Source organism: Ostrinia furnacalis, unplaced genomic scaffold (genome assembly GCF_004193835.3).
Source record: "Ostrinia furnacalis isolate ACB-3 unplaced genomic scaffold, ASM419383v2 OfSCF7454, whole genome shotgun sequence".
NCBI classification, from domain to species: domain Eukaryota; kingdom Metazoa; phylum Arthropoda; class Insecta; order Lepidoptera; family Crambidae; genus Ostrinia; species Ostrinia furnacalis.
The window spans coordinates 1,306,575-1,450,753 of NW_021137693.1; the positions used below are offsets into that span (position 1 = coordinate 1,306,575).

General features: G+C 40.4%; 4 protein-coding genes and 2 long non-coding RNA genes across 6 annotated transcripts; 3 read left to right on the plus strand and 3 right to left on the minus strand.

Moving 5' to 3' along the window:
* The first annotated feature begins 2,030 nt into the window (after positions 1-2,030).
* Positions 2,031-69,276, plus strand: LOC114364603 (uncharacterized). The gene is made up of 51 exons (XM_028320814.1): positions 2,031-2,219; positions 2,655-2,777; positions 4,406-4,597; positions 5,890-6,016; positions 6,922-7,059; positions 7,707-7,800; positions 9,809-9,958; positions 10,939-11,080; positions 11,801-11,974; positions 13,059-13,191; positions 13,530-13,658; positions 15,895-15,996; positions 16,621-16,748; positions 17,242-17,385; positions 18,140-18,275; positions 18,700-18,795; positions 19,836-19,946; positions 20,900-20,989; positions 21,531-21,702; positions 22,381-22,544; positions 23,129-23,342; positions 24,787-24,957; positions 25,834-26,021; positions 27,054-27,158; positions 27,775-27,889; positions 28,385-28,548; positions 28,950-29,031; positions 29,423-29,602; positions 31,201-31,293; positions 32,164-32,265; positions 32,812-32,961; positions 33,976-34,118; positions 34,537-34,728; positions 35,152-35,256; positions 35,991-36,208; positions 36,999-37,172; positions 37,771-37,876; positions 38,403-38,495; positions 39,359-39,462; positions 39,845-39,998; positions 43,285-43,340; positions 43,993-44,149; positions 44,832-44,958; positions 46,981-47,090; positions 48,217-48,378; positions 48,729-48,827; positions 55,317-55,536; positions 67,278-67,378; positions 68,125-68,202; positions 68,691-68,753; positions 68,950-69,276. The coding sequence occupies exons 2-51, from the start codon at positions 2,695-2,697 to the stop codon at positions 69,031-69,033; spliced, it is 6,615 nt and encodes a 2,204-aa protein (XP_028176615.1). The 5' UTR covers positions 2,031-2,219; positions 2,655-2,694; the 3' UTR covers positions 69,034-69,276.
* Positions 54,198-63,864, minus strand: LOC114364612 (uncharacterized). The gene is made up of 2 exons (XM_028320829.1): positions 55,549-63,864; positions 54,198-54,345 (listed from the first exon to the last, which is right to left on the minus strand). The coding sequence occupies exon 1, from the start codon at positions 63,370-63,372 to the stop codon at positions 55,750-55,752; it is 7,623 nt and encodes a 2,540-aa protein (XP_028176630.1). The 5' UTR covers positions 63,373-63,864; the 3' UTR covers positions 54,198-54,345; positions 55,549-55,749.
* An 11,673-nt stretch (positions 69,277-80,949) lies between the features above and the next one.
* On the minus strand, positions 80,950-82,095 carry LOC114364595 (uncharacterized). The gene is made up of 3 exons (XR_003656858.1): positions 82,011-82,095; positions 81,547-81,669; positions 80,950-81,142 (listed from the first exon to the last, which is right to left on the minus strand). It is a non-coding gene; the product is annotated as an uncharacterized LOC114364595 (long non-coding RNA).
* Positions 82,096-86,333: 4,238 nt separating this feature from the next.
* Positions 86,334-88,405, plus strand: LOC114364620 (uncharacterized). The gene has a single exon (XM_028320844.1). It carries the CDS (start codon positions 86,703-86,705, stop codon positions 88,269-88,271), a length of 1,569 nt encoding a protein of 522 aa, XP_028176645.1. The 5' UTR covers positions 86,334-86,702; the 3' UTR covers positions 88,272-88,405.
* Positions 88,406-119,911: 31,506 nt separating this feature from the next.
* On the minus strand, positions 119,912-130,557 carry LOC114364643 (uncharacterized). The gene is made up of 2 exons (XM_028320869.1): positions 129,571-130,557; positions 119,912-120,056 (listed from the first exon to the last, which is right to left on the minus strand). The coding sequence occupies exons 1-2, from the start codon at positions 130,346-130,348 to the stop codon at positions 120,043-120,045; spliced, it is 792 nt and encodes a 263-aa protein (XP_028176670.1). The 5' UTR covers positions 130,349-130,557; the 3' UTR covers positions 119,912-120,042.
* A 3,886-nt stretch (positions 130,558-134,443) lies between these two features.
* Positions 134,444-135,735, plus strand: LOC114364625 (uncharacterized). The gene is made up of 2 exons (XR_003656862.1): positions 134,444-134,616; positions 135,553-135,735. It is a non-coding gene; the product is annotated as an uncharacterized LOC114364625 (long non-coding RNA).
* The last annotated feature ends 8,444 nt before the right edge of the window (positions 135,736-144,179 follow it).

A 144,179-nucleotide genomic window follows, 5' to 3' on the forward strand; every position in this document is an offset into this window, starting at 1 on the left:
TACTGATTTTCTGGTTTTACCTACTTAATTGTAAACTAAAAAGTCCGGAACTGAAGAGGTGGTTTTTGATACTAGGCCTACCTATTGATTACAATGTAATCTTGCATTATCTTTTGCTTACATTATCAAGTAGTATTTCATATCAATGACCGTGTAAATCGATAAAAAATTGCAGAAAAGTACTCGAGTGGCCTACATAGGCCTCCCACTAATTGGAGTGAAGATCTGTTGAATACCACGGGAAGTTACCTAAATGCGGGCAGCGCAAGAGCGGTCGTTGAGGAAATCATTAAAAGGCCTTTGTTCAGCAGTGGAACATTATTTAATTTTGGCTGAAACGAATAAACGCCTGAGTAAATCGATATAATTTAATATTATACGATTACGCTTGTCACACTATCTTCATGCACGAAAAAATGTAAAGTAAAAGTGTTTTTTATTTATTTATTTATTAAAAATCTTGGTACAACAGGCAAGCTTAATGTCATGTGGTGCCATTTTTTCTAGCTAACCAACAAGTTAGACAAAACAGAGAATTTGAGTAGGCGGTGCAAACTATTTTTAAAAGCCTATTTGCAAAAATAAATGAGTTTTATCAGTTTTAGTTACCTATCTCCACTTTTATTGCGTGACTATTTCAATGTTGATAAGTTTTTTATCAGTTTCCCGCCAAATAGTTACAAAACTTTACACATATTATAGCCTGACCAGGAACATAAAAACCCTCGCCATGTTGCGGAAAACTAATGGTACTAATTTCTTTTAATGGCAACAGTAACTGAAAACTTCATTGACATGTCACCTTGCATGTCAGTCTATTGCTGTCAAAGTGTAAACAAACTTTATTTTAAATGTGCGCAATTGATTTTGTGAATTAAATTGCTAAAATATTTTTATAGTCGTGAAAGAAAAGTGGTTCACAATGTGTTAAAGTATTTGTCGAAGAGAAATACTAAGGGTTCGGACAATATTTTCATTGAATAATGTTTCCGACAAAGGTTGTCAAATTGACTGACATGTTTATCGTATAGTACAGTCCACTATGAAAATTAGCTGTGGTTTGTTTCAACTACCTATTTTAAAGATTTTTGTCACTTTCTAAGTGTTGAATTTTATGGAATTGGGAAAGAAGTACCGAGGTTGAAGCGTTCATGAGCAGATATTGCAGTTGAATATTCAAGTTCTGAATTTGATTATTGATGAATAATAAAATAAATCGTACTAGCTCGATTAATGGTTTCATTTAATTTATTTAAACCAGGTTACCTGTAATAATATTTTTTCGTTAATTTATGAAAATAACAAATTAGCCCGTAATTCTGAATCCTGATACATAAAGTTAGTCTATTAATTTAACACAGGTACGACTGTACTCAGTGTTGCACTATCAAATGCAACTGACGCGCCTCTATGCCAAGGTTTTTATGTTCCTGGTCAGGCTATAAAAACGTGTTCGGATACACTATCAAAATAACGAATACCGTTACTCACGTATTTTAGTAGCAATATTCATTATGAGCACTTAATTTAAAAATAAAAACTCCTTTATTTTGATAAATTTCAGATTCTAATTTTGAAAATAATGTCAGATATTGAAATGACAAGAAATAAAAATTCAAAAATAATCCATGAACATGCGTCATGTGGTGTGGCTTACGTTGATGTAAAAAATTAATAAACAAACAAAAAAATTGAAAAAAAAGGTAAGCAATAATGCTGTATTTAAATAACTCGAGTTAACTGCACATCTCGCTGGAATGCGACTCTCCCTCGCATTCAACCGACACCTCGCGTTCGCCTCGTCCATATCAAGCGGCGATGTGACGTCACGGCTGCCAGGTGCGCAGTTAGCTCGACCGACTAAGTCTATTGATTTAGTATAGATCGTTTCATCCACGAAGACGCGCCCCACCATTCTTCCACTAATGTTTGAGTGTTATCGGTACACGCCGAATCATCCATGAGTGCACACGCACACTATAATAATGACGCTCGGATTGCTCGGATCAAACTCCCCGCACCCCGCGCGACAGAGACCAAAAATTGGTAGGGCGCGTCTTCGTGGATGAAACGAAAATCATCAAGTACCTTTGCTTTAATATTTCGTAATTCTTTCAGATTATTGTCCAAAGATTTATGTAAGAAGTAACTGTGAAGTTTCCGAAGCACACGACTGCTGATTCAGTTTACGCTTGACGTGTAATGGCAGAAAGGAAAAAGTGAGTAATCAGTACCCTGGGCACGAATAACTCTAGTAATCGTATATTGAGTATTGAGTATTAATCGTATTCCTTGTACAACCGGCTCTGTTTTGTTTTAAAAACAACCTACCATACGTTAACGAGAACGATGTTTATTCGTGCCCCAAGTACCTGAAAAGTGTCTCTAAAACTGCATTAATTTTTTTATTTTTATTTATTTAACAACTTAAAGACAGTTACATTAAGACAAATAGGTACTAATAAAAAATAAACCTCCTCCTTTTTTAAATTTGGTTAAAAAATACAAGTGTTTGACTACTATTTTGTTTTTTCTTACAATATAAAAAAAAATGAATAATCTATTCTCCTAAATTGTTTTGGCCAAAACATTTATGCTCTCTTTTTTTTCTCTAATTTATTTTTAGTTTTTTAACCAACCTTTTTGTCCTATAGGCCCAAAATCGCTTAAAAGGGCTTTTTTTCTGCACACAAAATGGCGTCGAGACAGAGTACAGCACCGGACCCAAAATCTAGACAAAGCGTGGTACCAGGCGCCGAGAAATCTAGAAAATTTACGTGAGTGTGCTTTTTTTGTTTATTTTTTGTATTTTTTCTTTCGTTTGTAGGATAAATAATGCCTAAGCCGAGTGGTTACGCTGGAGAACGATACCCGGACAAAGACAAGGCTCTGGTGTAAGTTTTTTTTATATTTTTAAATACACTGGTCATCACAAAAATCGACCCTCCCGCGACAAGCACTTTCAAACGTATGCATCCCCACTTCCCACCAATGTTGGCACCATTTAAAAGCCTAGTTCTAAACTTCATTTCATTAAAGGAAAGGTTTTTACCCCAAAAATGTGTCTGTAGAAGAATCCAGAGTCACTTCTTCAAAAAATAGGTAGTTACGCTTTTGCCAACTTTCTTTTATGGCTATAAAACTGTTAAGTTGGGATTAATCGCTATCCATCTGTTAAAGAGGACACGTGCGATCATTAGTTGGTTTTATAACCATAAAAATTGGTCTAATTGATCCCAGAGGTGAGCCCAAAGTGAGGTCTTTTTTCAAGTCACATTTATTGTACATCGCGATAATGTTAATCGTTTATTAAGAAATTAAATGTGTTTTTCTTTAAGGATATTTATTGGGCTTTCAATAATAACACCAATATTGTTGGGGCACCATGATTGTGTCAGTAGAAACGAGTTTTCCTGTAAAACGTAGGTGGGCCGATTTTTGTGATGACCAGTATATTATATCTTTAAAAACGAAACGTCACTGACTCACGAAATCTCAGAAACGACAATTTTATTGCTAGAAGTCTCAAATTTTGTATGGGGGTTCCTTTTAGAACGTAGGTGCTGACTAAGAACGGATTTTTACGAAACTCCACGATAGTGTAAAATGGGATCCACGCGTACTAAGTCGCGGGCGGCCGCTAGTTATTACTATACTGCTGCGCTAACTGCGCACCTCGCTAGAATGCGACACTCACTCACGCGTTCGCCCCGTCCGTACCAGAGCGGCGATGTGACGTCACGGCCGTCAAGTGCGCAGTTAACTTGATTGGATTGTGCACTATTTGCAATAAAAAGCTTAACTATTTCCGCAAAGTTCTTCAGAAGTGAGATGGGTGTCAGTTTTCATTCTCTCTCCCTCTCTTTCACACTCTTTCTCATAGTGTTCAGGGAGCAAATCGAAGGAGAAATTATGCGACCTGGCCTCCCCAACCCGTCTGGCCAGCGTGGGGAGTGTAGGCCAAATCCTTCATTTGCCTCTGGTAAATTAGAAAAACGTCCTCTTGTAGTGGGGACTAAATGACCTGATGATGATATGAAAAACTTGACTTGACCTTCACTGGTTAGGTTTTTATTGGCGGTCAAGCTGTAGATCCTGGCTACACAGGAGTTGCAGCGGTGGGAACAAGCGATAAAAATTTTTTTGCTGATTCTTATGTAGGTATCGTTCAGCCAAATGACGTTCAAAGGCCTCCCCCAAGGTTTTCCACAATGAACGGTCCTGCGCTGCCCGCATCCAGGCTTCTGCCGCAACCTTCACCAGATCGTCGGTCCACCTAGTAGGAAGCCTGCCCACGCTACGTCTTCCAGCCAGTGGTCGCCACTCGAGAACTTTTCTGCCCCAACGGCCATCGTCTCTACGAGCTATGTGCGATATTTGCTGATTATGATGATGATTTTTACAGCATATCAGCCGGAGGTGACACCGGTCATGAGAAGAAGGAGGAAAAAGAACCTAAAGATAAAGAGCATAAGGATAAAGATAAAGATAAGGATCATAAAGATAAGAAGAAGGATGATAAATCCAAGAGGGTGCTCGTTGAAATGGCTGAGGCGGAGGATGAGATCGTGAAGACACCTTCGCAGATTGCGAGAGAGTAAGTAAACGAGGCATTATTTTGAACTTTGTTGTATTCTGTTAAAGTCCTAAATAAGTGAACCTGCTCTGATCCGGCTAAGGTAAATCAGGTATACAGGTGGAAATTCCAGTTCAGAGTATAAAGATTTTCGTAGGTTTAATCACGTTGGCATTATAAGTTCTTAATTGCGTGTAAAACCTAGTACACATAATTTCGATGTCGTCACAGCAATATAACTCTTAGCCAGTTTGCTGTACATTATTCCACCTTAGGTGGATCGATGGAATCATAAGTAAAATTTCTTGACTTCAGTCAAATAACTCTATCCATCATTCCAAGCTAAATATTTTTTTCACTAAAGAAGAGACGAGATGAAAGGATCGAGCGACCACTAGAATTTCGTTAACGTCTCGTTTCCACTCAACTTCAATTGGAATGGTTAAGTATGGTTCTTCTATGCTTTGGTGAAAAGCTCCTAACCTGCCTAACCTCGCTATGCCATTCGTCTCCGCACACCACTCTGTGTCTCCATTTTGTTATGCAATAGATAGGACTCCAACTGAACAGTAGACAGGACATCAGCCTGCTAAAACTGCATAAAATGCTGCAGTGCATAAATGGCAATGCCAGATTTTGTATGGACGGTGGCGTCTTTTTTTTTTCGCGCGACCATCGACCAAACTTTGTTTTTTGATTAAAAAATAGTGTAATAAACCAAACTTACTATGACATGTATACCTCTAAACTCAGTCTGAACTGAGTTACGAGCGTTAGAAGTTTGATGATTTACATACTAGATTTGCTTTTTGCGCGCAAGTTTTGTAAGAAATTGCAACAAAATATTGCGCAATTTTTTTATTGCGCTGATTCTGCTCCACACTGATGTCTGGAGCCTTTAATGGATGGTATTGCTTGTTTACACATACAATCTCACTATTTTGTTGCAATTTCTTACAAAACTTGCGCGCAAAAAGCAAATCTAGTATGTAAATCATCAAACTTCTAATGCTCGTAACTCAGTTCAGACTGAGTTTAGAGGTATACATGTCATAGTAAGTTTGGTTTATTACACTATTTTTTAATCAAAAAACAAAGTTTGGTCGATGGTCGCGCGAAAAAAAAAAGACGCCACCGTCCATACAAAATCTGGCATTGCCATTTATGCACTGCAGCATTTTATGCAGTTTTAGCAGGCTGATGTCCTGTCTACTGTTCAGTTGGAGTCNTTTTGTATCTAAAAAACATTATTTGGTCGATGGCCGCGCGAAAAAAAAAGACGCCAATTTCCGGCATTGTCTTTTGTGTACCAGGGAAGCAGAATACCGCGCGCAACTCCGCAAGCAGCGCTTCAAGCGGCGATGGCCGGAGATCACCAAGGTGAAGATCCGGACGAGGCCCTGGCACCCGCCACCGCCACCGCAGAGGATGCCGGCTATAGTAAGTAGTTGCTACCCCTTGGTCAAACAAGTACCTAATTATAGATCGTTTCATCCAGGAAGACGCGCCCCACCAATTTTTAGTCTCGGTCGCGCGGGGTGCGGGGAGTTTGATCTGAGCAATCCATCCAGTCATTATTGTAGTGTGCGTGTGCACTCATGGATGATTTAGCGTGCAGGTACCGACACTCAAACATTAGCGGAAGAATGGTGGGGCGCGTCATCGTGGATGAAACGATCTATACCTAATTAGGTACGAAGTTGCATTGAAATTCGTTGAAATTCCGCGTGACGTCACAAAGTGCAACACTTTTAAAAAGCACTCCTTGACGTCACGGAACTTTAACGCGCTTTATCTCTTAAAATTTTCATTACTTTGAAAAAGTGAAATATACGTGTCGAGTATTTTTTCGATAAGTTAACTGACGGACTAACGCCCGTATTCACAAACGCTGCTTGTTTAAGTAAAGCAGCAAATCGAACGCACAGCGTTGAATAGAGCTCTGTGATTGGTTCGTATGTCACCCTGTGCGGCCACGCGTACTTTAAGAGCGCTTTCACATTAGAGCGTTAGTAGCGCGACAGCAGCGCGGCAGCGGCGGTTTTATAATGTGAAGTCAGGCATCCGCTGTCACATAGTATGAAATTTTCAGCAGCGCGTCTGTCGCGCTTAGGGTACCGGGTCCAAAAACACAAAAGCCGGACTCTGTGCTGCGTTAGCGTCACCGCGGCAGCCAAATAAAAAGCCTAATAAAAGCCGGACAGGCCGGACAAGACAATATTTGGCCGGACAAGTCCCTAAAAAGCCAAACATGTCCTGCCAACCCCAGTCGCGCTGCTAAATACCCAACATCCCTATTATCTGACAGCCAGTTTGTTGCGATTTGACCATGCATTTCACCATAGACTATAGACATCCCCGAGATGAAGTTCCGGCGTTGGGTGCCGCCGTACCGCCGCCGCCGGCGGCCGCGACCGAAGAGGCAGCGGATCCCTCTCGAAGAGGTCACGCAGCCTTTGTACGAGTGTGCTAAGTTGAGGAAGGTGAGTTCAAACTCCTTACTTTAAACAGTTTTTATGTAGAAAAAAAAATGCGTTTCAAAAACCCATCTTAAATAATTTTATTATTCTCTAGATTTGACTCTCAGCTACGTCATTAGCTCTTCTTTTCGGTTTAAAAAGTACACCACTCGTAAATTAGACAATTTCTGAGAATATTTGAGCTTCATCAAACTAAATCCAAATGCTGAAACTAAAGTCAAATGCTAAATAAACCAAAGTCAAATGTTGAATCTCAAATCAAATGCTGAAACTAGAATCAAAATTTATGCTGAAACTAGAATCAAATGCTGAAAGTAGAATCAAATGGCAGAAACTTAGATGCAACTCAAAAGTAACTAGCAGTTGCAGTTTCATTGCAGTTGCGTTTCACCGTCTGTTCTGGGCCTAATGCTGAAACTAAACTCTAAGGCCCAGAACAGACGGTGAAACGCAACTTCAACGAAACTGCAACTTTCTGATGATTCTGATAAATGAAACTGAAACTGAAAGTTTCAAACTGGTCGCGTCATGTGTGGTCTCTCAACGGACGCTATGGCAGAAACTTAGATGCAACTCAAAAGTAACTAGCAGTTGCAGTTGCGTTTCACCGTGTGTTTTGGGCCTAATGCTGAAACTAAAGTGTGTTTCAGATCTGGCACAACTTCTGCCAAGTGGAGAAGAACAAGATGATCATACAAGGGAGCATCGCCTGCAACTCCAAGAAGTATTCTTCTACTGCTTGCGGTTCGTTAACATAACTTATAACTCCTCCTATGTTCTTCTGATTAATTTCGTTGCGGGTCCAATGACAGTTTAACTTTCCCCCGAGACAAACTTGATCTTCACTGGTTGGGTTATTGGCGGTCAAGCTGTAGATCCTGGCTACACAGGAGTTGCAGCGGTGGGAACGAGAGGTGGGAATAGTCCCGTTAGTGAAGTTACAAGGTACTTTTTGCGCCTAACTCAGTCAGTGCATGAGGTATGGGAGCGGCATGGGAGGGGTGACAATGACATATCGTCGGCTGATTGCAAGAAGTCATTAACTAGCAGAAACATGATTTCGAGAAATAGCTTAATGAAGTTTGGAGAGAAAAAAGCCATTTAAAAAAATATATAATAGGTAGCGCCGCAATGAAAATGCCGATACATAAAAATAAGTCTTAGTAAAAATTTTTAGTCACTGGCATTTCAAAATAACGTACACAGTATTTAAAAAAAATCAAAATATGAAGTTATAGCCTGACCAGGTACATAAAAACCCTCGCCATGTTGCGGAAAACTAATGGTACTAATTTCTTTTAATGGCAACAGTAACTGAAAACTTCATTGACATGTCACCTTGCATGTCAGTCTATTGCTGTCAAAGTGTAAACAAACTTTATTTTAAATGTGCGCNTAGCCGTTTACCTTACGACTGTACTCAGTGTTGCACTATCAAATGCAATTGACGCGCCTCTATGCCAGGGTTTTTATGTTCCTGGTCAGGCTATAATGTCTTTTGACTGATGGCCAACTATAACAAACCAAGAAGTAATTACTTTTTACTTTATCGGATTACCGTGATACATATGTTAAATCAAGTTAAATTACGTTCAAAATAATATATATCTTCTGGGTCACATTCTAAACAAAAAATTCAGAAACAGTGCAGTGTGGATGACATAGAAAAGACAACACACGAGATGACGTTTTCTTCATGAAAATTTTCGCAACTACAGATGATATAATTTTGTAAATCTGTAGCTACGAATTCTTACATAACCGATGCTAATTGCTAGATAAAAATAGGGTATACACGAGCACGAAATAATCCTCCCTCAGACACTACCGTGTAGAAAATTTTCATGAAGATTACATCTCGTGTGTTGTCGCAAAATTTTCGCAACTACAGATGATATAATTTTGTAAATCACTAGCTACGAATTCTTACATAACCGATGCTAATTGCTAGATAAAAATACGGTATACACGAGCACAAAATAATCCTCCCTCAGACACTACCGTGTAGAAAATGTTCATGGAGAAAACATCTCATGTGTTGTCTTTTCTATGTCATCCACACTGCACTGTCTCTGTTGGCAAGATTAAGAAGAGGTGCAGCAAACGCAGTTAAGGAACGGCTGGGATGAACAAGGATAGGCGCATTATAAATCTTTATTAAGTTCTGGCAGTTAGTCAAAACAGTGTGTGTATCGACTATGTTACGACACAAAATCATTAATGGACAATAATTACTTTAATGCTATAAAAATTGACGAAACTGTATTTATCAAGTTTTACAAAAATAAATCTTCCAAAGTACGGCAGATATCCATTTACTGATTCTTGCATAATATAGTATAAGTCGCGGCCAATATCGCCATGCTAGTATGGACACTTAATGACTTTTTGTAGTTATTGACTTCTTGCAATCAGCCGACGATATATTATTATAACGTGACAGAGCATACACCTGAAGGAGATCCAAAAGTCTCGCTGACATTTGACCGTCACAAAACACCCTCCCGTGCCTCAGGCACTGACTGAGTTGAGCGCTAGACCTATAGCTTAAAAAGTACACAAATAATCCTCCTACCCGATGGACAAATCTATTTCTAAAAAGTTCTGGATACAAATGACGCCCATCCATGACTGTTTGTGGAATTGTGGATGACAATGATTAGTGTTCACACTCCACACACTGAACACAACCAAAAAAATAACTATTTACATAAAAACTTGTTTTAAAAATATCTTCTTTATTACCATCCAGGGTCTCAAACCGGCTGTATAGCGGTCATATGCCGCGCTCTTCTGGAGGAGAAGACTCCAGCACAGTTGAATAGACGGGACGTAGACGACATCATTCTGACCGGCGACCGGTACTACAAGCAGTGCTTGCTGGCTATGAAGTGCTATAAAGGTAAGACATTGCTAAAAATGCTATTTTAGGACTAAACTTCCTACTGCGAGAATGCATGCCTGCAAGCTTAATTTTTTCAGATAGTACTGGTGTTGTCTTTATAACAGGTTTTCAAAAGTGTTGGTATACCAACTCTCCATTAAGCTTACTCCTCATTATGCTGATTCCCATATTCCTAACTAAACATTGTTTTACCCGCCATACTAACATATCACTGTGCTAAGTGCTAACTCCTCACTGTTAACTTCCCCACTATGCTACCTCCCTATTTTGTAAACCCATTTTTTCTAGCTTCTAGATTCCTATTTAGAGCAAAAGGAGAATCAAAATGGTAGGGTATCCAAGTGTAAAAGCTTTCTTGTGGTCCTGTTGGGAGGACAAAGCAGAGGCATCTATCGGGGGACAATCAGGAGTTAAACGATTATCACACTGCGCCGCGCTCCGCCGCGGTACGCGGGACGACAGATTTAATCATTGTATGAAAGTACCTCAGTTTGTATAGAAAACACGCGCGGCACAACACACTGACAACGCGTCCGCGCGCGGGATTCTTTAATGAAATCACGCGGACCGTGGCGCAGCGTGATTAGTCAAGCGGTTCGGAGGAACCACGAGTAAAAAGCGAATTCCTTTTTGGTCCCCCTTGAGGGACAACACAATTCAGAAGGTACTCATCTTCACTGATTGGGTTTAATTAAAAGCCAAGCTGTAAATCCTGGCTGCACAGGAGTTGCAGCGGTGGGAAAGAGAGGCGGGATAAGTCCCGTTAAGTCAGAGGCTAATAAAACCCACTAAAAATGTGTCTTTAAAAGTTAAAGGCTACAAGTGCTAGGAGTTTCAAATTTTGCATGGGGATTTCTTTTAGAACGTGCTCACTAAGACGGGATTTTGCAAAATTCAACCTAAGGGGGTAAAACGGGATCCACGCGTACGAAGTCGCGGGCGGCTGCTAGTATCAATATATTTTATGTATTCTCCAGGGAAACCAGCCCTCCAACTTAACCAGCTCTTGACGTCGTTCTTCCTGCATGACACTAAGTACACCGTCAAGATGCTGGAGACAGACAAAGGACTGTTGGCGAAGCACCCGGACAATATACAAGCTGAGCCGGACTTGATGTCGTAAGTAACAAAAATTTTGTAAAATAAAGTAGGACTGAGGTCTTCTAACAACATAGGAGAAGAGTCCAAAATAATTCCTATGTCCAAAAAGAATTTGTGAAAGATAGTTTCATCCACAAAGACGTGCCCCACCATTCTTCCGCTAATGTTTGAGTGTTATCGGTACACGCTAAATCATCCATGAGTGCACACGCACATTACAATAATGCCGCTCGGATTTCTCGAATCAAACTCCCCGCACCCCGCGCGACATGACCAAAAATTGGTGGGGCGCGTCCGAGTTGATGAAAATGATCTATGCTGAGGTCTTCTAACAACCTAACAAACATAGGTAGATACGTTAATTATAGTATTTTTATCCAGTGTAATAATGTAGTTCCTAACAACCTAGGAAAAGAGTCGAAAATAATTTCCATGTCCAAAAAGCATTAAATTGTAGTATGTAGCTCTTACATACTACAATTATACAAGCATAGCATACCTACGCTACTTGTAGCATCGGCGATCAGCGATTTAGCTGCTTTTAGCAGAGTGGGCAGGCCTCCCACTAGGTGGACCGACGATCAGGTGAAGGTCGCGAGAGGTGCCTGGATGCAAGCGGAGCAGGACCGGCCTTTGTGAAAATCCTTGGAGGAGGCCTTTGTCCAGCAGTGGTCGTCTTTCGGCTGAAACGACGACGACGACCTACTAACTTATTATTTATGATTATTTCTTACCCAGAATGATGGAGAAGAGAGCCGGTACCACCTATATGACGATTCTCTCTATCGGAGGGACGAGGCATTTTCTAATGTGGGGACACCCGCCTCCGCCGGAGGCTGGGTCCCAGGTCAAGACCGTCTGCTACATCTTTGACCCACACTCGCTGAATCAGAACGGACAGCCGGACGCTTTGTAAGTCTATCATCATCATCATCATTTCAGCCATAGGACGTCCACTGCTGAACATAGGCCTCCCCCAATGCTTTCCACGTTCACCACCTACAAGGTGGACTTATTTATTTTTATTTTTATTTATACTTCAGCACACAAAGTAACAAATGCACTGTGGCGGACTTAATGCCGGATGGCATTCTCTGCCAGTCAACCACGGGTCATGCAGAAAGAGTAAGGCGGTGCAAAAAATTTACATTTTTTTATAATAAACCTACTTACATAAGATTACATAAAATAAATAACATAATACAAATAAATATAATAGACATACACATAAATACATAAACATAATAATAATATAGACTACTTACTTACGACATCGTAAAGGTAGCAGGGAAGCGCTGGACGCAGGCCGCTATCAATCGATCAACGTAAGTCTATTACTTATCTTTAGTGTTTGGTGCAGGCCTCCCACTCAGTGGACCGACGATCTGGTCAAGGTCGCGGGAGGTGCCTGAATGCGAGCGGCGCAGGACCGGTCTTTGTGGAAATCCTTGGGAGAGGCCTTTGTCCAGCAGTGGACGTCTTTCGGCTGAAACAAACGAATGTTTGGTGCATCAGTACCACACCAGAAACCAGAAGTACTCGTTTCAACGTCATAAACCCGTAGTCCACTGTTGGATAAAGATCTCCCCCAAGGATTTTACAGCAACTGGTCCTACGCTGCTCGTATCCAGGAGCGCTCCTTGAATCAGTAGACCATTCAATTTCATACCAAAACATTAATTCTGTTGAATTTTTCAATTTCGGATTGGCAAAAATACGAGAGGGATACCTACCACACGCATAAGTAGTGACGAAATATAGATTTTTTGGTTCGAGACTACTGGTTCCTGCCACCTTAGTCAAGTTGTAAAACTTAAAACTCCATACAGAAAACGTTGGAGCGAAGGCCTTTAAAAATTACAACTGTCACATCTTTCCACTTGTCTATGGGGGCTGGTTTGGCACTGGACTGGTACACCCACACTATTTAGTATGACATTCTAAGCGGTACGAGTTTGCAAAGTCGGCTAGTATATTAAATATGATTTTGCTTCAGGTGTGGTGCAGGAGCCTTCCTCAGATACGCTGGAATCACTTCGTTCGTGCTGGACTTCTTGGCAAACTACGGGGACTTGGATTCTGCGAAGAAGGGCACGCCGAAACCTTACATCACCCTCACTAATATTGATGTAAGTTTTACATCACTTGTAGCGATTAGCTAATAAATATTCTTTACAGAAGGGACTTAGCATGGCAGCAATCGCTTTATTTATTCGTTACCAAAACGTTGATAAGATACAATCTTATTCCAATTGTAACAAAGAGGTGTTGCCAACTTTTTGGCTACTTTGGGTGTCACGAACTATTTGACGCTGGCTATACAACGCGACGCGAAACGCCGCCTTGGAGCTTGCTTATATTGCAAGTTGCTGATCAAGTAACACACGCACAATAAAAATCGGGTAAAAGACAGCGCGGCTTTAAATCTAAACAACATCTTTAGATGCTCATCTTCTTCCAAATCCAGGTGGTCCAAAAAGAACCGCTGATCCGCGAACCCAACTACGAGCTTGACTTGAAAGCGCTCAAGATCCACTGCAAGAGCGAGTGGGACAGCATCAACATTAACGCGCTTATCGAAAAGAAGCTCAAGGAGGTTCGTATCTACGCGACGGCTTGTTCCGTTTATCCACCCTTATAAGGTCATAGCAGACTTATCAACTCAGAAAGGGATCAACGTCTTTAGCGCTGTCAACCGCGAGGCGTTTGTGTTACGGTGCAGATAAGTGTGCGTTGCAGTATGGAGTTTCATACAAAGAATATTGACCGCCTCGAGTTGATACGGTTACGATCAGTTTCCGGCTTGATAAGTGGCTACGTCCTTTAATCTACTAAAACCCGATGGTGTCCACCTCCGCGAGTTTACTTGGTAATTTGTCCGTGGCTACCTCTTAGGCTTTGGCTTGCTCGCCCTTTGGTGGATACTAGGGCTTGCAATATCGGATAGTTTTCAACTCCGGAACTGATTTCCGATATTGGGCACTCAACTCCGGAATTCCGGTTCTAGTTCCGGAGTTGGTTAAAAAAAGAAAGCGCCTACCGACAAACACGTACACGTATGTGGCCTCCACTTTAGAACCTTGCCCCATCGGCCGTCTGTTCTACGTACTATGTGCCCTGCCCATTGCCACTTTAGCTTGGTAATCCGATCGCTATATGTCAGGCAACTTTAGTTCGTTTACGAATCTCCTCATTTCTGGTTCGATCTCGAAAAGAAACACCGAGCATAGCACTCTCCATACCATGGTGTGCAACTTTGAGCTTAAGTAAGAGGCCTTATAGTAAGAGGCCACGTTTCCGAACCGTGTGTCATCACTACTGGTAACACACACTGATTGTAGACTTTCGTCTTTAGGCGCTGAAGTGTTTTGGTCGAAAAGATGTTATGTAGTTTCCCGAACGCTGCCCAGCCGAGTTGAATTCGACGTATTATTACATCTCCCTGCCTCACAACTCGCTGCAGAGGAATCGCAGAGGAATCGCCCTCGTGTTCAGCCAGGCTCAAAGACCTTCTCATAGTCTAAGAACGCCAAGCATATAGGCAAGTTAGACTCTTCAGTCTTCTGTATAACCTGCCGTAGCGTATAGATGCGGTATATGGTAGTGTAAACGTTTCGATAACTGGCTTCCTCGAGAGACTATAAGTCATCGAACCTACGCGCGAGACTATTCGTGATGGCTCTCAAAAACAGAGTCAGAACCCAGATGGGTCTGTAATTCTTTAATAAGGCTTTTACCCCTTTCTTAAAGAAAAACACCACCAAGCATTTGTTCCGTGCCTCTGGCATTATTCCCTGGAGTAAGACGGAGTTACAGTCTATGAAGGACTTTCAGTATCGGCTTATCACCTGCCGCGTTCAGAAGTTCCGAGGTAATTCCGTCATCACCCGGTGCCTTGTTGTTCTTTAGCTGTTTGAGAGCCATCCTAATCACGTAAGGGCTGATGTCCGGCTAATCTTCGGTATAGTGTCGCGTTAGCTTAGCTGTTGGAACTGTCCTGTGGCTGAGCTATTAACAGGTTTTACTCTATCATCCGCTCTCTTCAGCTGGCTTCGCCCATTAGAGTTGACTCTAGCGAACATTTTGGAGCTTTGGTTTCGCCCTATTGCCTCTTTAATGTTACCTATTACTAATAAAGTTACATATCTCAAGGACTTCCTTATCTAAGAACCTATTTTGATACTTAAACGTTTTGAAAATTTAAAATAATTTATGAAAAATTTCAATATCGGAATACGATATTGGCTTCAGTTCCGGAATTGAAATATCGGTAAAAATGTATCCGAAATTCCGGAGTTACGAAATTCTGGAATTCCGGTATTCAAGCCCTAGTGGATACTGGAATTCCGCTTCCGCTCCCATAAACCCCGCTAAACGCTAGACCTTTAGATAATCTCTTACTATCCCTACTACAAGTTTTTTTTATTATTTTTAGGGTAAATCTAAGCCTTGTTGCTCCAAGACCTTGAAGTAGCATGTTCCCAAAATTCCAAGGCACTTTGTTTATGTAGGTACCCTTGACTTTTTCATTTTAATCCATCGTAAAATTTTCATTCGCGACTGCACATCAGGCTATTCATATTTGTTTTAAAATCAACTTCGTTAAAATTACATTAGATGCCACAATCTTTAGCTTGAATCTTCCTAAATATACTAAACAATTAATGACAGTTAACTTTCCCCCGGGACAAACTTGACCTTCACTGTTTGGGTTATTGGTGGTCAAGCTGTAGATCCTGACTACATAAGAGTTGCAGTGGTAGGAACAAGTGGTGGGAATAGTCCTATATCTAATTATACTGCTTTTTTGAAGGTGTTTATAAAATTTTCAGGGCCAATACCCGCAATGTTCTCTGAGTGCTGTCAGTCTAGCCACATCGAGGGCCACTTCAAGGAAGAAGGTCAGGGACTTCTACCAGAAGACTCCGAAGGAGGTAAGGCCATTACAGCTACAGTGTTTTAATGCATTTTAACTGTTCGTAATACCTCGAATAAGTGAATGTTTGCGGTCAGTTTGAAGCTGTAACAATCAAGTTTCTATACTAACATAATCAATGATCCACTATGCTTTCCTGTTTTCATATTTTTGTTGCTAAATCAACCACAAAAAACCCAGCGTAGGACGTCCATCCACTACGTGGAGCGCCGACCTCATAATGATAGCAGGAAGGCGCTGGATGCAGGCCGCTACCAACGGGGCGATGTGGAAATCATTGGGGGAGGCCTATGTTCAGCAGTGGACGTGCTATGGCTGTAATGATGATGATGAAATCATCCATATAACAACTGCGGTGCCCCAGTTATCTAGATTCGTCAGTCTCCCATTCTTCTTCTCCCGTTCTTTTGATTAATTTCGTTGCGGCTCCAATGACAGTTTAACTTTCCCCCGGGACAAACTTGACCTTCACTGGTTGGGTTATTGGTGGTCAAGCTGTAGATCCTGGCTACAAAGGAGTTGCAGCGGTGGGAACGAGAGGTGGGAATAGTCCCGTTTATATCCTCCCTAAGTGTGGTATTCGATTGCAAAACTAACTAACTATCCTCCCATATCTTTGTAGCCTCCTCCTCAACTGCCAATGGCTCCAGAGAGGGCCCCACCGGCTCCAACCCAAGATCAGATCATGTCCATGAGGGGTGAGGACTTCTTCCTCTATTGCCCTCGGAGTGACGGACACAACTACGGCAGGTGAGTGTGGAATATACTGCATATATTTTTATTTATAGTCTGGTCTGTGAGCACGTAGAATTTTGTCCAATGACCCCAAGCTACCCATCCATATCGCTCGCAAGTAATTATGTTGCTGTCGCGCTCGCACACTCACTGCGGGCGGCCGGTCGCACAGTCGCGACAGCAATATAATTACTCGCGAGCGATAAGGATGATTGGGTAGCTTGGGGTCAATAGACAAAATTCTACGTACTCACAGACCAGGCTTTACATCAAGGAAGCTCTTGGCCTACACCTCGCCTGATGGAAAGTGATAATCGGGACGAGGGTGCAAAAACAATTTGCTAATAATCTTTATTTAAAAAAATGGATGTCTTTCGATTGTAAAAGATAGATTTTCTGTTAGCTATTTGCTCTTGAAATGCTTGAGAGAGACCTTAGTCCAGTAATCAACGCTTTCGAATACAAAAGATAAAGATAACCTCTCTTTTCCTCTTCACCAATCGAACAGAGACGACATGATCCCCCGTCCGAAGTCGGAGACAGTCATCCACAGTCCGGTGGAGATCGCCAACAAGAACTACCACTCGCAGTTCCAACAGTTGGACGTGGAAAGGTGGATCATGAGGGCGACCAGGCACATGGCTAGCTACAGGTGAGTGCAGATGAAAACTGCTTTAACTTCGAACTCCTCCTATGTTTCTAATATCTTGAAGCCGGAAGACGTAGCGTGGGCAGGCCTCCCACTAGGTGGACCGACGATCTGGTGAAGGTCGCAGGAGGTGCCTGGATGCGAGCGGCGCAGGACCGGTCTTTGTGGAAATCCTTGGGGGATGCCTTTGTCCAGCAGTGGACGTCTTTCGGCTGAAACGAACGAAAGAACGAATCTAATTTCTCAAGATAGGGATCATCGGACCCACGACGCTTGATGGCTGACTGCTGATCTCTGAGCTACTTAGACATAGGGTAAACTCATTGAGATTTTCGCCAATAATAGACCAATGTTTTTTCATCAATCTTCTTTCTTCTCCTCATTCTTCTGATTAATTTCGTTGCGGGTCCAATGACAGTTTAACTTTTCCCCGGGACAACTTGACCTTCACTGGTTTATTTATTTATTTATTTAAAACTTATATGCACATAGAACGGTGTACATAAGGCGGACTTAATGCCTTTCGGCATTTTCTGGTTAGGTTGTTAGCAGTCAAGCTGTAGATCCTGGCTACACAGGAGTTGCAGCGGTGGAAACGAGAAGTAAGAATAGACCCGACAGTGGTGTGGATCAGAGGCAGGACCACAGGAAACATATTATGCTCATGTCATCTACATATTCATAAGGCAACATTTAGCCCGGTCAAGTGTTTAGAAATGCCACCTCTTCAAAGGATGTACCAAGCTTCCATCTTCAGGTACCAAACGTTCAAGTCATACACCGGAGTATCCTGCTGCGTGGCCGCACTAGCCATGCTGCGTCGTCTGCGGGCACGGGCCTGGAATGAAGATACCCTGGACGAGACCTTAGACGTGGGGTATAATTTGTACAGGGTCAGTATTCTGAGAGGATGAACCTGTAGCTTGTAGTTTTGCTGATTTTCAGCTGCGAATGTCAGAATCACCTGTTTGTGTGTTGTTTCTGTGCTTTCATCTATTTTTTTCCATTTTTTTCCATTAGTAAACCCATGCCGTCCCGTGCTTTCACTGGTTGACTTTCATTGGCGATCAAGCAGCAGATCCTGTCTGTACAGGAGTTACAGTAGTAGAATGGAAAGAACAGATTGGATAAGTCTCGCCTTTTCTTGGCTAGATCTTCTATCTATCTCCAAACCAAAATTATAAATAGGTTTCACGTTCTAAGCATAAAACTGTAGCAGACTTAGATACAAATTTTTGCTTATTTAGGTAGATATGGTATTTAGCCCATTCAAGAATCGATTGCTAGTAGATTTTCAATAACGTGTTGTCCGATCAGGAGTCCTTGGTGGAACGAGGTGGACCCATCAGGAGGCTGGTCCTCGGTGAGCTGAAGGAGACCTTCAGGATGAGAGACACGGAATACAAGCATAAGGTAAACATATTAAAATTACTTTATATTAGGAAACTATTTAAGCGACAAGGAAAAATTTCCGTGCTTTTAAGCGATTTTGTATTTGCTCATAAGATAGGCCCCCATAATTGATATTTATTGTCCGTGGTGCATAATCTTATCTTAAAGGTTTTAAACCTTTGTTTGTCACCTGTCATCCCCTTCGCAATGGAGGGAAGTCGAGCCTTAATTTCGAACTCCTCCTATGTTCTTCTGATTAATTTCGTTGCGGGTCCAATGACAGTTTAACTTTCCCCCGGGACAAACTTGACCTTCATTGGTTAGGTTTTTATGGCGGTCAAGCTGTAGATCCTGGCTACATAGGAGTTGCAGTGGTGGGAACGAGAGGTGGGAATAGTCCCGTAAAATATTGAAATATTTGACTCTTTCTTGGTGGGGAGATGAACACGGAACTAGCGTTCCTCGGATCTCGAGTCGGCCTGTCTGACGAGATCGTTGGTCTATTGGCGCTCAGTTTTTTTTAAATTCTCCATTTGCCTCTGGTAGAGAACTAGAGAGAGGGTGATCCAGGAGCCTTGAGGAACACCTCCTACAATCCTGTCTAGAAACGGCCGTTCTTTTAGAAAGTACGCTGTTCATCATTGGGTATCATCATTCAGCAGGAGCACAGCCCTCTCCAATTTACCAGAGGCAAATGGAAGATTAGGCTTACACTCCCCACGCAGGCCAGACTGGTTGTGAGCCTACTTCAAGTTTTGTACAGGCTTACTTTTAGCCTATGCGCAGACCATAGATTTTTTGTCGGCCGATAGTTTAGTTGGGCAGTTGATCAGAATGGACATGTATGGAAGTGCGCACATTACGCCGATTCAATTTGGCCGATTCTTCATACTATTCTAAATCGGGCACAACTATCGGCCAACTAAAAATCGATGGTCTGCACCTAGTCTTAGAACTACTAGTTTCTGTCAAACGCCTTTGAACCATCCAGTTTCATGGTAAAGGCTTCATAGCTTAGGATATTTTCCACTTAGGGTGTTTTTAATTACATTGTTTTACAGCTTCGTGGAATAGCGGTGTGGGGAAAACTGGTATCTGGAAACCCGAAGGTGTTGGATCTGTGTAGAGGTCTGGAGAATTTCTTCAAGGAGGCCGATTCAGGCGTTTTGCAAGTAAGTTCTTACGAACTATTTATATTATATTCTAACCCTGGGTTGCACCATCTTACTTTAACTATAAGGGCTAAATTTTACCGGGACACCATGGCGGCGCAACCAGTCGCCGCTACCACAGAATATTAATAAGTACAGAAGTTTTAATTCGCGAAGGTATTTAAAAAAATTTAGGCTCAATGTCATTAACAATATGGTGTAATTTAGCCTGTCTCAAGAGTCAAGCACCATTTTGTTGACAAACGTCAGTGATCGGCACTGCGCCGAAGCTATAGGGCTGACTTCGGTAAAATGATGTGACGTGAGGTGCCAAACTGCGGAAAATGGCGGAGGAAATATAGGATTTAGCATGAATTATCATGTTAATATTAACTACTTATTTACCTCTCAGTGTCTTGAGGCAACTTAAAAAAGTACATTCTGTGTTTTTGTTATTATTTAGGCAGTTAAATACTGCACAGTATTTAGTACACCATTTTCTTTATTTTCTTCCATCATACACAAAAATACGCGTGCGTGAGTCAATGTTCGCTCGTATGTGAGGCCTTGTCGAATAGTATCCTGTAGGTGGGCCATCGTGCGTGTTTTGTATTCGATGTAAACTCGCGGAGATGAACAGGCCTGCCGCTACCAACAAAATGTATACAGCTTTGCGCAACCAAACGGACACCAGGTGAGTAACTCTCTATAGAGCTGTATACATTTTGTTGGTAGCCGGCGACTGGTTGCGCCGCCATGGTGTCCCGGTGAAATATAGTCCTAAGTTTCAACCACACCAACGGTTGAAGCATAACAAACGTCACAAGACTGTCAATCTCCTTAAAAAAAACACCGGTTACATTTATAGTTATAGTTACTATTAAAGTAAGGTGGTGCAACTGAGGCTGGAGAAATCACATGACGGAAATCGGAGTGGATCAGAATTAAAATAATGTTTTTCCCGTTTTTCATAGATCCCAGGGGAATATGAAGTGGCCATCTGGAACGAAGGTGGCCGGTACTACATCTACCACCCGTGGCCTGCCGACCGCTATGGGTATAGGGTAAGTGGCTCAGCTCCAAATACAATATTATTTTCTTTTCAGAGTCAAAGTCATTGTCATCATTTTTATTTTTAGAGGTTCTGGTGTTACTGTTAAAGGGTAAGATTCAGCATGATGAAACAATGTTGGTTCCATCACAACGCAGTATCTTGACAAGAGAAAGATCATGGGATCTATTCTCACTAGAGAAAATGGACACTTTTTGTTACCGAAACGTCAAAGATCACAGAAAACAGAGTTGGTGTCAACTCAAGTGGAAGCTTCTGGAAACAAAAACAAAAATTGCCTATGTCTACGCAGAGATTTCATATTGATTGTATGAAAAAACAAATTTGCTGGTATGGTAACTTGCACGACCAAACAAGACTCAAGTTAGATTAAAACTAACATAGATCGAACATACGAATACCCTAGAATATATTCATAGGATCGACCTATGTTAGGAAGTTTAGGAACCGATACTTACTGACGTGGAAGAAAACAAGTCTTAGATTAACTTTTGATCTGCAACCTGCATTTATATCGTTAAAACTCCACCCAGGTGGGCCTCCGCGACGGCGGCAAAGCCTGCCTCATGTACTTCACGCGTATCAGCCGTCTCTGCGAACACTTTATGGAGAGCGCTTCGGATCTGAAGAGGAAGCCTTTCAGCATCTCTGATGTCAACGTGTTCGAACAGGGAGAGATGCCCGACCCGATGAATAAGATGAAGCGTGAGTGGTTTTTATGTACCATCATTAGGTCTTATTCCCGTAATCCCAAACGATGCTTGCCCAAGTGAAGCAGCAAATCGGACTCACATCGTTGAATAGAGCTCTGTGATTGGTTTGTGTGACCTTGTGCGTCCACGCGTGATACCTCTTAGTAATGTTTGTGAATTCGGGCGTTATTTTAGTTTCCTTTCTGACCTTCCTGTGAATGTCTTAAAAGGTGACTGCGATATTTAGTCTCTTCTGCAGAAGCAACACCAAGATCATCAGAACCAAATCAATTATTTGTGGGAAAAGTCCTTCCCTCCCCACGTGAGTCCTTACAAATTAAAGAAGGCTTCCTCGAAAACCTTTGGAAAACCTGAGGATCGTAAAATATATGGTATTTGTCCCTTAGTCGCCTCTTACGAACCCATGGGTAGAGTGGGGATGGTAGGACCATCCCCTAAACCACCCACCCAAATGGTCATTTAGCCTAGGCGCAGACCACCGACTTTTATTTGGCCGATAGTTGGGCCCGATTCTAATTTGTATGAAGAATTGACCGAGACGAGAATTGCGCACTTTCATACGTGTCCAATTCATACTAATTACTGATGACAGCCCGATCCAACTATTGGCCAACTAAAAATCGATTGTCTGCGCCTATGCTTAGTTGCTTACTCCTAATTCTTCCCACAGCCGTAGCCCCTAACCGCTGGGTGGTCCGTGGCCACTTCCACGAAGGCGACGAGAGGTTCCCTGAAGAACACCGCAACAGGCAGGCCACGCCGGCGTCCATCGCTGCTATAGCCATGGCGCATATCGTGGAGCCGGCCGCGTGGACCGCTGATGATATTGATGAGGTTTGATCACCATGTTCCCTATTATCATCATCATCATCATCTTCCTCGATTATATCATCACCATCATGCATGATTTCAGTCATGTTCTAGCTATAACGGTGAAAATTATGTAGCCACCAGCTTTGTGGGAAGATATTAAGATAGTCTGTTTTTTAAAACATCATCATCATCATGACCATCATAGTGATCTTCATCACTACCACCACCACCACCGTCATCATCATCATCGTCGTTATTGTCATCATCATAGTCATCATCGTCTCTAAGTATTATTTGATAACAAAAATAACTGCATCTCACTTATCATCAGGTGTAATTGCGGTCAAATACGTGGATTGTTCTGGATAAAAAATTAAATGGGAAATCTTACGTCTAACGTGCCTGAGGTATGGGAGCGGCACGAGAGGGGTGACATAGACATAATATTAGTAAAACGTGACAGAACATACAAATCATACAAATCTGAAATCTTGCTGACGTTTAACGTCTCAAAAACATACTCCGGTGCCATTCCCATACCTCAGACATTGAATAAGTTAAGCGCTTGACCTATAATATTAAAATTTTCTAAAACTTCATCACAGACCCTGATCCGAGGCGACATCCTCTACCAAAACACCATGGAGCACCTCGAACGCATGGGCATCAGCTTGGAACCGCCGAAGACCGAAGAGGAGGCTGGCGAAGAAGAGGAACAAGCACCTTCGGGCACCCTGGCCGCTGCGGATGTGCTGAACAGGTTCAAGATATCGGAGTATGATTGTATCGAGACTGAGGTCATGGACAGCGCTTTGAACGGTAAGTTGTTGGTCAAATCCATATTTAAACCTTCTTCTTATTCTATCAGCAGTATTTAAACTTGAAAGAGAAGAAAAAGACTTCCGAATTTTGTTTTCTAATTTGCGAAAACGTTCGTGAAAACAAAACCTAACCTGACAAAACTTTATGAAATGTAACTTTAAAAACCTATCTCTCGAACCAGAAAACCTTTATCTACTAATCAAAATCTGACTTCTTTTTGAAAACATCTAAAAACCTAAATCTAAAAACCAAACTGAAACCTAAATGTTGATAAACCATTGTGAAAACCTAAACCTAAAAAGTAAACTGAAAGCCGAATTTTGAAAATAAAACTTAATTCTAAAACCCTGTCTCTTCGAAAACATAATTATATCTTCGATCACCTGTCTCATCGAAAGCCCTTAAAACACCTTGCTTCTAAAACCTATCTCTTCCAACATTTGTAATGATATGGAAACCTGGTTCATCTAAAAAACCTAACTGAGGCTGGTGAGAAAGAGGAGCAGGCTCCATCGGGCACCCTGGCCGCTGCGGATGTGCTGAACAGGTTCAAGATATCGGAGTATGATTGTATCGAGACTGAGGTCATGGACAGCGCTTTGAATGGTGAGTTGATAGTTTCGAGTCTTTTATTTTATAACACGATATCCCAACGGTGAACAGGTGAAACTAGCCGATTCAAGATTCAAACAACACCTTGTAACCTTACACTTTGTAAACTAAACCATTCGGAAACGTAATTGACAAAACTTTTCTCCTAATATAACTTTTCAAAAACCTTACTCCACAAAAACTGAACTTTTTGAAAACGTAACTATTCGAAAACCCTAACTTACGAAAACCTAACTCACGCAAACCTAACTCACGAAAACCTAACTCACGAAAACCTAACTAACGAAAACCTAACTATCGAAAACCTAACTCACGAAAACCTAACTCACGAAAACCTAACTCACGAAAACCTAACTCACGAAAACCTAACTCACGAAAACCTAACTCACGAAAACCTAACTCACGAAAACCTAACTCACGAAAACCTAACTCACGAAAACCTAACTCACGAAAACCTAACTCACGAAAAAGATCATCATCATCAACAGCCCTTTACAGTCCACTGCTGGACTATGAGCCTCCTCCACTATAGTAGAGGGTTTTGCCATAATCCCCACGCTTGGCAGGCGGGTTGGAGATCGCAGTTTATAAGATTTATGTTTGTCAGAGAGCGCTGCTGCCCGTTCTCTGTTTGATGTGTAGTCCCTAAGTTGCCTCTTACGACACCCGCGGGAAGAGTAGGGGTTGGTGACAAATGTACTTGAATGTACACGAAAAAGATACTTGCGAAAAACTATGGATTTAAAGAAAATTGAATATTGATAAAAAAATGTGTCATCTAGGTTTCCTAGGTTGAAGAAGTCCTGGAATGATTGCTTCTTCTTCGCAGGTCAACTGAACCCAGAGCCGGGTTCAGGAGTGCTCTCCCTCAAGGATTCCCTCAAGCATCTTTTCAAGGAGTACACCCACGCCGTGGTGACCGCTCGTGGAGGCTCCACAGCGATTTGGAGCAGCGACCAGCACTTGTACTTCTTCGACCCGCACGGCTGCGATGATAATGGTCAGTGGCCATGACCATGACCATGCCTGATTTTTTGCAGCTAAAAGCAGTTTTGTTTAACGCCCTTTAAAACCACTTTTGACTGGAAAAATCAGTCAAAAGTGGTTTTGACCGAGAGTCTTGACTGTAACACAACTATTATATTTTTTCGATATAGGCGGCCTTTCAGACAAGCCTCGCGCTGAAGCATGCCTGTTCCCCATATCTTTTTAATTTGTTCTACTCTTGATTTCTTGTGCCTTATGCTTCAACCACACCAACGGCGTGCAGATTGCCATGGCGAGGACTGTCATGGGTCGCGCGACCTGTCATTGGCCTATGATCGCATCGGCGATGGCGATCTGCATGAAGCTTTATTCTATTATCATCATGACATCAGCTACTTATACAGGGTGGAATTTTGTAATGCCACCTGAAGGAAAAGTACTCTTAATACTGTAGATAGAAAATTTTACTCAAAGAAAACATTCCTTTATTTTTCAAAAGAAATAGAACTGCATTCAAAGATTTCCAAAAAATTGCTTGCTACACCCGGGAATCGAACCGACTAAAATATGTAAAAAATTACACCCTGTATTTTTATTGAATCGATCGTTAGGGTTAAGTATAAGGATGAAATCTCTCAAGCAAACTTGATAAATCAAATGAAAGGAAAACCATGAAATCTTAAATTATTGTAATTATTTACAGAAAATTGTATGGTATGGTGGTAAATTTTCGAAAAAAATCAAAAATCGTTGAATGCAGTTCTCTTTCTTTTCAAAAATAAAGGAATGTTTTCTTTGAGTAAAATTTTCTATCTACAGTATTAAGGGTACTTTCCCTCCAGGTGGCATTACAAAATTCCACCCTGTATATTCCATGTTTTCGATACAGGCGCCCCTTCAGACGAGCCACGCGCTGCCGCTTGCCTAGTCCGCATCAAGGGCGGTGTAGACGAGCTCGCCAACGTGATACTAGGCAACCTGGCGCCCGGAGCTGATGACAGCTTTAACATCTCGCCTGTGTGTATAACGGCTAGCAAACTGAACGCTGAGTTGGGGGCACCGGAGACGAAACTTGAGGTAAGTGGAACATCATCATCATCATCATCATTACAGCCACAGGACGTCCACTGCTGAACATAGCGCCAGCCTCAAGGGTGTTTCTGCTACCTTTATCAGGTAAGTAGAACACCTATTCTACGTTTTCGGTATAGGCGCCTCTTCATCATCATCATCATCATCATTTCAGCCACAGGATGTCCACTGCTGAGCATAGGAAGCCTCCCCCAATGACTTCCACATCGCACGGTTGGTAGCGGCCTGCATCCAGCGCCTTCCTGCTACCTTTATCAGGTTATTACGGGACTATTCCCACCTCTCGTTCCCACCGCTACACTCCTGTGTAGCCAGGATCTATAGCTTGACCGCCAATAAAACCCAAGAAGGTCAAGTTTGTCCCGGGGGAAAGTTAAAACTGTCATTGGACCTGCAACGAAATTAATCAGAAGAACAGAGGATGAGTTCGAAGTTTATCAGGTAAGTAGAACCCTATTCAATGTTTTCGGTATAGGTGTCCCTTGAAAGACCTTGCTAACGTGATACTGGCCAACCTGGCTCCTGGAGCTGATGATAGCTTCAACATCTCGCCTGTGTGTATTACGGCTAGCAAGCTGAATGCTAAGTTGGGGGCGCCTGAGACGAAACTTGAGGTAAGTGGAACATCATCATCATCATCATCGTCATCATCATCATCATCATTACAGCCACAGGACGTCCACTGCTGAACAAAGGTTTCCCCCAAAGATTTCCACAACGATGGGTCCTGCGGTCCGCATCCAGTTACTTCCCGCCTAATGTGCCTAATGTGCCTAATGTGGATAAGGCCTTCAGGTACCATCATAGTAATATTGTTGTAATTAATTTGTTTACATGATCCCAAGATATTTCGCAAGTTCGTGACACCCAAAGTTCGCAACACGTCTTTGTTACACTTGGAATAAGCTTGTGTTGTCAGCTTTTTGGCCACTTTGGGTGTCACAAACTATTTTTGACGCTGCCTATACTTACCAATACTTGATGATGTCTTTTATCTCAACACTGCTTCTTTTCCAGAGCAAAGCCTTCGAGTGGATCAGCAAGGGTACAGCCGCCATCATGATGGGGCCACGCGGTGAGAACACCGCCATCGGGAAGGCTGCGGAGAAAGTTGGGATCGGGGTAAGTCTTGATCTTTGAATCCTCAATAGGCCTAAGAATTGGTTTTTAACCGTATATTCAAGCATATACAGTAGGCGCTCGAGTTCATGTCCATCGGGGCCTTACTTGCTTACTTATTTACTTATACTTACTTATAAGTTGCAAAAAATATGGAATAAGTAGATAAGGTTGACCTACTTAATTGGTAATAATTATCGATATCGACATTACCATAATTAGTTAGGTAACAGCACTACCGCATTCCTCAGGATGGACATGAGCTCACGCACCTACTGTAGGTTGTGTTTCCATTAGAGATGGGCTACGAAGATGGGTGGAGCGACCATGTATAGCGAAGCTTTGAAACGCGTGGGTGTTTCAACCAGGGATGTGCTTAAAAGATGAGACGTGCTTTGATCATGACTGTGAATTGATAAACCATGCTCCATCGCTCGAATCATAGCACACACCTCCCTTGTTTCCCTCTCTTGTTTCTCGCTTGTTTTGTAGGTACAACATCGCTCCACCAAGACGTTTTGTTTTACGTACATATCGTCGGATCACGCCCATAAAGTTACCTCTCATGAAAATGGTGGAAATGGACTTTTATCACTCAATGCAACTTGTTTCTTCACAGGAAGACGACATGGCAGGCCGTACGATCGCGTTGCCGGCGGCTGCGGCGTTCGCGGCTGCCGCCGAATCGGTGCCGCCGCCTCATATGCATCAGGACCACATGTACAACTTCTTGGGTGAGGATGGTCATCTATACAGCTTTGTTTCAGCCAAGGACAATTCAATGCTGTAGATCCTGGACATACAGAAACTGTAGAGGCGAAAACAAGAGTTCCACCTTAGTTCTGTCCCTCAGGAAACGCTATAAAGTAGAAATCGATTACTTCGTACGATGAACATCTGATTTTCTTACTACCTGGCCCTTTCCTTAATAACTGCCGACCAGGTAGGCCATGTACCTACCAACATATTTTTGTTTAACTCGTTCCATCATTCGTGTTACTTTCATATAGCTTAGGCCCTATTGTTTTACTATTGTTTCTCTCTGACGTAAAGGATTCACAGAAATACAAATAGAATGAACGGAAGAACGCGCACCGTGGCTTTTTGCATCAAATGTACTGGGTGACCTACCTCCCATAGAAGTTTGATTCACCCATTCTGGGATACCTCGTATAGTTTGATGCGCGGCCATCTGTACATGAATTACTAATCTTCCTCCAAAACAACAGACGCTGGAGCGGACTACTACCTCCAGCACAAGAAGAAGACCGGCCGCAAGGAGATCCTACCTGAAGACTTAACGGAGAAGTTTGAAATGGGAGCCAACACCTTCTCCATAGAGCTGGGGGAACCCATCAAACTGCCATTGAGGTTGCCCGACGAACCGGCTGGGGTAAGTCCTGGACTCAGTCTCATCCTCACAGGTCCTATAATTAAACTTATCTAACTAAAACTACTACAGAAATGAGGAGATCCGTAAAAGAACTAAAGTCGCTGACATAGCCCGACGGATTAGCAAGCTGAAGTGGCAATGGGCAGGGCACATAGTACGCGGAACTGACGGCCGATGGGGCAGCAAGGTTCTGGAGTGGAGGCCGCGTACCGGAAAACGCAGCGTGAAACGTCCACCCACAAGGTGGACCGACGACATCATAATGGTAGCAGGAAAGCGCTGGACGCAGGCCGCTACGAACCGATCAACATGGAAAGCATTGGGGGAGGCCTATGTTCAGCAGTGGACGTCCTATGGCTGAGATGATGATGATGATGAACTAAAACTATATAAATTTAAAGGAGGGTGCTGAAGAAGAAACTGCTGAGAAAGATGAAACTGGAGAGGAATTGGAAGAAGAAGAAAAGGAAGAACCTATGAAGCGTAAGTTTTGTGACTTAAATAAGGTGTTCAATCATATCAAAGATATAGCAAACGGTTTCTAAAGATCTGTAAGAAGCGTACGGTTCTTGAGTTATTGGACCTAACTTACCCTACTTTGTTTTGTATGTTACGCTCAAAAACCGATTAAATTCCTTGAATGAGAAAACAGTTCATTATGTCGCGTTCTGATCACTTTAAACACTTCGTATCGCAACGCATTTGTGTTGTAGAATCTTCTGAAATCTGCCACGATAATGCGTTAAGGAAACGAAGAATCCATTACGCGTTCAGTTGAGCAAGCACTACAAAATTGGTGTAATCTAGCGATAGTTTTCCGTCGCTTTTTCGTCTTTTTCAAATATATTTGTACACAACAAATTTCTTCTTGCAGAGATAAAAGACGCGCTTTTCAAGATGTGGTATGACCAGAGCAAGCCAAGTCACGTGTCGCTACTAGTCGGGGACTACCACCAGATGGGAGTCTGGATGGCGGTCGGCGGGAAGGTGGTGGCCTTCGACCCTGCCCCCACACTGGTCAAGGGCATGCTGACGTCACAGAGGATTAAGAAGGGTGAGGAGTTCGTCATTTCTTTTTAAAATTTTTGGGTTTTTACAACTTACAGCTAGACATTTTTTGTACCGAGCTAATAAGGGACATTGACATTATGACAATGGCGAAAACCATTTTCGCGCAAACGTCTTTCGCGGTCATGTCTTTTCGCGCAAACGTCCGTTCGCGCCCACGTCTTTTCGCGCAAGTGTCCTAACGCGCAAATGTCTTTCGCGCTAGTGTCTTTTCGCGCTAGTGTCTTCGCGCTAATGTCTTTCGCGCTAGTGTCTTTTCGCGCTAGTGTCTTCGCGCTAATGTCTTTCGCGCTAGTGTCTTTTCGCGCTAGTGTCTTCGCGCTAATGTCTTTCGCGCTAATGTCTTTCGCGCTAGTGTCTTTTCGCGCTAGTGTCTTCGCGCTAATGTCTTTCGCGCTAGTGTCTTTTCGCGCTAGTGTCTTCGCGCTAATGTCTTTCGCGCTAGTGTCTTTTCGCGCTAGTGTCTTCGCGCTAATGTCTTTCGCGCTAGTGTCTTTCGCGCTCATGTCTTTCGCGCTAGTTTCTTTCGCGCTAATGTCTTTCGCGCTAATGTCTTTCGCGCTATGTCTTTCGCGCAAGTGTACCAGAGCAAGCCTCGCTACGTGTCTACTGGTCGGGGACTACCACCAGATGGGAGTCTGGATGGCGGTCGGCGGGAAGGTGGTGGCCTTCGACCCTGCCCCCACCCTGGTCAAGGGCATGCTGACGTCACAGAGGATTAAGAAGGGTGAGGGTTTGATCGTCATTTTAGACAATGACAAGAACTGTTGCGAAATGGTATCCCCGGGAAGGAAAAGGAATAAAGTTAGACAGGCCAAAGGATGGGAGCGTGATAACAGTGATACAGCAGGACCATTTTGTCTTTATTTTAACCGACTTCAAGGAGGAAGAGGTTGTCAATTCGGTTGGTATGTATTTTGTCAAATACTTTGTAATTTTGGGTAACTTACATAACAGCTGGAGATTCTAAACAAGCATAGGCGGTTTCCAAATTCAGTAAAATACAGTTGCAAATTTTGGAGAGAGGTGGAACGAATCCATTCTATCCAGGGAGCTTCACAAAGCACGATATTTTTTTTCCTCTAAAAACTGCCAGTTACTTATTTCTCTTCTTTACTATACCATCCCCGGACAGGAAAAAGGAATACAGGTAGAGGGATGTTGATTTCTGTGACCGTTACGGCCACAAATCGCTAGAAATTGATGCATGGAGGGAGGTCTTTGGTAGAGGCCTAAGTCCAAGGGCAAACTGGATATTGCACTTTAAAATGCAGTTAAATTGTAATATTTTTCAGTACTAAAGATATTATTGTTAGACAATGGCACCAGGGGGCTTAGTCTGAGTTTACATCAAACGTCTTCAAACTAGCGACTGCGTAAAAAAATGACATTAAATGTATGACGGATTGTACAGCGCCCCTAGCGGAAACTTTCATGAACTAAAATCTTCATTGATTTTTTTAACGCGCTCACTAGTGACGACGTTTGATGTTTTGTAAGTCATACTAAGCCCTCTTAGTACTGTAATTTGTGCAACACAATATTCTTCACAAAAACTTGTATAAATGTATTTTCTTCTTTCAGGTGACGAGATCCGTCTCCAGCGCATCAAGGATGAGATGGCTGGTGAAGGAGGCGGCGGCGGCGAGGAAGAAGGCGGGGAAGAAGCTGGCGCTGGTCTGTACTGCTCTGTTTTAGTCCTAGATCATCATCATCATCAATATCATCATCATTTCAGCCATAGGACGTCCACTGCTGAACATAGGCCTCCCCCAATGCTTTCCATGTTGATCGATTGGCAGCGGTCTGCGTCCAGCGCTTCCCTGCTACCTTCACGATGTCGTCGGTCCACCTTGTAGGTGGACGTCCCACGCTGCGTTTTCCGGTACGCGGCCTCCATTCCAGAACCTTTCTGCCCCATCGGCCGTCAGTTCTGCGTACTATGTGCCCTGCCCATTGCCACTTCAGCTTGCTAATCCGTCGGGCTATGTCAGCGACTTTGGTTCGTTTACGGATCTCCTCATTTCTGATTCGATCTCGCAAAGAAACACCAAGCATAGCCCTCTCCATAGCACGCTGTGCAACTTTGAGCTTCTGTATAAGGCCTATAGTGAGAGGCCACGTTTCCGAGCCATAAGTTATCACTGGTAACACACATTGGACGGATTAATCCGCCTTAAAAATGATGTCGGTAATAGTCTAATTGAGTATTATGTAAACTAACTAATAATGAATACAATGATTAGTATATTGATTATCATCTATCAAGCGTGGCATCATAATGATGGCTTTTGTATTTGACGTGGCGCTGAAAAGGTTAATGTCCGTGGTGCATATTTCTTCTTAAACGTTACTCATACTTTTGTTTTGTCTCCTGTCATCAGCTTTGCACTGGAGGGAAGTTGAACCTTAACTTCAAACTCCTCCTATGTTCTTCTGATTAATTTTGTTGCGGATCCAATGACAGTTTACTTTCCCCGGGACCAAAATTGTCTTTCACTGGTTGTGTTTTTATTCGAAGTCATGCTGCTAACGTTTTTTTTTCAGAGGGTGAAGAGAAACCAGAACCTGAGCCAGAATTCGTCCCGCCAGAATCCTGTCCTGCGCTAATGGTGTTTGCAAGCCCTGCGGAGTTCATTGACAAACTCAGTAAGTTCACTTTATTAGCTTTTCTTGGGGAAGATAGAATATGTTACAGAAGGAGTTTAAGCGTTAAATCTGGTCTACATATCCATGTATGAGCTTAAGTGTACACTTTAGCTATTGATTGATTTATTCCGCATACCAACGAGCGAATTTGTGACACATTTCGGCATTTCTGAGGCATGCCTACTAAGGCATCCAAGCATGCAGAAATGTGTCACCAATTTGCTCGTACGATCTTGCCTGTCCATCACATCCCCAGGGTTGCTTTGCCTAAGCATGTCGTGGCAATTTCACCGTGGTGTCCCCGTAATGCGAGTAGTCTCTAAGTTAAAGGGTTTAAAAACATTTCTAACTTCTACTTTCTCTAAAATCTGTCTGACTGTCAGTCTGCTCGTGACCACGGCTGCAGCATAGTAGCCGAAACGTCAAGCCGTGAGTACATAATGTAACTCATTAATAAACGTCTCGTTAAGACCCGTGTCATACTATTTTAACTAGTTGAAATGGAACGCGAAAGATTAAAATCTTATTCTACTTTTTCTCTCTCAGCTCTCCAAGGCGGTCTAGACAAGAAGCAGTGCCTTGCCCCGTACAAGCTCTACCCAGTGAAGGTGATCAACGAGCTGACATCTGTCATGAAGGAGAAGCGAACTCCCCCCGCTAAGGGGGAGGGGGATGAAGGCGCCGGTGACGAAGAGGGTAAGAATCTTGTGAAAACTTTGTTAAACACAGAAGAAAACTTTATTAAACACAGAAGAAAACTTTATTCTAAAGCCTGGTCCGTGAGCACGTAGAATCCCGTCCAATGACCCCAAGCTACCCATCCTTATCGCTCGCGCGTAATTATGTTGCTGTCGCGACTGTGCGACGGGCGCCCGCAGTGAGTGTGCGAGCGCGACAGCAACATAATTAAGCGCGAGCGATAGGGATGGGTAGCTTGGGGTCATTGGACGGGATTCTACGTACTCACGGACCTGGCTTTAGCAGTGAATAATAATAATGCATTAAAAAACTACACAGTATTGTCAATAGTTTTGGCGCGTTATGTGAATATTGCCTTTTAATTATGATAGCTAAACTTAATCGCATTACGATACGACAGTTCATTAAAAGGTTACCACGGTTACTAAAGTTACCAATAACAACCTGAACGAAAAGACCTGAAAGATTTTGACGATATTCATTTTAATTACCATTTTCTAATTTTGTTTAAAATCTGAGGGCTTAGTGTGAGTTTACATCAAACGTCGTCATTAGCAAGCACACTAAAAAAATATATGAAGATTTTAGTTCTTGAAACTTTCTGCTAGGGGTCCTGTACAATCCGTCATACATTTAATGTCACAGTCGACATCGAATGTGTTTGAAGTAAACTCACACTATAGATGACCCACGCTGAACTGTCCCACCAAACTCAATGACAGGGGGGCGCTACCATCGTTCAACTCTAAGGTTTTCCAACATGGTAAAAATCGGAACCAGCGATCCGGTATTGACGGTGGCACCCCACTGTCAATGTCATGGATAGGACAGTTCAGTATTTTGGAACTATACGCCCCCTGATTGATTCTCAAAGCTGTAAAAATTAATGTTAACCTTCCCAGTCGTTCGGATTCGATCCCTCGAGTGATATTTTTGACATATCCAGCCATATAAACAACTCTCACTAAATTAGTGATTTATCTACTGATTTATCTCCTAAAACCTCAACAGAAGCCGAAGTCCTAGTAGATCCTCTCGAAGACGAAGCTATAGGCAAGTACTTCACTCGCCTGGGACGCGCCACGGCGTCTCTACGAGGCAACGTGGCTCAGAACGAGAGCTACTTTATGGATATGCCCAATAGAAATAACCAGGTTCGTATTTAATTCTAATAACGTCTTTTCAGGCTAATTTTAATGTATTTTTTTAGAATAAAGACTGAAAACGATGCATTTTGGGATAAAATTACCGGTGCTCAGTAATTTATTTAAAATTATCCTGTAAATAAATTTTTGATTGTGTTATTTTATAAGCATATACATGGATGATATCGTTGCAACAATGAAGTATTCATAGATACATAATAGAATACGTCATACCCCCCGGTTTCTATCTAAATTGATACCACCATTTTATTTAATTCATTTAACTATTTAGTCTTTATTATCATAAAATTGGTACATAAGGCGAACTTAATGCCAGTGGGCCTTCTCTGCCAGTTAACCTTTGGGCCAAAAGCAGAAAAAAATAATTTGACAGTGAATTATAAGTGTTTTTCTACGATTTTTACAGGACGCAGCGAATTCAATAATGGGCATAGCGGTCGACCACATCGAGCCGTACATCTACTGGAAGCCAGAACTGATTGACGCGATCCTGAAGTATGGCGACCGATTGTACACGATGTCGCTGTCTAAAGCCTCTATACCGCCAAGATTGCAGCCTTATGAAGTGGAAAACCAGTTCCACGTCACTAGTTTTAACGTGAGTTGATTTGTGAACTTTTTGGGGGTTTAGAAGTTCTAGATGATAAGGAAATCATCTACTTTGTCATCTAGATTTGGTATTTTGGTCTCTGGGCTCTAAATACTAACGCAATAAATTAAATAACTACACGATGTTCAATGTAAGTGGATATAAATCTTTGAAATCTAGTTGATGAGTCAGTAGTTCTGGTTTCTGGAATTTTGATAAAATTCTTTATTCAGTTAACATAGTTGGTATGTCGACAGACTTAGGTAAGGTAGCTAGCAAGCCCTAACATCAACCAAACCGATCAAAAAATTTTGCTTCCTTAGGAAATCGAACCAGGGACCTCTGGGTCTAAGACAGATAGTGTTCCCAGAAGACCACCAGAGGCTATTTATTAAATACAATAAATAATAAAGTATAATATTATTATTTCAGGTAAAGACAGAGATAGAATCTAACGCGGTGATGGGTGACATCAAGGCAGGCGAGACTGGTGGCGTTTTGAACCTGAGGCGTGGTTTGAATAAGTTTTTTGAAACCGTTAGTACATTTACATGTTTCTTTTTGGGTTTGCTTGGTAAATAGTGAGATTGTTATGTAGGTATGTCAAGCTCTTTGGCATGAATGTATTGATAAACATTTACCAGTACCTAGCTTTGTATTTGTTTATGTGAAAAAAATGTAACGTTTTCCACTGGATTTTAATCCAAAAGCATCATGTTATACATAAATTTAGCGAAGGGAAGAGCATAGGAGGGTGGGATCAGCCTCTTTCTAGATAGTTACTTACTTGTTCCACCACTGACTAAAAAGGTAAAAATCTCACCATTTTCACCAGTCTTACGATACGAGTATACTCCAGTGACAAAACTATCGAACACACTCGCTTCTATCACCGACTCTAACAAATTTCTTAGCTCCCCTGACTCATTTATCATCAACGGTGGGACAAGTGCCTTATCGCGTATACAGGGTGTTTGGTTAATGGGTATATCAGCCGACACTAGCCCATGTTAACATGGGCATATAAATGGTATGGTGAAGTCAGAAAATGGATATCTTCATTTGTATTATTTTAATTTTCATACAAATCGGATTTTATAAAATTTATTATATACCCATTTACATAACACCCTGTATACTCTTCCTTCTTTCCTCCAGTAAAAACACTATATCACCTAGATACCGTCAGCGAAGGACCGGTTGCTTGTGCAGCAGTGGACGTCCATTAGCTGATAATGATGATGATTCTTTTTTTTATTCCTTCTCTCTAGTACAAACACGGAGTCCTCTGCGCCAAAGACTACTGCGTTGGGGTCTGGAAGGCGGCGGACGACAAGTCCTTCTGCTTATGGGACCCGCACTCTGTGGGGCCCAATGGACGGACGTCCCCCGGTGGCGCGGCGGCCATAGTTCTGTTTTCAACTGTTGAAGAGTTGGCTGAAACGTTTAAAGCTAATGTGGAGGGACTGGGCAGAGCTGGCTCTAACAAGTAAGTAGATTCTTCTTCTTTGTCTATTAGTCAAAGTCAAAGTCAAAATTTCTTTATTTGTTTAGACTAAATAGTTCTTACAAATCGACATTTTGCTCTTAAGGAGCCTCTACATGTCTCATAATCTTTTTACCCTACCAGCTACTATTGGTTATCTTTTTCTACTATCAATTCGATAGACCGCTTATTCGTGCGAATTTTGTTATTTAACTTTTAAAGTAAACACTCCACTAAGAGAAACGTTACGGTGGTCGTAAACATTATTATTATTATAGGTTTTCTCGAGTGTTCTTCTTGTAGATAGGTATCCTTCTATGTAGGTATTCCCCTAATGTGCTTAATGGCTTATAAATGACTTATAAAAAGATTTAACCATAAAACGAATGTTTTATCATTGAATTTGGCTTTCAAAGAGCCCTGTTACACGTCTCAATATTCTCGATTAATTTTTGCTCTACCACTGCTTAGGCCCGATTCGACCAAACTTTTATCCGAGAATAACTCCGGTATAAGTGGCACATTGACAGTTTTAGTATGGAAAAAATGACAAAATGTCGAATAACTGACGATTTATTCTTATTTGGTCGAATCCACCCATTAAGGACAATGATTTGAGTTACTGCTGAAGAGAAGCAGCACAAGAAACTGAGCCAATAACAGCTTAATTCGCTGTCGTTTTTACCTACGCTAGCACCAATTTGTAACTGGTCTTTATTTACATCACTTAGGTAACTTAGGGAAAAATTATTAAAATAGAATACAATGGAACTTCTCTGCTATCGTCATTCAGGTACGGCATAACAGCAGTCAAGGTGTTCTGGGAGATATCCAAACTTCCCGGCGCGGTGACTCCTCAAGGAGCCGTCCCTGATGAAGGATATGAGTGGAAGGTCCTCACTGCTTACGTGGAGACGGCGCGAGGGAGGACCATACTGAGAGGGACACGCCCTCCTGATCTTGTCAAGTAAGACTATGATGATGTTGATCAATGTAGGATGTAGAATTTTTCGAATTGGGGGATGCAAATACCAATATTAATGAGTGACTTACTCACTGAGAACTATTTATTTTTCAAATCGGATATTGGCCACACAGGCGATCTCACATCAGATAGTTAAGACTAAACTAAAGTTGATGTAACTAAATAAATAAACCACAGAAATTCTTCTTCTTATTTTGATGTTGGCAATACACGTCGAGGCCGACTTGATTTGTGCCATTTTCAAGTTTCAAGTGAGACGAATTATAAATGGGGCCAAGTGGAATGGGTCTTGGGTTAATTAAATGATGTAAATGAAGAATGATAGATGATACCCCTTCCCTTCCAACCCTTTCATCAAAAACCATAATGTGTAGGTACACAATTTTAGAGACAAAAGTTACATTACACAATTTTTAGTTAAGGTGCAGTCAGTGTAAAATGTTAATGACCCAAAGTAGTAAAAAGGTTCACAACACATCTTTGTTACCCACCTTTTATTGGATTTATTGTCAACGTTTTGACCACTTGGTGTCACAAACTATTTGACGCTGTTCCAATTTCTTGTATTATCTATTACCAGGTTCACCCGTGACGCGCTACTGCAGTCGTCGTGCGGCGCGATCGTGGCCGCGTGCATGTCGCACGTGCGTCGGCCGCACCTGTGGACCAGAAACACCGTCGACGAGGTGATGGGATTGTTTTAACGCACTCACATAACGCCTGGATGAATAGTCGTCATTCAGGCGCTTCGTCTAAAGTACTTAGTGTGGCAAAATCATTGTCATCCAATATCATCTTACTTAGTATGTTTTCACGATGTTATTTTAGCTACGTTTCCACTAGTGTTAGACTACGACAACTATTAGAGCGTATACCTATGGATAATCTGAGGCAATGGTTTAATTTGAAGTAAGTACCTCAGTTTTCTTGCGCTTATGGGTTTTTAGGCGTTGTGATTCTATGCACAGCGCGTTTTGAATAATTCGAATCTTAACTTTGTATTTGATATTGTTGCCACCAGCGGCCATAGGCGACTTTCTTGTTTTTCTATTCTTGTTCTTTCATTACAACGCAACAGTCAATACAGTGGCGTGGACGTCACCCCCTGATGCTTGGCACCCGGTTACGCCGCTACTGAGTCAATAGATTTGCAAATTAATTCAAATAGTAAGTTACAGATAATTGAAGGTATCCCCTTTTAAAACCCTCCAGGTGATGGCAGTGGCTTGTCAGTTGTTCTCCGCTTCGCTCGGCTCGCTTGGTTACGAGTTCCGTCCTGGAGAAGACGTTTTACTACCGCTTCAGGTTTGATTTTGTTTCTCTATTAATATGAGCATTACTTTTAGATTATATTTCAATATCATTCACGCAAAAACTACTGAACGGATTTTGTTGAAACTTTACAGTATTATTGTTTATAACCCAGATTAACATACAGGCTATAATTTATGACGATATGTGACAAACTAAATTTCAATAAATAAATAAGATGTGGGTAAAAAGCGCCATCTATCGTCATTGGTTAAAATCTACAGCCAAAAAATTTTGACGTTAGTAAATATTCATGCGGGGAAGCCGTTAAACGATCTATCAACATCATTAGTAATTAAACGAGGTCCACGCCACAATCCACGCGTACAAAGTCGCGGGCGGCCGCTAGATATAAACACGTTGAAATAAAAACCGAAATGAAGCGTATTACACTTGAAAATTTCGACGGGTTCATCCAGTGTCTAAGTAGCTCAGATGGAAGAGCATTCGTCCGGCAAGCGAAGGGTTGTGGGTTCGATTCCCGCCTTAAGTAGAATATTCTTCCTCCTTCAGCATTTTTTAAAGTTATTTACAAGCTGAATGTCAGCCGATGGCTAGGTCGTGCCGTTAATGAGTATATGAACATACTTAATTATAATTATGACAGTGACCACATTACACCGATTTATAGATGACCCACGCTGAACTGTCCCGCCAAACTCAATGACAGGGGGGCGCTAGCATCGTTCAACTATATGGTTTCCAACATGGCAAAAATCGGAACCAGCGATTCGGTATTGACGGTGGCGCCCCGCTGTCAATGTCATCGATAGGACAGTTCAATATTTTGGAACTATAGTATCGGCCGATTCCTCATACAAATTGAGATGATAAACTATTGTGTAAAATAATTTCAGGTGCTAAAACGCTTCGTTCTCGGCGTGAACTACGTTCGATACGACTTGGAGCAGGTGTTCTCGGGCAAGTTGGAGCAGAAGGAGCCTACTGCTTTGACCGTGAGGTAGTGATACCATCATCATCATCGTCTTCATCGTTAACATCAACTTCGTCGACTTTATAGTCGTCACCATCGTCAACGTCAACTTCCCCATAAAAATCAACGTTAATTTCAACCTTATGGTCATCATCATGGTCAACGTTATCTTCATCTTTAACGATAACGTCAACGTCTGTTAACATTATGGTCATCATCATGGTCATCATTATGGCCATCGTCAACGTCATTGTCATGATCAACGTCAACATTATGGTCATCATCATCGTCATTCTGCAATGTTGAGTCCGTTTGTTTTTCTCTATGTATTTTCATGCTTTCTATTTCATTATCATCATCATCATCGTCTCCACTGTTACAGTATTTATTTACTTCTCTATCACATCAGATGTGCGCTAGAGCGGTTCTTCGAGGCGCATACCCACGGTATCTTATGGTCAGTGCCGCACGCGGTGGCCGTATGGCGAGTGGCCGGCTCGCCCGCGTATTACATGATGGAGCCACACGCTTGCGGCCCTACGGGTCTAAGGATCGATGCTCAGGTATCACTCACTTACCCATTTATGCTGGATTTCTATATTCAATCCCAATCCAAATCTGTCTGTCAATTGTCAAATTTCAATATGTTTTTAGTCAAAATATCTGCGGTTTTCGATGGTTTTACATTTTCATACTGTTTATAAGACTATTTATAAGGCCCGGTTTTTTGATTCGTAGTTAAAATAACCAATGGTCAAATTTGACAGATGTCAAATGACAAGTGGTTAAATATCAGAAAAAAATGTTTTTCGAACAACGGTTAGCTTGACTTTTAGTACATTTTTTAACTATTAGTTAACATTTTGTTAATATTTAACCATTAGTAGCAAAATATAACAATTTGTTATTTTAACTATGAATCAAAAAACCGGGCCTTAAACAATATTAAAGTGTAAATGCATCGAATATTTTTAATATTTCAAAAACTGAATTCAATTTGACAGTTGTAATCATGATTTGGACAAGGATTGAATATGGGAAACGGGCGTCAATCATTCATTTACTAACTTAAACCGAGTGAGCGAGCACTGGATCACTTACTCACAAACTGACTCAATCACTCACTCAACTTACTCACTCAATCACTCACCTCTTACTCACTCACTTACTAAATTACTCAACTCACTTAATCACTCGCCCACTTAAGGCTTGGTATTTCTTCTAAAGTAGGTATTTCGCGCTGTCAAAATCTGCGCGCGCAATTCTTCGCCGAAAACAGCGCGTCAAAGAGCTCCCGCCACAATTTCCAGCTACACAGTATAGAAATACGCAGTTGGTTAGGTTAGGTTGACTTCCTTGCCTTCAAGCGTTACACTCACAACACTTTCTAATAGAAATCATATCCAAGTGATACAAATTAAAACACCTTTCAGACTTTTTGGGAATATATTCTAGAATCGAATAAATATAAAATATAACTGCAGAAGTAAACACGGTTCAAAGTGGCCGTGGCGTCGCCCGACCTTCTGGAAGTTCTGCGCCGGCTTAAAGAATTTCAAGATTACGTCACCCGACCTATCGGTAGGCCCTTGGGAGCTTGAGCGATTGGAATTTTTTTTTATGATAAGTTACTCTTAGTAGCGATTATTTAGAGCTTGGATAATAAATTTAATTATAGTTGTTGCAATTCACGAAGCTTTGCATGTGGTTAATAACATTAATCAGTATAGGTACGCATCAATTTTGTTCAGTCTCTTTGTTTATTAATAAATAAAAATATCATACTAAAATTGCAGAAACATATTTGTTTGTATTGGTCTGGGTGTTTTCTTTCTATAATATGTATGACGTATGTACGGGGTTCTGTACCTATCGAAAATTGCTATAAGCATCACACGCGGTTACCTGCGTACCTCTGTGCACTCATGGGAGTTTAAGCAGAGGTCCCTAGAGTTTGACTTTGAGCTTTGTTTATAGTCATTACGAAGCAGACTGATGGGAAACTGCACTGTCTTGAATTCGAAAGGGTAATTTGACGGTGTTTGGGGAATTCTAGGAATAAATACAGAGTCTCCTCATTGAGATTGAGACATTTCAATTTGAGATTTCACTTGACATTGAACACAATCTGAAATGGAGTTTTCAAACACTTGTAAAAATAAAAAGTAATTAAATCAAAGGCACTAAGTAGTATTGATATCAACTTCGAAGAAAATGACTGCCAAAATTACTTTCTACCCGTTCCACACGTCTTTCATGAATTATATTAAGGTATTGTTAAACTAAATTTCAAGTAGATTGAACCAAGGAATCACTTTGTCCCATACAAACTTTGCCCCCTTTTTTCACCCCCTTCATTTCATGACCCCATTTCGGAAAATCTTTTCTTATGAGATGCCTACGTCATAAAAAGAACACACCTTCCAACTTTCAGGTCTCTACGATATCCGTCAGTCATTTAGGACAAAGCATTTTTATTAGTTGTTCAAAACTCTATCGTTCCAGGTATGTCATTGACAGGAGGGCGCTACTATCTTAATGGGTTATTCATTAGTCCACTTGACATTTCAGAATCGTTTGACTTTAGATACCTAAGCGATTTGATATTCGGAGTCTTTTAATGAAATCAAGTTCTGAAATAACTTGAGGTGTTGTACCCGATCAAGCTTTTCATTGCAGGACAGTTAAATAGTTTTATTATTAGTTTCTTCTCTAAGTCTTAATTTGTCAGAGTAGGTAAAGGCTCCATGAGAGCAAAATTTAGCTTTATAATAGTTTTTAATTTTTTTCTTGAAATATTTGACGCCTTGTAATCTCTTGTAATCTCTCGTTAATATAGGTCCACACAAATAAAGAATGTTTGACTTCGACTTTAATAATTATGCTCTTACATAATTATAAATAAACTAGCTTTCCGCCCGCCGCTTCGCCCGCGTGGAATTTTTTGGTTTTTATATAACCTATTACACTCAGATATAATGTGGCTTTCTATTGATGAAAGATTTTTTAAAATCAGTTCAGTAGATCCCGAGATTACCCCTTACAATTTAACAAATATACAAACACACAAACTTTACCTCTTTATAATATTAGATTATATATAGGTAATTTGAAACCCTATTTTGTTTTATTATTTTTTTATTTTAAATATTTCACGATCCAAACTAATATTTACTGTAAGTAAATGCTAAATAGTAAATATTAGTTTGGATTGTGAAATATCCTACTAATATTATAAAAGCGAAAGTTTGGATGTCTGGATGTCATGATGTCTGGATGTTTGTTACTCTTTCACGCAAAAACTACTGAACGGATTTTGTTGAAACTTTACAGTATTATTGTTCTGCCGCACAATTTATAAACGCAGTAAGTACCACTTACTGCATTTATGATTGTTTTGAATATTCTGAATCCTGACATCGCGATCTATAAGAATCAAAGACCCGTTTTTTTCTATCTTATCTTAGAACGGAAGATACATGTTATCATAAACGCAGTAAAGAGCAGATTGTAGGTTTCTTCACATACTATGTTAGCAGTAAGAGCACATAATTACTTAATATTACGTGAATACTCGCGCTTACTTAATTTGCTACACAGTAATAGTGNGATTAGAAAACGAATAGAGGTAACTTTGGGAATTTATTCTATCGAGTCAACTTCATCAAATCGTGTTTCCATCCGTTAATAGCCCTAGAAAATATCCTCAACTATGCCCAAAAAAAATCTTAGCCTTTTATTTTACTGTTTAGTACCTCAAAAATGAAAAATGAATACCTCATTTTCGCCATTTTCTCTGTTACCCGGCCTTAATGGCTCACTCACTCAAGATTGTTTTCACTTTTTTAGGATGATGGAGCCGCTTGCGTGTTGACTTTCACTTCGCCGAAATTGATGGCTTTCGCGTAAGTTCTTCAACAAGATATTCTAAATATATCATCATCATTTCAGCCACAGGACGTCCACTGCTGAACATAGGCCTCCCCCAATGATTGCCAGATTGATTTTGTAGCGGCCTGCGTCCAACGCCTCCCTGCTAGGTACCTTTATGAGGTCGTGGGTCCACCTTGTGGTTGAACATCCTACGCTGTACTCGCCAGTACGGGTACTCCAGAACCTTGCTGCTCCATTGGCCGTCAGTTCTGTGGACAGATGACCTCACAAAGGTAGCAGGAAGGCGCTGGATTCATGCCACTATTAACCGATCAATTGTTAAATCATTGGATGTTCAGCAGTAGACGTCCTGTGGCTGAAACGATGATGATGACTTTAACTTTTTGTTTTGTCACCTGTCGTCCTCTTTGCATTGGATGGAAGACGAACCTTAGCTTCGAACTCCTGTTTTTTTTCCAATAAGTAACTGGTTGGGTTTTTATTCACGGTCAAGCTAGATCCTGGCTACACAGGAGATGCAGCGGTGGGAACGAGAAGTAGAAATAGTCCCGTATGAACAGGCTAATGTAAAAATCATTGGGGGAGGCCTATGTTTAGCAGTGGACGTCCTATGGCTGATGAAATGATGATACCTACAGTTCTTAATCTATAACCTTGTTCCAGCTACCTCCAAAACGTGCCAGTAACAGAGCGTCCCAAGCACGAATTCCAGCTATACGCCATGTCGGTGGTCGTCCAGCCCATCAAGAAGTTGGGAGGAGTAGACCCGCCGCTGGTGCGAGCACCGCCGGGAGTCAAACTGGTGCCCGCTACGAGCAAGGTATGGTTTAGTAACTACTATTCGTTGCGGGTCCAATGACAGTCTAACTTTCCCCCGGGACAAAGTTAACCTTCACTGATTGGGTTATTGGCGGTCAAGCTGTAGATCCTGGACACACAGGAGTTGCAGCGGTGGGAACGAGAGGTGGGAATAATCCCGTACTATTATTTACAGCTCACTATAAGCCTTATGAAGATGCTAAGGTTAAGAACTCACGGCGCGATTTTCACCCGCTCGCGGTGGTTGCGGGCCTGCAGTTTCTGTAGAATGTAGATATACTTATGTAAAAATGAATGTAACCAATCGCAGCCTTTGCGGATTTCGCCCACGCGCTCTACGATCGATTGGCGGGCGACCATTTTGTACCAGTGACTTAACTGCCCGTCTCGCAACCGCCCTGTCTTGCGATTATCACGCGCAACGTTTGTAATAATTTTACGAATCCCTTATCAAAAATTTGCAATCTGTCAGTAATAATTGAGGCTATCAGCGCAAAAGTGGTGTAACCCACAGTTTTTTAGGGTGGCTTACGTCACTTTTGCATTGAAAGATTACATTGTAACGAATGTATTTTACACTAAAAAACCGTACTAAAAAAACTGTGGGTTACATCAGTTTTGCGCTGATAGCCTCAATTATCGTCATAATTTCTCTGCTACTACAAAGCCCATCGTTCCCACAGGTGGGCATAGACGGCAGCAAGCGGCGCGCGTCCGAACGCGACCGCAAGCATCCGCCCGGCAGCGCGACCTGTCTCGACGCACAGCGCGCAGCTGAGAAACTGGATAAAGAGCAGAATAAGCTCAAAGGTATGTTTAATAGACTATTTAGTAATAATTGGCTAAAAGATTACGTACTTGGCGAAAAGATTACGTACTTGGCGAAAAGATTCTGAGCTTGGCCAAAAGATTCTGTACTTGGGTAAAAGATTCTATGTATACTTGGCTGAAAGGTATAACGCTGCTTGGTTTGAAAGTTCGGATCTTAGCTAAAAGATTTTTCGTTTGGCTGAAAGATTGAGCACTTGGCTAAAAGATACTGCGCTAGGTTAAAAGATTCTGCACTTGGCGAAAAGATTCTGAGCTTAGCTAAAAGATTATGCACTTGGCTGAAAGATTCTTGACTTGGCTAAAAGATTGTATGAAAGGTTCAGAATTTGACTAAAAGATGTTGCGCTTGGCTGAAAGATTCTGAGCTTGGTTGAAAAGTTCTGCACTTGGCTGAAAGGCTTAAGTTATAAGATTCGAATAAAGCGGCGCGCGTCTGAACGCGTTACGTGACCGCAAGCATCCGCCCGGCAGCGCGACCTGTCTCGACGCACAGCGCGCAGCTGAGAAACTGGATAAAGAGCAGAATAAGCTCAAAGGTATGTTTAAGGCCTCAGCCTCGATCTTAGCGGGCAGCGGGGCGGCGGCGGCGGCGGCTGCGGCGCGGGAGCGGCAGGATCTTATGCGTAAAATCAAATAGACCGGTTCTTGAAAACAGCGGCGCGGGAGCGGGCAACGAGCGGGCAGCGCACTCCTTCTTTTGCCCACAATAAATCGAGCGTTAGGAATAAATTTGAATCGAAATAAAATTGTCGCCGTTGTTCAGACATTTCGTTTGCGAATAAAAACAAATATCTCGACAACACAACCCCGAACACAACACTTCGCCGCTAAAGCGCCGCGCGAGCTGCCCGCTTGTTTCGAGAACGGGTCTGCGTTGCCCGCCCCGCTCCAGCGCCGCCGCCGCTCCCGCCCCGCTGCCCGCTAAGTTCGAGGCTGAGGCCTAATAGACTAATTTAGTAATAATTGGCTAAAAGATTACGTACTTGGCGAAAAGATTACGTACTTGGCGAAAAGATTCTGAGCTTGGCCAAAAGATTCTGTACTTGGGTAAAAGATTCTATGTATACTTGGCTGAAAGGTATAACGCTGCTTGGTTTGAAAGTTCGGATCTTGGCTAAAAGATTTTTCGTTTGGCTGAAAGATTGAGCACTTGGCTAAAAGATACTGCGCTAGGTTGAAAGATTCTGCACTTGGCGAAAAGATTCTGAGCTTGGTTAAAAGATGCAACACTTGGCTGAAAGGTATAGCGCTGCTTGGTTGATGTTTCTGCACTTGGTTGAAAGATTCTGAGCTTGATTTAAAAGATTCGGCACTTTGCTATTATTTTGTGCTTGGTTAAAAGATTCTACAGTTCGATATTGTTTTTTGCTTGACAGAAATTGCTGTTATTGTCAGAATTTCGAAATAAAGCACTTATTTCGAAATTCTATGAAGCCTCTTTTAATTTAACTTTTAATATCCAGAATTTTACTTTTAAATGTTTGACGAACGTCATCTATGACTTTTTTAATGTTCTATGAAAAATTTTAGCCTAAATTGAAAAATGTAATTTTAGCAATTTGATTATAATTCTCATAAACATGGCATCCACATCCAAAGATACAGGTTTGTTCAATACCAAATTTGTCTACGAATATTCGCATTGTTTTTTAAGCTCATGTCTAATATTGTGTTTTGTAAGGGAGTCCTTTCCCTCTAAAAAAAGCCTAGTTGTAAAATTATTGAAGTTCTTAGCAATTACACGAGACGGAGCTATGTTAAAAAAAAATTAGAGTAGAAGGGTGCATCATGCCCAGTGGGAAAAAAGGTAAAAACTCAGTAAAACTCATTTATTTCATTTAGGCTTTAAAAAAGCACTTTTACACGTCCCAGTATTAACCATACACTGCTTCAGGACAATAAATGGGCCAGTGCTGAGAAGAAGCAGCGCAAGAAACTCAGACACTATTGTCTTCCGAAAGGCCTCCGAATGCATAGAAATCTATGTTGTCTTTGGTCCAGGGCAACGCAACACGAGCGGCTGGCTGGTGCTCAACGACGGTACTCAGTTCCTGTCTGCTCAACACTCGATGGCCTGCCGAAAGTTCCCGTACGCGTCCCGTGGGAACCAGGTAAATCCTATACTAATATTACAAAGGCGAAAGTTTGGATGTCTGGATGTTTGTTACTCACACGCAAAAACTACTGAACGAATTTTGTTGAAACCTTACAGTATTATTGTTTACTAGCTTTTGCCCGCGGTTTCACCCGCGTGAAATTTAGTATGTCACAGATCGTCATAAATTATAGCCTATATGTTAATCTGGGTTATAAACAGTAATACTGTAAAGTTTCAACAAAATCCGTTCAGTAGTTTTTGCGTGAAAGAGTAACAAACATCCAGACATCCAGACATCCAGACATCCAAACATCATCATGACATCCAAACTTTCGCATTTATAATATTAGTAGGATAACCCAGATTAACATAATAGGCTATAATTTATGACGATATATTGTGACAAACTAAATTTCAATAAATAAATAAAACGTTGGGAAAAAGCGCCATCTATCGTCATTGGTTAAAATGTACAGCGCTGAACAAAAAATTTAGACGTTCATAAATAAATTATTCATGCCGTGAAACGCCATCTATCAACATCATTAGTAATTAAACGAGGTTCACGCGTACGAAGTCGCGGGCGGCCGCTAGTGAAGAATAATTTATTTAGATCATCAAAAAGATTACACTACGATCATCTCCACTTCACCTTCCTTCAATCACCTTATCAGTTTTTTTTATTTATAAAGAAAATTAAAGCTATTTTTCATCCTCCAAAGTAATTTTTCATCCCCCAAGGCTATTTTCCGTTCTCCAAATCAATTTTTCACTCTCCAATCCCAGTTATCATTTCCCCAAGGATGTATTTCATACCTAAGGAACTACCTACCTACCTACCTACTACCCTTTTTGTTGAGACCTACTACCCTTTTTGTTGAGACCTACTACCCTTTTTGTTGGAACTTATGTATCATTGCGAAGTGAATAAATGAATATGAATATGAATAATTTCCTCATTTATAGGCCATTTTCATCCTCCAAGGTCACTTTTCAATCATAAAAACGCATATTGAATCCTACAGTCACTTTTGTGCTCCAAGGCAATTCCCCACGGCTGGTTTTCATCTTCCAGGGCCACTTTTCATCCTCCGAGAACATTTTTCATCCGCATTTACTTACAATTTGAACTTTTCCAGGCGCTACCATGCGCTGTGATGGCGGTGGCGATGTCTCGCGTGGAGGACGTCTGCCGCTGGTGCTCGTCTACCCTCGACCAGATTCTGGAGAGCGGGGACCAGCTCTACCAGGACAGCTACTTGCATTACAAGCCTTCGTCCAAGATACTGTCCATACAACAGGTAATAAATCATTCCCATAAGTCTAAAAGTTCTGGTTCATATCCGGCTCGAAGGACCATGAAGCGCTTATCAACATCAGGGGGCATAGTGTAGGTAAGTTAACGTCAAACGCATTCGATGTCGACTGCGTATAAGTGACATTAAATGAATGACGGATTGTCCAGCGCCCCTAGCGGAAATTTTAAGAACTAAAATCTTCGTATTTTTTTTTGACGTGCTCGCTCAAGTGACTACGTTTGGTGTAAACTCACACTAAGCCCTCTGTACCGCGAGTTTTAGTCCTAACTTGAATATTCTATCAACTTCATTAGGCTTTACGTGACCCTAAAAATGTGTTTTCCGTTTCCCAGATCCTGCGCAAATTCTATACCCCAGGCAACTGCGTGTGCCGTGTGGTGGTATTCAAGGCGCGGCAACAAGGAGTCGTCGATATGGACTTGTTGACACAGGTACCTAAAGATGTCCACACAACATTAGGTCATTTAGGCTGGAAACGGAAAACGCAGCGTGGGACGTCCACCCAGAAGGTGGACCGACGACATCATAAAGGTAGCAGGAAGGCGCTGGACGCAGGCCGCTACCAACCGGGCAACATGGAAAGCATTGGGGAGGCCTATGTTCAGCAGTGGACGTCCTATGGCTGAGATGATGATGATGATGATTCACAATAACAGGTGCTTTTCGTATGGAGTTTTACAGATTTTTGACCATTATCAAACTTAGTGTCCGTGACTCTCACTCGGCATGGGGCACACTGAAAACCAGCGTTGTGGCCTCCCTCACCGGGGGCCACGGCATATGCTGAGTGGGGTCCCATTGCGATGGGCATCACTGCGACAGGGTGGCACTGCTTAGTTTACCTGCTCATTCATTGTATGTTTTATGTCACCTCTGTCTCATTTGCTTTTTTTTTCTATTTTACCTCTTTTGTCTTTTGTGATGTCCATGGCAATAAATGTTTCTTTCTTTCTTTCTTTCTTTCCAAAGTAAGATGGTGCAATTCAGCCTTATGCCCATATTCACAAACATTACTATGAGGTCTCGCAGTGCGCGTGGACGCACAGGGCGACACACGAACCAATCGCAGAGCTCTATTCAACGCTGTGCGTTCGATTTGCTGCTTCACTTAAGCAAGCATCGTTTGTGAATGCGGGCGTGCTTTCACTCCAGGAGTACGACCCTCTTTAGCAGAGGCAAATGAAAGATTTGGTCTACACTCCCCACGCTGACCAGACGACTTATGCCCGATTTCAGCATCAATCCCTAATTTTTAGGTGACCCCTATGAAAACAAAATTCCTTTTGTGTTACCTAATTTTTAAGTGAACCCTATGAAAACAAAATGCCTGTTATGTATTGCCTAATTTTTAAGGGACCCCTATGAAAACAAAATTCCTATTGTGTTACCTAATTTTTAAGTGAACCCTATGAAAACAAAATTCCTATTGTGTTACCTAATTTTTAAGTGAACCCTATGAAAACAAAATGCCTGTTATGTATTGCCTAATTTTTAAGTGAACCCTATGAAAACAAAATGCCTGTTATGTATTGCCTAATTTTTAAGTTTTTTTTAATATTGTGTTTTTATACGAGGTCTGTCTGCTTTTTGCTTTGGCGATCTGTCGACATATTCTCTCCTTTGTTTTTTTGTGAAGTTTCGTGATCAATAACCGATTGATTTGTGTTGACCCGTGCTAGTAATTGGACTGTTTGATTGCCTTTTTATTGACCTCCGCTCGATTACTGAACCATGCCTCTCAAAATAATTCTTATATTTACTTACAAACTTATCTATACATTGTTAACTGTTTAAGTGTTATTTAGTTTGAAGTTTAATTGTTATAGATTTAAGACCTTGTGTAAAGACACTTAATGTGCAATAAAAAATTGAATTTGAAATAAAACTAACTTAATATTATAATATTTACGATAACCAATTACCTGGATCATTGCTACCTAGTGCAATATTTATATTAAATTTTAATAACGTAGATAAGTGTTTCTTTAAAACGGAAAACAAAATATGCATTAAAAATAAATAGAAACCTATTATAAGTTTTTATTAACATTCAAGGATTTAAGAAAGTTATAGCCAGATCTTACAATAATTGTTTTTAAGCCACAAATATTCCTTAACTCTTTACTAATTAATTCAATAACATATTGTTTTAAATTATTAGTTCCGAATAAATTAAATACCTATTAAATAAGTAAAATTCGAAAGTAATTGTATGATTTTGTATTTCTCGCCCTAACTAGCTAAACTAATATCATGAGATTTACACTCATAATATCAACAATAATTGTAGAAAGGGCTACTTTTTTCTCGGGAAATTGCATAGTTACCTCGGAATGTGCGATAGCAATTTTGTGACCCGAGCGGGCAATCGCTAGTTCAAATTTTACACGAAGCCTCATATAATATTTTGTAGCGATTCTTAATTGGGTTTCAAATTGACTAAAATGCGACGTTGCCAAACGAGCGCTACGGATGCGGGTAATAAGCAATACTCAATCCTAAATGCTTTACATAGAGCTTGGTTTGCTAGGGCAAACATCTACAGTGGTGCGCCGACGCTGCTTAGACTCGAAACATGAATGAACGGGGGCGGAGCAAAATCGAGCGTGTGTGTGCAAACAATTTAGGCCCTTAAGGTGTCAAGGCGTTCGAGTCCCCGATAGTACTATCAATATACAAGCCCAAGAACTTTGTCGAATGTATTACGTCAAGTCGTTTACCACAATATGTTACATTGAGATTATCTGCATCGTTATCATGTTGTCTAAAATTCATAATTACAGTTTTATCTAAATTTATTCGAAGATTATTATTCCTCAGCCATTCATTAATAGATGTCAAGGTTTCATTTATGTCATTCTCTAAATATGTCCAATTATTATTACTCAAAAGAATAGTACTGTCATCTGCAAATAATGTCATGTTGTGTTTCGTTACGGAAGGTAAGTCGTTAATATATAATAAGAATAGTAAGGGGCCAAGCACACTACCTTGCGGCACACCGTGCTTTATATACCTAAGCTCTGACTGATATACAACTTCAGTTTTGGTTTTCGTGTTAATTCTCTCGACCCTCGTTGCTTGTTGTCGATCACTTAAATAAGACTTTATTAAGCCATGCATATTACCCCTAATACCATAACAATATAGCTTATTCAACAATATTTTGTGATCGACATAATCAAATGCTTTGGATAAGTGCTATGTTCAAAGCACAAATTCAAAATGAAGCTCAATACTGGTGAAATAATGGCACATGTATCTTTAACTGTAGACGTGATGATATCATCATAGCCAGCACTATTAGTATTTTTTAAAGATAATATAATATTTTGAATGTCAATAGGTATTGTAGGATTTAAGAAAATTGTATTAAAATTATGATTAACCTGGATATTATTTACATTGTAAATATTAATATCAGTCTTAACTTCGTCAACAAAATAATCATTAAATTCGTTAGCGATTTCTTGAGGGTCAGTAATAAGTTTGTCTTTTAGATTGATTTTATCTATGCTTTGTTTGGGGTATTTCGCTTTTACTTTTTTTATTACTTCCCAGGTCGCTTTGCACTTATTTAAAGAATTCTTTACATAGTAGTCATTCTGAGACTTTTGAGTCAGTTTTACTACAGATTTGTATCGCTTTGCATAGGTTTGGAAGGCTGTTTTATTTTTGATGTTCGGAGCGCGTCTATATTGCCAAAGTAGATCCCTTTTCCGTTTACTACAAATGCGGATACCACGACTTAGCCATTTTGGTCTCGTAGTAGTTTGAATCTTAATTTTTACTATGGGGAAGCATAAATCGTAAATTAGTTTGAAATCCTCGAGAAAGCTGTTAAATGCCACGTCGGGATCACTAGTACTAAAAGCATCAGAAAAACTGAGTTTACTCAAATGTTTGATAAAGCCTTTTCTATTTTCAATAGAAAAGTCGCGTTTATACACATACCAATATTTTAAGGAACAACTTTTTTTGATCGGACACTTGAGCAACTGTGCAGAATGATCGGATAAAGCAAGTTCAATTATCGTGCCTGTAGATCCTCTTATATTATGAGCCACATTATCGATACAGGATTTACTAGCTACACGAGTAGGTTGCTTAAATCTGGGGGCACGGCAGTGCCCCCGCCAAGTCGAGCGCGAAGCAAACACTGCCGTACCATCCTTTACTGAAACCATTTCGCCGCATTTTCAGGTCTCTATTTGAGAACCTTTGGATAAGACCAGAACGCAGAAATTTTCGTCATCTAGTAAGCTATAATCACATACTTAAAATCCAAAATTTCAAGTCTGTAGGTCATTTAGTTCCGAAGTTAAGCGAAAGCAAAGTTTCGCATTTATGACACTCACTCACTCACTGATGATCATCAAAATAGAAGTAGTACTTCCCATTAACTCAGAGAGCTGAAATTTGGTACAGGGTTAGGGTTTAATGGCCACATAAAGGGAAAACTATAAAAACTAGGAAAATCGAAGATCTGGAGTAACACCACATTCATAATCAATACTACTAGCGCCACACCGGCACCGTGGTGTTCGCCTGTACTGCTCACCGCTAGATGGCGCTAGCACTTTGAGCGTCGATTTTCTGCACCGCGGTGTCNCGTAAATTAGTTTGAAATCCTCGAGAAAGCTGTCAAATGCCACATCGGGATCACTAGCACTAAAAGCATCAGAGAAACTGAGTTTACTCAAATGTTTGATAAAGCCTTTTCTATTTTCAATAGAAAAGTCGCGTTTATACACATACCAATATTTTAGGGAGCAACTTTTTTTGATCGGACACTTGAGCAACTGTGCTGAATGATCGGATAAAGCAAGTTCGGTTATCTTGCCTGTAGATCCTCTTATATTATGAGCCATATTATCGATACAGGATTTACCAGCTACACGAGTAGGTTGCTTAAATTGAATTTTCAGATTATGACTCAAAATAAGATTCGAAAACTCATCAGTATACCTTGTCTGCTTTAAAATATCAATATTAAAATCTCCACATAATATTATTTTTTTGTTTTTTAATAGAAATTTTGATAACATTTCATCTAGTTGTTTGAAAAAGGTATTAAATGCGAGCTGAGTATTNTTGTGTGGTTGAATTTTCAGATTATGACTCAAAATAAGATTCGAAAACTCATCAGTATACCTTGTCTGCTTTAAAATATCAATATTAAAATCTCCACATAATATAATTTTTTTGTTTTTTAATAGAAATTTTGATAACATTACATCTAATTGTTTGAAAAAGATAGTATATGCGAGCTGAGTATTATGTGGTGGTCGGTATATACAGATAATACATATTTGATGATCTGTTAATTCAATTGCTGAGCATTCTATAAGATTTGCGATTGATAACTTAGCAATATCATCGAGTACTCTGTAAGCATGATTTTGTTTTACCAATATGCAGGACCCCCCATGCCTATTATTTCGATTAAAACATGAGGCCAGCTTGTAATTTATTAATGACATGTATTGGGTGTCTTCAATGGTCATATTATGTTCTGTAATACATAACACATCGATTAAGTTGTCCTCATTATTTACTAACTCATGCAATGATGCAGCTAACATATCTGATTTACTAATAAGTCCATTAATGTTTTGGTGCAATACAGATACATAATAATTACGAACGAAAAAACTGAAAGTCACTATCAGATTTTTCATGACTATCTTTTTCATTTACATTAACGTGAATCTTCTTTTTCGTAAAATAGTCTAAGATAGATTTTTGTATATACTTAGGTTCATTGTAGGTTGACAATATTTTTGATTTTGCAAGTTAAAGTCCGAAGGAGAGTGAAAATGTTTATTACGTTAACTAGGACATAGTTACAATGTTAAAATGTTCGAATGCACCCGGTCGCGATGGTTCCGAAAATTGCACTAAATAATTATTATGTTAAAACTTAATCGATGCGCGGCCACTGCTGACNGGAGTATTATGTGGTGGTCGGTATATACAGATAATACATATTTGATGATCTGTTAATTCAATTGCTGAGCATTCTATAAAATTTGCGATTGATAACTTAGCAATATCATCGAGTACTCTTTTTCACCTACTTTTTTCGAAAAAAGTACCATACAATGGTATATATTTATAATCCTGATAAATGTAGCTTTCAGGACATATTTTTTTTATTAGATTATCTCCAGTGGTTTAAAAGTAAACGACGTTTATTTAAAAAAATACGTTTTGGTTTTTGTGAATTTTTCTCAATAATTATATTTTTTTGTATGAAAAGGCAAAAAGTTTGTTCTAGAAATGAATTCGCCATCCTTTAATTATCTGAAAATGACACCACATTTGCCCTAATACCCATAGTTTTGAAGATATGGACCTTAAAGTGAAGCGCGGCAGAAGGAAACTTGCCCCCCCTCCCCCTGCTACCACAGGGGGGGCTCCCGATGTCTACCGACGGAAATCCACTCAGGAGCACCCAAAGAACAACTGGTGCAAAAATGAGCCTTCTATACCAAAGTGGAGGGGTTCTTGCACTAAATTCCCTACTATAGTGAACTTGCTCGCTTAATCCTTTGTTGCTCTATTCCGCTAGGTATAATCAACTTTATGATAAAAGCAGATGTTGCGGCTCAATCCGTCTATCAAGTGTCTCAAATACTTAGTTGCATAACTTATAATTAAATAATGAATTAACTTTCTTTCTTATCGAAATCGTAATTTCTAGTACGTGTAATTGTTTGCTATTGCTTCATCGCAGGCGTTTTTAAACTTCATATTATTTTGTACTGTCAAAATCACTTACCTTCCAGTCGCCGCGCGATACGCACTATTGCAATACATTTTCAAATAATACGAAATATTCATCAAACCTGAGTTTTATTGGCTCCGAATGTCAGCGAAGACAGCAGATCAAAATTCACGAGAACCTCGATTTCCAGGTGTTCGAGTACGAAGCAGTAGTGCGGGATGCCGTGGACGTGCACTACCCGTGCGCCGAGATGCAGTGCTCGCACAAGATCTCGTGCGTGTCCTGGAACGCGTACCACAAGAACGTGCTCGCCTCCTCCGACTACGAGGGAACCGTCTCCGTGTGGGACGCGGCCACCGGCACGCGCACGCGCGCGCTACAGGAGCACGACAAGCGCTGNTCGATGCGCGGCCACTGCTGACCACGCAACCTACTTTTTAAAGTACGTGTTAGGTGCGTTGCACCGAACATCTTGCCGGGGGCAGACGAAGAGATGAGAACTTACTTCAAAATGTTAACAAGTGTATCGTGATTGTAACAAACAGTAACAATACATACGATTCGTATAAAAATTATAAAATGTTAATAGTTAAGTACAAAAATAAAAGATAAAAATGTTAAACTTATTCAAAAGAAATTTTTCTAAAAACTGGAGAGGTGGTTTTGTCCGTTACACCTCCCTTCACATTCCTAATTTTATCACTTTCGCGCACTTCATCATTGATACACTCCCGCACTTGCACTCGCGCACTATTTTCACCACACTTTTCACCAATAACACTGTAGATGTCGGCGTGCGCGGGGGTGTGGCGGGCGGCGGGCTGCGGGCCGGGCTCGCGCCCTGCGCCACTCCCGGCCGCCGGCCCCAGGCGCTGCTCCGTGGCCACCGACGCCGCCGGCTGCCTCAGACACCTCACTTTGCGACCCACGATGACCAGTAGCACCAGCGCCACTATGCCCCAAAGGACGTAAATAGCGGCGTATTGGTGCACGTCGTGGACGGAAAAATCCTCTGATATAGGCTGACTTTCCTTCATTGTCTTTATTTGTTCTTCAATGTTTAGCAGTTCCTTCTGGTCGTTGAAGGTCAGGTTATGCTCAAACTTAGGGATCGTAATGTTTATAATATTATTTATGGGGTCTATCTTTGGTACATTTATATCGGAGGCCAAGTCTATTCTATTTGACATTGTTTGATGCGTATGTATAGAAAAATTATCTGTTTTTACAATACAGTTTTCATTCATGCTCAATATATTCGCTCCTGTTAATGTTTGTGACGTAACTTGACTCATGCAGTGAGTTCGCAATTGACACCGATCGCAACAGAAATAAAAGTAGTTATTAAGCGTCGATAGACTCATCCATTTGTTCTGACACAGGTTTCTAGTTTGTTTACATTGTCGTGTCTCATCTTTCACACAGAGATCCGTATCTGATGACATTTTGTAGATCGGTTCTTTTATGTAACACATATACATTGCAGTATCTCGTGATAAACAGTGTTGTAGGTCAGTTTCAACTATAGGCAAAAATGCGTCTTTCTGTAGGTTCATTGCCACGTGATTTTCTATAGGAGTAAGAGATATCATGTTTTCGCCGACACTCTTTGGTATTGAGATAAGATTATATAGATCATAACTGTCTCGACTTATGAGTGGAATTCGTATCTCAAAAATCATGTAGTGGTCAGTTATCCTTGCTCTTATTTTTAACAGTCGGTAGATACTGTCAAGATTTCTCTGTATGTTGTCGATTGGGAGAGTTAGGTCGCTGTTTAACTGTCCCGAAATGATGTTCAATTCTTGTTGAAGTTGTTGTGGGTCTATAGTATGTATGTTCATTCTTCCATCGTACACATTTGTGATAGTATCAATCAAATATTCCTGTATGTTTCTTAGATGTGTTAACAAGTTATTGGTGGCCATCGCTACAATCGTGAATTGAGCCATATGTTCTGATGCGGAAATCGCTAATTTCATCTCGTTTGTTGCCTTTTCTAGGTTGATTAAGTGTTGGTTTATCATTTTGTGTTGTTTTTGTATAGTAATTTCAGTTCGTTTCAGAAGGTTATACTCAGCTTCAACTATGGAAGTTTGGTTTTTCCACAGTTCTGCTAGATGTTTCTCGTTTTGGTGGATCAGACCAATGTCCTTTTCGTATTGTTCTACGAATCGGTCATCTAATACGCCAAACAATGTGTTTGCTAGATACCCGACACCGTTTATCAGGCCACGCCGTTTTCTCGTATTTTGTTTCAATTGGTTTTTTAATAATATGCGATTGTAATGTTGTAGTTCCTCATAACTGTGACGTAATTGTAACATTATAATATCACAGTGAGCTAATGTTTTTACTTGGTGACAGATAGCTTCCAACTGTTCGTTGTATTTCATGTATGCCTCTGTGCCCTCCCAGTAGGGTTCTAAGTCATAGTATGCAACTAATTTCCATTCATCTCTAATGATTTCGAGTTTTCCAATTTTGTCAAAATATAATCCTTGGGTTCTGTTTAATGGAGTAACATTCACACAATTGCCCGTTGCCAAAATAGTCATAAAATACATGAACATCATAATTGTTGACAAAATGCTTTGTTTTTTAGGTGTTTTCCTCTGCTCTCTTTCTTTCTGTTCTTTCTCTTTCTGTTTCTGTTCTTTTTCAGCTGTTTCTAGGGGTAAGATAGACAACTTCACTACGGGTCTTTTAATCGTGCCATTTTTCGTCTTCAACGTCACCACTCTTACATAACCGTCAGGTCCAGGATGAGCCTCTACAACTCTACCCAGCGCCCATTTCCCTGGCGGTAAGTTTTCCTCGTGTATTACCACTACGTCTCCTTTTTCCAGATTGCGTTGCGGAGTTTGCCACTTCCTTCTTGCGGTTAACTGACTCAAATACTCAAATTTCCACTTCTTCCAGATGTCTTCGAATAACTTCTGTGTTAAATGCCACCTAGTCCTCGCATCTTCATCTGTTTCAATTATCGTCACTCCTGGTCTTCCATTAAGAAAGTGGGCTGGTGTGAGAAAATCAATGTCGTTTACGTCTTCAGATAGTGAGCACAGTGGGCGTGAGTTAAGGCAGGCTTCCAGCTGCGCTAAGATCGTCGAGTACTCCTCGAATGTTAGTTTTTGTTCACCCACTACACGTTTCAGGTGGTGTTTTAGACTGCGTACTGCTCTTTCCCACAGTCCTCCAGCACTCGGCCAGGCCGGGGCATTGAAATGCCATTCCATTTTCATTTCAGTAATTTCTGTCATAAAGCTGTCAGTAAAAATGTCTTCGTATTGTTGAAATTTTTCTTGTAAGGCTCTGTTCGCACCCACAAAATTTGTCCCATTATCACTATATAAGTGACGTGGAGCTCCTCTTCTAGCAGCCATCCGTCGAAGCGCAGCAAGGAACGCCGAACTTGTTAACTCCGTTACCAATTCCAAATGCACAGCCTTGGTGACCATACAAATGAAAATGGCAATGTAACCTTTTAGGGTTTTTGCTCCGCGTCCTCTGTTGGCCTTGACGTCCACGTGTCCTGTATAATCCACCCCTGTATGGTAAAAGGGGCTGGCTTGATTGACACGTGCAGCTGGTAGATCTCCCATTAACTGTTTCTGTGTTCTTCCTTCATTTCTACGACAGGTTACACATTTTCTGATCTGCTTCTTCACTTCATTGTTGCCACCTGTTATCCAGTATTCTTGTCTTAGTTTCGCCATAGTTACACGCGCACCTCCGTGAAAAGTTTGCTTATGAGCTTGGTCGATTAGCAAAGTGGCTAATCGGGTATCCTTCGGGATAATTTTAGGATGTTTCATTTCGTCCGAAATGTTAGCTTTTTCCAAGCGACCTCCAACTCGCAAGACGTTTTCGTGATCAATAAAAGGTTTTAAATTTAAAAGTTTGCTTTTTGTATCTACTGTGCCGTGTTTACGTAAATGTTTTATTTCCGCTCCCAATTCATTCATTTGTTCGTGTTTTATTATAAGCAACTTAGCTTTCTGCAACTCTTGTAATGTGAGATATGATGTAGTAGGTGTGTGACGTCGCGGGGTCAGTGCACGCAAAATCCAGGTCACGATTCGCTGCACTTTAGTAAATGAGTTATGTTTTTGTAATAAATTATCAATTAAGTTTTCTGTGTTTATTTGAATAGTATTGCATGCTGATTGTTTCTTCTCTTCTTCTGTAGTGTTATAAGTTTGTTTTTCAGGTTGAGGTATGAACGTAGGTAGCCATGTCGGTCCCTGCCACCACAACGACTGTTCTATCAACTGCGATGCGGTCAGTCCTCGGCTCGCAGCATCCGCAGGGTTTTCAGATGATTTGACATATCGCCACTGCTCTTCAGGCATCACTTCTTGTATCTGTTTCACCCGGTTGGCAACAAAGGGTTTCCAACGATTTGGTTGTCCTTGTAGCCAACCAAGCACTATTTTCGAGTCTGTCCAGCCAAATATTTCTGTTTTGTGTTGATTTAGTGATTGTTTAATTTTAGTGATAAGTTTTGTTAATAGGTATGCGCCACTTAATTCAAGTCGTGGTAATGTTAACAATTTTTTATGAGGTACAAGTTTTGATTTTCCCGCGATGAGTACCACAGTAGGTTTGTTTTTCATTTTAGCGTATACTACACATGCGTAGGCTTCCATGGACGCATCACAGAAGCCGTGCAGCTCAATGACGTCACACTCGTTAGATGCTATCCACCTCGGTATTTGACATTCATTTATTCGGTCAATGTCTGACTGTACTTTCGACCACATCTCATAAATCTCATCTGACACCTGTTCATCCCAGTGGGTGTTTTCTTTCCAAACCCTTTGAAATATTATTTTCAGTTTAGTGTTCACCGGAGCTAACCAACCCAAGGGATCAAACAGTTTTGAAATTTCTGATAAAAGATTGCGTTTGGTGGGTTTGGATGTTTGTTGTGTAATGTTACATTTAAATGAAAACGTGTCATTTTTTGGGTTCCAGCATAAGCCCAATGTTTTGGATACATTATCTGTTTTAAAATTAAAAATTGTTTCATCGTCTTGGTGTATGTTCGTAACATTTTCTAGTACTTTTTCTTTATTTGCCGACCACTTCCGTAAATGAAAACCTCCTGATTGTAACAGCTTGTCTAATTCCACAATAAGTTTTTGTGCTTGTTCGATAGAGTGCGCTCCATGAACCAGATCGTCCATATAGAACGACTCCTCTACTACCTTCGCTGCATTTGGATAGTTGGCTCGCTCGTCTGCGGCCAGCTTCCGAAGCGTCATCATGGCCAAGAAAGGTGCTGCTTTCGTGCCATATGTTACTGTTGTTAATTGAAAAGATTGCAACGGTTGTTCAGGGCTCTCTCTCCAGATGATCTTTTGGAGTTGTTGATCTGTCTCGTTCACCAATATTTGTCGGTACATTTTTTCAATGTCCGCAGTAAAGGCGTATTCATACTGTCTCCACTTTAATAACAATGACTGCAGGTCCTGTTGTAAGTTGGGCCCAGTGTACATCAAGTCATTAAGTGAACGACCTGTAGATGTTTTAGCGGAGGCATTAAATACCACCCTGTATTTTGTAGTTGTAGATTCGACGCGTTCTATTCCGTGGTGAGGCAGATAACACTCTAGAGATGAGCTGTTGTACTTCGCCGGTGTCATATGTTCTAATTCGCTATACTCTGTCATAAATGTTTTATAGGCCTGAGCTAATTTCTCTTGTCTTTCAAACTTCCTTTCTGTGTTTCTAAATTGAGCTATGGCTTTTGTCCTTGATTCTCCGAGTTCTGTTTCAAAATTTGGTTTCATTGGTAAACTGACTACATATCTTCCGTCTATCTGTCTTTTCGTGTTTTCTTGGTAATGTTTAATACATGTTATATCTTCCTGAGATAAATCTCCTTCTTCTGCAATATCCTCCACCTCCCAGAACTGTTTAATATCCTCTAAACTGTTAATTACGACATTACAATGATATGTTTTTGCATTGCCGCACAATAGCCAGCCAAGTTGTGTTTGTTGTGCCATAGGCTGAGATGCCTCCTCACTTTTTATCATCCCGCCTAAGAGAATGTTAGAGTAGATATCTGCTCCAAGTAGTATATCTACTGGCCGACTGACGTAGAACTCTGGATCCGCTAAATTTATGTTCTGTATTATAGGCCAAGATGGTTTTGTGAAAGTTTTGTTAGGTAGGTTTTTTATTAAGCTGTTCATAATTATTACTTCAGCTGTAAAGTTGTAATTGTTATACATGGAGGTGCAAGTAATGTTAAGCTTCCCCTTACAATTGTTTTCTCTTTGACCTACTCCGTATATAACTCCTTGACATCTCTCTCTCTTCAAGTTAAGCATCTGCGCGGCCTGTTCCGTTATAAGCGAGATTTGAGAGCCCTGATCTATAAGAGCTCTCAAAGTATGAGATGAGTCATCTGCTCCTTTTACCTTTATAAGTGCTGTTGCTAACAAAATCTCCGAATAATCATCTGGTGAAACATGTGAAGCATTCACCACGTGTTTTGATTCCCGCTTGAAGTGACTTGCATTACCCGATGACGTAGAGGTTGACGTCCCCGGTGTCGCGTTCGCGTTAACACAAGCCTCGTGAATGAGTGTGTTATGCTGACCGCCGCACTTATTGCACGCTTTTGTTGAATTGCAGACATTTCCATTATGACTAAACAGGCAATTAACGCAAAGCGCTAATCTGTTTATCGTGTAATATCGTTTTTCTACAGGCATTTGCAAAAAGAATCTGCAATTATAAATTCCATGTGGGTTTTTACATAGAGGACATTTAAAACCGGATACATGAAATGATTTCGCAACTGGTGGACTTCCGTGGTTTCGGCTCGCTCCACCGTGGTTGTTGTTCTGATTGTAATTATAATTATTATTTCGATTGTTAAAGTTTTGAAATGGTTTTTTAGTTACTTGTACCGGTTGATGAGGGTGTGTTTTATGAGGCGAAGGGTCTTGTTTACGCCTGGATGACTCTAGAGTGGTAAATTTGCTTTCTATAAAGTCTAAAAACTCCTGTAAGACTGGTAGTTCTCGTGAATTTTTTAAAGACTCAATGTAGTCTTTGTGTGTCTCAGTGTCTAGTTTTTGAGACAAAATGTGTACTAATATGGGGTCCCACGTACTAATGTCTATCCCTAGATTTCTTATGGCATGTAAACACTCAGTGGTGGTGTCATACATTTTCTTTATCTGTCCCATCGATTGTTGTTGCATGTTAGGAAGTCCAAATAAAATATTAATATGAGAAGTAAAAATGAGTTTAGTGTTATTGTAACGGTTGTTTAATATCTCCCAGCAAACTAAGTAGTTATCAGAGCTTATTTGTAGATGTTGGATTAGTCTCTCCGCTTCCCCTTTCAGCTTACTCTTTAAAAACTGCATCTTCTGGGCATTAGATAAAGTCGTGTTTTTGTGTATGGCTTCATTAAACAGATCTTTAAAAGATACCCAGGTGTTGTAATTTCCATAAAACGTTGGAATGTCCAGCATCGGAGTGGACTTTTCCCTATGAGCGACTGACCATATTTTCTTGTTTATTTCTTTTTTCAGACTGTTAAATGTTTTTTCATGTTTATCAAACATAGATTGATACGTCAAATCGGAATGTGTAGCCTCACTCTCAATCTCCCAATGTAAATAATCTATAACTGACCAACGAGATTCCAAAGTTTTTAAGGCATCGTCTAGCTCCCACTTATCTGTTAATATCTCAATGTTTATGTTACATACTGTGCGTAAAAACGCCTTAATATTGACTCCTTGTTTGCGATACATTTCGTCTAGTCTACTGTTCAGGCCTCTATCTTGTTGTTTCTGCTGTCCCTGACCAAATTGTTCATCATCTCCGGGTGGCGTGTTCTCGCCGCTACTCTCCCCTTGCTGTTGCTGTTGTCGAGGGTTAGCGACGGAACACCCCGCTACTGTTTCAGGTAAACCCGCTAATGTTGAAGTAAGTTGTTGATAACCGGTGTTTATCAAACTAGTCACCTCCTCATATACTTCTTTTGTTCGTTCGTAGCATCTGTTAAAAAAGTATTTGTGAGACCTACTCTCCTCCTGTCCGAAACGTTCATGTATAATCAGAAACTCCGTCCACAAATCATTTAGCTGATCGGAACGGCTTTTAAAGTATTCAGGTTTAGACTTTCTATCTGCTCCATCTTTCTTAAAATTCTCCCGTAATCGTAACATACGCTCCCTTATCTCCTGTTGTTTTTCGTATTTATCTGCCATGTTGTTAGTTACGCCTTACGATGTTAGTCAAAAAGGAAAGATCTTACTTGTTAGACTTCGCTATAGTTGGTGTTCTAGGGTCAGAGCTGCCGCCTCAGCCTCCCCCAATGTTAATGTTGATGTTGTCCTCTCCTCTAATCACTGCAATCCTCACACTCCAAAGTACACTGCTCACACGCTCCAAAATGTTCACCAGTTCGATAACCTCACCCGTCTCTCCTAAATGTTACTAGAAACGACGCGCGAGGTCCAACGCTCGAAGGACCATTTGTTGAGGTACGGGATTGCGAATGAATGTTAAAGTCCGAAGGAGAGTGAAAATGTTTATTACGTTAACTAGGACATAGTTACAATGTTAAAATGTTCGAATGCACCCGGTCGCGATGGTTCCGAAAATTGCACTAAATAATTATTATGTTAAAACTTAATCGATGCGCGGCCACTGCTGACCACGCAACCTACTTTTTAAAGTACGTGTTAGGTGCGTTGCACCGAACAGCTTGAGTTTTGTTTTTTTATAATCTGACATGAATTAACAAAACGTTTCAATTTGTCTAAGTTTAAAAATTCATTCTCATAATCTGTACAATCTATAAAATAATTTATACTATTTGATGTCATTTTGTGTTGAGATTTTGATTGCATAAAGTAACAATTTGCATACAAGTTGGACAATAGCCGTAATTCATTATTTAACATAAATTCATTCAAATACTTATTATGTAAAACACTTAAAATAATAATTCTATTTGATTTAAATTTCTTAAGAACTAAACTTATTTCTAATATCACCTTTTTAGGATTAGTGTCATTTTCACCTACACCTAATATTAATATGTCCGAGTCTTTCAACTGAAGTCCGCAAGATGAATTTATTATTTCTTCAGTTGTTGCGTTTGGTTTGGTAACGGCCGAGACGTTGTAACGAAGATATTGGGAGGATGCTCGTTGCTTCAGCAGCGTCGAAGCCAATCCTACACACTGCTGCGATCCAAACAACAAAATATTGTTCGAATGTTTACGGCCGTCGTTCTTTCTGTCCGTTCCTGAACTTGAGTTTTCAGTTTTTTCTAGCAAAGGATGATTTGTTTGAGTGTCAGTCGTTCCTAGAGCATTAATATGTATAACTCTTAAGGCTCAGTATCTCATCTTCTGCGAGTTTGAGTTCTTTCTCTAAATCATTGATTCGCTGTTGAAGTGAATAGAGCGAACTGTTTGAATAAGAAGAGAAGATTTTTGTCTGGTGCGTCGGAGGCCTTTTACTTTTTCTAGAGCTGTGGCTTATCAAGCTTTCGTTTACTGGAGATCGGCACAAGGTTTTTAGCATGTCATTTTCTTTTATCAGTTTATCAACTTGCTGACGGAGCTTGTTATTTTCCAGTGAAGTATTGTCAAACTCATTTTGAAGGATGGCATATTCTGAGCGCAGACGAGTGATAGATTCTTTCATTTCTTGAATTGGAATTGAATTTGAATCGGTCGCTGTGTAGTCCATGCTTTTCGATAGTTGCTGACTCAGCGTCAGCGAATCCAGCGGTTCTTCAGAGTCGCGGAAAGCGGTCAGTACCTGTGAGTCGTCATTCACATTAGAGATTGAGGAGTCGTTTAGTTGAGAAGTTAAGCTGGTGTGTGCTGCCTGTGATGGTTGCTGTTCTATCAATCTTTGTGTTGTGTTCGAGAAAGTATCTTGAGGATTTTCCATTTGACTGGACGTCTGTGTGTTGATATTAATTGTTGGGACCGTCTCTTTTCTGCGATGCGTTACATATGATGATGCTGAGTTAGGTGTAGATGTGCTTTTCGCTGTTCTGTCACATGATCTACACTTCCAATTTTTCCTCATATCAGCTGTTTTCAGGCGGTGTAGTTTTTCCGAATATCCTATGCAATCGAATTCGAAGTTATTTCGGCATATTGAGCAGAGTACAGTGGCTTTTGAGTCAACCTTTTGCTTGCATTTACGACATGTGACTAGTTGTGCCCTCTTACGGTCGTTGTTTGTGCCTTTGTGGTTAGGTTTCGACATTCTGTTGATCTTATTATTTGTTTTTGGATTTGTTTCCGTAGTTAATAGACAGATGGAGCTTCAAAGTACAGTTTCTTGTATGGCGTGTAGTGATATCTAGCGGTGAGTAGCAAGGCTTCACTTTAAATGCCCTTTTAGCTTTTAGTCAATAACCAACAACTCGTTCGCATCAAACTCAGTAGATGGCGCCTATTCCATTTTTTGTTTATATGGAAAGTAGTGACATCTCGTGTCGAGTAGTAGTCGGGTTCAATCTTACTATACCGTTGTCAGATAGGTTCAGCTTGACACTAGAAAATGGCGCTATTTTAAAGTGCTCCAGATATTGGCTCTTCTGTCTAGCGCGATAACGATCAAATTCCTGATACACTGCTATAATTTCAAATAACATTAACCGTCCGATTTCTGTTTTTCTTGATTTTATGATTTTGTAGTAACAGTATATTCACTTTAGCACACTACGTTGTTGATTTATTGTCCTTTAATTACACTGTTTTGTTTTTATTGTCACTTTCACTATCACTTAGTCACAAAATTTTTTGAGTCAATTTCTCCAAGCAGCTCAAAAGTTTTCAGGAGATAACACTTCTACGAGTTGTTGTTGTAAAACTGCACTTAACAATTACAAATTCACGTCTTTACATTGAGTTTTTCCATGATTAATTAATTGATCAACACGGAGCCAGTGTTTACTTGATGGCAGCGCCATCATAATTATCTTATCTAGATAAGACGATACTTTGTTTATTAATGTAAAGGCAGCTAAAGATGTCGATTTACCTTTCTGGAAGCCATATTGTTCCGGTTTTATTAATTTATATTTGTTCAAAAAATTTGTTATACGGACGTGCATAGAATATTCCNGCCTTTGTGGTTAGGTTTCGACATTCTGTTGATCTTATTATTTGTTTTTGGATTTGTTTCCGTAGTTAATAGACAGATGGAGCTTCAAAGTACAGTTTCTTGTATGGCGTGTAGTGACATCTAGCGTCGAGTAGCAAGGCTTCACTTTAAATGCCCATTTTAGTCAATAACCAACAACTCGTTCGCATCAAACTCAGTAGATGGCGCCTATTCCATTTTTTGTTTATATGGAAAGTAGTGACATCTCGTGCCGAGTAGTAGTCGGGTTCAATCTTACTATACCGCTGTCAGATAGGTTCAGCTTGACACCAGAAGATGGCGATGATTTTTACCTGCATATTTCCTCCTCGCCTTAAAAAGTCAGCGTCAAATAGTTCGTGACACCCAAAGTAGTTAAACAGTTCGCACGCAACACCTCTTTTTTCCGATTGGAATAAGGTTGTGTTGTCAACTTATTTGGCCACTTTGGGTGTCATTATTTGACGCTGACTGTACATACACATTTCCACTCTTTTTTTATGCATAACAAGGTAGTATAGTAAAGTAGTATTTGACAACAATCGCACCTGATGTTAAGTGGCATGCAGTCTAGGATGGTACATATCTGCCCTGTGCCACACCCTGTGCCCTGTGCCACTCTCACCTCATAACTTAACACTTCCCCCTCACTACACAACTCCCCCCGGGGTACTACATGTTCGACCCCCGCAGACCGCGACCTTCCTATCATCTTATACCTGCACGTTCTCTAACTTAACAATTCTCCCACACCTTATACCTGCATATTCCCCCCTCACCTTATACCTATACCACCCCCCTCACCTTATACCTGCACACTCCCCCCTTTTCACCTTATACCTACCTGCACACTCCCCTCCTATCACCTTATACCTACACATTTCCCCCGCACCTCACTTCATAACACCCCCCCTCACCTTACAACTCTCTCTACTTATTATACCCACACCTCTCCCCCTCACCTTATAACTTCCCCCTCACTTTACAACTCCCCCAGGCTACTACATGTTCGACCCGGCGGACCGCGACCGCTACGGACGGGCGGTGGCCCCGCCCTGTTGGGGGCGGGCGAGGGCTTGCTTCTCGCAGTATCCTAATGTTAGCATGTTTTGTTTTACTCATCATCATCATCATAGGGTTATAAAATTATCACTTCACGGGATTTTACAACAAAACTTTTATAACGGTAAATAAGATCTTTCCCTCCCTACGTTTCAACTCGGTTGCACGAGTCATGGTCGCGGGCAGGCGAGTGAAGTGATAAGTGTTAAGTGATAATTTTATAGTAAAAATGAGTTTAAAATATTATAATCATTAAGAGTTGTGTTTTATTTTGCTTGTTCGTATCACATGAATCTGATTTATTTGTTAATTTTTCTTTTGTTCGTTTATCTGCTCGGGCCAGGGCTTGCTTCTTGCAGTATCCTAATGTTAGCATGTGATCCATTTTTATTTTTCATCATCATCTTAAAATTATTATGTTTTATAGTCTCCAGTTCTTCAATTTTCATTCATTAGTCATAAATTTCATCGTACATCTTTCTTATTTCTACTCTCATCATCATCCTTCTATTTTCATTTCTCATCTTTCATTATGTAGGTCATTCATCACTCATCATTCATTTTGCTCATCATTAATCGATCACCATTTGTCATGCATCATTCATCATTCACCATTCATTCATTCATATTTCACATTCAAAGTGGTTGCTTGTGAGAAGTAGAATTAATTCTTTTTTTTTTATCACACCAATGGGTCACCTTGCATATTTACAAAGTATTGAGTATTTTTATATTTCTTGTCTGGTACTTACATAAATAAAATTAATCTTGTGACACTCTAGGTACAAACCCTGGCTGAGAAGTTGGGCCCTAACATCCCACCGGTGGTGAAGACTGAAGAAGAAGATGACTCCAAGAAGGTACAGATTGTAGTGAAAATCATTCTGATACAACCCGATCGTGGTTCGATTGAAGTGGTGGTAGGGCAAGCTATATTTGGGACGTGTATAAGTGCCTTGGAAAGGGACTATGTACTGAATAAACTATTTAATTTCATTTTATTTTACCTCGCTGGAATGCGACTCTCCCTCGCACTCCAAAGCGTCGATGTGACGTCACGGTAGCGAGATACGCAGTTTACTCGACCGGGTTGTAGTTTTATTACGAAATCGCTGCACTTTCTTTTCATATTTCATCATTCATATGACATCTGTGTTCATAACTTATGTTTAGTTTTTTTTTTCGCTTTCAAAATTATTTAGTTTATTAAAAGAAAATATAAGGTAAGGTAATAATGCCGCCACCAACCAGAAAATGTGGAAAAATCATTGGGGGAGGCCTATGATCAGCTGTGGACGTCCTATCGCTGAAATGATGATGATGAATAATGCAATTACTTTTTTTTCAGGTGACGGTTATTGCAGATAAGTCCAAAGGAGAAAGATCTGATTCAAAGGTTGCGGAAAAAGAGGTGAGAAATAAAAAAATCCATCCTGGATTTTTAGTTTTTTTTGGGCCTTATTTTTTTGTTATTTTTTTACTAAGTAATTATTTTATTGTTTTTTTTTTAATTTTTTTTATTGTTATTTATTGAATTGCGATTATGTAATTCTTCTTTTTTATTTTATTATTATTGTATTCTTTCTATTTTTTCTTTCTATCCTCAGGTGCACTTTGAAGAACCAGCTGGCTTCGCCATCTACGGAATGGATGTCACCAGCTTGCGTAGACTGAACCAGCATGAGAGATAGACAGAGACAGAATCACTACACTTTTGTGTTGTCCCTTTTCATCGCTACAGAAAAAAGAAAGATGGAGATTGTATCGTGCGCTGCTTTCACTTTTGAAGAGAAATAGAAATGGAATATCACTGTCCTTTTTACTTGTAAAGAAAACAGAGAAACAGAAAAATACTTGACAGTCTTTGAAGTCTTTTAGTGGCATCACTTTCACACATTTTTTGCGACAGTTTGTCTTTTTTACTCACACTATATTACAGTAGGAGTGAGAGAGAGATAGACAAAGTTATTATGACTACAAGAAATTGCAAAACAATTGAAAAAAGCTGAGAATTTTAAAACATGCTGGTGAAACAGCGCAAGCTGGTTTGTACTAATCTGAAGCATTGAAGTTAAATTTATTTAAACAGTTAAAAAGGCACACTCACGATATTCCTTTCAACAATAATGATGAATGAGTGGAGTGATGAACCCACTAAATTGAAGTATTAAGTGTGATATACCAAAAAAAAAATTGAAAAATGTTCAAAATTGTGAGTGTGAAGCCACATTGCGTGAAGTATTGTAATAAACAAAGTTTTTTTGCAACATTTTTGTTTCATTTCTAAGTGAAAGTAATTTTTTTTTAAATTATTTAAAAAAATGTTTTTACCTATGCTAATTATTTTAAAACGATAAAAATTTATGGTATTCTAAAAAAATGTACTAGGTATGTTTATGTTGTGGTGGGTGAAAAATATTTTTTTAGTTCAAAGAAATAAAAAAGGTATTTAATGTTACAAATATTTATTTATCTTCAGCCAATTTCGATCAGGATTATCATTAAGGACATAATTTTCAAATATTAATACAATAAATTAAACTTACGTACTAACTTATAAGAAAAAAAAAATGGTCATAAAATAGCCAAAAAACCAACGAAGAGATGGGATTGTGCTATTCTAGGACCACAATACAGGTTCTAATTACTATAATAATTACAAAAAAATGCAAAAATAATACAAAAATAAAATTAAAACTTATTAAAAACTTGAACCCACATTTTTTTTACATTTAATTTTAATGTATTTACATCTTAAAATTAAAAACTCGTATAAAATAATCAAATTAACCTAAAGTAAATAAAAATAAAAAAGGGTTTTCTTTTGTCCGAAATAGAAACACTTATGCCTATCTATGCCAGTTTTGGGTATAAAAATAAAAAAGCTGTGTGCTTTTACTTACTTAACCTCTTTTTCAATTAGATACAGCAAATACTTACATTAAATAAGATTATTACTACAAATTAATAAAAAAAAATACAACAAAAATAACCTTAAGAATAACCTATCTATGTATTAATAAGAAAAAACTGGGAGAAATTAAAAAACAATTCAACAAAATACTTAAACATAATAATAAAAATAGGCATAAATAAAAAAAACACATTTAATTTTATAAAGGATGGGGTCGTACTATTCTAGGACCACAACACAGGGCCCTTACTTTTTACCATAAAAGCCTCATGGAAAAGGTAAGTAATCCTTGAGGAAGGCCCTTTTCTATTTTACCAATATTGGTTTATATGGTTATACGAAAATAACAAAATAACTTTATGCATGTTCAGCCAATTTAGATCAGAGTTACCACTTAGACGCATAATACCTACAGTTTAAAAAATAAAATGAAAATCCATACCTACAGTAAACATTCCCGACTTGCTACTTAAGAATAACCTACGAATATAATAAAACTAAGGCATAAATAAATAAAAAAAACACATTTATAAAAGATGGGATGGTGCTATTCGAGGACTACAACACAGGTTCTTTACTTTTTATAATAAAAACTCAATTTGAAAATGAAATACTTATCTAAAAATGTACATTTGAATCTCAAGATAGGTACATTAAAAAAAATAAAGATTTTTAGCCCAGAAGTTGAAATTATGTACTTACCTACTTGGATTTTTTGGTGAACAAAATACGAAATTAACTTTGTCTTCAGCCAATTTAGATCAGGGTTACCATTTAGGATCATAGTACCCAGGGCCGCGCCGCCCCTGTGTGCGATGTGTGCGGCGCACACAGGCGCCAAGACAATAGGGGCGCCGCGCCGCTACTGCCACCTATTTTTTTTTTAAATGGAGTACATATCGATAAGTAAGTAGGTACAGTATGCGCAAGCGCAACAAAACAAATATTACGCTTATTAAACAAGTCTCTCAATATTTATGTGTTTATTATGATTCACGTTTATGGTTTCATTTTACGCTTAGGGTTTTAGTTTAGTTTACACTAGCGGCCGCCCGCGACTTCGTACGCGTGGATCCCGTTTTACCCCCTTCATCTATCTTACACGGTTTAGATTTTTTCATACATATGTTTTTTCCCGCCTACTCCCGTGGGAATTTTGCAATATCCTGTTGTAACTAAGCTTTAAGTTTACTAAGGTACCTGCTTGCCAAAAAGCGGTTAAGCGGTTTTGATTTTTTATACAAAAGGATTTTCCCGCTAATTCCCGTTTCCGTGGGAATTCCTAAGTATACTATAACCTGCCCAGGAGTATGAAGAATAATTGTACCAAAGTTCGTTAAAATCCGTCGAGTAGTTTTTGTTTCTATAAGGAACATACAGACAGACAGACAAAAATTTTACTGATTGCATTTTTGGCATCAGTGTCGATCACTAATCACCCCCTGGTAGTTATTTTGAAAAAAAATTAAATTAAAACAAAAATATAAATTTAAAAAAATAGCCCACTTAGGGTAAAATGGGCGAACTTGTATTCTTAAAATGACCTTACCTATACACCCACGAAGTATGTCTAATCTTCCGCCAAACACCCTGTATTATAATTTAAGTATGATTAAAGTATTCTTGTTAGCACCAGTTGCAAGTGCATTTCAGTAGCACTAATATAAAAAAAAAGTTAGACTCTTGCTGTTTTTACATAGCATAGGTAGGTACGTAATAGTCATATTAGTATTATTATGATTAGAAACAAGTAAGCTTCTTTGTTATTAACATTTAAATATACAATTCTTTGTATTAAGCATGTAAAAATTTAGTTCGAGTTTTCTTTTTCGTAGTAATTGGCAAGCAGAACGAACGGGATTTACCTATTTAGTATCCTAATCCTAAGTGGTTTTCAGTTTTAATACACTTATGATAATATTATCTAAGTACCTACTGTAAAACTGAAGAACATTTATTTTAGTCAAAATTAACAATTAAAATATTCGTTAAAAATAATTTAAATTCGTTTTTTTATGACGATTCATTAGAAAAGAGGCGCTTTATAGGTTCCGCACACAGGCGCTGCCGGCGGTCGGCGCGGCCCTGATAGTACCTTACAGCTTAAAAAATATTAATTAAATTACTATACAATAAACATAACTTACCTACTTACTACTTAAGAATAACCTACTCGTAATAATAAAAATAAGGCATATTCTAAGTTAGATCTTACAGTACCACCTAAGTAACAGTAGTGTCATAGCAGGCACCATGCACTTATTGGATCCCATTTAAAGAGCATGGGGCCTTCTGAGTCCATCACCACAAAAAAAAATTGAGGACATTTCACAAAATTAAAAAAAAAACTAAAAATCAGAATACAAACTTATAAATCCCAAAATCTTGCCCAAAAGATTTATTATACAGTATAAAAAGTGGTGCTGCGACCGAGTTTTGCTTTATTCTACTAGAAGAACTTGCTCCTCTCGTATGTCATTTTGTATACTTAAAATTAAATCAATGTTTACATTTTCTGAAGATGATGACAGATTTTAGGATTACAACACTGGTCACTTTTTAACTGTTTCGTAGCTTTTTTACGATAAAAACCCCATGGACAAGGAAATCCTTGAGGAAGACGCTTGTCTATAAAAGTTTATCAATAATCCTAAAGACACAAACTTTAAGAAAAAAAATGCATTTTTTAACCCAGAAGTTGAAATTTTGTATATTTGGTGAACAAAATACGAAAATAACAAAATAACTTCATTATATTCAGCCAATTTAGATCAGGGTTACCATTTAGGCTCATAGTAGGTACAGCTTAAAAAATAAAATAAAAAAAATACTATACACTAAACATAACTTACCTAATTACAACTTAAAAATAATTTATGTACTTACTTCTAAAAAAACTGGAAAAGAAAAAAACTACACTATAAAAATAAAAAATAAATAAATGAATCAAAATATTTACAATTCGTCGAACAGAATATTATTTTAGTTGTGTATTCTGTTAAATATATTAAAATCTCCACATACAGCTACTTTTTTCTTTGATTTGTTACTTTTAGGATCCAACAATGGACTCGAAAAGTTTTGAGTACCTAATTGCAGTTGTTAATTTGCTTATGTAATTAGTTAAGAGACTTTTACTATACAAAAACGGCATACGGGAGGAGCAGTGCTTCATTTAATTTCCACCGTAGCCTTTAAAGGATAGAACGAAAAGAACCGGACTGGAGTAGTTATGCTCAAGACCATCTTGCACATCAGCCGAAAGTACTATTTGAGTACTATTAAGAAAGTACTATTTAGAAAAGTACTTTAAGGAAGTTTTAAAGACTCCCACGGCAGTTTTGAGGGATCCCGTAATGCAGGATCCCGTAGAAATGAATTGCCATGGGAAAGGGCCCTGAGATCGCGACCGCGATTGGCTGCGTTCTCCTACAAGAAGGGTTGGGTATTGTTGACCCTATCTATGGTCAAGAACGAAATCTGTGTATGAAAAACAGTAAAAATCGGAATGGAAACTTCTAAATCCCAAAATCTTGCCGAAAAAAAAGAGGATAAAATGAGGTTCCTTATCCTACAAGAAGGATTAGGTATTGTTGACTTGTGCAAGCAAATAATATGAAGACTGGCTTAGACAAGGTCAAGTATATCAACCTCTGGCCTGAGACGAACCTCAGACAATACCCGAGGGTGAACTATACAAGTGGGGACCACATTCAACCCCTTCAAGGATTACCTTAGGGAAATAAATAAGAAGAAGAATAGAATAGAAAGATTAAAGAATATTATGGTCTGGTCTGCGAACACGTAGAATTTTGTCCAATGACCCCAAGCTACCCATCCTTATCGCTCGCGCGTAATTGGTCCCCACTTAAGATTAAGATTAAGTTTCAGTTACAGTTCTCACATCCGAAATAAATCAGTGTCACAAGAAAGTCTTTGACCAGTATTTGTTGCCAGTGATGGTATACGGATCTGAGACGTGGTCGCTTACTATGGGCCTCATAAGAAGGCTCAAGGTCTATATTTCAGGACAATTCTAAATTTCAGGACACTCAAACGATTAGTGTCCTAAAAAAAACAAAAAAGTTGTCTAACTTAACATAACAGACTTTTAGTATACAAAACGGCATTCGAGAGGAGCAGTGCTTCATTAAATTTCCACCATAGCCTATAAAGGATAAAAAGAAAGAAACAAAACAGGATTATTTATGTTCAAGATCATCTTGCATATCAGCCGAAAGTACCATGTTAGTACTATTTAATTACTATTCGAGTACTATTTTTGTGAGTATTATTTAAAGTCTATGCAAGTCAAAAAACTCGAGTTTAAAAAAACGCAGACAGAAAGGCAAAGACCTCTAAAACCACTAAGCGTGGTGCACCCAGAAAGTCCACAGACTGATAGCAACGGAAATGAGAGCTGAACAAGCACTTCGCACCCTTAATAATATAGGGGCACAACTCAAAATTTTTGGTTTTTTACTTTTTGTACTAGAGAGGCATATTTTCGTCAGTTCTACAAGATGGCTTTCACAGAAATCGAAAACAATGATCAGATTAAAGAGTTCTACATTTTGTGCCCCTTCCATACTTTCATCTATCTTCCCGCTAGAAGGGCTGAATCAGAGACATGCCGATATTTGTCGAATCCGGCCCCCGCGACTGTGGTCCAATTTGGAGTTGTGCCTTTGTGTGACAAACTTTTAAGTAAGTGTTAGTGAGCTAAGTCTAATTAATTCCATATATTTCTAATAATATGTTACATTTTCATTTTTATTACATTGATAAAGTCCCGTTAATCATAGAAAATTATAAAATATAACTTTAACTTTAGTTAGGCGGACCATGGATGGGTGTTTGTAGTTAAATTTATAACTCTCCTATAAAAGTAATTTGCTTCTTGGTATTAATTTTCATACCTATTGGTTGATTAGGAGCCTATAGAATGTTTTATCGCGATGCTAAGAAATAAAGCGGTGGTTATGAAATACTTCCCGACAAATAAACTAATGATTTATAAAATAAGAGACATACCTACGTGTTAAGGCTATTAACGTTCGCTCGGGGCTCGGGTTGGCTTTTTTCTTTGTTTATTTCATGAATAAACGCACTAGTCAGCCAAAAGGTGAATTACTTTAATATGTTAGTGTTATAATTTATAATTATATTCTTTAATTTATTACGGTCACATAAATTGATGCTAATTAATCACTCAGATTCTGAGGACTGAGGATACATCGAATTTATTTTAAAATTATCTTTTCACGTATTAAGTTACTACAATTTTACTGATCAGCTATTAGACCTTGAAATTTTCAGTTTGTCTAAATTTAAGTTCTAAAGTGCTTTTTGTCTTAAAAATGTGAGTTCGTAATGTAATCTTGTGTTAACACCAGTTTTTATTAATATGTGGCAAATATTGTACACAAAAGCAAAGAAAAAAGATCACGGAGTTTGTGATAACAAACCAAGCATACTCTGGGATAAAAATTGTACAAAATAATAAATATTGGGTGTCCAATATCGTCGTAAACCTTGTGTACCTAGACTCTTTGCAATACTGAAGTCAAGCAGGACGTAAAGGGCTTCTATTTGGAGGGCCAAAGATATGTATTGAGCTTTCTAATCACTAAAATGATCAAAAGCAAAATGATGATGAGTACGGAAAAATTAAAAGCAGCTATCTTCGATGGACTGCAAATCCGTGCTCTTATAAAAGACTGTATTTGTAAACCATATAACACAAATTGAATCTGAAGCATGGCTAAGGTGCTTTAGTAGTAAAATATTTTTTGGGGAATGTTAGAACACCAGAATAGATATTCTTGTGTTCAAAATTGGTTGCTAAAATCCTTCAAAAATTACACACGCCAATTTGAGTATTAAATTGTATTTTTTACAATAGCCATTTGAACTGATTCCCACATAATGTGGGTGATTATAGTAAGGGACAAGGAGAACGGTTCCTTCCACCAGGACAGCAGGATAGTGGAAAAAAGATACCAAGGTACTGGCTGTTGGACTTTAATAAGTGATTATCCTGAACAAATCCATAACAGAAAACCTTACAGAAAAAGTTTTTGTAGGTTTTTTCTTTATTTGATAAAAAGCATATTTTTTATAGGGTAAGAGTCCCTATCTATCTAAGTAAAAATATTTTGAATGCATAAAATTAGTATTTTCATGTCGGTTTTCTCAGAGAAATAGCTAATAGTCTTTATTTTAATCTAATTCGACATATCTAATAATTTTCTAGTATTCAGCACCCTACTCTTATACTGAATTGGCTATAAGCTACTATACCGCACAATAACTGTCCCCAATGTTATTGGGCGTAAATCAATATAAAAATCGAATAATACACTTATTTTTAAATATTAGAGAGCAATATTAGGGAATATGCCATATAAAACAATTCAGCCTAAGGATTAGATGGGCACAAGTACAAGTAATACCCAAAATCACAACAACAGAAAAAGTAAAATAAAGGCCTAACTTTGAAATATTTTTTTAAACAATTTTTTTACATACTCACAATCAATATTTTCAAAAATGTCTCATGTCAAATTATATAACAGATACCAGTGATGAAGTATGCTTAATTTGAAAGTTGTAGCTGATAAAATAAAGATTTTAGAGCCAATTATGTAAAAAACCGCGATCCGCCGATTGGTTTTTTGGCTTTTCCCAAAAAACTGAATTTTGGAGTTGTGCCCATTCATTATTAAGGGTGCGACTTGTCCACAGAAAGACCTGGGACCAAATTCCGGTCGAAAAACCTCCGGATCCGAAAGCGAAGAAATGCATTCCCTCGAAGAAAGATTCATCAAATATCAGTCGAGGAAAACCTGAAAACTGGATCTTACGGTACCACTTACAGATAACGGTACAAATTACTAATAGTCCCGTTAGCCCCTCGTGGTAAGCTAAATAAGCTGGTTTTACGAGTGGGCTCACCACAATAGTCGAGCGGTGGGATCCGAACCCGCGTTCCTCGGATCTCGAGTCGGCCAGTCCGACCACTTCACCGTTGGGCTATCGTGGCTTTCCCAAGAGACAGGTGTAACCTAGTTTGGGGACCACTAGCAATACTAAGTTGTAACCTTGGTATAATAAAGGATTTATTATTATTAAATAATTTTATCAAATTCGAAATTGGTTTACATTCGTTGTAAGATAAGTTTACGTAGGTATTAAGTTGTACTTGTCCAATCTTTACCTTTAAAATTCTTTGTGATTTGGGACCACCATTGATGTGTTATGCCAAATATATATAACTAATATATAACTTTAAGAAACACTGCCTTACAATAAGAAAATGCTTAAAAAGTACAGTAGAATAACCTGAATAAAGTTACGATAAAAACTGAACCCACAAGAAAGTCTTTGACCAGTGTTTGTTGCCAGTGATACGGTATACGGAGTTGAGACGTGGTCGCTTACTATGGGCCTCATAAGAAGGCTCAAGGTCACCCAAAGGGCGATGGAGCGTGCTGTGCTCGGAGTTTCCCTGCGTGCCCCGCCTACTGACACGCGAACCAATCACAGAGCTCTATTCAACGCTGCGCGTTCGATTTGCTGCTTCACTTAAGCAAGCATCGTTTATACGGGTGTTAAGTCGTTTAAGGCGAGTGTCCATAGAAACAAAACATCTAACCTAACAGACTTTTAGTTATTCAAAACGGCATACGGGAGGAGCAGTGCTTCATTTAATTTCCACTGTAGCTTTTACAGGATAAAAAGGTTATTTTTAAGTTATTTTTACACCCAAAACTGGATTAGTTAAGTTCAAGACTATCTTGGAGAGCAAAACTGGATTAATTTACTCCAGATGTGAACTCTAATGGACATCATCCATCCAAAGTCTAAATTTCAGGACACTCAAACGATTTAAGTGTCCTAAAAACAAATGAACGTCTAACTTAACATAACATACTTTTAGTATACAAAATGGCATACGAGAGGAGCAGTGCTTCATTTAATTTCCACCGTAGCCTTTAAAGGATAAAAGAAAAGAACAAAACTGGAATAGTTATGCTCAAGACCATCTTGCAGAGCAAAACTGGAATTTTTTGCTCAAGATCAAGACGCTAAGAGAATATCAAATCTGTCCATGGGAGGCACCACGGCCGAAAAGCAGACAGAGATGGCAAATATCTCTGAGAACACAAAGCGTGAAGCTTCGTTGTGCAGCCAGAAAGACTGGAGGCTGGTAGCAATGGATATGAGAGCTGAACAAGCACTTGTCCTCAGAAAGACCTGAGACAAATTCCAATCACAGAATGAAAAAAGTAAATAAAATAGGTCACGGCACTATGGTGAGGCTGGATCAGTAATCAAGCAATGTTCATAATTATTTCAGAACACTTGTCTCAACGACTTAGTGTCATAGAAACAAATAAACATTTTACCTTTAAAATTCTTTGTGATTTGGGACCATCATTGATGTGTTATGCTAAATATATAACTTTAAGAGACACTGCCTTACAATAAGAAAATGCTTAAAAAGTACAGTAGAATACAGTTATATGTATAACCTGAATAAAGTTACAATAACGACTGAACCAGATTAGTTATACTCAAGGCAAAAATCACTATTGCCCGTATTCACAAACACTACTATGAGCTTTCACAGTGCGCGTGGACGCACAGGGTGACACACGAACCAATCACAGAGCTCTATTCAACGCTGTGCGTTAGATTTGCTGCTTCACTTACTCAAGCATCGTTTATACGCGTGTTAAGTCGTTTGAGACGAGTGTCCATAGAAACAAACATCTAACCTAACAAACTTTTAGTATACAAAACGGCATACGGGAGGAGCAGTGCTTCATTTAATTTCCACTGTAACCTTGAAAGGATAAAAAGAATGGTGGAATATTTTTACACCCAAAACTGGAATAGTTATGCTCAAGACCATCTTTCACTTCAGCCGAAAGTACTTACAGTTATTACTGTGGGGGCACATCAGCTAAAAGTACTATGTAAGTACTATTTAGTACTATTTTTGTGAGTATTATTTAAAGTCTATGCAATTCTAAAAAACTCGAGTTTAAAAAAACGCAGACAGACATGGCAAAGACCTCTAAAACCACTAAGCGTGGTGCACCCAGAAAGTCCACAGACTGATAGCAACGGAAATGAGAGCTGAACAAGCACTTGTCCATAGAAAGACCTGGGACCAAATTCCGGTCGAAAAACCTCCGGATCCGAAAGCGAAGAAATGCATTTCCTGGAGGAAGACTCATCAAAGATCAGTCGAGGAAAACCTAAAAACTGGATCTTACTGTACCACCCACTAGAAAACGATACAAGCAAGAATGGATTTGTTGTGCTCAAACTCTAGACGCCATCTTGGGGAGAATCAACTCTGCCTGTAGGGGGCCACATCAGCCGAATCTGGGGGCACGGCAGTGCCCCCACCAATCGAGCAAATGTACTATTTATGTACAAATAAGAAAATACTATTTGAGTAGGTACTACTTCAGTACATTTCCTACTACTTAAAAATGAAAAATATTTATTTCCTTAAAAAAACAAAATGAAGAACCCCTTGAGCAAATATCAGAGGACAGAGGTAAAAAAAAGGATTAAATATCTGAATTAAAAAAAATTTTAGCTTGACCTGTGTTTGCAGACCAGTGGTTTGACTGTGACCGCTGGTACATGCCGAGTGCGATACGATAGTTAGCTTTCTACCATAGAGTTTCTCATGCTCATCTGAATCTTCGAATAAATCGTCTAAATATGTATAACTCAAAGGTGACTGACTGACTGACTGACATAGTGATCTTGAACATTAGTGTCTAGACAAACCTCAAGAGGATTTAAGACACTATTTAAATCAAAGATGTAATGGCTAAATAATGTAATAATAAATAAATAATTATCTAATGATTGTACAATTTCTATGAAACTAGACAATTTTTACTTGCCTCGATCAATATGTACATAAAATATTATTTCTTGAAGATTATAGTTTTATCGAATGTTCATGTAGATATTGTGACACTGTGTGTATTATAAAAATAAATATGTATGTAACGAATTAATTTTGTCTTTGGATCTAAAACTTGTTTAAAACAGTGCCAACATTCCTAAAGTTTCGGCTTAGTATTTGTTTTTAGAATCAAAATTACATAGGATAAAAATAATAATTCTAATGTTACAAAACTATTTGCATTTTTAAAGTTACTCTACGCTCTTTAATACGCGCTCCGTAGATAAAAAAAGGTGTTTTTTTCGCGCAAATCATCATAATATAACAGAAATAATAAATTAAAAATTAAGGGTAGAATATTTTTACACCCTAAACTGGAATAATTATGCTCAAGATAGACAGAAAACTGCAACTTATCCACAAATTAAGGATGAAATATTTTTTACATACAAAACTGGTTTAATAAACTCAAGATGGGTAATAGGTAGACAGAAAATAACTGCCACAATGTTGCCTGCATGAATGATGTAGGTGATGCCCAAGATCGTTTACAAACAAAACAAATATGTTTTTCATTGTTTTTATGGTAATATTAGGTACCAGATTCAAAAGATTAAAATAAATTATTGTGTTGTTGAAAAAGAAATGATGTCATCTGATTGAAAAAATATATTTTTTTCGCAATCATCGCGACAACTACAAAATATCTTAAAATAAAAAATGTTAAAAAAAAGTCGAAGATTCTGAGAAAGCACTTCAGTAGGTAGCCTTTGCAGGATAAGCAGAACTAAGAAGTTAAAGATGAGTATTTTTTACATTCAAAACTGGATTAGTTATACTCAAGTTGATGGTAAGTAGACCGATGTTACATGTCACCTGCATCCAGTAGGTCCAGACCACCACGTGTTCAGTTCGTTTCCGTAGAATCTGGGACCTTCAGTAGAATCTGAAATGAAAATAAATAAAATTATTAGGCATGTGAAAAAACATAAGTATCTAACTATTCGGGAAACGTCAGGCAGGATTACATACGTTTCTAGACATTGGCACTTAACATTACTGGCTTGTGGCCACTTAGTGTGAGTAGTAAAACTTTTACTTTTACTGTAAAAGTAAAAAAAAAGAATGAAGTAAAAGTAAAAAAAATTAAAGGAACAGTATTTTATTTGCCAACAAAAAATTTACAGTCTGTATATCTAGCGGCTGCTGCAGTTTTTATTTTAAACTAAGTGAAAGTTGAAAGAGATAAAGCGTGCAGTTAAAAGGCCCGTGACGTCAAGGCGTGCTTAAAAGTAGCACTTTGAGACGAGCGTGGAAATAAACGGGATATGGAACGTGTTTTGTACTTACGAAGTTCCCGTGAAAAGGATTGACAAGTTGCAGCAAGACGCCATAACACGCCGTAGGTGCCAAGGCAGCTGCATTCATCGCAGCGGTTGAATATTTGTCAGCCGATGCTGCTTGCTGACAAAGCTGTGGGATAGTAAAATAACAAGAAGTTTAGCAATTAGTAAAAAAAAAAAAAAAAAAGACTCCAGAACAGTTTTTTTTTATTATTTAAACTAGCTGTGCCCGCGACTTCGTACGCGTGTTACCTAAGTAAGTAAGTAGTTGGAATAAATATTTCCCGTTTTTGCAACATTTTTTTTTTACTGCTCCGCCCCATTTTCTATATTGGCTGTAGGATGACGTAGTATAGCCAAAAGCCTTCCTCGATAAATAGGCTATACAACACAAAAAGTATCTGTGTACATTTAGATTTTATGTAACTACAAAGTAGGTAGGTATTTAGAAATATAAAAATATGTACTTACATAACATTCGAAAATTCTTCACGACTTGTTTTTTTGGAAACAGCCAAGCCAGTTTCCTTGATTTGTTAAAGAAACATTTATTAATATCTGTAAAAAAAATATAAAATTAGTTATCTATCTACCTATTTAATTTTATGAATTTTGGTTCCGGGGTGGACAGATTTTTTGAAAAAAGAAATTTGCCAGGGTAATTTTTGAAACATTACCCCAGCGAAATCTATTTTTTTATCTAAAAATTTTAAAACTACAATTGAACAAAAAATCTTACTGTTAGTGAACCTTTCTGCTCACGATGCGATGGACTAATTTATCTGCTATACCTACCTATTCTCAACTCTCTAATCTAAAGTCTACCCCAGCAAAATCTATTTTTTTCTATAAAAACTTTAAAACTACAATAACGAACAAATTTTGCTATTAGTGAACAAATTTCTGCTCACGTTTAAAATAACTGCTATACTATCGACTCTCTACTTAATCTAAAGTATTAAAATTTTGCTGGGGTAGGTAATTATCGTCACGTTTTTTTAAATTGGTTAAGTATAAGAAAGATGCCTATTTCCCAATACAATTTTACATTAATCATTGTGATTTGTTAAGATATTAATCTATTTTAAATCAAATGATAATAATAACAATAAAACCAGTACAAGCTTTTTGCTTTTGTAAACAATTTAGTCAAATCCCAACTAATATTATAAATGCGAAAGTAACTCTGTCTGTCTGTCTGTCTGTTACGCTTTCCCGCTTAAACCTCGCAACCGATTTTGATGAAATTTGGCATAGAGATAGTTTGAGTCCCGGGAAAGAACATAGGATAGTTTTTATCCCGGTTTTTGAAACAGGGACGCGCGCGATAAAGTTTTTCTGTGACAGACAAAATTCCACGCGGGCGAAGCCGCGGGCGGAAAGCTAGTATACATAATATATTTCACTCACCATAATGATGCAACGTGGTCGCGTACTTTATCACTTCATAAAAACTTATTTAACTTTAGAAACCGTTAAATTTTCATTTGAAGGTAATAAATTGTACTTCAAAATAAATAAATTACTATTCCAACTGGAAAATATTCGACCAATAATGTGTAATTTTAAGAAATTTCCATGAGCACGTCTCACTGCTCGGTAGCCATCTTAAAAAGACTTGAATTCTGTGTTCGACGTTTAAAGTTGGAACTATAGCGTTAGCGTCGTAATTTTTCTTGATCTACCTCCAGATTTTTTATCAATTTTGTTATTATGAGCGAGTTATTACGCCGGCGCAGTTACACTCGACGAACTCGACGACGAGAAACCACGAGACAGGCCGAGCGCGAGTGTACAGGGAGCTCTCGCTAACTCTCGGAGTGTCTCCCTGTCGCTCGCTCGATCTCGTGGCGCAAGTAGATACACTATGCGAAAAATTGTCCAAGACGTAACAGTGTGAACACTATCACGGTTACTTTCTCCTTTCCCCACCCGTGCATCGCCCATACTTCGGTGTGCGTTTCAACTTGGAATTTTCCGCATAGTGTGCTTGTGCCATCGGTCCCATTATCGCACAGGCAGGGGCGCAGTTATACTATGCGAGAAATGTATCGATAGTGTAAACAGGCACTTCAGTTAGTTTCGCCGTAAGTCGCCCATACTTTGGTGAGCGAGCTCGCGCTTCGTCTCGGTCAATTCCCTGCATAGTGTAACTGCGCCATGATCATTAGCGTCGTATTTTTTCGATCTACCTTCAGAAATATTTTATCAAGTTTGTTACTCCGAGATATTAAACATTGAATGGAGTAAATCAGTTTAAAATGTTCCAGAACATTCTTTCTATCGACGATAGATAGATAGATATTTACCTACCGCCACACTGTGATTCGTGTAGAACAAGCTAGCTGGACAAAAGTCATTGTTGAATTTCTGATTATCGTTTATAAAAAACGATAAACAACATCCCAGACATTAAGGATTCCACAATTTTTTACTTTGTTAATTACCTAGTCGTGAGTAATTAACATGGTAAGTGAGGATATGAGGATAGTGTAATTTTTAATTCCTAATTTTGCTCGACTTTCGACAACACCTGACATTATTTTTTACTACGGTGACCAAATATTTGTGTGATGGATTTTGAAGATAAGGGTAAGTACTTTTTATTTTCTGTACAATAAGGTGCATAATAATGCACATAGTTTTAAAAAGTATCGCGAAATGTTAACCTTTATATTTTTCTCAAAATTTTATGTTTGGAAGACTAGAAGTTGTATGCCCCCACTTGACCCCAGTCTGGAATTTATATANAATTTTAACTCCAATTGCACACAAAATATTTGGCACGATAAACAATTAAAATTTAAAGTAAAAATTAACAACCCCCAAAACAATAGTAAATTGGAGTCAATTTCATTAGCAAATTGAAACAATTTAATAGTAAAAATAAAAATAGAAAATAAATATGTAGAATTTTAATAAATAATAAAAACCACACAGGAAACGGCACAAATAGTAAAATGTTGCAGTCGTATTATGAGAATACAACTACACAACATTTTNCAGGTCCACAGTGGCATACAGTTAGGATCTCCGGGGATTACCATCCAGCTCGCTACGATGTGGGACTACCGAAGACTCCTTGAAAAAATTGGTTAGGTAGGTAGGTAGAACTGTCCCGGAACTTCAAAATTCAACTCCAATTGTTGCACATACATATTTTTGGCAAAAAACTTAAAATCAAAATTAAATTAAAACCCCATAAAACAATAGTCAAATTGGAGTCAATTTCATTAGCAAATTGATACAATTTAATAGTAATAATAAATATAGAAATAAAATGTAGAAATTAAATAATTAATAAAAACCACACAGGAAACGGCACAGATAGTAAAATGTTGCAGTCGTATTATTAGAATACAACTACACAACATTTTAAGTGTAATGTCACCTGCATACAAATTCCCTCTCGATCAAAATTAGAAAACTAGCAAAAATTTGGCAAACAATGTAAATTTTTAAAAGTAGAAAATAAAAGTAAATATAAATTAGAAAAATATGTAAATTAAATAGGAAAACTAAAAAACAGCAATTAGGAGAATCTTTTCATGGCAACAAAATCATCGAACACCAAACAAGAAAACAATACAACAACTAACCCTTAAACCTTAAAAACCTCAGAAAACAATTGAAAATTAAATAATGAAAAAGGCTCTGGTTATGCTAGAGGTAAATAGAAAAAAAAAAAAAAAAAAAAAAAAAAAAAAAAAAAAAAAAAAAAAAAAANAGTGGACGAGGATCGGATAGTGGCAGAAATACGGGAAAACAGGAGACTTTTGTTGGAAAGTAACATTAAAATAGAATCCATGAAGGAAGAGATCGAAAAGCAGCGGAGTTCCTTAGAAAAGACGTCATATGCTAGCGTGGCGGCTTCCGTGCCCAACCAGCAGCGTCCAGTCAGGTCGGCCCTCCACTCCGTCGTCGTCTCATCAAAGGATGTGATGGAGACGGGGGAGGAGGTGCTGCGGAAGGTCAGGGAAGCCGTCAACGCTAAGGAAGGATGGGTCCGTGTTGAGAAAATACGTAAAGCAAAAAATGCCAAGATCATCATGGGCTGTGGAAGCGAGGAGGAAAGACAGAAAGTCAAGGAAAGGATTGCGGGCACGGGTGGCCTCCTCATCGCGGAGGACATGAAAAATAAAGACCCGCTCCTGGTGCTCAAGGACGTCCTGTTGCTGAACAGCGATGCGGACGTTCTGAAGGCACTAAGGATGCAGAACGGGAGTATTTTCCGTGACCTCCGCGAGGGGGAGGACCGTGTCACAATCCGGTATAAGANAGTTACGGGCATTTTAAAATCCGGCAGCCATCTTGGGCCGCCATTTTGTTTTTATAAAACACGCCATAACTTTGGACAGGAGTGTCGTAGGACAACGGGGTTTTCAACATTGACTTAGGTGTACCTTGCCCCACCCAACCCAAGCGTCAAAATACAAATTGGACGCGACTCTACATTTAGTAGAGACGGCTAGATAGTTGGGTAGAGCTCGCGAAGGCTATTCAGGAGAGCCGTCGCACGACCTCCTGCGACAAACCGTTCGGGAGCCACAAATTTTTGAAGTTTCAAGCCGCCATTTTGGCCGCCATATTGCGAAACTTCAAAAGCTTGCATCTCCGCTCCTGGTGGTCGTAGAGGCTCGGGGTTTGGGCTGATAGTAAACCCCCGGAGAGGGCTTTTAGGCAGGATAGAGCGAGTGACTCTACATAGAGTGCGACTCTATAAATTTTTAAATTTATAGAAAATTTTGTTAGTTTTAAAAATTTTTTTCTTTTATTGTGTTAGATTAAGTTAAGTCTTAGGGATAGTATAGATTTTAGCAAAGTAGAGTCATCAAAAACAACAGAACGACAAAAACTTTTACGTTTTTGAACTCGGACGAGTACTCTTGTACTTACATATATAGGACACGGGCTTTTTACACCCGAACAAATAGAGACAAAGTAGAGTTGACACTTACCTGGAATTTCCCGGTGAGGCTCCCATTGGTGACTGCGCGCGATCTGAAACAGAGAACAAAACATCGATTTAATAAATAAAACTATTGTGTATTTATTTACTATCCCCCAAGACGACATACGTGCAGTTTATTGACACACGTATATAGTTTAAGTTTACAGTTTATTTTATTTTATTTTATTGTGTTGACGTAGCTCTTCCCCAAAATGGCTACTATTCGTACCCCAGCCAAGACCAGGACAGACAGTGACAGGAGCCCCAGGCTTTCCCAGGACAAGGCTAAGGCAGGACCTAGCCCTAACGCCGCCGGAACAACCAGTGTTCGGCGTAGCATAGGAGAGTGGGAGGCCGGGCGAAGTGACCCCCAGCCGTGTAAGTCCAAGACACACCCGCATACTCCCGAGCAGCAGGAACAGGCGAAGGCATCTGCGCCCCCCCGGCCGATAAAGCAGAAGGTAACATCCCCGCGACAGCCCAAGGAGCTGCCGACGCGAAGACCGTCTGCGGACACGGCCGAGGAGGTGCAGATGCCAGCGCCGAAGAAGAGGGGGCCCACCGGCAGGATGGCCGAAGCCAGAGACTGGCTCGTGTACGCGAAATTTAATGTCAATAAATCTCGCAACATGAAGACAGACCTCAAGGCCGGGGCCATCCTGGCGGTGGACAACCTCTACCGGCTGATTAAGGAGTATGCGGAAGAACTTACCAAAAAGACGACCGGAACCAGGACCTCGACGACACCGCCACCTGAAACAAAAAACACGGGGGTTAATACGGATGAAAGTGGAGAGAAGGAAGGACGCAAAGGAAATAATGAGAATGAAGGAAGGAAGGATATGGGGACAAAGGAGATAGTGGAACTGTTAAGGGAACAAGGGGAAAAGATAAACTCTACCTATGCAGAGATTGAGAAACTGAAGCAGTCCCTTGAAACAGTCAGGTCACCACCAGCCGCAACTGTCAATACGTACGCACAAGTGACAGCTTCAACCAGTGCGATGAACCCCAGAAGGGAAGCCTTGCACTCAGTGATAATAACGTCAAAGGATGATAAGGAGACGGGAGACGAGATTATCAACCGGGTTCGCGAGACTGTTAACGCAAAGGACGGCTGGGTGACAGTTGAACGAGTTCGTAAGGTCAAAGACCGCAAAGTAGTAGTGGGATGCAGAACCGAAGAAGCTCGACAACGAATCAAAGAGAGGTTGAAAGGCGCAGCTGACCACCTTAGCGTAGAGGACATCAAGAACCAAGACCCGATGGTGGTTCTCAAAGACGTTCTGCTGGTAAACAGCGACGAGGATATTCTACTAGCACTCAAAAACCAGAATGCAGATGTCTTTGCGGACGTGAAGAAGGAGGATAATAGGGTTGAGATCAAGTACAGGCGGAAAGCGAGAAATCAACTATGCAGTCATGTTGTGTTGAAGGTATCGCCCCGCCTGTACAACAACTTGATTGGTAGAGGCTATGCACATATAGATATGCAACGCATCAAGGTGGAGGACCAGTCACCGTTGATACAGTGCTCGTCATGTTTGGGATACGGCCACGGTCGCAGGTTCTGCAAGGAAACCATCCCTAAATGCAGCCACTGCGGAGGCCCCCACATGAAGAGAGACTGTGCGGACTGGTTGGCAGGAGAAGCACCGAGGTGTTGTAATTGTACAGCAGCCAAGATGGTGGATAGCGTAGAGCACAACGCGTTTAGCCCAGAGTGCGCAGTGCGTAGAAAGTGGGAGGCACTAGCTAGGGCGAAAATTGCGTATTGCTAAGGTGGTCCCGGCGGATACAGGGGCAGGCAGCCCCACCAGAGGATACCTGGTCGCCCAGGCAAACTTACAGAGGAAGATGTTAGCGACAGAAGAACTAATGATAGAGTCCGCTAACAGAAAAATCGCAATAGCTCTTGTTCAGGAACCATATGTGGNTAACCTAACCTAACCTAACCTAACCTAACCTAACCTAACCTAACCTAACCTAACCTAACCTAACCTAACCTAACCTAACCTAACCTAACCTAACCTAACCGCTGGGTGACAGTTGAACGAGTTCGTAAGGTCAAAGACCGCAAAGTAGTAGTGGGATGCAGAACCGAAGAAGCTCGACAACGAATCAAAGAGAGGTTGAAAGGCGCAGCTGACCACCTTAGCGTAGAGGATATCAAGAACCAAGACCCGATGGTGGTTCTCAAAGACGTTCTGCTGGTAAACAGCGATGAGGACATTTTACTAGCACTCAAGAACCAAAATGCAGATGTCTTTGCGGACGTGAAGAAAGAAGAGAACAGGGTTGAGATCAAGTACAGGCGGAAAGCGAGAAATCAACTATGCAGTCATGTTGTGTTGAAGGTATCGCCCCGCCTGTACAATAACTTGATTGGAAGAGGTTATGCGCATATAGATATGCAACGCATCAAGGTGGAGGACCAGTCACCGTTGATACAGTGCTCGTCATGTTTGGGATACGGCCATGGTCGCAGGTTCTGCAAGGAAACCATCCCTAAATGCAGCCACTGCGGAGGCCCCCACATGAAGAGAGACTGTGCGGACTGGTTGGCAGGAGAAGCACCTAGGTGTTGTAACTGTACAGCAGCCAAGATGGTGGACAGCGTAGAACATAACGCGTTTAGCCCAGAATGCGCAGTGCGTAGAAAGTGGGAGGCACTAGCTAGGGCGAAAATTGCGTATTGCTAAGGTGGTCCCGGCGGATACAGGGGCAGGCAGCCCCACCAGAGGATACCTGGTCGCCCAGGCAAACTTACAGAGGAAGATGTTAGCGACAGAAGAACTAATGATAGAGTCCGCTAACAGGAAAATCGCAATAGCTCTTGTCCAGGAACCATATGTGGGAGGGGTTAGAAGGATGAAGGACTATCGTGGGGCGAGAGTCTTCCAGAACGCAGCAGTAGGAGATGGGACTGTCAAGGCAGCGATTATCGTCTTCGATGACAGTATCGATGTCTTACAGTGCCCGAAACTCACTGACAACAATATTGTTGTGGTGAGGATCCGAACCAGCGTATGGGAAATCGCGGCGGTGTCCTTCTACTTCGAACCAGACCAACCCATAGGGCCATACCTGGACCGGCTTAAGACCATTTGCGAAGAACTGGGACCGACAAAACTAATAATAGGAGGCGACAGTAACGCCAAGAGCACCTGGTGGGGCAGCACCATAGAAGACCACAGGGGCGTTGAGATGTCCGGGACCCTGGAAGAGTCCGGACTCCAGGTATTGAACACCGGTGATACGCCAACTTTCGACACCGTGAGAGGTAACAGGGCTATCACAAGCTTTGTCGACATAACAGCTTGTACCGACGACCTCATGGGACTGATAAGTAACTGGAGGGTAGACCAGTCCGTAACCACCTCTGACCACAACACGATTCTCTTTCGGTTAAACCTGACGAAGAGCAAAGGCTTCAGAGTCCACAGAACAACACGACTCTACAACACCAAGAAAGCGAACTGGGACCTCTTCGTAGAAAAGCTGACATCATACAAGGCCGAACACAACATCACCTCAGCGGCAATAAACAGTGTAGAGACAAAGGGTCAGCTGGAAGACATTACCGTCAAGTACACAACGGCAATAACCGAAGCATGTAAGGTCAGCATGCCAACAAAGAGAACGTCAGAGAGAATAACAGTCCCATGGTGGAGTGAGGAGCTCGCGATAAAGAAGAAGACAATGATAACCTTCAGAAGAAGGATTAGAAATGCTGCGCCAGATCGTAGAGCTAAGGTCGTCGAAGAATACCTGGAGAAGAAAGAAGACTATGAGTGCCATGCCAAGAACGCCCGAACCGCGAGCTGGAAAGAGTTCTGCGGAAGACAGGACAGAGAAGGAGTATGGGAAGGGATCTACAGGATCATTAGCAGAACCGCCAGGAGAGAAGAAGACATGACCCTGAAAACCAATGATGGAAAACACCTCAACCCCAAAGAATCGGCAAATCTACTAGCTGAAACTTTCTACCCTGAAGACCTCGAAGTTACGGACAACCTAGACCATCGCCGGGTCAGAGAAACGGCCGAGCGAGTAAACGCCGGGGATAGTGATGATTCACAGGATCCGCCGTTTACATCGCTAGAGCTAGAGACCGCGACGGGGAGTTTTAATCCAAAGAAGGCCCCAGGAGCGGATGGCTTCACAGCAGACATCTGCAGCAGAGCAATATTCCAGGATCCGGACGCTCTCCTTGCCCTCTACAACAAGTGTTTGCAGATCGCACACTTCCCGGACATCTGGAAGGAGGCCACAGTGGTGGTACTTAGAAAACCGGGCAAGGACGACTACATGAACCCCAAGGCTTACAGACCGATAGGTCTATTGCCGGTCTTGGGGAAGATCCTGGAAAAGATGACAGTAGCAAGGATGAAATGGCATTTAGTACCGAGGATTAGTACTCGCCAGTACGGATTCATGCCCCAGAAGAGCACCGAGGACGCCCTCTATAGACTAGTACACCATATCCGAGGCAAAATTGGGCTGAAGAAGCTGGTCTGCCTAGTGTCACTGGATATAGAGGGGGCCTTCGATAGCGCATGGTGGCCAGCCATAAGAGTCCGACTGGCTGAGGAAAAGTGCCCGGTAAACGTAAGGAGGCTACTCGACAGCTACCTGAGCTGCAGAAAAGTCACAGTAAGATTTGCCGGGGAAGAAAGCACGCGAAACACCACGAAAGGTTGCGTGCAAGGGTCAATTGGCGGCCCCCTTCTCTGGAACCTTCTTCTGGACCCACTGCTACACGGACTCGAAGAGAGGGGATATAGTTGCCAAGCTTTCGCTGACGACGTGACGCTTGTCTTCGATGGAGATACAGCTTTGGAGGTGGAGAGACAGGCCAATGCAGCTCTCGCCTATGTTCAGCAGTGGGGTGAGCGTAACAAGCTTAGGTTTGCGCCGCACAAAACTTGTGCAATGGTGCTAACCAACAAGCTTAAATACGACACCCCGCGGCTGACCATGGGAGGGACCAGCATTGGAATGTCTAAGCAGATCAAGATCCTGGGGCTCACGATCGACGACCATCTGACCTTTAATAGCCACGTGGCTAACCAGTGCGTCAGAGCACTGAGCATCTATAAACAGATCGCGCGCGCGGCCAAAGTCACCTGGGGCCTAGACCCGGAGATCATCAGGCTTATATACACCGCGGCGGTAGAGCCAGTCATTCTCTACGCAGCAGCAGCGTGGGCTCCGGCTGTTAAAAAGCTGGGCATTCAGAAGCAGCTCAACACAGTGCAGAGAGGTTTTGCCCAGAAGCTCTGTGGATCGTATCGCACGGTCTCCCTCCATTCGGCTCTCCTATTGTCTGGGATACTTCCTCTCGACCTCAGAGTGCAAGAGGCAGCCGCCCTGTACGAGGCCAAGAGAGGGTCATCCGAGGCAGTGCTGGGTGACAGGGAGGTAGAGCGTGTGGTGGGATTCGCGGAGCTTCCACATCCTGCATCGCATATGAACCTGGAGTTCATTTGCTTGGTAGACCAAAACCTTGTGGACAGGCACAACGTGCAGCAGGTGCGCATCTTCACCGATGGTAGTAAGCTGGAGGGGAAGGTCGGAGCTGCACTCTCCATATGGAAGGGTGAGGCCGAGATCCAGAACCGAAAGCTTAAACTATCAACGCACTGCACAGTCTATCAAGCCGAACTCTTGGCCATATGTGAAGCCACTGAGGTGATCCTCAAGAGGATGGAGACGAGCTATGGAGTGTATAGTGACTCTAGAGCAGCGCTCGAGACACTTGCAAACCATGGCTCACTCCACCCTCTTGCGCGGAAAACCAGGGAGAACCTGCAACGGGCCTCGGAACAGAGCAAATCTGTGAATTTGTTCTGGATCAAAGCCCATGCGGGGCTCCCGGGTAATGAGCGAGCTGATGAATTGGCTAAAGAGGCGGCACTAACAATAAAAAGGAAGCCGCATTATGACCGATGCCCAGTTTCCTTTGCCAAAGGAGCGATAAGGGCCGCATCTATTGACAGGTGGAGCGCACGCTATGCAGAGGGTAGTACCGCGGCAACAACCAAACTGTTCTTCCCGAATGCGTCCGAAGCCTATCGTCGTGTGAGAAAACTCAAGCCGATAGGTAAACTGACACAGATTCTCACTGGGCATGGTGGTTTCTCCCAATACCTGAACCGATTCAAGTGTCGGGAGAATCCATCGTGCGCATGCGATGATGACAAAGAGGACACGGTTCCTCACCTGCTGGTGGAGTGCCCGATACATAATTTACTAAGGCATGAGTTTGAGCAAAGCACAGGCGAGAAAATCACGATAGGTAATCTACACGAACTATTGGCAAATAAAAGTATCGGAATAAAATTTGCAAACTATTGCGTAACAATTTGTACATTAGTAAATAATAGAAATAAGGATGTTTAAATCATATCTTAGAATATATTTAATAATATATATCATAAGAATGGCTAAAATAGGATAGAAATAAGTTAAGATAATAAGCATAGTTAATAAAAAGGAAACTGTATTAAGATAAGAAATAGATATAAATAGAATAAGTAGGATAAGCATCTGTATCCAAAAGGATCTGCTAGAATGTAGAGAGAGAAAATGTGAAAATAAATAGATATTAAGAATAGTTAAGAAAAAGAAAATGTAAAATAGATATTAAGATGTTTTTTATTAGTAATATTAAAAGTATGGTCTATATTCATTAAGAAAAGATATATAAAAAGAAAAAGAAAAAATAAATAACCCCTTGAGCAAAAAAGAGCCTTGAAAAAGAAAATCAGGGGACAGAGCANACCATGGCTCACTCCACCCTCTTGCGCGGAAAACCAGGGAGAACCTGCAACGGGCCTCGGAACAGAGCAAATCTGTGAATTTGTTCTGGATCAAAGCCCATGCGGGGCTCCCGGGTAATGAGCGAGCCGATGAATTGGCTAAGGAGGCGGCACTTACAATAAAAAGGAAGCCACATTATGACAGATGTCCAGTTTCCTTTGCCAAAGGAGCGATAAGAGCCGCATCCATTGACAGGTGGAGCGCGCGCTATGCAGAAGGTAGTACCGCAGGAACAACAAAGCTGTTTTTCCCAAATGCGTCTGACGCTTATCGCAGTGTGAGGAAACTCAAGCCGGTAGGCAAACTCACGCAGATTTTCACGGGGCACGGCGGATTCTCCCAATACCTGAACCGTTTCAGGTGTCGGGAGAGCCCATCGTGCGCATGCGACGATAGTGTGGAGGAGACAGTCCCCCACCTACTGGCTGAGTGCCCAATTTATAGCAGCCAACGATACAATTTTGAACAAGACACTGACGAAAAGATAGAGATAGATAGATTACATGAGCTAATAGCAAACAAAAAGATAGGGATAAAATTTGCTAACTATTGTGTAACAATATGCACCTCAGTAAACAATAGAAATAGGGATAAATAAATACATTACTTTACATATATTTGTTAATATATAATAAAAGAAATGGTATATTAAGATAGAAATTATAAAGATGTAAAACATAGTTAGTAAAAAAGGAAACTGTTTAGAGTAAGAAATAGAAAATAGACATATAAGAAATTGTACTAGATAAGATAATAGTATAAGAAATTGTATTAGATAAGATAGCATAAGCAAATGTATTAGATAAGAAATAGAAACTGCAACTGTATAACATAAGGAAGTAGAAAGAATAGTACGTAGATGTAAGAACATGTAGAGTTATTTAAACATTAAAAGTATGGACTAAATTCATTTACCTATAAGGAAAAGATAAATAAAAGAAAAAGAAAATAAGATATCCCCTTGATACAAAATATCCTTGAAAAAGAAAATCAGGGGACAGAGCAGAAAAAAAAAAAAAAAAAAAAAAAAAAAAAANACACACGGTCTCACCCGACCTGGAGAGGGCATAATGCCCCTGCCTCCAGCGCCGAAGGAGGGTATCCTCCGGCTTGTTGTCCCGATGATGCGTAGAACGCATTACACACCATCGTGCCTCTTAGTGGGAAGCGGACGCCCCCGCGTCCGCTACCCGAGGCACAGGGAGGGGCATGTGTAGGAGGTGGCGGTTCCTCCTGCGCCCAGTGCGCCTACGGCGCATGAGGAGTGCGTCAGCCGCAGCCTCTCGCTCTCGCTCCGCGCTCTCCTTCTCGGCGAGCACTCGCTCACAGAATGCGGCCATGGCTCGCCAAGTCTCCCTGTCTCCGACCATACGCCGGACTATGGAGCCCAGGCTGAGGTCAGTCCCCACGTGTGCTCGGAGGGCACGACGGTCAGCGACCCACGCCGGGCACACCTCAAGGGTGTGCTGTGCCGTATCCTCCGGAGCATCGCAGTGCCAGCATCGGGCGGAGGGTTCCCTGCCAATGCGGCAGAGGTATGACCCAAAACACCCGTGGCCTGTAAACACCTGCGACATCCGGTATGTCATTTGGCCGTGTGGACGCTCAACCCATTCTGTGAGAACGGGGAGTACGGCTTCTGTGACCCGGATGCCAAAGTGGCTACTGGCCAGTCTACGGCGCCACTGCTCGTGGGCTAGCTCCAAGAGCTGTCTCCTTTCCATTTCCACCTCCATCGGTGCAGGCCTATTGCCCTGAGATCTTTGGTCTCCCCGCCACTGGAATAGCGCGGCGAGGACCAGGGAGTCGAGATCCCAGGGGAGGCTGCCGGCCAGAACCAGCGCAGCATCGGTGGAGGTGGTGCGGTAGGCTCGCGCTAAACGCAAGGCCAACACCCTTTGAGCTTTCCGCAAGACTGTCACATTTACAGAGGAGAGGGCGTCATGCCAGACCGGGGCACCGTAAAGTGCCATTGAGCGGACCACCCCTAGGTAAAGTCGTCGAGGAGCCGTCGACGGACCACCCAGGTTTGGCAGTAACCGACTCAAGGCACCTGCGGTAGTATTGAGCTTGGTAGCGAGCTGACGGAAATGGGCCTGAAACCGCCACCTTCCGTCAAGCACAAGCCCAAGGTACCGGATAGTGGGCGAAACGGGGATCAGAACCCCATCCACCATCAACCCAGAACCCGCGGGCGGCGCACGTCGATGCCCATGAAAACACAGGGCCTCGGACTTCTCAAGTGCCACCCGTAGCCCCAAAAGGCCGATTCGGTGAACCATCATCGCAACCCCAGCAGTCGCACGACGTGCAGCCTCGGCAAAGGAATCCCCGCGAGCTGTCAGCAGGGTATCGTCGGCGTAACAAGTTACGCCAACTCCCGCGACGAATTGGCCACGCAGGGCCCAATCAAACCCGATGTTCCACAGGAGTGGCCCTAGGACCGACCCCTGCGGAACGCCGCATCCGGCCAAATGCCGCAAACGACCATCCACCGAATCACACGCAACCTCTCGTCCCTCCAGGTACGATGCGATGGTGTCCTGCAGGTAAACAGGTACTCCATGGTACCGGAGCGCCTGCTTTATCGTGGTCCACGGTAGTGTGTTGAACGCGTTGGCAATGTCAATAGACACGGCCAACAGCACACCGCCGCTCTCCACCGCTTCGCTGGCGAGCGATTTTACTCGCAGGACAGCATCGACCGTAGAGCGCTCTCTCCTGAAGCCATACTGTACATCCGACAGATTCGGCCCATCCGTATCCAGGTGCCGAACGAGGCGGTTTGCAAGGACTCTTTCAAAGAGCTTGCCCACCTCATCCAGCAACACGATCGGACGGTATGCCGAAGGGGAGTCGGTCGGACGTCCGTCTTTCTTCAGAAGCACGAGCCTACCTTCCTTCCATAGCGCCGGGAAACGCCCCTGTTGCAGGCAAGCGGTAAGGAGCCTGCGAAGGCGGTCGCCCAGTATATCCGATACAAGGACCCAGATTTTACCTGGGATCCCGTCAGGACCCGGGGCCACGTTCTTGGCCTTCAACCGCATTATTGCCGCGCCGAACTCGCCCTCAGAGACGGCCTCAGGGGGCTCTCTGGAGGCCACAGGGTGTGGCAACATCGAAGGCGGGGTGTGTTCCACCCGAGCTGGGAACAAGGTGGACACGACTCTTCGAAGGAACTCGGGCTCTAACCTCTCCGTGACCGGGGGTGCCCATGGGCGGAGTTTGCCCCGCACCGTGCGGTACGGGCGTCCCCACGGATCGGCATCGAGCGTAGACAGGAGTTCCTCCCTCGCCTTGAGTTTTGCCTCCATGATGGCGATCTTGAACGCCTGTTTGGCTTGCCTGTAGGCCCGATAAAGCTGCTCGTCCAGCGCCGGATCACGACGTCTGCGTCTACGATGTCTGGCTGAGGCGCGACGCGCCGCGACACATGCGTGGCGTAACTCCGCAACCTCCTCCGTCCACCAATAGACGTTTCGCCGGGGAAGGGATGGTCCGGACCGAGGCATGGACGCGTCACACACGTCCGTGACGGCCTCCCGAAACCATTCCGCCTCCGCATCCACTTGGACGGGCTCAGGACCCACAGGCAGCCAGGCCTTTACGATCGCAGCCTCCCGCGCTGTCTCTCTATCCAGGCAGTTTATTATATGTATATGCACATACAATTGTACAGTGGCGGACTTAATGCCAGGTGGCATTATCTGCCAGTCAACCACAGGTCGAGTAGAGAGACNCAACTGCGGGGGTCGCGAACGTAATGTCCACGACGGACTCCCCCTGCGGCCGCACGCATGTGGCTTCGGTCCCCATATTGACTATAACAAGTCCGTTGGACACCGCCCAGTCCAGCAGACTCTCCCCTCGGGGGTCAGTGAAACGCGACCCCCAGGCTATGTTTTTGGCGTTAAAGTCGCCGCCAACGATCACCGGCAGGGTGGACGAACGGAGAACCGACCCGAGATGGTCCAGATCGGCCTCGAACTCGCTCCTGGTTCGACTGGGAGGGCAATAGACCCCCACCAACAGAAACTCCCTGCACTTGGCGGCAACAATACCGCTTTGCCTGGCAACGACGTCGATAGGGTGCGCCCCCGACACCATGATGGCCGACAGGCCGCTCACATCCCCGACCCAGTTCTCCCGGTCGACCGGTATGAAGTAGGGTTCGGAGACGAGTACCGCGTCTATGGACCACTCCGCCGCGTGCTGCAAGAGGATATCCTGCGCAGCGGCACAGTGATTCACATTCGCCTGTAACACCCTGAAGGCCATCTTACGACGTCTCTATATCTGCCTCCATGGTTGTGGGCCCTTCGGCCGCGGACGGTGCAGCCGGAGTCCTGGCCANCTCTGAGTTATCTTCTCCCATCTGTTTCAACTGGTTCTTCAATTCTTCTATTTTAGATAAGAATGTAGACATCTCGGTTCCCTCTTCGTAAGCATATTGAAAGAACCGTTGTTGAATGATGTGAATACTCGTCTCAGACTTCTGCTCGTAAACACTGGCTAATTTTCTCCACATTTCAGCAGACGTAGTACAGGTTATTATATGCATCATTGCATTTTCTGACATTCTTGTTACTAGCCATGTTTGGGCTTTTGCATCCTTCCTTTCCCATGCTGCCTTGCCATCAGCATTCTCTGGTTTCACACAAGTTCCTTCGACAACTTCCATTAAGTCTTGACTTCGTAACAATATGGCGGATTGAAATTTCCAAATATTCCAATTGGATGCACCTTCCAGCCTAATGTCTAAGCCAGGCATTTTAGTAATGTCCTCCATCGCCATGATGTCTTCCTGATCGTCCCTTCCTTGCTTCGCAAGTAATATTCTTCCCTTCCCACCGGTAATGGACGCCAACACGTTGCGTCGCGCCGGCAATTATTTTCGACGATGCAGTTTCTGACCCTATTGTTGTTTACTCAATACCAGCGTTATGAGTCTGGGTGTTCTGGGCCCATAACCTGTTATCTTGAGTAAAACGCAGGTTATAAACTTGTGTAGTTTTATTTATTGTACTATGACAAACGAGAGCGTACAGAGCTTTTAGAAAAGTGTAATGGCTTCCTAACCGGAAGTGATCAGTGTTACCAACATATTTAAATTTAATATTACATTGACTTAGAATTATTCCATAGATATAATAACAGCCTGTAACACTCTGAAGGCCATCTTATGACGTCTCTATATCTGCCTCCATGGTTGTGGGCCCTTCGGCCGCGGACGGTGCAGCCGGAGTCCTGCGGGCCTAAAAAGGCCGCTTTGAGCAATTCTCATTAGATTCATAATATGATTCAGATTTAAAAACACAAAATGGCCACTTGTCGGCAATTCATATTATGATTCGGATACAATTCATATTCGGCAATTCATTTATTTGACAGTTTTGTATGAGAAATCGTAAAATGGCCCACAATATAGGAATTGCTAATGTGTCAATTAGCAGAATCATAAGAAGTTACTCGAGAGCAACATCTTACAATTCAGCTAGTTCGTAATTTCAAAAAATAAATTAAGCCTCCATCGGGGGTATGTCGGGTGGGGTGTGCCGATTGGAGGGGTCACGGAACCGGAGACGGAGACGTCAAACCGGATGTACCGGTGATCTGACAATTCTTCCGCCTCTGTGACCACTCTCCAGCCACTGATCCGGGCTGCAACTGNTTGCCCTGAGATCTTTGGTCTCCCCGCCATTGAAATAGCGCGGCGAGGACCAGGGAGTCGAGATCCCAGGGGAGGCTGCCGGCCAGAACCAGTGCAGCATCGGTGGAGGTGGTGCGGTAGGCTGGCGCTAAACGCAAGGCCAACACCCTTTGAGCTTTCCGCAAGACTGTCACATTTAGAAAGATAGAAAGAAAGATACATTTATTACAACGGACATCACACAAAATACAGGCAATTACATAGACATGACAGTGGCACATAATAATAAAAGAAGAAAAAATAAAAACAAGAGCAAACTGAGCAGTGCCACCCATCCACCAACAAGATGCCCACTGCAACGGGACCCCACTCAGCATATGCCGTGGCCCACGGTGATGAAGGCCACGGCGCTGGTTTTCAGTGTGCCCCATGCCGAGTGAGGGTCACGGACCATTGATAAAATAAATAAAATAGTGAGCTGCATAAAATTGTCTAGATAAACATACATAAATAGTAATATTAGTGCACAGATAAATACAAAAGGCGGGAAATCGGTAAGGATGATAAGACTACGTCTATTAAAAATACTAATGAAAAGAATACTAATAAAAAGATAAAACTGTTTGTATAGGTGTGTGTGTAGTAATGGTGAAGTAATATTGTGTTAATGTGTAATATTCGTAAAGAGTGACATTTTTACATTTACAGACGAGAGGGCGTCATGCCAGACCGGGGCGCCGTAAAGTGCCATTGAGCGGACCACCCCTAGGTAAAGTCGTCGAGGAGCCGTCGACGGACCACCCAGGTTTGGCAGTAACCGACTCAAGGCACCTGCGGTGGCATTGAGCTTGGTAGCGAGCTGACGGAAATGGGCCTGAAACCGCCACCTTCCGTCAAGCACAAGCCCAAGGTACCGGATAGTGGGCGAAACGGGGATCAGAACCCCATCCACCATCAACCCAGAACCCGCGGGCGGCGCACGCCGATGCCCATGAAAACACAGGGCCTCGGACTTCTCAAGCGCCACCCGTAGCCCCAAAAGGCCGATTTGGTGAACCATCATCGCAACCCCAGCAATCGCACGACGTGCAGCCTCGGCAAAGGAATCCCCGCGAGCTGTCAGCAGGGTATCGTCGGCGTAACAAGTTACGCCAACTCCCGCGACGAATTGGCCACGCAGGGCCCAATCAAACCCGATGTTCCACAGGAGTGGCCCTAGGACCGACCCCTGCGGAACGCCGCATCCGGCCAAATGCCGCAAACGACCATCCACCGAATCACACGCAACCTCTCGTCCCTCCAGGTACGATGCGATGGTGTCCTGCAGGTAAACAGGTACTCCATGGTACCGGAGCGCCTGCTTTATCGTGGTCCACGGTAGTGTGTTGAACGCGTTGGCAATGTCAATAGACACTGCCAACAGCACACCGCCGCTCTCCACCGCTTCGCTGGCGAGCGATTTTACTCGCAGGACAGCATCGACCGTAGAGCGCTCTCTCCTGAAGCCATACTGTACATCCGACAGATTCGGCCCATCCGTATCCAGGTGCCGAACGAGGCGGTTTGCAAGGACTCTTTCAAAGATCTAGCCCACCTCATCCAGCAACACGATCGGACGGTATGCCGAAGGGGAGTCGGTCGGACGTCCGTCTTTCTTCAGAAGCACGAGCCTCCCTTCCTTCCATAGCGCCGGGAAACGCCCCTGTTGCAGGCAAGCGGTAAGGAGCCTGCGAAGGCGGTCGCCCAGTATATCCGATACGAGGACCCAGATCTTACCTGGGATCCCGTCAGGACCCGGGGCCACTGCAAGAGGATATCCTGCGCAGCGGCACAGTGGTTCACATTCGCCTGTAACACTCTGAAGGCCATCTTATGACGTCTCTATATCTGCCTCCATGGTTGTGGGCCCTTCGGCCGCGGACGGTGCAGCCGGAGTCCTGGCCACTGTCCTTCCCGCTCGATTGCCACGCTTGGGCGGTTTACAGCTCTTGCTGCCGACCCGGTAATTAGCTGGCAACCCCGCGTCCGCACACAGAGGGCAGTGTGGCGAGGCAGCGCATCCCTTAGCTGCATGCCCTGGCTTACCGCAGCGGTAGCACAGTGCACTGCGATCAGCTGTCGAAGAACAGCTCTCGCGGGCGTGTCCCACCTCCAGGCATCGGAAGCACTTAAGTGGCTTCCGGTCCATGAGCCTGGTCTGGGCGGAGACCCAACCGACCAGAACCCTCCCACTGACAACCTTTTGGGCTGCAGCTATTGGCACCTTAACAATGCAGGCCCCCGTGCCCTGGAAGGAACGGCCAATGGAGCCCACCTGGACGGCTTTCGGGTCACAGCCCCCCGCTTTGGCGACGGCTTCAGCGACTTCGGCCTTGGTCACGGAGTCGTCCAGTCCAGATATCCGGACATCGACGGTCCTGACCGGCCTGGTCACCTTCGCGATCGCCTCGGGGATGACCTCCCGCATCTTGGCCGCCAGCGCGTCGGCCTTCACCTCGTTATCGGTGCCGGCGATCTCCAGGACCTTCCCGCCAGTCTTGGCGACCCTGAAGCGGATCCCGGAGATCCCCAACGCACCTATATCTATTGCCTGTTTGGCACGAGCAAGCACCGACTCGTATGAGTGCTCCTTTGACTCCCGCACTTCCGGTTGCATCGCCACCAATATGGCGGCGGTCTTCGGTGGGCGGAGTCTCGGAGTCTTCCGATTGGAGGCAGTTACTGTTGGCTTCTTGGGCTGGGTCGAAGGCTGCTGCTTGGGGGCGGCAGTTGGGTTCGGCTTTTTTCCACGCCTGACCACCGTGGTCCACAGCTCGGCTCCCGGGCCGGCTGCAGGCTGGGTAGGTGGGCGGGAAGACACCGTTTGGGAGGAGGAGGGGGAAACGGGCGCTGGCTCCTGGCCCTGATTACGGGCCTTCTCCTTACCACGCTTCCTCTTCTTTTTCTCTCCGACGGGGGCTGCACCGGCAGTCGAAGTCGTGGCCACAGGGGCGGACACTTCGGACGGCGCTTTANCGGCAGACGGCGCTTTACCCGTCTGGGGAGAGACGGCACTTTTGGGCGGCTGCTTCTTCGCCGCCTTGTCTGCGGCGGCAGAGGGGCGCTCAACCCGAGCCTTCCGAGCGTCCGCAGCAAGTGGCGGGCGCAGGCGAGGCTCGGGGAGCAACCGCTCTGAGATGGACGCTAGTTTAGCGTCCATCATGCCTCCCAATTGGCGCATGATGCGCTGTTCGAACTCCTCCTCTGAGGAGGAGGAGTTTTTGTTTGGTCCGGTTGAGGCTGCGGGAAGGACATCCGCTAGTCTTTCAGCTCGGAGCTGCTGGACGGCGCGCCTCAGGTCCGCGACCTCCTGCTCCAAGCGCTTATTCGCAGCTTGTAGGAGCCGCGTCTCCTCGTCCTTGGTTCGCGAGCTGAGGAGCTCGCCCGCCCGCGTGATGGAGGTAGCAGCTTCCTTCAGGGCACGCTGAAAGCTGCCCTTCAAGTTGCCGGACCGCGCCACACAGAACAACACTGTGTCTGTGGCTGCCCGGATCTGGCCGCTCAACTCCTCAGCGGTGGGTTCCCGCACAGAGAACTCGCTCCTGTTGCGCCCATGCGCGAGCCGGTCCGCCAGACGGGAAGCCTCCTCCTCGGCTTCCAAGATGGCCGCACGGCGCGTTTCATCGCAGAGCCGCTCACGTGCCCCACCTCTACTCACGTACTCTCCGCGGCCTCGGCCTCTGCGGGCAGCGGTGCTCGCGTCTGCCAAAACTTTAGCAGGGTATGGGGCTGGGGAAGCCTCATCCGCCCGCCGCTTGCCTGCTCTTTTCAGTCTGGTGATGCGAGTTCCAGACGGCGATCTGGACCTCATGCCCGAAGACGCAGACTCATAAGAGTCCGCGATCTCCAGGCTTATCTGCGCTCGATGCGCGTTGGTCATGTCCGGGAGAGGGGGAAACAGCATGCGACATCCCCTCGTTGTCAGTTTGGGTAAGGGAGCACTCGTCCCCAGACTCAGGGAGATCCCCGGGCCTGAAAAAGCGGCTCCCTGACGACTCCTGTAGAGGTGTGCTACACCTCATCAAACGGACGACGGGCGTCTTGAAAAAGACGGCACCGTCACCCTTCTCCTCTTCTTTTCCTTCCTCGTTTGGAGCGCCTCGCGCTCGGGGTTTGGTCGAAACTTGCTTGTTATTTGCGTTCAGACAAGCCATGAGCCAAGAATCTTTTCAGTCGATGGTGACCCCACCCTCCTTGGAGCCCCATTTGGGGAGGTGCCACTTGACACCCCAGGGTTTCCCACCGACCATAGCGGGGACGCCACTTCCCTTTCGGGCAGACTGGCATGGGATCTTTGACGAGACGGTTGGGGCAAGGTGAGAACGCGTCGACCAAAACGCGCACCATCACCGAGCTCGCCGCCTGCCCTGCCCCCCATGCCCCCCACGTCACCGTTGGGCGAGGGTTAAGCCGCTCACCAGAAGCCGATTGACCCGCGAACCGGTTACTCCGCGGGCCACCCGAGTGCCCGGAATTTAAGGCCAAAGACGCGTGTTGCCTGGGTGGTCTGCCACAGGCTCAATGTCCAGGATCCTCTCCTCCCAGGATTACGGGACCCAGCGCACGGCAAAAACACGCTGCCCGGATTGTAGAGATGACAGGGTACAACCCGGGAAAAACCCCACGGATCCGGGCAATATGCCCCGACGACCCCAATGCCATTCGACCCGGACACACGGCCCCGCCGGCCTAGGCACCCCTATCTACGCCTCAGACACTCAAGCCACTCCGGTCCATTCCTCCGGGGAGGAGCAGGCAGAGCGACGAATACCGGAGGTCTTGAGCCATAAGGCCTTCCCCATTGGGCCCGACAGGCCTGCCGACTTGACAGATCCTGCCGCGCTCTGGTTTTGGTTCGCGCCGGCCGCAGCCGGTACCCCCCATATCTGGGAGGCGTTCCCCTATCCACCACCTGGGGACGCGCCCGATGCGGGACCAGAAACCCGACACGGGNAGTGCGTTTGTGTATACTGTGATTGTGTGTGTCTCGACGTCCGCAAAACAGTCTCGATCGATCGAATCATTCTGCGTGGTTGTGGCTATTCATAGCATCAGTTAAATCAGTTTGGCCCATAATCTTGAGCGCTTTAGTCGCATACCCACAATACAAAAATAATAAATAAACAAAATAAAATACATCAGTGTCAGATCAAATTAATTATATAAAATTCATTTACGCATATTTAAAAATATAATCATGTCAGATAGTTGTTAATACGATGTCATGTTGATGTTTGCAAGGACTCTTTCAAAGAGCTTGCCCACCTCATCCAGCAACACGATCGGACGGTATGCCGAAGGGGAGTCGGTCGGACGTCCTTCTTTCTTCAGAAGCACGAGCCTTCCTTCCTTCCTCTTCCCTCTCGGATCGCTCACCGAGCGCACGTCTCCATAAGTTCCTCTCGAATTTTTAAATAAAAAGCATAAAAAATCACTACAAAATCGAAATAATTACGGCATAGGAAAATAGGAGTGAATAAAAGTGAAGGAGGTCGCGCGAATTGCATCTACGAGCGCTACGACGACTTCACCTAAACTGCACCAAACTCCGCCCACCGTGCGCTGCTACGAGAGAAGTGCTACGACATTTGCTACGGAACGAGTCTTCGGGATTGCTTTCGCCCTGGTACTCGCCGCCTGCGCTACAAGGTACTGTGATTACTCACTGCTACGACTCACGTTTCTACGATATCGATTGCTGTGGTATCTNAAAAAAGTTGACACCAACCCTAAATCCTTCATTTTAAATTCTTTGTTCAAAGCTGATTTAAGTTCACTTAATTCTGAATTATTATTACCAAAAAATAACAAGTCGTCTACATACAATAAAACATAAGTTCTGTAATTACCATTACATTTTGTATACAAGCAAGAATCATTAGGAGATCTTATAAAACCTTGTTTCAATATTACAGAATTAAATTTTTCATTCCAATACTTTGGAGATTTCTTCAACCCATATAAAGATTTATTTAATTTGACATATTTATTATCCCCACTATATGCCCCTTCTGGTAATTCTAAATACANTTCGGTTGATTTGGGTAGTGTTGACACTTAGGGACTTTTTGACGAAATTTGGGTTTAGTTGTAAGTAGTTTTAAGTAAAATTGGACCAGTTAACTAATTTAACTGCGACATTAAATTATATTTGACCGCTTCTGGAGGCGACGCTGCTGCAACCGGTACCTGAAACAGAAAACACACGTATTGGTACGATAGATAAACACCCACCTGACTTACCGGGAGCCGCAGTGCCTGCCATCCGGACCGACGAGTACCTGAAAGGGGAAAACAAGACTGTTTTTTATATTTACATTTTTACAATTTTAATCTTCTTATACAACTTTTACAAACCTTTTAACTTATATTTTAACGCGGTCATAAGGACAGCTGATTTTATTATCACACCACATTTTAGGCGACGCGCACCTCTGACGACGTCATGTTCGGTTTTAGGACTCCGGCGAAGAAGCCCACCGACGAGGTCCAGCAGAGGTCTCCTGAGTCTCCACCTATCAGGAGGGCAGGGAGGGTGAGACGCAGCGTCGGCGAGTGGGAGACAGGGAAAGCTGGGCTTTCTTCTGGCTCCGACTCAACCCCGCCGCAGGCCGAGCCCCCGAAGGCCCCCAAGAAACCCGCGCCAGTGCGCCGGGCTTCCGTGGAGGCAGCGTCGGCGAGCTCACCCANAGTGAGTAGAGGACGTCACATGGCTGAAATGATGATGATTTCTATTAGACATCTATTTGTATATGTCAGCTCTGTTTAGTTTCAGGTGAGGTAATAGATGTGACACTTGAACATTAAAAATGTATTATAAATATTCCATTCCCGTAACCTGGTCATTATCTGATAACACTTGTTATACACATTTAATTATGTGTACAAAACAAGACAAATGTCGAGTGGAATTTACCGTCAGAAATCCGTTTCATTTTGTGTTGAAAGACAAAAATAGTCTTTCAAAGGTTGGAACACAAACATTTGTCGTTACGTACATTTTGAAAGACAATTTTACTTATTTACGTTGGTACATTTCATTTCTTACCTCTCATTGGCTTTTTAATTTATGTTTTATGAATATTTATTTAGAGTCGGTTCGAAAATAGATTTAAAATCAATAGTAATCTTTTAAGTTTAAGCTTCTTTTTTTAAATCACTATTTTAATTTGGAAAGATACATTTAAGTAAAAATGTATATGGAACCTGCTGTTTCAGACTTAAACTAAGCAATAAAAATCATCGTCACATTCGGAAAATCCAAATTCAATAAAACTTTCAGTACAAAACCACGCAAAATCGATAATGTAAATGTCAAAGTTTCTCATTCGAGTACCTACCTCTGATTTATTTGAGATATCAGTTCTGATTTTGTCATGACTTTTGTAGGGTCGCCTACACAGAGCAATCAAAGCTTATTATTGAATCGTCTGATGTTTTTGGTGTCAATAAGTAGGCGGTGAATATTGCTAACCAAGTGACCCACATGCGCGTTTACTTCTACTCCCATTATTTTAAAATAATTTTCCATTCAAAATACACCATTTTCGTTCGAGCATATTCGGAATATTTTTCAGTCCAACCACCTTCAATAATATACGACTGAACGCTCGGGGAATATTTGTCCCAGTGTAAACCACTTACGACATCGTTCGTTCGGTTAAATTGGAGGGATTTATTGCTCTATTTTTTCTCTAAATAAGTACAACCATCTATCTATCTATACTTATAATAAATCTGTAGAGAGGTCAATTCTGTACATTAAATATATTTTCAAAATAACTATCAGGGGGTGATAAGTGATCGATACTGATGCCAAAAATGCAATCAGTAAAATTTTTGTCTGTCTGTCTGTCTGTCTGTCTGTATGTTCCTTATAGAAACTAAAACTACTCGAAGGATTTTAACGAAACTTGGTACAATTATTCTTCATACTCCTGGGCAGGTTATAGGATACCTAGGAATTCCCACGGGAATTGGAATTAGCGGGAAAATCGTTTTGTATGAAAAATCTGAACCGCTTAAGTTAGACGCTTGAAATTCGACATGCAGGTACCTTAGTAAACTTAAAGCTTAGTTACAACAGGATATTGCAAAATTCCCACGGGAACGGGAGTTAGCGAGAAAAAACATTTGTATGAAAAATCTAAACCGCGTAAGATAGATGAAGGGGGTAGAACGGGATCCACACGTACGAAGTCGCGGGCGGCCGCTAGTACTTATAATAAATCTGTAGAGAGGTCAATTCTGTACATTAAATATATTTTCAAAATAACTATCAGGGGGTGATTAGTGATCGATACTGATGCCAAAAATGCAATCAGTAAAATTTTTGTCTGTCTGTCTGTCTGTCTGTCTGTCTGTCTGTATGTTCCTTATAGAAACAAAAACTACTCGACGGATTTTAACGAAATTTGGTACAATTATTCTTCATACTCCTGGGCAGGTTAAAGTATACTTAGGAATTCCCCCGGGAACGGGAATTAGCGGGAAAATCATTTTGCATGAAAAATCTTAACCGCTTAAGTTAGACGCTTGAAATTTGGCATGTAGGTACCTTATTAAACTTGAAGCTTAGTTACAACAAACAATTCCCGAAATTCCCACGGGAACGGGAATTAGCGGGAAAATCCTTTTGTATGAAAAATCTAAACCGCTTAAGTTAGACGCTTGAAATTTGGCATGCAGGTACCTTAGTTAACTTAAAGCTTAGTTACAATAGGATATTGCAAAATTCTCACGGGAACGGGAGTTAGCGGGAAAAAACATTTGTATGAAAAATCTAAACCGCTTAAGTTAGTCGCTAGAAATTTGGCATGCAGGTCCCTTAGTAAATTTAAAGGTTAGTTACCTACAACAGGATATTGCGATATTCCCACGGGAACGGGAGTTAGCGGGAAAAAACCTTTGTATGAAAAAATCTAAACCGCTCAAGATAGATGAAGGGAGTCAAACGGGATCCACGCGTACGAAGTCGCGGGCGGCCGCTAGTATTAAAAAAATTTGGTCGTGACGTGAGTGTAATCAACACACCAAACCCGCCGAAATGAGTCGTCGACTTTTGACAAGTTGTCATTGAAAGTACAATTGTCTGCATGATACTTTTAAAATAAAGCCGTCAACACCAAACTCTATAGAGTCCATAACGAGATAAGAAAAACTACGGGAGCCTACCTAAGTAGGGGAACGCTTTGTAAATGGCGGAGTCGGTTAGGGAAATGACAGCACGTGCATGACATGCACTTTACTAGAATTTGGTTGCATTTAAGTTATGGTAGGTACACAGAAGGAGCTTTAGGCAAAGCTCAAAGAACCAGTTACCGTGACTAGCTTTCAATGTACCTATAAGCTGATTTCACAGTAATTGTGCAAGTTTGAACAGTCAACAGCATTTCGGACTCTACATTGTCATATTTGTTCCAAACTCGCTTTTATTACAACTGTATAAAATGCCACAGTGTTTGGCTTGACGAACAAAATAATACTTGCATATTTTTTTTCTATATTGTGGATTGCAACATGCTTGAAGACAAAATAATATGGCTAAAACGGACCAATAGCTTACCTTGCTCTACAAAGCACAAATTGTTATTTTTCGGAAAATCACTTTACTATTACTTTATATTGTTGAGTCAAACCTGCGTTGTCTCTATAATCTAGGAACAAAAATATAGACACACATTGCAATTAAAATCAATAATATGCAAATAACTGACAATTTTTAACTAAATAAAAGAATCAATGACAATTTTTGATGCACAATCCGGCGTATACGCTGATACAAACAAATATCAAAATATTGTACGAAGATGAAATTCTAATCCTAGTCTACACTAACTGAATCAATAGTTTATTAAACAAAACTCATTTGTGATTGATCTCATAGCGTCACTGAAACACCGTTATAAAACTAGGATCCGTAGAAACTTTTTTATTGCGAGGCAATTGAGAGATCCAACAAAAGAGGGTAAAAAGTGCAGTGCTCCACCTCCAGGTAGGGTTTCCAGGTGTCCGGCCTTAGCCGGACATGTTTGGCTTTTACGGTCGTGTCCGGCCAAATATTGCCTCGTCCGGCTTTTGTTAGACTTTTAACGTGGCAGCAGGGCAGTGCCTTATGTGCTAACTTTTGAAGACAAGCAAATCAATCAATTATTTAGGGCTTCACGTGCTCGGGGGCACCAAAAATACTACAAAAACGTTTATAAATGTCTGGTTTTTAGAGTAAAATATCCGGCCAAATTAATCACCGAGTCCGGCCTTTTTGTTCCTGGTCCTGGCAACCCTACCTCCAGGTTCCTTTATTAGAGTTGTAGGGGTGAAATTAATTCTTTACATTTACTTTTTCCATTTGATGTTACAATTTAAAAGTCCTTTTATAGACCTACGTGTCGTAGCAAATGTACGAGTAACTCGGATCGTGAGCGAAATATTTAATATTGAAGATAGTTGGTTCGGTATCTAATAATTAATTTAAGCTTGTAGCTGAATGAAACTATAAATAGTTAAATACCATTGCTCATCGGAAGCAAAAAAATACACACACGAATAAGTGGCTTATTGTAATTCTATTAATAACCATTCAAAAATAACAAACTAGTCATACTATAAGAATTATATCAAAGAATATATGGCTTTGTATTGCTTTCATCTCATCTCATAAAAACCACATTGTTGTTTTTTATTCGGTTCTTTGTCAACCTTGATATCTGTTCAGTAGAAATGCTCTTACCCCAGTATTAGAAATATGAGTTCATATTTTGAATTCAATCCTCTCATTTTGACAAGCACACTTGAAATTATTAAGTTCATTAGTAAATACATTCTTCAGAATGTCTGCATTAAGTTAAATGTCTTAAAATAAGTATGCAAGGCGCACTTTTGCTGCAAATGTGGTACCAACTTACTGCTAAGAGCTCATTCGTTGATATCTTTATATTACTTCGTTGGGTCTTCTGCCAACTCTGATTATACGTAGAATACTAAATACCCGCTGTTACGTAAGAATGGCTCCTGAATATAGAGTGAGTGTTACCCTAAAAATAGCAGCGTTTAAACATACTGGAGGTTTGTTTATTTGTATTAGTTCAAGGTTTTTGAGTTTGGTGATAGGTCATTGATTTGTAAATGTGTTATCAATTACTGAATTGATTGATAAAGACTCGTATCAAACAATCAAAGTATTCAAAAATAGAACAATTTAATTATTATTCGTTCCTTATTCTTAAATGCCAAACTCCTTGGCCACGCGACACTGGCCACCACGAAACTTTTTCTTTTTCTCGAGGACCAATTTCGTCAGTCAATTGTTTTTTCACTCTCGATTTCCCTCGCAATATTTTCACGTCTCGAACAATGGTCTCATATTTGTAACCTAAGTTTGTAACATTGTTAATATCATTACCGTGACGTTTTTATTGCATAACGAGTACCAAGAACTCATTTTCCGAAATTCACACGTACTTAAATGTGTCTGGACCAATGTACGGATACAGGTAAATAAAATCAACAGGGAAACGTTCTTTTGTTACGGTCGCTTTAGAGATCCGAATGTCACATGTAGGTGTGTTTCAATTGTTCACAATTGATCAATGCTTTCAGCCCATCTGATCACGAATGCGGGTTTAATACAACTTTGTTTCTTTCAGTCAACTTGTTTTATTTGGACGAAATATTTCGCAAAAAGGCGCACAGGACCCGGAGTAATCTATTACTGAAATGGAACCAGTGAATAGAATTAGACAGAGCTACAGACAGGTAACCGCTATGTGTATATTAATTACCTCCTAAAGTGACTTTCTAATTAGCACACATTACTGTCATGTTATAATAGAGGGGTAATTGGGTAGTTGACATAATTAAAAAGACACAACTTCTTTAGAAAAATACTTTATTATAGACCTGAAAACCGAGTAAGATTTTAACAATTTTATTTTATACTAGCGGCCGCCCCCGACTTCGTACGCGTGGATCCCGTTTTACCCCCTTAGGGCTGGAGTTTCGTAAAATCCTTTCTTAGCGGATGCCTACGTCATAACATCTAACTGCATTCCAAATTTCAGCCCGATCCGTCTAGTAGTTTGGGCTGTGCGTTGATAGATCACTATGTCAGTCAGTCAGTCACCTTTGAGTTATTGTATATTTAGATTTATTACGAAGGGTTAAAGGGACTATTAGTATTAGTAGCATAATATTATTATGTATTTATTCAACTTGACAGCTATGTGTGGTGTGCAGTGAAGACTACTTAATAAACTATTTCTGAGTAACAAGCTTATACAAAACCTTCATTTCTTGATTGTTATCAAAATAAAGACTGAATATCATACTTAATTATACATATTTTGCATTAATTTTCATTTCATACCTAAACTACACGAGCTTATAATACACGCGTAAGTTTGATCTCAAACTTTAAAGGCAAGGTAAGCTCCCAACAATGGCAAAACCTCTAAGTAGTAGACCTTACCTCTAGGTAAGTAGTTTAAGTGCTTAGTTCTTAGCTCTACAATCTCATGCCATTGGCACAGTCTCATCTTAGTTCAAAACTGTATAGATATTAGACTAATCCTAGGTCTTCTTCTTCTTATTCGTTACGCTCTTGGCAGAGCGGTCGTGGTCACGTTGAGGCGTTGTACACATCGGTTGTAGAGGCGGATACAACTCTCCGCACGATCTCCCTCCATCTCTCTCTATTGGCAGACTGTCTGGTGCAGTCACATAAGCCGTCTCCCACTGCTGCTTTCACTTGGTCGTTTCACTTTAATGCAAAGTATCATGGACAGAGTTCCGTACCAATGTGTCCATACTCCAGGAGCTCGGTGTCACTCAGCGTTTATCAACCGTAGTACAGTCGCGCATACTACAATACTTCGGACATGTCTCGAGGCGGGATGACAACTCCATAGAACGACTGGTCGTCCAGGGAAAAGTCGAAGGAACCCGATCGCGTGGCAGGTCACCAATGCGCTGGACCGACCAAGTGAAAGCAGCAATCTTAGGTAGACTAATGTTATAAAGCACGTAGCACATTTATCAATCCGGAAAGGGATCGTAACCGTATCAACTCCATCCATCCATACTGGAACGCACACATCCGCACCTGTAAAGCGCCTCGCCTCGTGGTTGACAGCGCCCGCAAAGCGATGACAGCTCGCGAAAGGCGACACGGTGTTGATCCCTTTCCGAGTTCATAAGTCTGCTATGACCTTAAGACGTAAATAAAATTGTCGTCAAAGTCGCGAAATTAACAACCTTCTAATCTGGCTCAGATGAAAAAAACTATAGCTGCCAAATATACCAGTGATAATGGAAACTGTAATATTTGGTACCAATTTGAGAGCGTATTTGTTACCAATCTGTTAATTGGTCATTAACAAGCAATCAAACGAACCTAAGAATTTAGGAAGCAAAGTCTAAAATATGAAACTCAAATCCTGTTATTAATTACTGAAACATGGATAGCTCGTTTCTGAAAATAAGATATACCACCGCAAGCATTTTAACGATCGATTAACATAATTATATCAGGTGTTTAACATGACTAAGGGCTAGTTATTCACTCATCAGATATCTTTTAAGTGAAGAATAACCTTGTCATATTGTCATTTCCCATACTTAACTGTCATGTGCCAAACTTATTCTTCAGTTAAAAGTTATATCCGACGATTGAAAAATCAGCCCTAAAACCGTCTGTTCCTCAATTAATCGTTTAAAATTCTAATACTAGGCTGAACTAGCAGACAAGACATCCTTTCGAGCTTTCTTTGTGATAAATTGTATTAGAAAATGATGTGAAACCAACTTTTTCCAGTTCTGGCCTAATTTTGAACTGATGGCCGTTTTTTAAAGTATCATTTCTAAAAGATATTGCCTGGTAGTTTTGGTAAAAAATACATTCAGAACAATTTCCGCGAGAAAAGTGCCCCTAATGAAATCTCGTTTTCGTAGATAGGCAAATGTTTTCTTGATAGAATTTCAGACGGTAAAGAGGCTCAAAGCGCTAAAAAGGTCGTATTACTTGCAAAACATGACTAAAATTAATAAGCCACCGCTATTATTATAAATTACAAAACAGCGTTTCAATCAATATCCCCTAATATAAATTAATCAAAAGTAATACAGTTCTATTTTAATAGTAAAAAAAACACATAAAACTAATTTATTTATTCATTATTACCTTATAGTGATACTTTATACTTGTTTAAAAAAAAAGAGGCTTAGAACTGTTTTGAATTTTTTGTGTCTTGTTGGCACCGTTCCACAATATTGTACTTAAACTTCACCTAAAAGCCTATTTGCATAGGTTAAAGTAAATGAGATTAATTTATTTTTTCGACGATTCATTACACAAAAATAAGATTAAAGTGTTTTCAAGAAAAACATGTCTTACATTTCTTATTATTTTTTAAGTGCTGGTATATTCTTTCACTTACCTTAGCTTTAGAATGCTGATATCTTTATCTCAGTACAAATGTATGTATACCGATGTAGAGCCAAAGCACACAATGCGTTGCGGCGCCGCACTTTAAAGATTTCGCCGTTTCACGCGACGCGAAGCCCGCCACAGATATTTTTATGTAACACAACGCAGCGACACGCCGCGTCGCACCACGCCGCAACGCCTCGTGTGCTTTGGCTCTTAAAGTTGATTTCTCACTCTCTGGAGGCAAATAATTATATTAAGTAATGAAGGCCCGGGAACATCTACGGAAGTCATTACGACAGAGGTTGTATCTAATTTCAGGTGCCCTTTTATGTTTGCATGCTGAAGCAAACTTCTCCTTTATTTTTAGAACTTCGACTCACACTGGGTTTGTTTTATCATTATTATCTCCGAAAATTAAATATAAGAGAGATATACTTACTATGATATCGCCGAATCGTTCATAATTTTTGAAGATATTATTATGTACGTTTCACTTTTAATTGTTTACGACAACTTATCATAAACTTTTACGTAGTAAGTATGTACTACATAGGTTTCCTAACTAAATTAATTAAGCAGTAGCTAATTTTTACAAAATTATTTAACATTGGAGCCTTAGCCTCGAGATTATACCCAAACTTGTGGTAAGTGAAGAATTTACATTACAGACATGAAAACCTGAGCGTAAAAATAGCCTGCACTGTGTTATTAATTTATTAATTAGTTTTAAAATTAAAACCAGTTTGTCTACATGTTATTAATTAGTAAAAGCTTCCAAATTCCTTTGATGGATATTTAATTAAAACAAAATTTAAACTTTGAAATACTATAAAATTTTATTGATCAAAGTGAATGGTTCTTTTAAGTCCACTCACAGCTGGCACAATACGAAGTAACAAGCACGTCGTGAAGTTCAAATTAAATTCAAAAATATGTTTTATTTCACAAGAATTCCTAGTGGACATAGAACCGTGTTCCTTCTGACTTCATAACCCTTAACTTTACTATGTTAGTAAATGTTGGAACGTTCAGACTATACTTGAAAAACATTCAGTACTTACTTTCAAATCTTGTTATTTACGTGTAATCAGTTAGATTTGAAGCGTAAGCTGCGTAAATCGTAAAAAAATAAAACGGCATATAATTCGATTTCAACATTGAAATTAGTCATGAGAAATAATTTTCCTTCAGTCAACCTTTCGACGGAATAGAGAATGCTGCATTGCTTGAATAAAAGGGGAAAATATTTTTATGAGTCTCGGTTACTTTTTCCTCTTTGATGTCATCTCATTTCAGATACCCCTTTCAAAACGGCCTTTCGTCAAATTGCATATTTTCACACTTACACGAAAATTCACGCGTACGTGAGCATAGAAACAGTGCCTGAAAAAATTTGAAACTGTGTGACCGTACTTAAAGCAAGTAAATCTACTGAAACAAACTGTGTTTTGGTCTAAAACGTGATCAGTTTAAATTCCTGCTTGTCAGATAAAATCCAAGGCTGGAATAGAGCTTTTATTAGATTGAAAAATTCTCCGCCGTACACTTGAGAGCTAGTATCTATTATTGAGAATAAAGTAAAATGGAACCTTACAAGAATCACCGGTTACATTTTAATGAAGTTTTGGTCTTGTAAGAAATTGTTTCAAAGACCATTTTAATAATTTACCACTTTGACATCTTTTGAAAAATTCTTCTAAAAGGTCTGTAACGAGCACTCGTTCATTTTTCTACTAAAATAAAGTGCTATTCTTATTCCAATATCTTTGTAGCTGCAAAACATTGTAATTCTTATTGTTACGAACTTTTATTTCGATTTACCTATCCCGGTGTTTGTTTATAGCCAATCAAATCTTTCAATTTGAATTTGACCCACTTTCCGCAGTCCGATTGAACTGAAGCGTTGCAAGTTTATAAAAGTAGGATGACAATGCAATAGAAGCGCGATGGTATAAAAAGTTTGCATCCTCATTTTTCAGATTAAATTCTGCAGTGATATGAAGGTCAGACAAAATCAAAAGCCTGCATACCATTCCAGACACCGATTTGTCTAAAGCTGTGGGTCTACGAATAAGATTAAATCGGTAAGACTTTTATTCGTTCTTGAAAATATTGATGACTCCTAAGAGTGCCCATTTGGAACTAGAAGCACTCGATATATTACGATGAGATCTGTTTAATAAATCGTAATACTGAATTACGTTACTACCTTTCCCGTAATCTTACTTGCGTGGATTTCATCTAAATGTAGGTATCTCTCGGACAAGAAATAAATGAAGTGACACTCAGAAAAAGTATTTCTCGTTCAAATGAAAGAATTTGATCAGGAAAGCTAGAGATTACAGCAAATACAGACGATCAATTCCGTCGCTTTATGAGATAAATCGATGTATAGTCCGAGTCCATAGAAACTGTCAATTTTGTAATACACGTAATGAGATGAAATGTTGCTTTATCAGATAATGTAACTGTCAACATCATTAATGACATTTCTTTTTTAGGTATCTACACTAATATTATAAAGAGGAAAACTTTGTTTGTTGGTTTGTTTGTTTGTTTGTTTAGTTGTAATGGATAGGCTCAAAAACTACTGGACCGATTTTAAAAATTCTTTCACCATTCGAAAGCTACATAACTCACGAGTAACATAGGCTAAATTTTATTTTGGAAAAAAATAGGGTCCCGTAAAATATTTGGGATTTTCATAAGACGTGGAAAAGCGCCATCTATCGTCATTGGTTAAAATCTTTTTGCGCCTGACAAAAACGGTTTTGAGGTACGTAAATATTCATGAAGGCAAAGCTGTCAAACGCCATCTATCGACATCATTAGTAAATTAGTAACTAAATATTACATGTACTATGAATAGCGCTGTTCGTAAATAATATTGAAAATTTAATAAATAAAGATATTTTATGTAACTGGAGCATTCACTGTATGTACCTATTTGAATGTTTAAACGATCAAATCAAAGTGTTAATTAGTGACTTTTTACAAACTTCCTTGCAAATTCTTACACTGTGCCGCCATCTACCGAGATGAATATTAGGGTACGGTTCAGCGGCGGACAAATGGGATGGGCGCGTGGGCGATTGTAGTTAAATAGGATAAGAATTACTTCATTTTTATTTTCTGTATGTAATTTGTTAATTTTTTGGTAGGGTCTTTATTTTAATTACTTAGGTTGGTAGGTACTTACTTATTTGATTTTAATGATAATTACTATAGGTACGTATAATTTTAGTAGAAAGAAAGGTCATTGAATGACTAAGTGACTCACTCACTCATCACGAAGTCTCAGAAACTACAAGTCTCAAAAGAGTTCTCAGGGTTTAATGGTCTATTCCACCTGGCTTTGATCACCAAGATGATCAAAGTGGACTCCAGTTAAATTATTTTTTAGTGTTCTTTGATCACCTATTCTATAAATAAATCATACCTCTGAATTGTCACATACATGTCCAATTTGTTTATTGCGGTTTTTAGAAAATATCAAAAATGTTACAAAACAAAATATGTAGTAGGTACAACAATTGGACATGTGACTATTCAGAGGAGATGTGATTTGTTTGTAGATGATCAAAGGACACTAAAATTATAATTTAACTAGAGTCCACTTGGCTCACCCAGGACATCGTATCCGTGGGTGATCAAAGGCACAGAATAAATTCAAAGGACACTAATTGTCGCTGTAAGTCCACTTTGATCACCTGATCACCTGGCTGAACAAAGCCAGGTGATCAAAGTGGAATACACCTCCTTTTAGAACGTAGGTAGTCACTAAGACGAAATTTTGCAAAATTCAACCCTTATGGGAGTTAAAAAGGGGGTTAGAAGTTTGTATTGCAGTCCTCGGTTTTTAAAGTAAGAGACTTGAAAGTTAAAGTGTATGCTCACTATGATCTCTAGATATTGTGGAGGTGTACATATACTGTTCGGTACACTGTGGTACTGTGTACACATCGGTTTGCCGACGATATTGTGGTCATGGCAGAATCGTTGGAAGATCTTGGCACAACGCTCGAAGACCTTAATCGATTTTCCNATGCCCGTAAGCAGGTTTCGAGACGCCACCGGGTCCAAAGCGGGTTGTTCATACGACAACCCACTCGACACTCGATGCGCGCTCAAATTCGAAGTATTTCAATGTTTTTTATAATTTATCACTTCACTGCACTTTAGAACACAAAATAACACCAAATTTGTACACTAAAGTCCATTAAATAATAAATTGAAACCATTAAAACAGATCGACCATGCTTCCCGTTCAACTACCCTCCACGGAATCCGAGGTAGAATATGTTAGGCTGGGTTGCACCATCTTATTTTGACTTTAACAAACGTCAAAATCTGTCAAACTCTATACAAAATACCGGTTATCGTTATAGTTACGGTTAAATTTAGGTGAATGTTTGTAATGTATTTTTTACTAAACACACTAGATGAAACGTAGCGAGTCAAATCAACGTCCCTTCACACCTAATAATAAAGCTTGACAAAAATATGTAATTTTAGTAAAAAAAAAAAATTAGTTACGGTTTATTTTTATTAAAACTTTACAAAGGTTATTACGTATCCTTATCATTATTTACGTGTATCGCCTGAAGGTTATTTGCCTAAAATGTAGGCTCTTATATTACTTTTATAGGCTATTACAAAACCTTTTATGTATTACTTACATTATTATGAGAAAAATATAATTTTGTTGGCCGAACATAAAGCCAGTTCTAGATGCTACTTCGGGTGCATTCACCTTAAAATGTAACATACTGGTAATTTGTTACCCGGGCCATAATAACGAATCGATTGACACCTTATTCACCAAAATCGGATAAAAATTATCTCAATGACAACCCAAGTTCATGCAGGTATCAACCCATAACGTTCATATGGGGTTTCGAGCATGTGCAAAGTAATTAGGTAAACATGATACTTTATCCTAGAGGCAACTAATTAAATTAATTAATATACGGATTCTCAGGGGTATCTTTTATTTTAAATATTGTAGATGGGTTTTTAAAAGCTTTTCTGCATAAAATAATAACATGGCTTTCACGAAAGTTTACTTTAACGAAACTCTAAGAACTACGAGTACAAAGCCAATAATATTATATCCCACTAAAAATAATTTCATGTAAAATAAATAAAGAAAGAAAGAAACATTTGTTACGATGAACATCACTTATACATGACAGAGAACGTATACAGAAAAAAAAGACAGAAATAGCACATAAATATTACAAGGAAATAAAAAGTGAACCGAGCAGTGCTATCCTGTCGCAACAGCGATGCCCATCGCAATGGGACTCCACTCAGCATATGCCGTGGCCCACGGTGGGGAAGGCCACTACGCTGGTTTTAAGTGGGCCCCATGCCGAGTCAGTTTCAGTTTCAGTTAGCCAAGCTTCTAATCCTAGTCGACGTAACCTCACAAACTCTACACGTTTAGACAAAATTCGAGTACATAATGTGGGTGGCATGACCATTTCGTTATCGTCACACGGGCTTCACGCAGTCACAAAACGCTACCACCGACGTTTACTCAGGGATGTTATGGATATCCGTAACCGTAACTGAAACTTTCGGATATCCGAAATAAAAAAATATCCGTAACCGTAACCATAACCGATTCAAAGATTTCGGATGTAGGCAGAGTCAAGCAAGTCTCTACACTGATTTAATGATTGCATAAGATAAAAGCTTCTTTATGAGACCAAAAGAAGGTGACAGATTCCAAAGAAATCTCTTCTGTACCCATTCTATTCGTAAGGCATGAACTGTGTTGGACAACTATTGGAATTTGCATTTTTTATCCGTAACCGTAACCGAAACCGGTATAATATTATTCCAATATCCGTAACTGTTAAGTAGTTGATAGGCGTGCGAGACAAGTAAAACGACCGAAGCTATAGAACGCACTGACGCTTTATTCGTAAAACCAATGGGCGGGCGCAGCCGCTATACATGCCTACATATAGATACAACTACGAGTACGTTGAGGGGTACAGCTAGATAGCTATACATAACATTTCTCCCCCTTAGTTTGTGAGATAATATAAACTAAACATTTATACAAAAAAACTGCTTATAATTAACCTTAGGAATTTGACGTAAGAATATATTTGAGGATCCTGCCGATCTGACCGGTTCCGTAACCTGACCATGTTCATGAACAGTGGAAGCTTCAGGTAATTCCTCGCTGATAGGCTCAGGAACCCTGTCAGTCGAGCCATCCAATGGCTGAGCGTGAACAGTTTGGTCATACTCGTTCCCCCCTTCCACACTGGGCACTGAGTTGGATTGCCCGTCAAAGTCGTCGGGCACCTGTGAGAGTGCAGGGGTGGCTTCGCTCACATCAAAGTCAGACAACTCCACGGGACAGTTGTCACACAGCTTGTTGTTGTTGTTATGCGGTCCCTTATAAGGTATAAGCTGATTTTTGTGTTTTTTTATAATTACATGAGTTAAACTGTCTTTGATCAAATACACTGTTTTAGCAATTTTTTTTACAACAATCCCTTTACACCAGGAATATTTCCCATTACTATAGTTTTTTTTATACATGACACAATCACCAGATTCAAAACATACTTTGTTGCTTCCGCCGTACGCTTCACTCTGTAAGCACTGATTTCGACCTACGACTTGAGCGAGGGTGTCGTGCGAGGGCGGCGGCGCCACCGGCGTTGTATTCAATAGGTCCAGACGACAACGAAGTTTTCGACCAAAAACTAATTCGGCCGGCGAAGAGCCTGTAGTCGTATGTAATGAATTTCTATAATCAAAAAGGTACTTATGCAAATGTTCGTTACTTTGTTTTAAATTACTAGACATTAAACAAGTTTTAATGCCCTTTTTAATTACTTTTACATAGCTCTCTGCTTGCCCGTTGCTGGCCGGGTGGTAAGCGGGAGATGTCACGTGCGAGATCCCATTAACTAAACAAAAATTCACAAATTCTTCAGAGGTAAAACATGTAGCATTATCACTAACTATCGTATGAGCGAGCCCGAATCTTGACATAAATTCGTATAGTTTAGCTATGACTCCAGATGATGACGTATTGCTCATTTTATAAGCTTCTACCCACTTTGAGTAAGCGTCTACGATTACAAGATATAACTGATTATTTACTGGTCCGAGGAAGTCAATATGCAGCCTATAAAACGGTTGAGGCGGGTGGGGCCACGAAGCGAGCGGCGCGCGTGCAGGCGACGGTCTGAGCTNAAATTGTGAAAAAAATCGCTATGTCCATAAATCGCAATTTCGATCCATAGTGCGACGGTCTGAGCTGAGTACAAATCTCACAACCCAAAATCATCAATTCAATAGCTTTATCAATTCCAGGAAACCAAAACCTACTTCGCGCTTCAGCTTTACACTTTACGATGCCCAAATGCGATTTGTGAAGTTCTAATAGTATTTTATTTTGTAATTTTAGTGGTATTATAATTTTGTGGCCGCGCATAATTACACCATTTTCATAAGACACTTGGTCTTTACACAAAAAATACGGACGATATTTTTGACAGGGTAACTTGTTTGGCCAGCCGTTTAAAATAAAATTAGATACTACTCTTAAAATTTCATCATTCCTTGATTCTAACTGCAGTTCATCAAGCGTGACCGGTAAGCTAGCATCAATAACAAAATTAATGTATGAAGCCCTGTCTTCTACGAACCGAGCCAGCTCGCGCGCTTCCTGGCCCGCCCCACCAGCGCGTGACTCATCACAGCTGACGCTTGCAATGTGTGTTACCAGTGATAACTTATGGCTCGGAAACGTGGCCTCTCACTATATAGGCCTTATACAGAAGCTCAGTTGCACAGCGTGCTATGGGGAGGGCTATGCTTGGTGTTTCTTTGCGAGATCGAATCAGAAATGAGGACATCCGTAAACGAACCAAAGTCGCTGACATAGCCCGACGGATTAGCAAGCTGAAGTGGCAATGGGCAGGGCACATAGTACGCAGAACTGATGGCCGATGGGGCAGAATGGTTCTGGAATGGAGGCCGCGTACCGGAAAACGTAGCGTAAAGGTACCAGGGAAGCGCTGGACGCAGGCCGCTTCCAATTGATCAACATGGAAAGCATTGGGGGAGGCCTATGTTCAGCAGTGGACGTCCTATGGCTGAAATGGTGGTGGTGGTGGTGGTACATAAAATATACTGAAAATGTATCATTAGAAATCAACTACGGGGGCTAAGGAGATAAAAGGAGGGTTGGAAGTTTATATTATGAAAGTCCTATGTGTTTAAAGTAAGAGAGTTGAAATTTAAAATGTATGCGCTATAGATGCTAAGAGCGGATTTTACGAAACTCCACCCCTAATGGAGTAAAACGAGGTCCACGCGTACGAAGTCGCGGGCGGCCGCTAGTAAAAAATAAATTTATTAAAAACAATTAATATAGGTATTATTACATGGCTCTATTTTATCTATCTTCTTCTATCTATATATATAAAAGAAAGTCGTGTTAGTTACTTCGCTTATAACTCAAGAACGGCTGAACCGATTTAGCTGAAAATTGTCCGGGAGGTAGTTTAGAGCCAGGAGAAGGACATAGGATACTTTTTATCCCGTTATTTATTGCCATTAAGGCGGAACAAAGTTCGCCGGGTCAGCTAGTAGAGTTATAAGGTTTTATTTATTAGAAAAACTGCCAGATTATAGGTAGAACAATATCGAAAGTCTTATAAAGACCCTCATTATAAAATCTGACAATATAGTCTAAAATATTTAAGTAAAATTAAATGTGATATAGATTTGGCATAAGTATAATCTGTGTTTAAGTAAACCTTGTCTACTATAAGCGAAGCCATAACGTTTTGAACATGCTTCTAAAGCCGAGTTGTCAAATTCAGGAGCGGTTGCATCGCCAGTGATCGCACAGCATGGAGCCCAGTCGTGTGCAGGTATTGCACCTAAGTACTGACTGTATTTTGTAACCTATTCTCACCTGTAATACAATGTTGCATTACTGTTTCCTTAACTCCTTCGCATCACGAGCAAAAAATATTTCGAGCGCGGAAAGTTGGGTTTCCAAATTCAAGGGCACCCGTGTACCCGTTATAGCATTCATAAAAAGTAATTGGATGTTTGCATTACGCTACATTATGTATTAGAGTATGATCTTTCATTGGAAGAAAATCAACTGCCTCACAACAGGTGTTGCATTATTTGGGGCAGTAGGTAGGCCTAAAAACTTGGTTAAAAAATGACCGAATAGAAATGACTGTGATGTTCTATTTTAATAATTTAGTTCCAATTATCTCGTATTCAATAAATGATTCGAATCTGGCAGCTACTCGTTTATAGAAAAAGAAACCGTAGGCTGCTTCTATTTTAATCGACATTCTTCTCGGAATTAACAAATATTGACACTCAATCTATCCAGAAAAGTATACTTTTTTGTACATTTTTAGCTACAGCCTCGTCAACAAAACACTCCAAGCCTGCCTGTGTTGTCAAACAAGAAGATCCATCGAAGGCAACAAAAATAGGTACAATATTAACAATACAGCGTAGGAAATATTTACATAAAAGAATAAAAAGGGAATCTGCAATATTCCTAAGGTACACGGAACTATTACTGTTGAAGTCTTCGTACTTCGATATTGGAAAATGAAACGTGTCTTTGTTTGAATCCCTTTGTTGGGAATGTTACCTGGAAGTAATTAGCACATGATATTATAGCAAAGTCCTTGGAGTTGAAAGTTTATTCTTTCGTATGTCTCAAAAAAAACTGGGTGAAGATTTAGTTAGTGAGTTTATTTTGATGAGCATAAGCACTGATTTAAATATTGCAGTATGTAAACCACCGTCCGTATTAACATACAGAAAACACTCAGTTTCAGAATGAAAATGTAACGAACCAGAGTAATGCGGAGCATTTTAGTCGGCCGTTTCTGATTTGGACAAGATATATTCATGAGGCTGCTCAACCAACCGAAAGAATGCTAAACAAATTGTACCATAACCTATTCTGCAACAGTTGGAACAAAAATAATATACTGTGTTTTAACCTAAAAATAGAAATAATGCTGTAACTCTGATTTGGCACGGCTCGTTTAGAATTGATTTGAAATGACATATATTTTGATTCCCTTCAACATGTTTGAAATTCCCAATTGTTTTATTCTTGTCATTTATACGTTGCATAAAAGTAACAGAAGTAGAAGTATTAGGTATTAGGGAGCAGTTCTGGCTAATCAGAAGGATCAGTATTCTCTGAAAGAGTCCACTAAGTTATTGTCCCCAAGTATTTTTCCCCATTTTATTTATGGTTGTGCACACTCAGGTCAACATGATAGTCGGAAATGCAAAATAAATTATTTCCATGCAACGACAGGCGCTCTAAGCCGATTCGATTGAGCCATGTCAAATGCCAAAGGCAGTGATTAAATCTGACACTAGAGCTATGTGACCTGATTCTTTAAAACCCATAAGATAGAATAAGCGTACATAAAATTTATTGATGCAATTTTAACTGTTCATTTACTATAGCTCAGTATGTAACTAAAATTATATACAGTTCAGATACAAACTGAAGATGACAGTCTTTTCTGTTGTAACTTTGGTGTTTAAACTTTTTATACACTAGATTGTCAGTGTCCATTTAAGATTTATGTCGCTCCATTCATATTAATCAATGTATCCAAGGCATAATTAGTAAATACACAATTTGCGTCATAACAATGCCGCTTTTCAGCGCCTGACAATGATTCTGATGCGACAGAGCTTATTCCGAATGATGCTTATCCACAAAATTCATCATCCAGTATTTAATGTACTAGTAATATGTCCCTCATTAACTTTTATGTTAAGTTTATAAATTCAGTGTTAACTGCGGATAATACTCCAGGATGTTAAATAATCTTCTTAATTACGATGTGGTCCTCTTTAATGCCGTTAGCCACCAAGCCGGATTATGACCGGCGCGTACTAAATTCTGTGGTCCAGCCAGTGTTTTTAGCAAAGTAGGTGCCATAATAAAGATATAGGTACACTCAGTTAGTAGGTAGGTATACCAAATCTTAGGTAATCTATGTTTTTACTGGATTTGCGGAAATCCTTAGTCTAACTATGAGACAAACAGAACTTCATGGGTGAAGCTGCGGTCACAAACTAGTTGCGAAAATTCTCTGAATTCACTCAGTACCTCCTCTGTACTATCTTTTATGATATTTAATCTTCAGTTCTTGTTACTGTACAACACAATTAATATCGATATCAATACACGTGTCAGTTACTTGGCGATTTAACGTTGCCAAGTTATTTGCAGTGACACAAATATCTCATAATTTCAAAATGAGGCACAACATCGGCGAGGTAAACAATAAGGAAACAACATACACGAGGATGTGAATTTCCTTCGACGATTGGTTGCTGTCTGTCATATTTGTTTATCGTTCCCAGAAACACAGTTGTTGAGGGGTAGGGCGACATCATAGTAAAATTAAAGAGTAATTGTGTGTTTAAAAACAAACAGTGCCTATTTCTTTTATTTTAAACAAAATTACACGAAAACGTAACAAAATAATGAAATTATCCTAAAAATCCACTAAAAGATATTCAGTTATTTAATTGAAACAAAATCATAAAAACAGAGAGCAAACTAGTCTTAACGTGCTCAAATAAAAAATAAAGTTGCAGTACCAATCATTTTTTGCTATGGTTATACCGTGACACACTGCATTTTAGACGGTTTGATTTTTGACAAGAGCAATTTCAAATAAAATCAGGCATGCATGATGCTGATGGCCGCATGAATGACAGTTATTTATTGTGGGAGGTGGAGTAAATGGCACGCTGAAACTTTCAATTTTCCGATTTATACCATATAATTTTTCCGAGAATACATAACATGTCTAGGGGAGGTTGATTTGATGGTTTATGTAGCAATATTGATTATGGCTAACATACATAAACTTATGAATTCCCGCCTTAGGCAGTTCGATTTTTTAAGTTGTTTATTGTATAATTTAGTTTGAGAAGTGACTCTAATTGTTAAGAAATTTCGATAAATATATAAACTTACTAAAAATCCTTTAAAATATAAGGCAAAGGAGATGTATAAGCTTTATGATGTTCTACTTATAAAGACTCTTAATTGTTGTTCATAATGTAATTTAAAATGCAAGACAGTAAAATAAAAAATGTATTCATGTCTCTCTTAGAATTTAAAAAAAATAACTTGCGGCTTAGGTATAACAGTTAGTCAAGTAATCACCGTTTGCTTTAGTTTCAAATGTTTACACCGGTTTACTCAAAGCAGTATCTTCATCTGAAATCGGGTAACGTACAATCTGTTGACGGATCTGTATTTAGGAGTTGTGTTTGAAGGACTGGAGTGTTGATCGAATCTGGCCACCGATATACCCAGTTTAATGATTTACCTCATAATATTAATTCTGAATGGGATATTCAAGATTACTGACGTAATAACTTGGAAGTGGTTTATTACGAGGCCCACCTAATTGATTAGGTAATTATACAATTAATATCTTGTTTAATCCATTGTTTAATCCACCGAAGATATACTTTCTACGAAATCTCTTATACACGTCATCCTGATATAATACTGAGAAACCGTAGCTTTAGCATAAAAACATATTATTTTTAAACACACAGAGCTTGAAGATTTTTATTGTGTTCATTTAAATTTTAGACCCTCGATTACTACTCGTAGTTAAGGCTTGGCTGCGTAAGAATCTACTTTAGATTGCCTTTCTTCGTAAAAGTATACATATAAAATGCCTAATAAACAAGATTATCATTTCTAAACGGTCTTAAAGGTGACTTTTCAAAGATAACAACCTAAGCTTTCCATTAAATAGAAGTTATATCAAGATAAAACAACATTAGTCAGAACTATGAATGGATCCTCTTCAGCCAATTACATTTATAGAACTCCCCTTACAACACCAAGTGCTAAGCTGTTTTAACTTCATATTAATTTGTTGGAGTTGAATTTAGATAATTTCTCTAACTTAATTCTGTGTGTTGTGGTTATAATAAAGCAAAAGCTAAGTAAAGTTGGGAGTACTTAGACTTTGTTTGTTGGTAGAAGATAGTAAGAGTTATAGAAAATTGGGTTGTAACAGGACCCTAAGGACGGGTTTCTTGGTAACCAATTGGATATTATCACGTCATAGCACACTGCAATGGACTGGTACTAACTAAAAGTTTATGATGGACCTCTTTGTACAGCAGTAAAAGAATTCGGGTCTATAATAGATGATGATAGATAATTTTATTAAAATCTGAATCGACCAATATCATGATTTGTTGGATAAAAATATATTAATAATTTTATGCAAATACATTCTTAAAAACTATAGTATTAGGAATACATGATGTAGGTACCTACGTACGATTGCTTGATAAGCATTTGACTGCTGCTATGATTGATATCAGGACATTGTCAATAGCTTCTCATAATTCGTAATAAGAGCCCTGATATAATTTAAATACCAATTATTATTACCGGTCCTATATTAGAAAATGCCAAAGGGCATTACGTAAATCTTTTGAATTTCTCGGTTCAGTACAAGCCATTATAAAAGGAGTTAGCTACGTCATATGGAAATAACGATTTCAGATGAATGATTATAATAATATAATTTAGGCTTAGGCCTCAAGCAGGGAAATCTATATTGAGTTGAAGTGAAAGAAATATCTGAAGCATTTTGTCTTGCTTGAAATTGAATGTGGATAATTTTGCCAATTTGCAATTCATTTGTTTCGGATATAACGATCGTTTCACAAAACGATTGTATTTCGACCCGTTTTTATGTATTTAATGAACTATTTACTTATTTAACGCAGGCATAGCTAGAGGAAAGTACGCGTGTTAAGTCACAATAATCTAAATAGTTGAGATAAAACACAATCTACTAAAAAATATTTCTACTTTATTGTCATTGCAACAGCTTCGAAAAATTAAGCCTTCAGGCAGAAGTTTGTTATGTGTTGCTGACAAAAAACTGGCATGAAACATATTTAATTAAAAACGTGTGTGTGGTGCTACCTATTGTTTAGATTTCTTTGGGCAGAAAATATAGTGCATTATGTTTCCCGTCAGCTATTAGATGTTAAAAACATAAAATAAAAATCAAACAATGACTTTTTATTATATACATTTTTACTCATAATTTGTATACAGCTTAACTAACTGCCACTTAGAAATAAATAATGGCTTGTGCTGCGAAATAATATTGAAAGTAACTTTAAGTCACATTTTCTTATCCTTAGGCTTATTTAGGATAATTAATACGATGGTTAATGTTAATACGAGTAGGTTAAGCCCACTGTCATTTAAAGTCATCCAGTTCAAAGTATATTTTATCGCAAGGATTTACTTCACTCTAAATTTGTATTTCGATGGGTGCCTGGAATAAAGCCNCCCGCGACAAGTAGTCGGCGCTGTTATCTGCGCTGCGTATGTATTCTATGTTGTAATTATATGCGCTAAGAAATATCGCATAACGCTGCAATCTATTTGCCGACACCTCAGGTATGCCTCGATGCGGCCCAAATATAGCGATTAGCGGTTTATGATCAGTACGAAGTACAAAAGGAATGGATCTACCGTATAAATATTGATGATATTTACGAACACCAAATATTATAGCTGTTGCTTCCTTTTGTATTTGTGAGTACCTACGTTCAGCTGAATTTAGAGTGCGTGAGGCGAACGATACAGGGCGTTCAAAACCACTTTCATCAATTTGAGACAAAACCGCTCCCAGCCCACCTGAGGATGCGTCAACAGTCAAAATGATCTTCGCAGCGGGATTAAAATGAGCTAATACCTGATCGGAAACTAATATTTTTTTTATTGTGTTAAATGCCTTGTCATGTTCTGAATTCCACTTCCACTTCACGTCTTTGCGCAACAAATCATATAATGGGCTTAAAATTGACGATGCTGTAGGGATAAATATCCGGTAATAATTAATGAGACCTAAAAATGATTGCAACTTATTCACATCATTCGGTACTGGTGTTTTTAAAATTGCATCGACTTTTTGAGGTGACTTTTTCAACCCTTCCTTACTTATTTGAAACCCTAAGTACTCGACCTCGTCCTTGAAAAACTCGCACTTAGTTTTTTGAAGAGTTAGGCCAGCATCTTGTAGACGCCGGAGTACTTCATGCAGCCTGCTCAGGTGGACAGACGTGGACGGACCCGTCACGAGGACATCGTCCATCATACAGAGCACCCCTTCGATGCCTGACAGCACGCTTTCCATTACTCGCTGAAAAATGGCTGGTGCGCTCGCTAAACCAAAGACTAACCTTGTATACATAAATAACCCCTTATGTGTGTTAATACAAGTAACTTTCTGTGACTCATCATCCAAAACACACTGAGCATAAGCTTGAGAAAGATCTAATTTAGTAAATTGCTGGGCCCCGTGTAGTTTAGAAAATAACTCATGTGCAGTAGGTAGTGGATACTGATCCACTAACAAATGCTTGTTTATAGTGACGGAGTAATCCGCACACAGTCTTATCGAGCCGTCTCGCTTTAACACAGGCACAATCGGTGACGCGTACTCCGAATACTCGACCGGTTTTAATATGCCTACACGTACAAGGCGATCTAATTCATTGCCAACTTTTTCCCGTAACGCAAAAGCCATAGGCCGTGGCTTGAAAAAAATTGGTTTGACGTCCTTTTTTAAATTCAGTCTCACTTTATACTTCGTAAACATGCCCAGGTCATCAGAAAATACACTAGGATATTTTTCCTGTAACTGATCTGCGATACCCGTCAAATTCTCACAGTAATGCATAGGAGTCATTCCCAATTTAAACAGAGATAAAAAATCCCTACCCAAGAGTGGCGGGCCGCCATCATCTATGATATAAACATTTAAATCGTGCGATTTATCTGCAAATGTAAAAGTTAGTCGCGCGATTCCTACGCATTGAATATTATTACCTGTATACGTTATTAATCGCTTATTACATTTGGACAATTTAATAGGCTTAAAATGTTTTTTATAAGTTTGTGAGGAAATCGCAGTGACAGCTGATCCGCTATCAATTTGAAAATTCATTTGTACCCCCTGGACCTCTACTAACAACATCATCGGTTCTCCATGGAACGTACGAATATTAAAACACTCACCGTCGTCGCCGTTCTCACCGATACCCTCGTTTTCTATATAGTTAAATTTTTTGCACATACGTCGCAAATGACCCTTGACATTACATTTCCGGCAAATGTAATTTGCAAAACGACACTGAGCTGACGTGTGATTTTTAAACCCACAAACAGAACACGACACTTTATCACTGGCACGCGTAGACGCAATCTTGAACAGTTGGTCGGCGTCGCCGGCGCGGGTCGCGCCCAGCGCCGCCGGGCCCTGCGCCGCCGCGCCGGCGCGCGCGCTCCGCAGGCTCTCCGCCAGCTCCACTGCCTTGGCTAATGTCAAGTCCTTTGGGTCCTGAGCGAATAATTTTTCTCTCTCCGCTCCAGGCAGCATTCCCATAACGAAATGGTCCCTTAATGCTTCCTCGACGTTCAGGAAACCACAGTGCGCCGTCAGTCCCCTCAGCCTGGCTGCCCATTGTGGATAAGTTTCCCCTTGAAATTGCGTTGCAGCGTAAAACTTGTACTTTTCGCCAAATCCACAAGTTTTAGAGATAAAATGCTCGTTCAACAACTTGATTATATCTTCAAAGGGTACTTCTTGAAGTTCTTTGGGTCTAGCCAAATCTGCTGCTAGCTTGTACGTGGACTCGTTGAGTGCGCTCAACAATATAGCTCGTCGCTTGACTCCTGTGGTATCTTTGGTTTCCACAACATCGTTGGCTATAAACCATTGCTGGAGCCGATCTCTGTACACTTGCCACGACTGTGAATTGTGGTCAAAACTCGATAGTAATCCAAATTGAGACATTTCACAAGACTACTTTTTTTTTCGGTTAACGCGGGTAGAACGTCGCCACTGTTAAGTAGTTGATAGGCGTGCGAGACAAGTAAAACGACCGAAGCTATAGAACGCACTCACGCTTTATTCGTAAAACCAATGGGCGGGCGCAGCCGCTATACATGCCTACATATAGATACAACTACGAGTACGTTGAGGGGTACAGCTAGATAGCTATACATAACAGGGGTGTAGTTCAGAAGAGGAAAGGAAGAAAGTGAAGGCAAGAATCGAGGATGGGGGCCTCCTGGTCGCGGAGGACATGAAAAATAAAGACCCGCTCCTAGTCCTGAAGGACGTCCTGTTGTTGAACAGTGACGAGGACGTCCTGAAGGCACTGCGAAAGCAGAACAGGGGCATTTTTCATGAACTCCGCGAGGGGGAGGACCGCATCCAGATTCGATACAAGAAAAGGGCCAGAAACCCCTATACAAACCATATCGTCGTGAGCGTATCGCCAGCAATCTGGCAGAGGGCGACTGAAGCGGGAACCGTGCACATCGACTTACAGCACATCCGAGTGGCCGACCAGTCACCGCTGGTGCAGTGCACAAAGTGTCTGGGATACGGCCACAGTAAGCGATTCTGCACGGAGCCCGCGGATGTCTGCAGCCACTGTGGGGGGCCACACCTGAGCACCGACTGCGCCGAGAAGCTCGCTGGCGGGGCACCGTCGTGCCGGAACTGCCAGCGAGCCAAAGCGGAGCAGGTCGCACACAACGCGTTCAGCAACGACTGCCCAGTGCGCAGGCGGTGGGACGCGTTGGCCAGATCCACAGTGGCCTACTGCTAAGGATGCCGCGGGCGATATTACCATCCAGCTCACGACCACTCCGATCTCCATCTGCCTTGTCCGTCGAATATCTGTGAAAATAGAAAGAAAAATTATTAATTTGACAAAACTCTCATTCTTAAATATTAAAAATTGCATTTACACTATTTTGGCCATTATATTAAAAATTAAAACATTACCGTTCATATTACAAAATCCTAAATCTATAGCAAATAATCAAATTGGTATCAGTTTAATGGCTAAAATGAACCATTTGAAATTAAAACAACAACGAACACTCATTATAAACACAAACAGCACAAAGGCGCACACAAAAGTAAATAATAAGATCTATGTTTCCTAAGTATTATGAGAATACAATAGATAAACATAAAATAAAGTGTTTAAATGAGTATATGAAAAAAATGGAAATGTAGTATGATCAATTATATTAGTAAAAAATCCGGCAAATCCATTACTGTTTCAAAATTTCAAGCAAAATAATAAAATACCAAAAAATTCAAATTCATATATTCCACAAAATTATACATCGCAAAAATGAAAAATGACGACAAACACTGGCAAATATTTCTAACTAAAACCCTTCAAAACACAATAGAACAAAAATTGAAAACTAATTCATATCAAAGTCTCTGATATGCAATAGTCAGAGGTGCATAGAAATAAAAAAAAAAAAAACCCAAGTCCCCCCGCGCCCCTCGAGCCGAGCGTCACGTTTTTGTTGAGCTCCCAATACTAAAATTTTAAGTTGCGGGTTTTTTCGCACGAATCACATCGAGTGGCATATCAGAAGAAGCGCGCTGCCGAGACGAACATTGTGGTGAAAAAAATTCTGAAATCGGTGAAAGTGTGTGAAAGTTACGAGTGAAAAACTGAATTTCTAACCTCACAAACACTCAGTGCAATTGAAAGTGACCTAAAACCAGTTTGTTACCACAAGTGCTATATATCAAAAGAAGCGTCTCGACGAGCCTGTGCCAAAGCTAAAAAAAAGTTTCTGAAAATCGGTTCACGTTTCAGCGACTTGTGGTCAAAAAACCGTTTTCAAAACTTCCAGCGGCTCCAGCTCGAGATCTTCAGCGGTGACCTGTAACTTTTAATTGCTGATCCTGTGCACCCCGACGTCCCCTACCCCTCGAGACTTCCAAAAAAATTTTTTGGCAAACCCTCGGGGTGGGAGACACAGAAAAATACAAACCACGTGGCACGTGGTCCGTCTTTTTGAGTCTTTTGGCTCAAAAGAAGACCACCATCACATCGGCCACGTCAAGACCTTCTCAACGACACCCAACACGTGGGGGTTGCAACGGCGGAACAACCCCAAACCGGCGTTGTAAACCTTGAGGCAGCCCTGGAGTCGACGCCGCGGTGACAACCCTGAAATTAAAGACTAATAATTAAAGATAAGTTCTAGTTTAATAAGTGTCATAAATTTGGTGTAAAAATAATTAGTGGTTCAATAGTTATTAAGATTTTAAAATTTAAATAAATGATTGATTGAAATTGCAAAAATTTTATAGCTTTAAAATAGAAGGGTAATTTAGCATATTCACATTTTTAGATTTTAAATTTAGTTAAATAATATATTAAAAAATAGGATTACCAACTTATTTGCAGCTACTTTTGATGTAAACAAAGTTTTGTAAAATAAAAATATTATATAAGGGGTGGTCCGAAAATTTTGATTGAAGTGTCGTTCGATAGAGCCTTTTACACCCTATCCAACGACACCATCAAATCCCGGGCGTCACCAAAATCGGGGAATATTTTGGGCCTGGAATAAAAAGTGAACTCGCCCAAAATATGCACCAATAAGTTGGGAATTACCAGGTCACTGTATTAAAATTGCTATAAATTAAAAACTAATAGGTATTCAACATTTTTTATATTTTTACAATTATCTAAGGGTCAAGTCATTGGTTTTAATTTCAAAAAATTTTTCAATTTGAGACTTGAAATTTTCAAAAAATTTTTTCAGGGTTAAGGGGTGAAATTTTTCAAAATTCTTTTCAGCAGAAAAAACTTCATTTTTATTAAGATTTAGATTTTGGGTTAAAATTGATTATAAATATTAGAACAAAAATACGAGGTGCTTTTTAAATTTTTGCAAAAATTAAGAAGTTAAATTAAATAGTTTAAAATTAATTTTAAAATTATAATTTCATTCGGATAACGTCAGAATAGCCCATCTTTTTAATAGTACGTTTTTTAAAATTGTAAAATCTTTAACAGAAACCTTTTTCAGCAGCTAAATAGATAAAATATCCCATTTTTCAATAACAAGGCCTGAAAACCCTGAAGGTCGGCATTTTTTGAGAATTTCAAAGTGTTAAAATATAGAGTAGGAAATTTGGCAACAAGAGGTCAAAACCCAGAATTTTTGGTTAGTAATTTTCGCGCGTATTTAAGGCGATTACATGGCCGAACGACCTTGAGCATTAGAGCGAGACAACGTGCCTCACGCCGCGCGCCCGCGCTTCTGCCCGATACCAAAGTGCGCTCAGAATACAGATGCGAAGCGCTGCCAATTCTAACATAACTGCCTACGGGAATGTTAACTCGATTTTAATTTACGCAGATCGAAAAAAATTGCGATGAATGATTATATTTCAATTAGACATCATTATACTTTAATTAGTACCATAACTATGAAAAATAAACAGTTATTTCCTACTGTAAAGTTTGCTAAAAGGGACATACCTAAGCAGTTTGAAAGTTAGGCTGACGATATTCGTGTGTCTAAGTGAGCTTCTAAACAGTTTTTAAGTGTGTGTACGAGTACCTACCTAAATGTAAATGTCTGTCTGTGCAGGTATTCAAAATATTGGTCAAATATCGGTCAACATTGAATAAAATATTTTTGATCATCGAATACAATTTAAGACTTTACTNCAAAGTCAAAGTCAAAGTCAAAATTTCTTTATTTGTTTGGACTAATAAATAGTTCTTACAAATCGTCATTTTGCTCTTAAGGAGCCTCTACATGTCTCATAATCTTTTTACCCTACCAGCGCTTCGAGACCAACATTTGGCAAGTGCTGAGAAGAAGCGCCGCAACAAACTCAGTCACCACTGTCTGCCGGTTAATATAAATAAATAGAAATAGTAGTAGTAGGTACATTCGATTCAGGAGCAGTTCACTGAATTTACATGCATTCGTGTATGGTGTATCTTATAAGAATGGGTATACAAGATTGCGTGGTATATTAAACAAGGTAGTGACGTGCTAATATCTAGACTTAATAATAAAACATAATATTCTATGATTATAATGGAATATGATGAAGCAAGGATGTCAAGGAAACCACGCTGACAAAGGTGTGAGATGCAGAAAAGTATTTAAGTACGAGAAATGATGACGCAAACTATGAAGATACTCCCTCCGTAACTTGTCTTGTGGTCACGTAAGTGGTGAACAATTTGACTAACGATGGCCCCAGAGCAGGTACGATTTATTATTATTAGCGATTATTTCAACAGCAACAATATTAACACATTTCCTTTTTGAGCAAAATAATGCATGGAAGTAAATGATGCATCAAATGTTATAGGTATTGTCAGTCTTCACTGATAATGCCAGGAATGTGTGTGAAAGCTATGGTATGTGCTCACTTTAATTGCAATGCCTAATAAACTATTTTAGTAAATGAAATTAAATTGAACGGTGTTCATTTGTTCATGTTTGTATTCTGCGAAGAATAACCTGTTGAGATTTAAAATCAATAAAGAATAGATAGAATATGGTCAGATAAATTAAATAAGTTTGGTGATCATGCCCGAGTAACTCTTGGCACTATTTTGGAGAAGAATTAATAATTAGTTTTAATAAAGTAGATTGAAACTAAGATCTGTGTTGTGTAAACCAGTTTTAGTATCATGATGTTTCTTTCTTGATGTTGAGCACTATAAGATGAGATAAAATCTATTAATTAGCTTAATTTGTAAATTGAAATTAAGTAAAGCAGCCAGTTATGCCGTTAAACATGTGGTGTATTTTTGATATTCTTATAGTGATTGATACTTAAATTATTGGGAAACATAATTATTATTATGTTACATGATGCTATATTTGGAGTAAAGATAATGTTAATATTGAACTTTTCCAACTTTAAATCAATTAATTTCTGCTGCCAGTAGTGATTTGGGTTGTATCACTAAAATTGAAAATTAGTGTGGGTGACCAAATTTATCCAATTATGATATTACATAAAAGATATAGAATGTGGTACATTTAACTTAAAGGGTATTCTTGTGTACTTGTCATTATTGTTGATTATTCTCATATTATGGTGAAAATGATTTTAATCTTAAGGTTATTTATTAGCTGTTTAGTAAAAAGGTTACTGGTTGTAGCATGTTGTGTGTGCATGCATATTTTTAGATTTGACTTGAGTTTTAGATATGGTGACCTATCTGTCTGCGGGTTGGCCCTGTGGTGAGCAAATCAGTCAAGCACAATACCAAAGTGAAGCTTAACACTGAGCAAGGGTACTCCACATAAGTGATTTGGAGTTGAACAGAAGGTAATGCAATACAAAAGGCATCAGCTGTGATATTTGGTGAGTGAAAATGCCATACAAAAGGAATCAGCTGTGATATTTGGTGAGTTGAATTAATGTTTTATTGCAAGGGTTAAGCATCAATATGTTTCNGTCCCCGATAGTACATCACTTAACACCTCCAAATCGACTGGCCTATATTCCAGATCCAGACTGTTATCCAAACACTGCAGACTATGTTTAGTCTAGTTCAACTGTACAATAACAGCCAAAAGTGCTAATATTATTTAAGCTGAAGCTCAACAAGTGGCGTAGTGACACTGGCACGAGCCAAGAATAACAGCCGATTATACGATTATACTTTTGGTTTGAACTGTACTGTGGAAACAACAAAACTGTGATTTTGGCACACTATTTCATCATTCAGATCAAAGGTAGATTAATATATCGTATATTATTATATTTCATCCATATACTCGTAAGTTCGTGTGTCACACAGTGCTTCCACGCGCACTGTGAGACCTCATTGTAATGTTTGTGACGGGCTTACCTATGTATTTACTGCTACACTGTAGTCGATCGCTGAATAAACCAATATTGAAATAACGAAGTGAGAACGCGTATAAGACTCGCAAATACAGAAAATGATATTGTTACAAGTTAAAATGAAACTCTATTTTCCCACTCTGTCAAAGGAAATAATGATGATAAGGTAATACAATTATGTTTATCATTTCAAACGATATTCCCTGTTCTGTTTATTTTAATATCATCCAACAGAAAATGTCAAACTCTAATTAAAATTGACTTACCTACTTGATGCTATCTTGGAAAGAAATTAAATGAATAAAATTTTTCAACAACCACAATATAGTAGACAACATTTCAACAAAGAAAAGTGGATGATAAAATAAACAAAAGCCGGCGTTGGCTTACGTCACTGAATCTGTAAAGAGCGGGAATAGCTATCATTCTTTTTTTTCTTTTTTCTATCGCCGCTTGCTGCATCATCGAATAACGAGAATTCGGACTTCTTTTGTTTTTTCATGGTTATAAAACGCCGTGGGCGTACGGTTTGTTATGGCCAGTGATAGCGGAATAGAAACGGCTGGCTGATTGATGATTAATGCAGAGTAAAAAAAATAATAAAGAAGGCGAGTTTTTAATAAGGAATAAGAAATATTGCTTTCGTGTTGCATAAATATAAAACCAATGCCATAAAATCTGTTTTATTTAGTTTTTCCGCCAGGTAAACTATTAAAAATAAATTACTGCTCAAAATTTTTGCTTGTTTCCTGAAAATTTTAGTGTAACAGTGAAAAATAATAATACTATTATTTACTGCGCCATAAGTCATGTAAAATGTCAACTTTAAACGCGTGGCCGCCATTTTCTTCGCCGTGCCCATAACATCAATTCGTTTAATCGCTGTTTTATTGGACATAAATATGGGTTTAATTTTCACAGTTTCAAAGCTGTTTCATATTTATAATGTCAGCGAAATAAACTTGAAATTGACAAGGGGGTGCTGACAGTTTTACAGCTTGCGAAGAATGTATAATATTTGATGAAAGATTTGAGAAATAATAGAGTCAGCTGTCTTTCGTGTCTGCAATTCTAGATGTAGCAATAATGAAGTGACGAAACATTCATTTACGCCCGTTTTCACAAACGATGCTTGCTTAAATGAAGCAGCAAATCGAACGCACAGCGTTAAATAGAGTTCTGTGATTGGTTTGTGTTTCACCCTGTGCGTCCACGCGCACTGTGAGACCGCATAGTAATGTTTGTGAATACGGGCGTTAGTCTTGTATCAGTGCGCAATGTCAACCTTTTAAAAGTCGGCATGTCATTGTAGAGGTTATTCGAGTCGCTTTAAAGTTTAAATGTAGGTTATTTCAAATCGATTAATGTAATTGGATAGCTTTGCGTGGGAGACTAATCAGGGTCTTAGATAGAGCCTCTATCACGTTTCAACTTAATTAAGTAACTTTTATTGATTTGAAAGCTACTGAAAATCTAATATAGCAATTGAAAAGCAATTAGATTCTCAGGGATAGATTTAAGTGTACTTTAAAGAAATTATCTTGGAAATATTGGTTAATGGGGTCAAATAAACCTACTTATTACCATTACTTAAAATTAAAATAGTCATAGTCAAAATCATTATCTATACTAATATTATAAATGCGAAAGTAACACTGTCTCTCTTTCACTTCTTTCTCTCTTTCAGCCTAAACCACTGAACTTTTAATGAAATTTGGCATAGAGATAGTTTGAGTCCTGGGAAAGGACATAGGATAGTTTTTATCCCGGTTTTTGAAATAGGGACGCGCACGATAACACAGAATACTGTGACAGACAAAATTCCACGCGGGCGAAGCCGCGGGCGGAAAGCTAGTATTCCATACTTTACGAATGCTGTCGGCAAAAGTACCGCAAGACACGAGTCATACTATAACTTGCTAAGTACGAACTCATAATAAAGATGTCGTTTTAACCTTAAATACATTTAAACAAGAAATACATCAGATTTGAATGCCAAACGACCAAATAAACGTCCAAGTTCACTCATTAAGATCAACTGACAACCACGCAACAATTCCGCATTGACATTAATGACGTTTATATTCTCACGGTGCTAAATGATCGCTTCAGTCGGTGATGATGATCGACTGGTTCAAAGACACACCAACTCGCGTGACTGAAGACCCTTAAGTTGAGATATCAAGGCATTTGGTTGGCGCAAGTTATTGGAGAAAGCGGTGTTTTAGGTGAAGTTACATTAAGAAAGAAAAAACAATTTTTAGGTACACAACTTTGTTACAATCTTAGGCTGAGTTGCACCGTCTTACTTTAACTTTAACAAACGTCAAAAATCTGTCAATCTCATACAAAAAGCACCGGTTAAGTTATAGTTACGGTTATGTTAGGTAATGCAACTCAGCCTTAAGGTTTTTAGACTTTAACCTTATTAAAAAAAGAAGACTATGGTTGAAATCTGGTTTAAATGGATTGAGTATGGAAATTACATTTTAAATCAGTGTTCGTCTCGGGTTTAACTTTTTTGTAATAAAGGTTTGATTCTAAATGTTGGCATGATTGGAGTTACAGGCATAGCACAAAACTAAGTAAGTTCTTGCGGTAGTGATACAGGAGGGGTGTTTTTGTTACGTCAGATGCCGGGAGCTACAAATCCTAAATAATCGAGTTCTTAGTTGACTGGAATACGCAATGCTCGTCAACACGATTTCATGCTATACCTAGGACTTAGTATTAATAAATAAATATTACTTTCACCAGTGCTTGTACCTTGTACCACACACCCGGACACCGTGATGAGCGCTCATTAAGTCCGTATAAAAGCCAATCCTGACGTTCGACGCGAGCGTTCGCGCTCGTAGGTCGAGCGTTCGATGCGTAATTCGATTCGCTCACGCTCACGCAATTCGGTGGATTGCGTTATTTGTACAAATGGAAACAACAACAAGTTATTAGACGTATAGAGTAGCAAAGCCTTTGTTTTACAAAAAATAATTAATACTATGTGTAAGTTTTATACTGGAATGGACTGTTTCAGTCTGCATCAAATTATGATTGTGTCAATACAAGAAACTATTGGCAGCCCCCTATGGTCTAAGTTTGTGCATCGAGTCACATGTCAGATGCGATTGCGAATATTATAATGAGAATTTACCTAGAGTTTTGGAGAATTTTTGGTACCTATCTATTGACTTCAAAATAAGATTGTTTATAGCCGTTACAATAAAAGCTCTCTCTCTATATATTGTCAATCCATTGCATAAATATACAAAAGCACGGTTGAATCAACTTCTCTAAGAAATAACATGCAACGTTATTTCTTAGCACTTCGTTGAAAGATTGAAAGAAAAAAACAACATACCACATTTAAAGAAAACAGTTCATGTGTTCACTAAAAGAAAACCGAATCCTTAGTAAATTTACTGGTGTAAGTAATTAAAAGTCGTAGTTCAAAGCGAGGGGCTGGCTCACCGCCAACTGCAGATGTCTGGAAGGCTGTAATGAAGTATTTCAAACGTTTAATCTTTTAGTTTTGCCGTGTGGTTCTGACAGAGTAGAAGGACCAATTTCTGTTCCCGTGGTTGTAGTAAAAGACGACTAAGGGACAAATAAGAGAACTACAGGTATCTTCAACCCACTTCAACCCACAGATCACAGAAACTAAAGGGAGATGTGACAATGGGGCGTGGCCGGTGTCGCAGCAATATGCCCAAAAACAGAATACATTGCTCGCGACAGCAATGATGACAGCAGCGACGTCATAATGTAAACAGTTTACATAGCTTGCGTAGTACTAAAGATTATTCGAAGTTGAGTAGGTACTTATACCGCAGTGGATAATGAGCACATTCAAACTAACAGAATGCATTCAATCGCACATCACTGCGTATGTAGTGGTGCTGTACGTACATTACTTGCAATCTGGTATGAGAACAAAGTAACTCTGAATGCGCGTATTGTTTTTATTTTGATTACTTTGTGTGTGTGAATTTCTAATGCGGCACTGAGTTTCAAACTCAGCGCATTAGTTGGCATCTCTCTATATATCTATGCTTCAACCCGTTTGGCCAAAAGACCACTCCCACTCTTCGTAGTTGTCATACAAGGGGATTAAGAGATAAATATGCGAACATCCGGCCTCCCAATTTTGGCCTGGAGAGTGTAAGCTATCCTCCATTTGTCTCTGGTAAATTAAAAGGGGTCGTGCCATTGTAGTGGCGACTAACTAATTGACCTGACGATAAATCTTAGTTTAGTTTTTACTAGCTTTTGCCCGCGGCTTCATCCGCGTGAAATTTAGTGACACAGATCGGCATAATAGCCTATATGTTAATCTAGGTTACAAACAATAATACTGTAAAGTTTTAACGAAATCCGTTCTGTAGTTAAACACCCAGACATCCAGACATCCAAACTTTCGCATTTATAATATTAGTAGGAAGTAAGATGTTTTGAAGTCGTGCAAAGCCACAACCAATTAGTTAATCGTTATAGAAATAAACAACCGATTTACAAATAGTGGACTAATAAAATCTTAATTTTTTAATTGCATTCACACATCGTAATTTTATTATGTCGAAGCCGTAAATAGCTAGTATAACCAATTCACAAAATGTTTATTACACCATAAATTTTATATCTAAGCAATGTTATTTCAAAATAATTGTTTATGATTATTTACAAGCATAAGTCCCATATAATTGCTTAGCTAAGAATTAAAGGTACATTCAAATGCACAACCTTTTATAGAATCACGTTTTATGTCAAGGAAAATCATACGTCTTGATACGATCTGCCACTTATACTAAATGGCCAAGTGCTATTATTATTATTATTATTATTATTTCTGGGTATGAGCTGAGTATAATATCCACATTATTATTGGCAGGATGACTGGAATAACACTTTTATAGGATGGCTGTTTGCAACTAATATTATAAATGTGAAAGTTTGTGTGGATGTCTGGATGTTTGTTACTCTTTCACGCAAAAACTTTACGGATTTTGTTGAAACTTTACAGTATTATTGTTTATAACCCAGATTAACATATAGGCTATAATTTATGACGATATGTGAAAAACTAAATTTCAACAAATAAATAAGACGTGGGTAAAAAACACCATCTATTGTCATTGGTAAAAATCTACAGGGCTGGACAAAAAATTTTGACGTTCGTAAATATTCATGCGGGGGAAGCCGTGAAACGCCATCTATCAACATCATTAGTAATTAAACGAGGTCCACGCGTACGAAGTCGCGGGCGGCCGCTAGTCCCAACTATCCCAACTAATCCCAACTAATATTATAAATGCGAAAGTAACTCTGTCTGTCTGTCTGTCTGTCTGTTACGCTTTCCCGCTTAAACCTCGCAACCGATTTTGATGAAATTTGGCATAGAGATAGTTTGAGTCCCGGGAAAGAACATAGGATAGTTTTTATCCCGGTTTTTGAAACAGGGACGCGCGCGATAAAGTTTTTCTGTGACAGACAAAATTCCACGCGGGCGAAGCCGCGGGCGGAAAGCTAGTTGATTATAAATAAGAAAACTCATTCACACTATCATATTTGTCTGTTATGATAGTTATTATAGTCTAGGTGGGAATGTAGCCAAGGAAGTGTGATAATGACAGAATGCGAAAGATCACATACGAGGTTTTTAGTTTTAATAGAGGAAAAGCAATTTGAATAATGTTTATAATACCGTTATAAAAATGGCGCGCCCATTTTGACGCGTTGTAGCTGGCCACAGATTAAACAGTGTGACTTGTAAAAATATACATATAACTGATATTGTGAGTTTACCGTTTATGTTTTAAATTGTACATAAGTATCTGTTTATAAGAAGAAAAGTTCACAAGTGGCAATCACGAGCCGGAAGCCGTAGTGTGGACAAGTCTCCCACTAGGTGGACCGACGATCTGGTGAAGGTCGCGGGAAGTGCTTGGATGCGGGCAGCGCAGGACCGGCTGTGGAAATCCTTGGGCCTTTGTCCAGCAGTGGGCATCATTTGGCTGAAACGAAAGTGCTTATTTGTTTGCCTTTTATGCTTCAACCACACCAAAGAGTGTAGATCGCCATCGCGCATAACGGCGCGATCATAGGGAAATGACAGGTCGCGTGAACTGCCTTTGATCGCGCCAATCGACAATCTGCACGCGTTGGTGTGGTTGAAGCTAAATAATTTAATGTCAAGTACACAAACTGTAAATAAAATAATAATAAATAAACATCCTTGGACATTTTACACTGCGCTTCTAGTCCCAAACTAAGCAAAGCTTGTACTATGGGTACTAGACAACGGATATAAACATACTTAAATACTTTTTTTTGTAAATACATACATATTATACATAGAAAACACCCAGTCCAATACAAACAAATATGTTCATGCACACAAATGTTTGTACTGTGCGGGAATCGAACCCGCAACCTCCGGAATAGTAGTCCGTTTCGAACCACTACACCAAACGGCCGACTGTGCTAACATTATTCGCAGGAATTCAAGCAATATGATTCAGTTTATTCAGCTTCCAAACGTAATACTATATCAGCCGTTGTTTATCTAATTACCTCAACGTACTTGTGACTAATCAAAGTGCCAATAAATTTAATCAAAGCGTCGATTACATCTAATGGTTACTAATTTTATGGCCGTGAACTGGTGTGGAACACGAAATGTTTTGGATTCGTTTTATTACGCGCTGTTTCCTTTTATTTTTCGATAAGGTACACAATAACAATAAAAACGAATTAATTTTTAGGGTTCCCTACTTATTTTGAAAAAGAAAACACATTCAACAACACGGTTTCGCACAAATTCTATCCGATCGATATTAAAACTACTACATAGGTTGAAAAAGGCGTGAAAATTGGTGAACCTTGGAAAATTTGAAATAATGTGTGACTTTTCAAATCAAACGCAGTTAAAATACGACTTTAGATATTTTTTTTGTCCCCAATATTAAAATCTATTGAATCTTTAATTTACTATGTCTATTGCCTTATTTATTAATAACCTGCTCTACTAATGTTTCTAAAAATTTAATAACCGTGGTCTACGAAATTAACCAACTACTTTTAACTACAGAGTTCTAATTTAACGCATATGTCGATGTCGTCGAATGGTCGAGTTATTTAGACCAATCTTGCAGCCAGAATTTAATCAAAACATGTTATGTAAATTGAACAGTACCTAAAGATCAAACGTGTATGTAACACATTGCACTTAGCAATATTTGGGGCCGGTATGTGCCCACCTGTGGAATGGCGGGACGTGTTATAATAATATAACTAATTATAACATATTACTCGACTAGTGACAGTTTACAGCTCGTGTGTTATTTGTCCACTTAATTTATAGGTACCAACTATATTCTTAGTGCGGCTTCGCTTGCATGGGCTTTAGAAGTTTGGCGCGCTTTTCCCGATCGAAACATTAGAATTTAATTAACATTTTTGTCCCATCTTATTCAATACAAGATTCATCCAAATTAGTTCGGTGGTTTAGGCGTAAAAACGTAGACTGACAGACATTCTTCTCAAATGAAAAACCTTGGTAAGGCAACAAGTACCTATGTGTATAGTATTCGTTTCTTAATCAATACTATTAAGAATAAGCAGCTACATAACCAAGTCTTATTAACTATGGTAATCATTTGCTACAACCAGCAGTTCTAATTTGTTCTTTTTCTTATTTTCACATTTTTAATTCTAAAGATGAAACACATAACTATGCAATAACGTCATGTACCTACAAATGGACAAGGTACCTAGATTCTAGACCAGTCTTGTTCCCAGAATAATCAAAACATGTTATGTAAATGAAATTAAAGATCAATCGGCACATACATCCAATGCAATGAATGGGACCGAGTGCCCACATATAGAATGACTAGCTGTGCCCNCGGAGTAATCGGTGAACATACATAGAAAAAAAAAAAAACATACATACAATCGAACATATAAC

Coding starts and splice junctions, on each gene's coding strand:
- LOC114364612 (XM_028320829.1), bottom strand. CDS start 63,372: ATGGCAGATAAATACGAAAAACAACAGGAGATAAGGGAGCGTATGTTA.
- LOC114364620 (XM_028320844.1), top strand. CDS start 86,703: ATGGCTACTATTCGTACCCCAGCCAAGACCAGGACAGACAGTGACAGG.
- LOC114364643 (XM_028320869.1), bottom strand. CDS start 130,348: ATGTCTCAATTTGGATTACTATCGAGTTTTGACCACAATTCACAGTCG.